At 57.2% G+C, this 138,729-nt stretch overlaps 3 protein-coding genes across 5 annotated transcripts in view; 2 read left to right on the forward strand and 1 right to left on the reverse strand.

Annotated features, from left to right (window-relative positions):
• The first annotated feature begins 929 nt into the window (after positions 1-929).
• Positions 930-34,666, forward strand: KIAA0930 (KIAA0930 ortholog). 2 transcript variants are annotated; one of them, XM_037049652.1, is made up of 10 exons: positions 930-1,342; positions 22,435-22,586; positions 26,146-26,271; positions 26,364-26,441; positions 26,794-26,895; positions 28,002-28,142; positions 28,586-28,780; positions 31,620-31,782; positions 32,677-32,835; positions 33,277-34,666. In XM_037049652.1, exons 1-10 carry the CDS (start codon positions 1,132-1,134, stop codon positions 33,315-33,317), a joined length of 1,368 nt encoding a protein of 455 aa, XP_036905547.1. In that variant the 5' UTR covers positions 930-1,131; the 3' UTR covers positions 33,318-34,666. The 2 variants fall into 2 exon arrangements, with proteins under 2 accessions (XP_036905547.1, XP_036905557.1); XM_037049662.1 differs by lacking the exon at positions 930-1,342 and adding an exon at positions 22,110-22,328.
• A 5,796-nt stretch (positions 34,667-40,462) lies between these two features.
• On the reverse strand, positions 40,463-57,376 carry NUP50 (nucleoporin 50). The gene is made up of 8 exons (XM_037049639.1): positions 57,228-57,376; positions 54,237-54,315; positions 52,546-52,629; positions 50,334-50,520; positions 48,682-49,332; positions 46,273-46,354; positions 44,587-44,705; positions 40,463-43,713 (listed from the first exon to the last, which is right to left on the reverse strand). Exons 2-8 carry the CDS (start codon positions 54,303-54,305, stop codon positions 43,511-43,513), a joined length of 1,395 nt encoding a protein of 464 aa, XP_036905534.1. The 5' UTR covers positions 54,306-54,315; positions 57,228-57,376; the 3' UTR covers positions 40,463-43,510.
• A 40,143-nt stretch (positions 57,377-97,519) lies between these two features.
• The window catches only part of PHF21B (PHD finger protein 21B), a 59,472-nt gene continuing 18,262 nt past the window's right edge, over positions 97,520-138,729 (forward strand). Inside the window, exons 1-5 of one of the 2 annotated variants that reach the window (XM_037049674.1) lie at positions 97,520-97,646; positions 98,522-98,587; positions 134,706-134,798; positions 135,556-135,906; positions 137,760-137,897. In XM_037049674.1, the coding sequence (XP_036905569.1) occupies positions 97,593-97,646; positions 98,522-98,587; positions 134,706-134,798; positions 135,556-135,906; positions 137,760-137,897 (702 nt within the window). In that variant the 5' untranslated portion in view covers positions 97,520-97,592. Of the gene's footprint in view, positions 97,647-98,222; positions 98,335-98,521; positions 98,588-134,705; positions 134,799-135,555; positions 135,907-137,759; positions 137,898-138,729 lie in introns of those variants that run through there. The other variant, XM_037049683.1, reaches the window with a different exon arrangement.

The raw sequence follows: 138,729 nt of genomic DNA on the forward strand, positions 1-138,729 counted from the left end.
ACTGCAGGGAATGACTTTGGAGATCTAGCTAGCTGGGACCCCCCTCCCCCCCGACCCTGCGCCCCCACCCCGGGCACTGTCTCTCTATCTCAGTCTTGCCCTGTCCTTGGAAGGGGGCCACCAGGGCTGAGGTTGGGGGAGGTCTCTGGCTGCTTCACCCAGATCAGCAGGACTGACACCCGGCTGGAACTTGGCCTTCAACAGGATCACGTGCCCAGCTGACCTACCTTCTCCAGCCAAACCTAGTCAACCACCGAGGGCACACCCACACTGCACAGCCCAGGGGACAGGCTCAGAGCCCTTCTGCACTACTCCAGGCGAAGAAGTCTGTGGGAGCAGGAAGAGCTTGCCCATCGTGCCCCCCATGAGACCTCATTATGGGGGAGCGGGCAACCTATTTCTGGGTTCCTAGGAGGAAGTTCTCAGCGGAACTTCACAGCCTTTGTGATTTGATGGAGAGAGGGAGGGGGACAACGAGCAGGGTGAACGACCAGTCCATCTCCTGAGCGGGTGTAGCGCTAGGAGGTAGGAGGGGCTAACCTGCAGGAGGCGTTTAGGAGCAGAGGTCGGTCTCGGGAAGGGCGGGAGGGCTAAGGGCCTGGAGAAGGTGACTGCAGGGGTGGAGGGGTCATGGGACGTCAGAAAAAGGGGTCGGAGGTCGAGGCGGGATCAGGAGAGCCATTTAAGTAAGAGAGTGGTGTCCCGCCAACTCTGGGTCTAGGAAGCCGGCCCAGAAGCGAGCCCACCCTAATGGGGCGGGGGCGGGGCCTGGAGAAGAGGGGCGGGGTCAGGGAAAGCCCGCCCTGAGTCAGGAAGTGGCTAAGAGGGGGTATGGGCGGGGCCTGACGTTTGGGGCGGGGCCTACGGGCCATGAGGGGCGGGGCCTCGAGGCGAAACCCGGCAGGGCGGGTCGGGGCGGAGCAGGGCAGCCCGGGGCCGGGAGGTGCGCGGGCGGAGGCGGTGCGGAGGTTCGCTGAGATCGCTGGGCTCCGCGGGTGGCGGCGGCGGCGACGCGCACAAAGGCGGATTGTGGCTTCACTGTTGCTCGCGGCGGGCGGCGCCGGGGCGGGGGCGGCGGGGCACGCCGGGAACCCCGGCGGGAGCGGCGCGGGCGATGAACCGGGGCCCGGCATGGCCTCTGCGCGGCCGCCGGGCCGGGCCTGCGCCTCGGCGCCCGCGCCCGCCGGGCTCCGGACCGGGCCGCCCGCCCTCTCCGCCACCGCCGCCTCCCCCGAGCCTGCGGGCGGCGCCGAGGCCGAAGAACGCTCTCTGCAGCACATGCTGCGCGCCATAGCCGAGGAACGCGGCCGCGTCAGCCTGCGCCGCGAGGTCTGCGGCCTCGGTGAGTGGGGCCGGCCGGGGGTGATGCCGAGTCGGCGGGGCCGGAGCGGCGCCGGGGTGTGCGCGCCTCCGCGAGTCTCTGCTCGTCTCAGTCTCTGCCTGTCTGTCTCTTCGTGTTATCTCTGTCTTTGCGTGTGTCTGTCTCTGCGCTCGTCTCCGTGGCTCCCTGCGTGTCGCGTCTGTCTCCGTGTGCCCCCAGGTTCCTGGGTCTTTCCTGTGCTCATCTGATGTGTCTCTGATTTTGGTCTCAGGAGCATCCCCCATGCTTAGGTCCCTGTGTCTCTTTCTTTCCCGTGTCACTCGGTGTCTCCCTCTGTTCGTCTTCCTCTTTCCATTTAGTGGCTCTGCCAGGCCCCTTCTCCAGGAAGTCTTTATACCGAAACCTCGGGGCCTCAGTGCCTCTGCAGAGTGTAGGGCGCTAAATTTGGGGAGACCCTCCGCTCATCATTGCAGGGTCCCACCGGCTGTGGGCAGACCCCCCCTGCAGGTGCACCCTGGTCACTGTCCCCAGCAGACCAGGAGGACTTCCTGAAGCCTTTGTCTTCTTGCACCTGACTGCACCTGCTGGTTCTGCTTGACCCTTAGCTCTCTCACTGGGGGGACCTGTTGGGCCACAGTCTTCCTGAACACACCCGCTTAGCAGAGGGAACAGGGCCTGCTGCCCCTCTGGATGTGATTCTGCTCTCAGGGTCATAGATGTGCCAATAGGGTGGGGTGGAGGGGGGTCTCATATTGTTGGAAAGACCTTGGGACTGCAGGTGTGGGTGGGGACTCCCCCCTGGGCTTCGCTTGAGGTAATTGCTACTGATGGGTTGTGAATCCCTGGGAGCCCCCTCCCCTGCAGTGTTGGGCTTGCCCTTCTCTCCAGGAAAAGACCCCTCCCTTTTTCATGCGGGAATGACTTCATAGCACGCTGTCTGCCGCCCCCACCCCACCCTCATCCCCAGGCTGGGCATTTCTGAGAAGGTGACAGCATTATGGAGAAACGAATATCAGCTTTGGAGATTCTGCCTGTTTCCCCTTCATTCACCACTGGGGAAACTGAGTCCCAAGGATGTCCTTTTTTAAAAAATATTTATTTATTTTTAGAGGGGAAGGGAAGGGGAGGGGAAGAGAAACATCAATGTATGGTTGCTTCTCGTGCATCCCCTGCTGGGAAATGGCCCCTGCTGGGAACTGGCCTGCAACCCAGGAATGTGCCCTGACTGGGAATCGAACCACGATCTTCTGATTCATAGGCCGGCGCTCAATCCACTGAGCTACACCAGCCTGGGCTCCAATGTGTCCTTCTTAAGGTCCCAAGGCAGCAGGGGCATGGTAGCCCCAGGGGATCCAGGCCCCTTAGCTGGGGCTACACCCTGGAGGATGGGTGAGGAGAGGAAAGAAATTCCAGTCCTCTTTTGTACAGGAGGCGGCTTTACCAGCAGGCACTTCCCTTTGGGGAGCAGGTCCCAGCCCGGGCAGGCTGGAGAGGGAAGCTTTCCTTTTGCACCCAGGGGGATGGGTGAGGACCTGGATTTCTCTGGGTTTTTTTCTGAAAAGTGTCATGACTTAGTTTTGAGCAGAAATGGAAGGATCTGCATTAATTCATTCAGCAGACACTCCCTGAACACCTACAGTGTGCCAGGTTGCATGCCAGCCCCGTAGGCCCGCCTGTCACCTGGCACAGCATGTCTCAAGTAGGAGGGGTCTGAGGGACCATCTGCTCCAGGCCATTCAGCCCTTTGCTCAGCAGATCTGCACAGCCCCTCCCATACCCTCGTCACCGTGTTCCTACTGCCCTCTGACCTCTGAGCATCTCTCTCCCCTGTGGGACAGTCCTTGCCCCAAGGAGCCCATAGGGCCATCCCTAAGATCAGTAATCATTCTAGCAGCTGGCTCTCGCTGCCCCATTTCCGAATGCCGGGTGCCTTGTGCGCGCTGTTGTGGGTTTGATGATACTGGAATGCTGTCTCCATTTCACCACCGAGGCACCTGCGGAGGAGGGAGGTGAGAGGCTGGTCCAGAGATGAGGCCACGGCACAGTGGGGACTGATCCTCGGTCCGTCTGACCCCAGAGCCTGCCCCGTCGCCCCGTCCCCCCACCTCCACAATGTGCCGGGCTGCGCCCCCTGCTCTGCATCTGGGGAGAACGGCCCCCTAGCAGTAGGCCCAGGTGGTCACACTATTACCTCATTTCCTGTCCTGGCCTGTGGTCCACCCTCCCTCACGGGCCTCCCCATCTCACCCCTCACCCTGCCCCAGACCCCTGAACTCAGTCTCCATCTGCACTGAGGCTCTGCACATTGAAGCCTGCTGTTTTCTCCACCTGGAAGGCCAGTCCCTACTCAAACCCCTGCAAACCCCTGCAGGTGCCCCTTCAAGCCTCAGCTCCAGGGCTGCCCCCAGAGCTCCCTGGGGGGAGCTCCCTGTACCACCACCTTTGCCCTGGATGGTCCGGTGCTTGTGGCATGGTCGTGGCCTGTGTGGCGGTCTCCCCAGCGGTCCACATCTAGCGAACAAGGGAGAGTTCATTTCTAGACTGGGGCGTGAGGGTGTAGACAGCCGGGGAGAATGCAATCGCAACCTCCTAGAAGGGCACGTGTGGCCCACCTCTCATTTTTCAGGTGGGGAAGGGACAAGCTTCACAGTGACCTCACGCCCAAAGCAGAGAAAGGACCCAAGAGTTGGCCGGAGCCCGCAAGCCGAGCCCGGCCCTGGAGCACTTTTCCACCCAGTGGCTCAGGAAACCCTCCCGGTCTCCACCTCACAGCTGTGACAACCTGTTACATTTAGGAACTCACTGAGACCTCCCAGATTGCTGCTGCTGTTTAACTAAAGCCCTGGTTATTCAGAGCCGAGCGTGTTCTGTGAGGTTGTTTTGAAAGTGTCGGGGAGACTGTGGTGCAGACGTTTGATCCTGGAGAAGCTGTTGTCATTTCTGAGTCACAGAGTACGCCTTTGTGATGGGAGGGAGCGCCCGCCCCGCTGTGTGGGCCTCGTCAGCTGGCTGTCTCGATGAAAGGCACCTTGTAGGTGCAGACCTGACTTGAATCTTGTCTGCCATGGCCTCTGCAGGAGGGGCATCTTTGAGCACTTGCCCCGTGCCAGGAGGGGGTTCGGCGCAATCCCTGCCTGGCGGGAGGGCACCACGGAGCCTGGGAGAGAAGCCGGGTGCGTGGGTGACATGCTGGAGTAAAAGTCCTGCTGGGAACCTCCAGGGCTGCGGCCATTGCCAACAGGATCTTGGTGTTTAATCCACAGGAAACTGCTAGTGATTCCAGGTGACAGGTGAACCAAGCTGGCTGGCCGAGATCACTCTGGTGGACCTCCGGAATCTGAGCTGGGCACACGAGGGGTCCGGTGCCCAGATGTGTGATGCTGGCATCTGGGCCAAGATAGACATAGTCTAACACTTCGGCTGGGGCCTGGGCCTTCTCGTGGGCTCTGGACGTCAGCCCAAGCATGCTGTGTGGCGGCTCCCTTTCCACGGGGCCTCGAGCCACTGACCTTCGGGTAGGCCATGTAGACAGGACCTGGCCCCCCGCCCCAGTGGGAGTCGCAGAGAGGCGCCCTGAGGGGAGGGCCCTGGGCCATACTGTTGTCTTCGGGCCCTTCCCCAGGGAGCATTTCCAGCTATCACTTCCCGTCAGGTATCCCCTTTCTGTGATGCTGTGGGGCAAAACATGCTTTAGGTTCACGGTTTCCTTTTCCCTCAAAGTGCCCCTATGATGTAGGCATCTCTGTACTCCTCTCTGTCCTGATGAGGAAAGGCAGGTGTCACGTGAAGGAACACGCCCCCAGTCCCGTGTCTTGTAAGTGGGCCAGAATCTGTGAGAGCCCAAGCTCTCAGCAGAGGCGGAGCGCACCCGTCCGTGTCCTCTGGGTGCTGGCAGCCCGGCCCAAGGTGGACAGGGGAGGGGCTCAGTGGAGGGGTGAGAATGTGTGCCCCTGGGGGCAGAGAGAAGGGAGCCACCCGGCTGTGGGGGCCGAGGGGCACTGGGCAGCTCTCGGCCTCTGAGAGGGGCTGAGGCAGGACAGCGCACACCTGGGGGTGGGGGCGAGGCTCACGCACTTGCAGGGTGGGGCTGGGCGCCCCAAATGCTCGGCTCACAATTTGCACTTTCTTGGCCTGACCCTCTGGAGATTTTCGGGTGTTTGACTTGTGGGGTGGCCTGTACAGTAGAGGCCACTGCCCGCGCGCCGCGGGCAGGCCACACTGTGTGTGCCTGCAGCAGGTTCCATGGGGGTAGGTTCTTTGTTACCATTTTGCAGATGAGAAACCAAGCTTCTGAGAGGAAGGTGACTCCCCCGAGGTCGGGCAGCTGGGCGGTGGGAAAATGGGGGGTTGTAGGGTTCCAGCAGAGGCCTGTCCGGTGTGACTAGCCATTCTGCACAGAGCTCATGCCATAGGGAATGAAGGGGGAACTGCCTCCCGAGTGCTGGCCCCTGCGTGTGCGGGCACCCTGGGAACGGGGGAAGGACCGCACACGCCCTCCTGGCCTTGTGGTGCTGGGTGAAGGGTAGCTGGGTGCCAGGGGCCGGGTGGGGGTTTTGGTGGGACATGTGGCTGGAGAGGGAGACTGGGGGCCTCTGCGTCCTCATCTGTAAAGTGGATACCACGACATCTGTAGCGTCGTGGGGTTGTGTGAGACCCGGCAGGTGCCGGGCTGGCCGTGTAGGCTGCTGCTGTTCATAAGGGCACAGCACGTGGGCCTGCACATGGACTCACATCTGGACTCGAACTCGGGGCCCGGGCTGCCCCGCAATCACTGGGGACCGTTCCCAGCTTCCCTGGGGCCCCAGGTGCCTACCACCAGCCACAGGCTAACCTGGATCTGGGCCGAGGTGGGGGGGTGAGGAAGTATGACGGCCTCTTTCTCGGTTCCTGGGCCTATTTTTGAGGCCCATGGGTTCCAGCCTCTGTCTGGCAATGTGGCTCTGGCCCTGGGCAGGGGCTCTGCATCCTTTCAGAGAATCCTGACGTTGGACCTCCCGCGTTAGAGAGACGCAGGGCCACAGCCGCAGGGCCCTTTCTGCAAGGGGAGAGGGTGATTGGCTGTGTTGGCGCCGCCCCTGCCCCTGCCCCCAGGCTGGCTGTGGCCCAGAACAAGTCATGCCCCTGGTTGCAGCCTTTGTGGTCCCTGTGGTCCTTCTTCCTTCACCAAGCAGGGCTGGCTCAGGACCGCCCACCCACCCATGATCCTCTTGTTTAAAAAAGGCCCTCAAAATCTTCAAATTTTGGGAGTAAAAGACAGAAGACTGTACTTGAACAACAATTTAAAAAATAAATTAAAAGAAAAGCCCCAGCCCTGGCTGGTGTAGCTCAGTGGACTGAGCACGGGCCTGCGAACCAGATGATTGCGGTTCAATTCCCAGTCAGGGCACATGCCTGGGTTGCAGGCCATTTCCCAGCAGGGGATGCACGAGAGGCAACCATACATTGATGTTTCTCTTCTTCTCTCCTTTCCTTCCCCCCTAAAGATAAATAAGCAAAATCTTTTTTAAAATCTTCAAACTTTTTCCAATTAAAAAATGGTATGTGTGCATACTACTAGAAACTGGAAAATGTAGGAAATGGAAAGAAAATTCCCCATAGTTCCCGTCACCCAGACACACTCTCGGCTCTGTGAAGTCTTGCTTTCCAGCCCTTCCACGGCCTCTCCAATGCGTACTTGATATTCTGTACATTGAGTTTCTTAATCGTGCTTTCTTACTTAAAATTCCTGAAACATGTTCATGTTGTTCAAACTCTCCACGTTATTTAAGTGACTGCAAGATAGTTAAGTGGATGTGCCGTAATTTCCTGAATTGGTCTCGTCGGTGGGAAACTTAGTTTGATCCAATTTTCTGCTGTTATAGATAGCTCACAGTAAACCTCTGTGTCTCTGCAAAGGCTTCTGAGTTTGCATGTCTTCGTTAGTGACCTGAGGCTGCTGTCTGAACCCCAAGGGCAGTGCTGGGACCATGGGTGGGCATGGCGGGTGGTGGACGGAGGTGTGCCGCACTCAAGGAGAACTGTTTAAGCAGTTGGTACAGGACAGGAAGAAGGTGGGCGGCAGAAGGTGACAGCGAGCTGAACGAAGCAGGAGCCCCTTTGTGCCATAGCCCGGGACAGGTGGGGCGGGCAGCCAGGCTGGCTCCCCACATGCACCTACATTCCCACTACGGCCAGCAGCCGCTGCTCCCTTCCGGTCCTCATCACCCCTCTCACTTCTCACCCGGGGCTACCTGGCTGACCCCAGCCTAGGAGAGAGACAGCAGACAATGTGCTCGAGTCCAGGCTGCCTGCGCCAAGGCCCTCTGGGTGCAGCAGTGAATCTGGAGTGGGTGGGGAGCGAGCACTGGGTGGGTCAGGCGTTCTGGGAGCAGGTCTGCTTCTGAGAGGCGTCCTCTGGCTGACCAGCTCGCCCTCCAGGGACCTGGGGTGACCTGGCAATGTACCCTCGGTCTCTTGGCTTTGACTCAGGCAGCAGAAGGTCCTGGGGGAGCTGGGCTGGACAGGAAGGACCCAGAATGCAGCCAACCTAACTGTTGCTGTGCAGACCAGTGTGTGAGGCTCAGACGGGACCCCGACAGGGGCAGATCACAAGAGCCGTAATGCTGATAGAGCCCTCCCACTGATAGAGCCCTCCCACCTGTAGCCCACTGGTACGGTGTTTCCTCACTGTTCAGGTTCAGGACTAGGGGCAGGGTGTGTAGAGGGGAGGAGGACCCCTGGACAGCCTGTCAGGACCCAGCTGGCTGTAGAGGGGAGGGGGGTGTTGCTGGTCATCCTGTAGATGAGGTGTTGGAGCTCCCAGGGTGGGGCCACCCCATTCAGGAAGGACCCTTTGCACACCTGGCTGGGCAAGGGAGGCATCAGCTCAGCTTGGGAGGTAACCCCCCGCCCCGCCACATACACTTATGAGAATGGATATCTGCTATCTGACAACATTCACGACAAACAGCAAGCTGGCTTGAGTTTTTAAAAGAGTATATATTTCTTCCTGATCGGTGTGGCTCTGTGGGTTGGGCGTTGTCCTGCAAACCAAAAGGTCGCCATTTCGATTCTGGGTCAGGGCACATGCATGAGTTGCAGGCCAGGTCCCCAGTTGGCAGCGTGTGCAAGAGGCAACTGATCAATATTTCTCTCAGACATTGATGGAATAAATAAATAAACATTTCTTTTTAAAAAGCAAGCAATGAGAGCATAAATAAATGGAACAACAAATCAATGTTTCGTCCCCACCCCCTGCCTCTCTCTCTAAAAATCAGTCAATAAAAATTTTTTTTAATATATTTTAAATTTTTATTTGTACTTTTGGAGGGGGGAGAAAAAGAGGGAAACATCAATGTATGAGAGATACATCAGTCAGGGCATGCGCCCTGACTGGGAATCAAACTGACAACCTTTTGGTTTGCAGGCCAGTGCTCAATCCACTGAGCCGCACCAGCCAGGGCAAAAAGAATTTTTCTTAGTAAAAAATGACTATATATTTTTGCCTCTTTTGAATGACCAGTGAATTCTTGAGAAATGTCTGTTGGCAAAGTGAGAAGGGGGCTTAATTTTTATGTATTTGTTTTGTCTTGTAGACAGAATTGCTGTTACCGTTTATCCTTAATGTAAAAAATCCTTTGCTTTGGGATGTGCATTGAGCCTTGAAAACATTATATTGGGACATTTCTTATGACAGAACGTGAGAAAAGCAGAATCCAGACCACTGTCTCTGAAAAGCAGGCAAAACCCAGATAATAAGGAAAAGTGACTTATACAAAGCGCTCACCCTGCCACCTGCGCGCCTCGGTTCGGGGCCAATGAGAATGAAACAGGAAGAAGCATAAATAGGAAGAACCACATCCCTGCCCCCAAAGACAGAAGAGCCCAGAGCTACAGTGCTGCATTTGGGGCTGCAGGGTTCACACCTGCCGAGCCCCCAGCTCTGTCCCCAGGTCCATCCTGTTGACCCACAGTTTGTCTGTGATGGCCGGGGGAGAAGGGGGGCCTTGCCCCACTGCAGCAGCCTCATTCGCTGCTGCTCAGCCCCTGGGATCCTCGTTCTTGCAGCAAAATCCAAAGAGCCAGCCTGCGGGAGCTGCATGCAGCCCCAACTGCAGGGCGAAGTCACCCTCAGCCAGGGCCTCCGCACCTGGCGTCTTCCCAGAAGTCCATCCAGGACACTACTCTCCTGAGGAGGGCCGGAGCCCGCACAGCCACCACCTGCTGTTAATGTGCACCTGGTATTGTGATCTCCCGTGGCCCCTCGTGACCAAGGAGTGTGTCCCCATCGGCAGGTGAAGATGATGAGACTCAGTGAGGTTGGGGCTTTGGTTCAGGGTCCCAGAGCAGGTCTGGGATCCAGGCATTCTGCATGTGTGTGGTCTGTCTGTCCATTCTCGCACTTACCTGTCCTCTTCTCCCGGGAGAGGCATTCTGTCCTGTCTGTGGCCTCCCCTGCCCCTGCTTTCCATGGCGAAGGGGGTTGCAGAAGGAGCGGGAAGGGAGGGGGGCACGTCGGAGGCTGCCTGGGAGTGGGTGTTTCTGGGGACCCTCGTGCATAGCGGGGGACAGGAGCTGAGCAGGGGAGCAGGGCCTCCCTTCCCTCCTGTGGGAAGGATGGGAGAACGGCCTCTGGGGGGGGGGTGTGGGGGTCGCCTCGTATCCAGAGGGGGGATGCCAGGTGCCACTGGAGATAGACCACCTAAAGGGCCAGCTGCCCCAGAACCCGTGCTGCGTGCTGCGTGTCATCAGCCTTGTGTCTCGGCACGTTGGGAGTGCTTAGTGCCCTTCAGCCTGAACTGGAGAGCCCGCCAGAGCTGGGCGCCAGGGTGTAGCAAGTGAGCAAGGCGGGCCCTTTTGCCAGGCTCTGGGTTGGGTCAGTCCAGCAGGGTCCAAGCCTGGCTCAACGCGCCGGGCGTGAAGAAATGAGTGAGCAGGTGCACTCACTTGGCTGAGTCCCTCTGGCTGGACGTCAGTGTCTCATGGAGACAGAGGGATGGGCGGCGAGGCTGGGTCATGAGCATCTCCTGCAGCGCGGGCCTAGGCTTCCAGGAGGCTGTGACATGCCTCACGCCATGTAGCACCTTGGGGTGGAGGTGGGATGTTCACTGGTTGGTGACCCCAGGCAGTTGAGTGGGGTGGGGGGGGTGGCAGTGGAGGAGCCTGGGCCCCAGCTCCTGTCTGGGCGGGGCACCTGTGTGGGTGTCCGAGGGGGCCTGAGAGGTCATTCAGGAGAGTCACAGCTCATTTTGGAGGCCTGTGGGTGCATCAGAGCAAAGTGGTGAGTCAGGGTTTGAAAAGGGCACGGTGTGAAGAGCTCACCGGAGAGATGACTGAAGTGTGGAGCTGCTCTTTGTGCTTGGCTGTGTTTGGAGCCCCCAGGGAACAGCCCCCAGGGACAGCCAGGTGCTGCATCCTGTGAGGAAGTCCTTGGGCTGCAGGCATGGCAGGCTTTGCTGCTATGGAGAGTCTGGGGGTGTTTTTGGGAACTGCAGGCCGAGGGCCGCTCTGGCGGAGCCCCACCCCATGCAAGTGGCCCTGAGGTCAGGGGCAGGGGATCTTCCTCATGGAACCCAGGGCCTGGCCCAGAGCAGGCACTCAGAGTGGGTGCTGATGGCGCCCATTCTCACCCTGCCGGGTCACCTGGCTCCGGGTGACTCCGTCCCTGTGGGATGGGCTGTCAGGGAGGTCCCGGATGAGGTCCGTGGGTTGTGAAAGCACCTTGAGGGTTTCACTGCATTGTGTGTGTGTGAGGAATGATCTCGAACCCAGCTATTGCTGGTGGCGGCCTGGAGGCACGTTTCAGGGCTGCTACATCGTTTCCTGAGCAAACCGAAAACTGGTGGTTCAGCCAACACCTGCCAACTCCCGGTTGTGGGCTGGCCCACCTGGGTCCAAGGTCACCTGCCTGCCAGGGGCCTTGTCTAGGTGGGGAGGAGCATAGGCCTGGCGGTTAGGAACCAGTGTGACCAGGTCGGGACGGTGGCCTGGCTCTGCTACATACTGCAGGGTGACATCAGACAGGTGACTTGTGTCTTGAGCCTCAGTTTCCTCATCAGGTCAACGAAGGTATCCTGGGATACCTTCGTATCCTGGGATTTCACGGGATCTTGGTGAAGATCAGAGGAGGCAAAGTAGCTCAGGTGGGCACCCAGAAATGGGAGGGGTCGAGGAAGGCCCCACCTGCGGGCAGATCTGTGGGGTTGAGCCCCGGGGAGGGGACAGTGCAGCTGCTCTCGCAGGTGGGTTGGTCTGGGCTGCGGCCCTGAGCGTTTGGTCAGGGAAGGAGTCTGGGGGCTGGAGTATGGGGTCCACACCTCCAACTTCACAGGGCCTTCTGAGGAGTCCGGCTCATCTGGCAAAGGATTGGAACTTTTAACCGAAGAAGGCGGGGAACCAGGCCTGCTGGGTGTTGGGCTTGTTCTGGTCCAGCCAACCCCACACTACCCTTAGGCTAGCATGGGGGGGGAGGGGGGGGATGGCGGGCCATGCGCTCGCTCACATGGGTACCCGTCTGACGAGAACTTCCCGTCGGAGAGCCTCATCAGGACAGCCTGGGCTTCCCTCGGCGGTTTCTTTGTCCTCTGTGCCCCGAGGGAGTGTCCCGGGCCAGCAGGGCGCATTGAGAGGCACAGGGTGCTGAATGGCCTATTGAAGGGGCACAGAGGCCTATTCACTGGGCCCAGGCTATTGCTTGGACACTCCCCAAAAAGGACATGACCCCCCACCCCAACCTTTTGGGAGGCCAGGCCCAGCTGATGGCCTTGTTCTGATGGCCTGGGGACGGGCATTGGGCATCTACTTCCTGTGGGTCACAGCTCCGCTGGTCCATTCTCCCTACTCCAGGGAGACAGGAGCTGTCTCCTGTCCCTCTCAACCCCCTTTCCACCAAACCCTTCAGGGTTCCCGAGTCCTCTGAGGATACAGACAAGGCCCGCAACTCAGCGAGGAGGTCTCTGAGGTCAGGTTGTCTGCAGCCTGGGCCTTTTTTCCTGCCTTCGCCAACCAGGTATCCCCCCTCCACAGGCCCTGGTGCACCCCTCCTTTGCCCACTTTACTCATAGTTAGGAGCCCTCAGCTGAATGCCCTCTTCAGGGGGCCTCCATGGGGCACTGACCAAGGCTGGCGCTTGTCATGAGGGCTCAGGGTGCACACCTGCCCACCTGGCCCTTGCCCAGGAGGCTGTCCTACTCATCTGGTGATGCCTGTGCTCACCTGCAACACACACTCCACCTGCTAGGTGCCGCTCACCGCTGCCGCCCCACCGCTGGCGCTGGGCGCCATGCCTGAAGGTGGCCCCGGAGACAGACGTTTTCGGGGCTGAACGGGCCCTGTGCGTGGCTGCCGGTACCAGCTCCAGCAGTGAGACCTGGACTTTCCTGCACTTTGCAGACACGCTGGCGTCGTCACCTGACTTTACGCACACAAGCCAGGTGGACAGCCGCTGGGAGCAGGCGGGGGTTTCGGGGCCGGCGTCCCTCCATGGGCGGTTTACCCGTTCACCTTTCACTGCTGAGCATGAGGCCCACCTTGCTTCACGCCCCTTCCGCCTGCAGTGCCAGCAGGTGCTGTGAGAAGTGAAAAATAGGACCTTCTAGTTCCCCTTCCATCTCCTAAGGCTGTGAAGGTGAGTGTCCTTTCCTGTCTTACATGCCAGTCTGCTTCTCCCTTTGCTCGCTGCTCGCTGAGGCCTTCGCTTGGGCATTCCAGCGCCTTTCCAGGGCGGCGTTTGTGCCTCCCTGTGTCTGTGGTGCGTGGGGTTTTTCTCTATAGGAATTTTTTACGTGGTTTATCATTCTTGTCCTAAAAAAGATGGTATTTATTTATTTGTAGAGAGGGGGAGGGAGAGAGAAAGACGGGGAGACAAACATTAATCGTACACCCCAACCCGAGACCTGGCCCACAATCCCGGCGTGTGCCCTCCCCGGGAATCGAACCGGCAGCCTCTCGCTCTGGGACGACACCCAACCCACTGAGCCACGCCAGTCAGCTGTCGTTCTTCTCTTTGACAGCTTCTGTGTTTTACTCAGGAAGGCTTTTCTCTCTGAAAGAATAAAAAAAAATAACTCATGGGTGTTTTTTTAATGATTTTAGTTACAGCATTTCAAAGTTCTGATCTTTGTGGAATTTATTTTGGCCTGAGCAGGGACTCGACCTTCCCTTTTTCCTCCGCTAGCCGGCTGCCCCAAGGCTGATGGTCGAAGAACCTTCTTCATTTCAGGGAAGTGCAGGCTGTTTGATTCGTGGAACTGAACTGCTGTGTGTTTCACTTCTGTTTCTGCACCCGATGCACCACGCCCCCTTCCCGCCATCAGTCACTTAGTTCGTTTCATTTTTTCGTCCAGTCAGCCAGCATTTATTGCTCCCGTAGGTCGGATGCTGTTCTACGCACTAAGCAGACAGCAGCGAACAGAGCGATCTGAGAGGAAAGGGATGCGGACCTTCACGGAGCTGACGCTCTCTCTGTAAGCGCAGCTCCATTCTGGGAGGGCCAGTGTTGGTGGGCGGCACCCAGCTCCCACCAGCTGGGCGCCCAGCTCCCACCAGCTGCCTGGGCTTGTAAACAGGCCTGTACTGCATGCAGCACAGCCAGCCTGGCTCTTCCCGAGGCTCTTGGGCTGGTTTGGTGGTTGAGACAGGACCATACGGTATGCAGAGCCTGAAGTGTCTTCTGTCGGGAGCTTTACAGGAAAAGTTCCCAGGCTCCTGTGCCAGGACGACCAAGCGCCAGCAACAAGTAGTGGGGTGCACGCCGGCATCTGGTGACCGGTGCTGGGGGCACATGGACGCGGCGAGGCGGGGGGCTGGGGTGGGGAGCCCACTGCAGCAGGGGCCCAGCGGGAAGGTAGCACAGGCGCAGGGGCAGGACCAGGCAGCGGCTTGGCCCGGGGGTGAGAGCCGTTTGTGAAAAGTGGCTGGGTTCTGGGTGTGTTTGGAGGTAGAATGGATAAAACAGTGCAGCAATAGGTCAGAGTTCTGCAGTAAAAGAAAAGTGGTGGCGGAAACAGACAAACCTGTAAATGAACAGACCTGTCCAAGAAAATGAGGGCTGGAGAGCTCCTGTCAGAACTGGCTCCCGATGAGACTAGCTGGGGGGTGACGTGGGGTCAAGGGCAGCTTTTGGCTGGTTTTGTTTTTAACTTGGCTGAGTCTTCAGTGTTGCATTTGTGTGGATTCTTTTGTCTACAAGTGAAGAAACCAGTCCACAGGCGCTGAGACAAAAAGAGAAAGTTACTGGTTAACAGGCGGTTGAAACCCCAAACCTCCAGGAGAATAGCAACGCCCAGTGAGTGGCGTGAGTGTCTCCACTCTCTTTCCCGCTCCGCTCTCACGGCCACTTCTTCCCGCGGGTGGGCCTCCTCCATGGGGCCGGATGGGGCATCTGCCGCACGGGAGGGAAACGGGTGGTTTGGGGTGCCGGGTGCAGAGGATTCTAGTCTGTTCCAACAGCTGGCTGGAGTCACGTGTTGTTTCTCACTTGAACTATAAACATACAGCAAATGTGTGAATAGAGTCCCCGTCGGCCCACTCTTGTATTCCCGAATGGAGCCCTGCGTGGTTGTGGCAGCTCCTTTCAGTGGACCAATGGGTCCCTTTTCATATTTAAGGTTTTTATGCTCCTGTCCTGGAGAGAGATGAGCCATAATCGTGTGTGTGTGTGTGTGTGTGTGTGTGTGTCTTGCCCGTGCACGCTGTTTTGGGAATCGATGTTCTGCCTCCTTGTTAAAAAGCCTTTGCGGGTTTCTCAGGCTCTCAGAGCACGTGCGTGATGCTGGAGCTCTGTGTCCGGAAGGTCTGGGAGACTGGTCCTCTCAGAGGCGTCTGGCCTGCTGCTCCAGTGGCCTTTCGTGGGGGTGGAGCAGCTCTTGGACAGTGCTCTCTGTGGCCATGCATGACCATCTTTTTCTATGGCCGTGAACTTGTTCGGTTAGAGTGTGGGTGTGGCTTCACCAAGGCCGGTCCAGGGTCGAAGAGGCCCTGGGTGCGTATCACGGAGTGCCATCTAAAATCCAACGTGGGATCATGCCACAGGCCTGGTTGGTGGAAAATGACCCCACGTTACTGACAGTGACCGGAGCAGTCTCCGTTCAGGGAGGTCTGCGAAGTGCCAGGGGCTGCACTCAGCACCTGCTAGAATCTGCGTAGCAGCTGCAGGAGGGAGCTGCTGTTCTCCCAATTCCCTGATGAGGGAACAGCAGGCGGGAGGCTCAGGACTCACCCACATGGGCGATGGTCAGAGGTGAATCGAGCCTCCTCTCTAAGTCCAGCCTGAGAAGCCTTCCTGGACCCCACACTGTGGTTGCCTTGATAAGGAAAGCCTCATCAGGCGGGGTTGCCTCCTTCCCAGACAGAGCACGTTTAAAGAGTCACCTCCATGGAAAATAACTTAATAATGTGAAATCGCCCCTGTGCTGGGCAGTGGAGCCCATACTGCACACTCAGACTGTGCACTCAGCTGGACGTCCTTCCTGGACATCAGTAGGGCAGAGATCAGAAGGCCACTGTGCCCCCCACCCTGCCTCCGAGTGCCCAGCCTCGTGTCAGGGCCAGGATGGGGCTGTTCCAGGGGCGTAGTGGGGAGGTTTGGAAGAAACCTGAGTTGATTTCCTGGCTGCCCACCAGGTGACTGAAGGTCCCCCTCAGCATCCTCATTCATAAAGCAGCCAGAAGGCTCCGGCGCTGCACATGTCTGTGCGGGGCCTCGGAAAGGGCTGGGGCAGAGGTGGGGGTGCTGGGTTGGAGCCCCGGGTGCCAGGGAGGCCCTGGATTCCAGGGCTTCGCTTGCCTTATCTTTAAACTGAAGACTGCACTTCTGAATCCCCACCTCACCACCCAGTTGCCTGGAGGACCCGGAGAGGCAGGGTGAAGGGGCGGTGTGAGCTGTGGGGCGCAAGGCAGGCAGATGGGGGTGGTGCGCACTGCCCTGTGCCCCGCAGCCCAGCTGGCAGCCTGCGCTTTGTTGCTCCTCACTCCCAGCACGGCGCTTGAGTTCTTTACCGATGGAAGGTGAGCCCCGCCGCCGCAGAAGAGGGCGAGTCGCTGTGCTGCCATGCCAGCTTCGTGGTGGTGGTGGTCAGCAGCGCGGCCACCGACCCTGGGCAGGGCCTGCACTCTTGAGCTGTTGACACTGTTGTCACCAGTTCAGCACCGCGCAGGAGACAAAATCCGTGGCACCCTAGTCCCAGAACACTGAGGGGGTGGGGTTCTGGTCCTCACACAGCTCGGAGCCCCTGAGGCCGAGTGACGGTGCAGGGCCCTGCCAGCTCTGCAGCTCAGGGCCGCCTTTGTCAGTGGCCCCCAGAGGCAGTGGAGGCCACTGGGCCAGCAGGTGTTCCTGATGCATTCCGTTGTTCTCCATGGACTCTGTTTGCAAACTCATCTGCCTGCCAACGTTTACTTCTAACCCCAAGTCAGCGCTTAAGGTGCTTTCACGGTTAATCGGGGACAGACAGACAGTGGTGAGATGTGAGACACGGGAGCCACCTGTGGTGCGGGTCTCCCCCCCTCCCAACCCGAGGTGGGGCAGGGCGGGGCTCTGCCTCTCGTCTCAGCGCCTGCTGTGAACACCCGGGGCCCTTGGCTGTCTGCTCAGTGCTGCGTGCCTGCGTTTTCATGCTGTCTGGTGGCAGCTCTCTGTCTGAAACGGCCCCAAGCAGCGTGCTCTGGTGCCGTCTGGTCCCAGCATGCGAAGGCGGTGAAGGAGCAAACGTGTGCGCTGGAGGAGCCCCAGCCGAGCATGAGCTGTGGAGCTGCGGGCCCGCAGCTCGTTGTCAGTGGGCTGACCCTGTATGAAATCCGTGTCTTTCAGCAGAATCAGGCAAGGTTAGTGTGTGGATTGGCAGACGGAAATGTACCCAGAGCCTCGAAGGAACCTAGCCCTGTGTTTCTGTCCCCTAGGATCTGTGGTTTGGTGTTTGCTAATTCAGTGTCTGTGGCCTCTTTACAGAACATAACTTGTGGGAATGGGGATGGACTGTATAGTCAGGGCCATGGTGGGGACCCAGCCAGTTGGGGAAGGTGGGAGCTGTCCGCGGTGCTGCCCACCGGCTGCAGGCTCCCGTACGTGTATCCTCTGCTCTAAGGCCAGGAAAGCCTGCTGCTGTAGGCCAGACGGCGGGGAGGCTGGGACAGGGCCTGGAGCTCTGGAGCTCTCAGCCTGAGGGCAGCTCCCAGGGCAGCTGGTCACCCAGGGCATTTCTTGCTGGTTGGGCCTCGGGGGAGGATGCAGGGAGGAGGGGTGTGCCTGTGGGAGACAGCACAGGGCACAAGGGCCCGGCTGTGCACTTACTGCACCACATGACACTGGGACTTTGGAAGGTTCTGGATCCAGTGAGGTCATCCGAGCAGGCCACGCTGCCGACAGAGACCTGAGGAGGAGCAGGGCAGGGGGCCCACTTCTGTGTTTTGCTGTCCTTCCACGAGGCAGAGTCACAGAAACAGGCGAGGCTCGTTCGCATTTCACAGAGAACACGGCTTCTGTTCTCCGGCACGTGCGAGCTTTCCCAGCTTGGTGCGCCCTTGCCAGCTGCAGCTGCTGTCGAGTTTTGCCGACTTCGCTGGCGCCTAATTTACATAAAGTGGACTGATCCATGTGAAGGCACCAGCGGGGTGACTTTCAGTGGCTGCGTGAGCCTGTGGCACTGCCACCACAATCAGATCAGGACGTTTGGGGGTAACTGCCAGCCGCTCCTGTCGCTCTGCGTTTCCCTCTCTGAGACATCACGTGGCCTTCTGCGCCTGCCCTCCCTCGCCCAGCACGAGGACACGGAGTCTATGGTTGGCCTTCATCGCCGACTGTCGCTCACTAAGCAGCTGTCCCATGTTCTGTGTGTCCATTCTCCCGGCCTCCAGTTTGGGGACGTTATAAGTGAAGCTCCCAGAAGTGTCTCTGTGCTGGTGTGTGTGCAGATACATGGGGCCCCCATGACATGGGGGCTCCCAGGCTCCAGGTGGATGGTGGCTGCGCCCCTTCCTGCTATGGGCACCTGGGCAAGTCGCCCACGTCACTGAGCCTGTTTCCTGTTATGTGGGGATAACCCATTCATCTACTCACCCAGCATTGACTAAGCGCCCGCTGTGTGTCTGGCACTGTTCTGGGCACCAAGGTCTGGGGGCAGTCGAGCCCAGCTCCCCACTCCTGGCTGCTATCACACCATGGTGGGGGAGGGGCAGACAGGAGCAGAGAAGACACACCAGGTGGAGATGGGAAGGGTCAGGATGGCAGCAAGACACGATAATGTGACAGACAGGACCTGGAGACGGAGAGGTTCTCTGAAGAAGGGACATTGAAGGTGAAACAGAGAGACGGGAAGGAGCTTCAGTGGGAAGGTGGAGCGGCACAGGAACGCGCCCTGCGGCAGGTCCCATGGTCACGAGGACACGGGGACCTCCCGCCTCCGGAGGAGGCCGGCATGGCCGGGAGGGCCGAGAGGTGGGCGCCGTGTAAGAACTGCGGGTTTCACTCTGAATTCAGTGGGAACGGTCTTGGGAGGGATGGGTGAGGTCTTCAAAGACCCCATGTCTGGGTGTGGGGGGTGGAGTCGAGGTGGGAGTTTGAGTTTTGAGGGGTTTTTTTTTGAGATTTTATTTCTTTTTAGAGGGGAGGAGAGAGAGAAAGAGAGGGAGGGAAACCTCAGTGCATGATTGCTTTTCACATGGCCCCAGCTGGGAACTGGCCCGCAACCCAAGCATGTGCCCCGACTGGGAATCAAACCAGAGACTCCTTGCTTGGAAGGCCAACACTCAATCCAGTGAGCCACACCAGCCAGGGGGGAGTTCAAGTTTCATCCAAGAATAACCACAGCCTATTTGCGTAATTGTGCATGGGATCTGTAGTGGCGTGAATTGGGGCAGCGCCTGTCACACAAATGTGGCAGGAATTTCAAATGAGTGGTGCAGACAGCCTGCTTGGTGCCACTGGGTCCTGGGAGGCTGGGAGATGGCTCTCAGCCCCGTGGGCTTTCTGTCTCTGCCCCCCGAGGCTGACCGAGGTCCTGGCTGAGAAAACCCCTCTGTTTCCTCGCTGGGAAGCCAGGCAGGTTGTGGGAGTGGGTGGGCCCCAGATGGCCCTGCGGTCCAGCAGAGGGCACGGTCGGAGCTGCGCCGGAGCTGTGGTTCTTTGGCAGTGGTTCAGCAGAAGGGCACCGAGGCTGGGACTTGTCTCCTGTGGCTCAGTCTTCTGCAGCCTGGTGGCTGAGCCCCAGGAAGGGGGGGCTCGGGCCATGTGTCAGGTCACCTGGGCAGTCCTGGTTGGGCCACGGTTGAGGGTGAGGAAGGGTCCCAGCAGCAGCTGGTCCTCAGTTCCCCATGTGTAAGTGTAGGGTTGGGTCAGTTCCTTCCTGCACTGAAGAGTGAGTGCCAGGACGCAGTGGTCAAGGGTCTTCCCGGCGGAGAGGAAGGACCAGCAACCCTCGAATATTTGGAGTCTATGAGAAATAGGGACTTCCGCCAAGATGGAGGCATAGGTGGAAACACTGTGCCTTCTCCCACAACCAAGTTTGACTACAACAAAGGTTTGGAGAACAAAGACACAGCCACAAAACAGAAAATTGAATTATACGGAAGTCTGACAACCACTAACCGTTCAACGGGGACGGTAAGAGGGGCGGAGCCAGCAGCAGAGCTTGGTCGGACAGGAAAGATCCTCAGACCTAGGTGCGCAAGTAGCCCGGACCCAGTCAGGGTGCGGGGCAGACTGACCACGGTCGCACATTCGCGCACAGTGAGACGGACCACACAGGCCCCAGGGGGCAAGGGCTGACGGCGGTGGCACACTCACGTGCAGTGGGACGAAACGAGTGGGCCCGGTGACGGTGGCAGCTGCCACACCTGTGGGGGCCCTGGCAGGAGACGGCACACGGGAGGCCCTTGCTCCTCTTTGACCCCGCCCCCACATACAGCGTCACAACCCAGCGACTGAGTTGCCCTGCTCTGGTGAACACCTAGGACTCCAATCCTGCTACGTAACAGGCACGAACAGCCCAAAAGATGGTGCAAGAAGAACTCAAAGTCTCAGAGCCGATAACTCTAAGCGACCGAGAAATTGTCAGCCTCTCAGAAGCACAGTTCAAGACACTGTTTATCAGGATGCTCACAGAACTGGTTGATTATAGTCACAAATTAGAGGAACATATGAAGGCTAAACTAATTGAAATGAAGGGAGATGTCCAGGAAACCAATAGCGATGGAAAGGAAACTGGGACTCAAATCAATGGAATGGACCAGAAGGAAGAACGAAACATCCCACCAGAAAGGAATGAAGAAATGAGAATTCAAAAAAATGAGGAGAGGCTTAGGAACCTCCAGGACATCTTTAAACGTTCCAACATCCGAATTATAGGGGTACCAGAAGGGAGAAAGAAATAGCCACAAGTGGAACACTTATTTGAACAAATAATAAAGGAGAACTTCCCCAGTCTGGCAAAGGAAATAGACTTCCAGGAAATCCAGGAAGCTCAGACAGTCCCAAAGAAGTTGGACCCAAGAAGGAAGACACCAAGGCACATCATAATTACATTAGCCAAGACTAAAATGAAGGAGAGAATCCTAGAGGCAGCAAGAGATAAGGGGACAGTCACCTACAAAGGAGTACCCATCAAATTGTCAGTGGATTTCTCAAAAGAGACCTTACAGGCAAGAAGGGGCTGGAAAGAAGTATTCCAAGTCATGAAATCCAAAGACCTACAGCCAAGATTGCTTTATCCAGCAAAACTTTCATTTAGAATGGAAGGACAGATAAAGTGCTTCTCAGATAAGGTCAAGTTCAAAGAGTTCATCATCACCAAGCCCTTATTATATGAAAAGTTAAAGGGACTTATATAAGAAAAAGAAGATGAAAAATATGAACAGTGAAAGGACAGCAAACTCATAGTTATTAACAACCACACCTAAAACAAAAGCAAACCAAGAGGACAGCTAGATCAGGAGTGGAACCATAGATATGAAGAACACATGGAGGGTTAGAAACAGGGGGGTGGGAGGGGGAGAAGGGGGGATAAGGTACAGAAAATAGCATAGATGGTAGGTAGAAAATAGATAGGGGGAGGGCAAGAATAGTGGGGGAAATATAGAATCTAAAGAACTTGAGACACGTGGTTATAAACTAAAGGGGAGAATGGCGGGGGAGGGAGTGTGCGGGTGGAGGGGAATGAAGGGGGGGAATAGAACAACTGTAATGGTATAATCAATAAAATATATTTTTTAAAAAATAGTTCTGGGGCAGATCTTGACATTTCCTTGGGTCTGTCTAGAAAGGGAGAGGAGGAGGGAAGGAAACCCAGCTTTGCTGATACCTCTCTGCCTGGCAGGGGCTCGTCTCGCCCTGGTCTCCGCCAGCCCACATTCTGTCCACATTCCCGCCCCCCAGGAGGAGCTGGGGTCAGAGAGGCCAAGCTGCTTGCCTGGGGTCACAGCGCCAGGGGAAGCACGGCTGGGGGGGGGAGGGGACAGGACCCAGGTCTTTCCCCCAGAGCCTGGGGGCCTTTTCTGTTAGTGCAGGAAGCACTAACAGATTTATTTATCCTAAAGAAATACTCTGGTTTGTCAAACAGCAGAGTCCCCTGAAGATCAAGCAAGAATCAACCCTGTGTGCTGAAAGGCCCTGTGGTTCAGGGGTGAGGGGGGCTGCGCACACCTTCTCTGCTTTCTGCTGGCAGCTGAGACCCGCTGGCAGACAGGTGGCTGCTCCTTTAAGTTGGGTTCTCTGTGGGGATTGCTGCAGCCCCGGGAGGGGAGGGGCGTGGGCTGAGGGTGGAGCCTGTCTGCTGACGGATCTCCCTTCCAAAGCCCTTTCCAGCGCAGCGCCCACAACACTGCCTCTCCCCTTAGGTCTTCCCTTTTCCGAGAAGCTGCTGATTCATCCTCAGGCTGCAGCCTGCCCGGCCGTGCGGCTGGGGGCTGGGGCTTCGGGCCGCCTCGGTGGAGAGCTGGGCCCCCTGGGAGGTGTCCTTTATCCTCTCTGGCTGCCCCATGGTGGGGGGCGGTGAGGGAGGAGGGGGCTCGACAGCACAGAGCCGTGGTGGAAATACAGGTTGGGGACAAGGTGGGGAAGGAGGGGGACAGCATGGCAGAGGCCCTGTGACAAGGGCCAGGTTGACCATCCTCTTTCACCCGCCTCTCTTCGGCCTCTCCTGCAGGGTACGTCAAGGATGATCGCATCGCCTTCTGGACCTGGATGTTCTCCACCTACTTCATGGAGAAGTGGGCACCGCGGCAGGACGACATGCTCTTCTACGTGCGCCGGAAACGGGTGTTCACGGGCGGCGAGAGCGGCAGCGACGTGAGGAAGGTGAGTGGCCCCTCTGGCCCCAGCCAAGCAGCCCTGCGTGCTCCACTCCCGGCAGGTGAGGGGAGCTTCCTTCCTGCAGGCCTCGCACACATCTTAGGAGGAAATGAGGTCCCGTAAACACCTACTGTGTGCCAAGAACCACATGGGGACAGTCACACATGCTTGCGAAAGGGGGGTATTCTGGGCACGGCCTGCATTATTGTTAACCTTCACCCTGACCCTGAAAGGTAGCAGTGTCTTCATTGTACCTGTGAGGAAGCTAAGGTTCAGAGGCTAGGTGACGTGGCCAGCATCTCAGAAGGGGTGGATAAGCGATGCTTTGACCCCAGAGTCCAGCTCCTCCCTGGCCAAGGACAGGCTGACCTGACTTGGTGATGATGATGAGGGAGTGATGACCACTCACTGACCCCAGACCACGGACCACACACAGCGCTAGGTTTTCCTCTTCCTGATCTCGCTGTATCTTCCCAGTAGCTCCACAGAGCAAATGTTAAATCCATTTTTTAGTGTTATAATATATATATTAAAGATTTTATTTGTGCCCTGGCTGGTGTAGCTCAGTGGATTGAGCACGGGCCTGCGAACCAGAGGATCGCGGTTCAATTCCCAGTCAGGGCACATGCCTGGGTTGTAGGCCAGTTCCCGGCAGGGGACACACGATACATTGTGTGTCCTCAGCAGAGGCAACCATACATTGATATTTCTCTCCCTCTTTCCTTCCCTTCCCCTCTAAAGATAAATAAATAAAATATTAAAAAAGATTTTATTTGTGTTTTACAGAAGGGAAGGGAGTGAGGAAGAAAAGTATCAATGTGTGGTTGCCTCTTGTACACCCCCTACTGGGGACCTGGCTGCAACCCAGGCACGTGCCCTGACTGGGAATCGAACCGGCGACCCTTTGATTTGCGCGCCAGCACTCAATCCCCTGAGCCACACCAGCCAGGGCTAAATCCTCCTTTCACAGACCAGGCCACGGAGCACTCAGGGATGATGGGACTCACTTAAGGTCTTTCTTCCACTAAATTTAAATCCATAGAGAAGTTAATGAAACAGACTTTGCATGTTTCCTTCTGTTTTTCATAAGTGTTAGTAGTTTATAAAGTGTTTAAACAAGCCATAAGCCAAACATAGAGACGTGGTTTTCCTTTAGACACACAATGGGAAGCCATGGAGGCAGCTCAGGAGCTTGCAGCCAGCCTGCACCGAGTCCAGGGCCCTGCCTCCCACCTGGGCCGGGGCTGGGGCTGGGGCAGGGGCCGAAGGGCTGCGGCTCGTGTGCCAAGCATCTGGAGCCCCTGTCCTGCCGTGGGCCTGCTTTCTGAGCCTGACACTCGTGGAATAGGTTTCCTGTAAATGGACAGGCCTGGCATCTGCTGCAAAGGAGACACGGCGACCGCCCTGCCGTGCTGGCCCTCTGCATGTCAGTGGCAATGCAGCTGCTCTGGCTTCATGACATGTAGCGAGACCCAGGGGTTGGCCTGGGTCCCCTGGAATCAGCTGGTAGGTGCAAGCAGTTGGCTGTGCAACTGTGTGGTCCCCGGGACCCAGAAGTGTATGACGGTGTGGCAAGTATGTGTATAGGGACCAGAAGGAAGGGCAGTGGTCAGCAGAGCCACATGGGTGACTGAGTCTTAAATGAAGGGAAGGGCATTCCCTGTCAGGGGGACCGTGACCCAAATGGTGGATCTGACCGAACATAAATTCCCCACACACTCAGGCGTCGCTGGAGGCTCTGTGTAACCGCGGGGTGGAAGGGGAGGGCGGCAGGGGCCAGAGCACTGGGGTGCCAAAGTCCCACCCAGGAGTTGGGTGTTATCCACAAAGCCCTGGGAAACCGTCGGTCCAGGCAAACTGAAAAAGGGAGCATGGTCTGAGTTCCATTCGGCAAGCTCTCTGGCGGTGGGTAGAGGGCCAGAGAGGGTGGGAGCAGAAGCCAGGAGGCTGCTCCGGAGGTGCTGCTGGTGGCTGAGGCAGGGACAGGGCACCAGGTGCCAAGGATGCCACAGGCAGGGCTTCAGGTGGCTCAGCTGGGCAGGGGAAGACTCAGCAGGACAGCCAGGTCTCACACTCTGGTCCTGGATGAGTGTGGTTCCCCCCCCAGGAGGGGAGTTGAGTGTTGGATGGGCTGAGTGGGTTGGGGGTGCCTGTGGCGGGGTCTTCTAGGTCGTGGATTGCCTGTCTAAACTCAGCCCAGAGGCCAGGGACAGAAGTGGAGATTTAAGGTCATTGGCACTGAGACGGTCCCTGGAGCCTGTGGGAAGAGGAGGGAGACGTGCAGAGTGAGGTGGCCTGACTCTGGAGGGAGCGGCAGGAGACAGTGAGTGACTGGCCAGAGGTGGGGGGCGGGTTCCCTCCAGCCTGTTGGCATCTGCTGGAGTTCAAGTCGTAGATAAGGCTGTAGGGCAGAATCTCCATCTTCTCCCAAAGGCCATCTGTTGAGGCCAGAGGATCTTGGAAGGACAGTCCCTCTGAGACACTCGCAGCTGTCCCTGGAATTTCAGAGCCAGGAGAAGCCCAGCTCTGGTCAGGGAAGGATCTTAGCCCGTCTTGGACTAGACTTCTCTGGAAAGGCAGGCGGGTGCAGGGGGTGGCCTAGAGGGCTGGGGAAAGGAATGGGCAGGGTGGCTCTTACCTGGGGACAGCAGTGCTCTGGATCCAGGGCTGAAGGATAGGGAACTGGAGGGGTGGGGCAGCCCTGTGTGGCCCCCCGTAGCCAGGCAGGTGCATCTGACTCAGCCCTGGCCCTGTCCTCAGGGAGCCCCAGTGTGCTGGGGCAGACGGCGTTGCCAGTGACGCACAGCCACGGTGCTGTGACGATGGGGAGAGTGGGGAGCAGGTGGGAGCCCACAAAGAGGAGGAGGTGACATCCCGCTGGAGTGTTGCAGGACTGCAAGGCAGCAATGGGCTGGGCCAAGCCCGCCTACACAGCACCGTCAGGGTCGGCCCTGCGGGGTCGGTCCACGGTGTTTGGAGGGCAGGGGGCGGGCAGCGATGTGAGGAGGCTCCGTGGGTCTTAGCGACTGCAGGGCAGACAGAGGATGCAGGGAAGCCCGGCAGCTTCTCAGGCAGCTTCCTGACCCCACCATTCAAAAGAACAGAAAGGAGGGAGAGCACCGGGCAGGTGCTGTGTGGGTCCTCTGGGCGCCTGCGCAGTGGGGGCCTGTGCAGAGCCTGCGCACTGAGAGTCCGCTGCGGCAAGCCCAGGCTGCTCCCGCCCCTTCCTATTCTGCAGCCTGTGGAGCTGGTACCCAGTCACCATGGCAACCAGAGGGCTTCCAGAGCTAGTGGGGGAGGGTGGATGGGTGTCTGCTTGTCAGTGGGTGGGTGGGTATGCAAATGGAGCAGAATGTGGGTGGGACAGGGCGCTGGGATTGCCCACTCTCCCATGGGGCCCTAGGATCAGCCTCAGAGGCTTTGAGCTTGGTCAGCTCTGGGTCTCATAGCCAGAGATGCGGCTGGGCCCATGTCTACGTCTGTGTTAAAACCCGCCTGGCACAGTGGCCAGGACGCAGCACTGGCACCATAATGGGTCTTACTCAGGTCTGCCCCTGCCTCGCAGCTGACGGAGGCTGAGCCCGAGGTGGAGGTGGAGGTGTACCGGCGGGACTCCAAGAAGCTGCCAGGCCTGGGAGACCCTGACATCGACTGGGAGGAGAGCGTCTGCCTGAACCTCATCCTGCAAAAGGTGCGGTCAGCTGGGTGGGGCTCCAGCACAGAGCGGTTGGGGGGCCCCGGGGCAGGGAGCGCTCCATGCACCCGGCCTGTGCTCTCTTGCAGCTGGACTACATGGTGACCTGCGCTGTGTGCACACGCACTGACGGGGGCGACATCCACATCCATAAGAAGAAATCCCAGGTGAGCCATGGCCAAGAGCCCCCAGCCTCCCCCACTAGCTCAGCCCAGAAATGGCAGACCCCTGCACGCCCAGTGTTTGCTTTGAGGAGGCAGGGCCCCCTCCTCACTTCCCTGCACCGGAGGTGAGGGACTGGCTCCAGAAGTCCATCAGCTCTCGGTGTCCTGTGTCCCGTGTCCCATGCATGGAGCACAGAACAGGCCGCCCCATGCGGCTCCTTCCAGATATGTTCCCTCTGGCTGTGGCCTGGCCCTGTACAGTGTGTCCTCAGTGACACACCCCAGCCGGTTGAGTGGCCCTGGGCCAGTGTGCAGGGTGGGGCCTCACTCTGTCCTTGAACCTCCTTCCTTTCAGCAAGTGTTCGCATCCCCCAGCAGACACCCCATGGACAGCAAAGGGGAGGAGTCTCAGATCAGCTACCCAAACATCTTCTTCATGATCGACAGCTTCGAGGAGGTGGGCGTGGCTCCCCTCGGGCTCCCCGGTGGGAGCTTCCCTCCCTCAGGCCACCCCCTTGCACAGAGATGGGGGTGGAGCGTTCACTGGGACTGGGGACTGGTCTGGACTCCTGCCCACGTGGCCCCCAGTCTGATGTTGAACATGTGGCAGGGGAGCCCCCAACTCGGATCCTGGTTCTCCCACCTGTGAAATTGTGGTCATCTGTCCTACTTATACTCAGGCTCAGCGTTGGAGATGAAAGGGCACCGTGAATACCTACAAAGTGCCGGCCCAGTGGGAAGGGCCATCATTATATTATGGTCATTAGACGCCCACGCTGCCCTGGCTTGGGATCCTAGGGTGTAGGAAGAGGTGGGGCTTCAGAAGTCATCCTGGTCATGCTGTTGTTTTAAAGTTGGGAAAACTGGGTCCCAAGGCAAAGGGTGACTCACCCGGAAAACAGGTGCTGGGCAGAGCCGGCCTGCATCCCACTGGCAACCTGCTCAGCCCAGCCTGTCCAGTCTCTGCCTTGGGGCCCTGATGGCACCTGTGAGTCCCAGGAGAGGGGCGTGGCTTCCAGGGTCTCGGTTTGATGGTGTCTTAAAGCTCCTTAGGCTCAGGGGGCTAAGTGCCCCTCCAGGCTCACACAGTTCGTTTTGAACCTGAGTCTGTGTGCCCTTGAAACTCTGCACCACTCTGTGTCTGCACACAAGCCGTGAAGGTCAAGGGGACGGGGCAGGAGGCGCTGAGCGCCACCACCTGAGTAAGGAAGACCCTGTAACAGAACGTGGACTGGGCAGTCCTTGCCAGCGGACTGACTTCTTAGCCTGGGAGTGTGGTGAGGGACCACATCCTCGCAGGGGAACACACGCCCTGTGCTGGGCGCCACCCCTGCCCATACTTACTCTGTCCTGTTCCCATGCTGGGCTCAGCGGAGCGGGGCAGGTCTGGCAGCCACAGGTGTCCCCAAGTCTTCGGCTCCGTGCTCTCCCTTTCCGTACTGGAGTTTTCCCAGCAGCCCTCTGGGCAGCCCTGGGCAGGGGAGCTGGCCGGGGAGCTGGCTGGGTTGCGGCTGAGTGGCAGCCGACAGCTGATGTCCCCTCCCCACTGTGTGCCTGCCCCAGGTGTTCAGTGACATGACTGTGGGAGAAGGAGAGATGGTCTGCGTGGAGCTGGTGGCCAGCGACAAAACCAACATGTTCCAAGGGGTCATCTTTCAGGGCTCCATCCGCTACGAAGCACTCAAGAAGGTGTACGACAACCGAGTGAGTGCCAGATGGGCCCAGGGAGGCGCCCTTCCTGTGACGGCCCCGCTACGGTGGCCCAGACCCACTTCCTGGGACATTCTTCTCAGCCACTCCCACTGCAGACACACCTGTGGTCGGCCCCTGGCCAGCTGACCTAAAGGGAGAGGACGCAGGGACACAGCCACTCCTCTGAGCTAGGTGCCATCTTAGACTCGCCACCCTTGGAATGTGGGGGGTGGTGACCACCTGGCAGGCTCAGGTTCTTGGGATTGGAGCTCTGTCCCCAGCCTGGCCGTGGACCTGCTGTGCGTAGGGCTCATCGGGCAGTGATGGGAGTGTACTTCAGGGCTCAGTGCCCCCAGATGGGACTAATTCTTAAGGGATGGCCGTCCTGGATGCCTGTGTCCCCAGGGAGAGGCCTGCCCACCAGCCTGCTCAGGCCCTCTCCCACCCTCCCACAGGTGAGCGTGGCTGCCCGCATGGCACAGAAGATGTCATTTGGCTTCTACAAGTACAACAACATGGAGTTCGTGCGCATGAAGGGGCCTCAGGGCAAGGGCCATGCAGAGATGGCCGTCAACCGTGTGTCCACTGGCGACACGTCCCCCTGTGGGACGGAGGAGGACTCCAGCCCGGCTTCGCCCATGCACGAGCGGGTAAGGGCTGCACCGCTGGGGCGGGGCCTCCTGACCCTGAGCCTGCTTCCCATCATCTCCCTGAGCCTCGCAGCCCCGAGTGAGGTAGGCGTCCTCGTCCCCATCACTCCGGCAAGGAGGCTGAGGTTCCCAGAGGGCAAGTCACTTGCCCAGGGTCACATGGCAGGTTAGTGCTTGGACCAAAGCTCTTTCCGTTCCCCTGAGCTGTGGCCGCAGCCAGGCTGATGACGAGCCAGTCCTGGCATCTGCCTCTGAGGGCCCGTTCGGCAGGCGCACTCGGTGACGGGCCTGCCCCGGGGAGTGGGGGGGTGAGGATGAGCCATCCTCCCTGCCTGTCCTGTGAGGATTGCCTCAGCGAGCAGAGCCCTGGGCCGCCCAGCTCGGCACTTCGCCCGGCCCGGTGGGTCACATGGTGCTGTGCGTCCACACCGCTGGCAGCTCACCTGCAGCCCTGTAGGTGGATATGAGCTTTCCTGTTCCAAGACTTGGGGGCCAAGGTCACTGGACTTGCTTGTGCTGCCCCAGGTCACATGACTCTCGTGTGACAGCCTCGAAGCCCTGCTCTTTTCTAGGCCACCACCCTTCCCGGGATGGGAGCCCATGTCCACGGCAGCTTATTCCCCAAGGGGTCCCAGGACCTCTAGGGGGACCCTGGGCTCAGGCAGGAGCACCCCTCGGCCCGTGGTTGCTTGACCCGGTTGGGTCTCCCAGAGGGGACTGTCTGGAAGTGAAGGCCTCAGGAGAGGGCAGGCCAGTTAGCCCACCAGGGGTACAGAGGCAGCCGGCTCAGTGCATCTCCAGGGGAGGGGCAGGGCGAGTCGCCAGGCACTGGAACCCGGGACTGCTGCTCCTGTGACCTGGGATAGCCCCCTCTCCTCTCTGAGCCTTGCTCGTTGAGAAACCCGCTGAGCATGCTCACTCCCTTCAGTGAGGAGAGGCCCACAGCCTCCAGCCTTCACACCCTCGAATGGGCTTGGCCACAGGGGGACACTCCGCGAGGAGCAGCCGCTGGAGCATGACCAACGGCAGGGGCCCGTTGGGAAGTGGCCGTGAAGAATGTAAATAGTGCGTTTCCTGCTGACGCACTCTTTACGTCAAGGAGTGTATTTGCCATTCTTTCAGTTTTGTCCGGTTATGTTAACCGTGGGCGTCTCCAGGTGGCCAAGGGCGGTTTTCTCCATCTTCTTTGTACCTTTTCTATTTCGTGTCTTCTGCGATGCGTGTGTTTTAGGAGCAGAGCAGAGTAGTGGTGTTCCTCGGTAAAGATGGGGGGGCTCTAGGCTGGGCTGCTGCGTGCGGCACGGAGGCTCTCCCCACCTCCGGGCTCGCTCCTCAGACCAGGAGCGCAGTTTTCCTCTCTGGTCCTGTTGCTGACAGAGACCCCAGCGAAGCGCACACAGGAAATCCTCCTGGAGGCGTGGCCTGGGCCCTGGACCGGACAGTCCTGGTGCCAATCCAGCCAGCTGTCTGCTCAGTGACTCTAGACACATCCCTAGACCTGCCTCGACCTTGACCTTCCCATCTGTCGGGCAGGAGTGGTAGCTCTGCCCTCCCAGGGAGGCTGCCCGTGAAAGGCCCTGGTCGAGAGGGGGGCCAAGGGGTGGGCCTGCCAGGGCCCCATGCTGCCAGTGGCAGGGCCTGCCCTGCTGGGGACTGCCCCGTGTCCCGCAACCTCTGCTCACTGGTGCCTGTCCTCCTTTCTGGGGGGGTCATTTGGAACCAGGGATGGCAAACGCAGGTCCTGTGTGTATTGTGGTTTTTGGTGTCTTGTTTTTTATCTTTTGAAAACCTTCCCTGACTTGTGGGAGGACCGCTTGGAGCCACCAGCTGCCAAGACTGATGGACGTCGGCGCCGTGACGAGGAGGCTGATGGGGCTCCCGAAGTCTCGGTCCCAGCTCGTCCTGTTCCTCAGATTCTTGTTTGCATGGGGAGGAGGGAGGAGATGGGCCAAGTTCCCTCTGCCTGGAACGCCCTTCCCCCCCTTCTTCACCTGGCGAACTCCTACTCGTCCATCAAGACCCAGCTGGAGCGGCCTCTCCTCCAGGAAGCCTGCCCTGACCTCTCAGGCTTTGCCTCTGTGCTCCTGTGTCTTGTGCCTCGTTTTCTGTCTCAGCTACCAATATGCAGTCTCTGGGTGTCGCTTTTCCAGTCTGTCACCCCCAGCAGACTGTGAGCCCCTTGAGGGCAGGGACCAGTGTCATGTGCCTGTCTCTGTGCTTAGCACGTGGCACTGAGTGGGTGTGGAGAATGTCTAGTGAATGAACGGTGTGGTTGGGGAGTGGGGTGGGACAGAAGAGTGGACCGCTTGGCCATAGCCTGTCTGTGAGGGGATGCTGGGCTGGGGGCTGGGATGTGTCAGCCAAGAGGAGAAATCTGAGCGAAGAGCCAGCCGAGGGGCGAGGGCCCGGGTTGCGATCCCCGTTTTGCTGTCATTCTGTGGGGTGACCTTGGACAAGTCAAATCTGCTGTCGGCCTTGTTTCTGCATCTGCCCGATGGGGTTAATGAGGGTCCTGACTCGTGGAAGGTTCTGTGGCTTCGTGGGCTGCAGCAGGGAGGCGCTCGGGCAGTGGCAGCAGCCAGCCATCGCTGGGAGCAGCCCCTCCTGCCGGCATCTGGGGCCCTCAAGAGGGCGGTGCTGGCAGCGGGGCTGTCCTGCTGGCTCCTGAGCTGACACAGCGTCCCAATGCCCACCCAGCCCTCCACAGTTCGGGGCCACAGACCACAGCCCGAGTCCCCTCTCCGCCAGCCAGGTGCCCCCTCCTGGACCTCTTTTTGGGGTTATTTTGAGGGCAGGAGATGAGTGGGCTGCTCCGGTGATGGCCACTCTCTATCCCCAGGTGACCTCCTTCAGCACGCCCCCCACCCCAGAGCGGAACAACCGGCCCACCTTCTTTTCCCCGTCCCTGAAGAGGAAAGTGCCCCGCAACCGCATCGCTGAGATGAAGAAGTCTCACTCGGCCAATGACAGCGAGGAGTTCTTCCGGGAGGATGGTGGCGGAGGTACCTGGCCCCTGCGCCCCCAGGGCTAGCCTGTGGCCCCTCAGGCCACCCCGGGCTCGCTCACTTGCCAAGAGAGCAGCGCCTGTCCCAGGTTCGGTGGGGATACAGCTGGGACCGGCAGGCCCCGGCCCAAGTGGCAGTTCACACGCAGTTTCAGGGGCTTGAGCCCTTGCTGGCGTCCACGGTCTGACCACTCCACACAGTGGGCAGGAGTGTGTACTGAGGGACAGGCGGGCTCTGGTGCCTTCGAGTGTGTTGTGACTTCAGGCCAGCCGGTTTTACTCCTCCAGGCCCTGGCTCCAGAGCCCTCGTCCTCAGGGCCAGCAAGCTCCGCACATGTTTGCTGGGTGAATGACAGACAGGTTGCAGGCCCAGAGCTGGGGCTGTGACGTTGAGTGGTTCCACCCACCAGCACCTGAGGCAGAGGGCCTTGCTGCACCCTGGCTGGGCCAGGACTCCAGCCCTGGCCTTGACCGCCCTGTGTGAGCGTGGGGAGCACCCTGCTCTTCCTGGCTTGTTTCCGTATCTGTGAGAGAACACTAGTAACCGCCCACCTGACCTGTAAAACTGGGTGTTGATTACGAGTCATCCTAGCCTCACTCTGAGTCCTGCGGGCTGGTGGTGCCCAGTTCCAGTGACCCGGCCCCAGGGAAGCAAAGGACCGGTGTGCCACTCCCTACCCAGGGGACTCCTGGATAGAGTGGGTGGGGAAGGGTGGGGTGGGAGCGCCTGAGGCCTGAGGGGTGGGGTCTGCAGATGGGCAGGAGGGGCCTGATGTCCCAGGCCAGAGTAATAACGTACCCAGCAGGGGGCGCAGCTGGGCCAGGAAGGAGGCCCAGCAGTGGGAAGTGTTCTGACTCCTCCCTGACCCAGCCTCCCCCCCCACCCCACCAGCTGATCTGCACAATGCCACGAACCTGCGGTCTCGGTCCCTGTCGGGCACCGGGCGGTCCCTGGTTGGGTCCTGGCTGAAGCTGAACAGAGCAGATGGAAATTTCCTTCTCTATGCACACTTAACCTACGTCACTTTGCCGCTGCATCGGATCTTAACAGGTAACGTTCTTTGACTTGGAAGCCTAGTTTCATTTCTTCATAGGAACTAGAGCCCGACTCCTAGGCCCTGGGCTCCGGGGCACGATTCCCGGGGGCCCCCAACCCTGCGTCCTTCTGTCTGTGGGGTTTGGTTTCCCTGTTCACACTTCCTGTGGAGCCACTGGGAAAGCTCTTGGCCCTGCAGGGGTCCCTTGTGTAGCGCTCTAGCGCCCAAGGGACAGGGTCCCTGTCCCCAAGCGCCCACAGACCCTGCATATGCGTCCCCGTGGAGGGGGCAGTGCTCTGGGGCCTGTCACTGACTCCAGCCGGAGCGCAGCCTGTGGGGCTGGAACTGGACGTGTATGACTGATGCTGGCTGCTGAGCGCAGCTGCTGTCAGCATGGCGCTCGGGGTACTGACCTCCTTGCTTGTGTCCCCCCCACCCCCCGCCTTGCCCCCTAGACATCCTGGAAGTTCGGCAGAAGCCTATCCTGATGGCCTAGCCGTGCACGGAGCTGCGCGGAGCCTGGCCCCGCTCGGCCCTGCGAGTGCTGCCAAGTGCCTACCTGCCCACCGCCACCCGGGTCTTCTGTGACAGCCCAGCGCCGGAGCCGGAGCCAGGTGGGGCCACTCGACTCCTGGGGCCAGGGCCGACTCCGCGAACACCAGCCCAAACTGAAGTGCCTCTTTCTCCTCCCCACTGGCTCTGCTCCTGCCCTGCACACCCCCAGCCATCGCCCAGCCCATCTCTGAGAGCCCTCTGCGCCCAAAGAGGACCCCAGATGCCATGAGGCCACAAGAGAGCAAAGGAGCATGCCATGTGCCCAGTCCTACAACTTGACGTGCACATCCTAGAGACGGCAGGTGCCCAGTGCCCAGTGGGGCACTCAGGGTGTCCACTGTCAACCCTCTAAAGGAAAATGGTTTTAAGATTCTGCAGTGCTGTGCCAGTGAACTTGAGCATCTGAGTTGGTTCTGGCGCGTCTGCCCTCCCTGGCTTGGTCCTAAAGGGGTCACCCTGGGTAGATGAGGACCTGGCTGTTTGATAGTGTGGCTCGGTGGGGAACACGTCACCCCACACTGGTTCCAGAAAGGCCTCAAGCAGAGACAGGCCCTGGTCGTGCCAGGATGGCCTTCACTTCCAGCCAAAGAGCATCGCCAACACACACACCTCCAACCTGCAGACCTCCCCCTCTGTGTCTCGACGGTATGACCGCTGAACATGGGGGTACACAGGACAAGAGTGGGGTTTCTGCTGAAGATGGGGGGGTTGGCATGCTCCCACGAAGGTTCTAGAACCTCCGTTCTCTGGTGGCCGGCGGGGAGGAGGGTGTTTCATTTCTGGTTTTCTAGAGCTTACTTACCTTCTGCCTGAGAGCAGGTCCTATTTCTGAGACCCACTCACCAAGGAGGAAGGGGACAGGCCTCCACTCGCCGGTCAGGTGTGTGAGTGGCCTCCCAGTCCCAGACCTGCCCATGGCCCTGTGCCAGCCAGGACTTCCACCTGTGGCAACCCACGTGCTCTTCTCAAAGCCACGAGCCTTCTCAACAGCAGACCTGTCGCCCCAGCCCACTGGGAGCAAACTGCCAGCCAGGGTGCCATGGCTGTGTAGCTGTGCTTGAAGTTTCTGAGTGCTTCAAGACTCTCTTGAAGCCCAGGAGTCTCTGAGTGGCTCTTGCAGTGTGTTCCAAGGTTTTCTTTGGGGGGAGCAAAAAGGAATTGGAGGGGCTCATCCTCCTGTGTGATTTTATTCTGTGCTCTGAAGGTTCGCACTGGGCTCCAGAACGGGACCACTCGGGGGCTTTCTCTAGATTTTGTATGCTGTTATTAAAAGCGAGCTATTGCATTTCATTCTGCCTCAGTTTGCCCACCTGTAAAATGGGGCCAACACCACCTACCTCACTGAAGTTTCCAGGGTTCCAGCATGTGACTGTGTCTGGGTGTGACTGCCAACCATTCTGCACCACTGGGGTCAGGGGTCAGACACTGGATGCTTGCCTCCCCTGCCCTCCTCAGCACCCCGTCCCAGGAGATGTGTGGTGGGGTTGGGCTTGAACATCCTAGCGTCCCTGACGGCATCCCACTCGTGGTCGGCCGTGTGTCCACCTGCACAGTTTCCAGCCTCAGAGCCGTGAGTCCACATGGCCCAGTGCTCCAGGTGCTGCTGGAGTGTCCAGGGGAGCCAGGTTTCTGTGCAGAGTGATTCTGAGGATCATGTTTCTTCCTGGTCATCTGGGGTCTGGAGACGGACTCGGCCCTTGGGAGAAATGCAGTCCGTGATATGGTGAGGTCGTCCAACCCGTGCGGAAGGGCAGGCTCCGTTCTCCGAGGTTAGGGGCTTGAGGAGGTTCCCCGACCGGAACCGGAAGTCGGCCCAGCTCCGAGGCTCCCTGCCACTTCCGGCACGACCCTGGGCCAGGCAGGGCCCTCTGTCCTGTTTTCCCCGCGGGGCCGTCTAAGGGCCAATCGTGGCGACAGGAAAGTGCTCTGCAGGACTTGGAAATGGGTGCCAGCGGGGGAGTTTTCGAGCTCACGCCACCCTCGTAAGGCCCGTCCGTGCGCAGGCGCACACGGGGTTTGGCCGTTTTCTGCTCAGCACACAGGGGACACCTGGCATGAGCAGACCTGCTAAACACACAGGTGCCATCGTCATCCCCATCTTACCGATGAGGAAGCGGCCAGCGAGGGTAAGTGAACCGCCCGGGGTTGGACAGAGAGTGGCGAGGCCGGCAGTGCGGCCCAGGCCCGTGGCCCCAGGTGCTGCTGAGCCCTGCCGCTGTGCTGCTCGGGACAGAGGGACCGACGTTCGGCGGCTTTTCTGTCTGTAAATCCTCCGAAAATTACTTCTGAGGCTGAATCTCCAACACGCGCGGAGGTGTTTGGTAACTAGGCCCCGAGCTGTCACTGAGGCTGGTCTTTTCAAAGTGACAAATGGCATCACTAACATTAACAAGTGACAGGACTGGCACCAGAGCCCCAGCATCCTGATGGGTCCTGGTGTTGATGCCTTTTTACTTCTTGTGAGGCCACCTTTAATTTCTGGGGGCCCGCCTGTCCCTGTGTCACGCAGTAGTGGTGAAGCACGCGTACACTCTTTAAATTGGAGTTGGAGTTAAAGAACAGTTTGGCTTGGAGGAAACCTAGGTGTCCCTTGTTAGGACATTAATAAGAAAGTTATCCCCCTTTTTTTTCACTTAAAGAAATGTCCTGGTCATAGTCTGATCAGTGACAATGTCCATTTACAACTTTCGGACCCTGAAAGGTGGGGCAGCGTGTAGTCTGTGTTCCAGTGTCTTGCTGGAACTTCCAGGCGCCTGTGAAAACAGCCAAGGCTTGTTGTTTCACGAGTGGAATAGCGTTGAAAACACAAGGACCAGAGACACATTCAGAGAAAACACGAAGCAGCAGGAACACTCCGCGGCCCTGTCCATGTGCAGGCGGGTGCGTCTCCCGAGGAGTCAAAGCCGTGCCCCCCTTCGTTGGCCTGTTGCGGGGGGCAGAACGGGTCATCGGGAGTCAGTGCGGTTTCTGTCTGGTGAGAGGACGAGAGTAAAGGCATGTTCCGAATGAGATTTTTTCCCCCAAAAAATCTGGCTAGAGTTAAACCAGGATCTATTTTTGTTGTCTTAATCACAAAAAGACTACTTAGTAGACTTCTGAAGGATGAATTAAACTCTTTTCTCTGTCACAAGATGTTCCAGGGGGCAGCCCCTATGCAGTGGTGTGGCCTAGTAGCTGACCTTTGAAAATTACATCTCACATTGTCCTAATGTGGTTTTAAATCACGGGCCAGAATTCTTTAAAGGCTTACATATTACACATCTGCTTGCTTTTTAATGAAACAATAGGTTTCATTGATATATATCCTGTTTAGTTTTCCACTTAAGCCAGAATTTAGTTTTCTATTCAGTCTCAAAAACCAGTATCTTTGGGCATTACATTGATTCTTCCTATTTGGGCTTCCTCTTGTCTTGGTACCAGAAAACAGAATTATTTCTCTTTGTAAAAACCCACCCTAGTAGGGCACAGGCTCTGAGACACTGACATCTGGGCCTTGAACCTGAAGGGACGAGCCTTTCGAGGTGACCACTCGTGGGGCCAGGTGGCCCGGGCTCTGCCTGCTCCCTCCCTGGAGACCACCCTGGGGAGTTGGGTGAGGACGGGTGTGCCAGGGCTTCCTTGTCCCTCTTCACTGAGGGACCTGCCACTAGCACTCCCTGGGGGAAGTCCTCCTGCCTGTCCCGGAGCCTGGAGAACTGGAAACGCCCCACACAGACACCCAGCACTCGAAAGCTGAGTGGCCCGGGTTGTGTTCAGAGTTCCACAGCGGGCTGGACCTCTGGCGAGGGGGGGAGCCACAGCCACGGAGAGTGTGTGTTTACAGTTTTCTACTCCTAAAGGCCAGCCGGCGATCTGGCGGTGCGTCCCGGCCTCGGCCCGTAGACCTAAAGCGACAGCCACGCTCCACCTGTGGCGAGTGCTGGATGCGCAGTTTCACCTTCCTCGTCCTTTGGGTCCCTGCTTCACAGAGGGTTGGGCGATTTAGGTGTAAGTACGAAACCGCACGCTTCCCTAACGAACTCTACGAGAATGCTGAAACCTGCAAGGACACCTGTGGAGATTTTTCACGACCTCGAGGAGCACGACTAAAGTGATTTCTACAGAATCTAGTTTCACACAAGCCCCATGGTGGCACCGGAGACTTCCAGGCTGAATCGTCAGGCGTCTTTCCAACCACGTGGTGGCAGCTTCTGGACTAATCGGCCCAGTGGTTTCTAAACTGTGTTCGTGGCTGGCTCTGGGTGTGCTCAGGAGTGTGCATTTCTGTGGAAAGTTGATTTGCATGTTCAATGTGACATTTTTTTCTTCCACATCTTCCTCTAATGAAACTGTACCTAGCTACTTTTTTTCTCCAATAGGGTTTTCCACGTGAAATACAGATTATACAGCAACCTGGTAACTTAGCAGTTGGACCTTATTTTCTCCCCCAAAGATTTCCTAAACTTCTAGGCATGTTCACGCAAGCTTCCTGCCCGGAACAGTTGTTGGCGACTCCCCAGCAACCACCCAACACCCGGGCCTCGGCCACCCTGGAGTCCACAGGGGGTCAGATGCTGTGTTTCCAAAACTAAATCATGAGAGATGCACGTCGGCCTTAGGTCCAGCACCCATGAAGCAGGGCGCGGCCTTTCAGTCTGCGTCAGGTTTCTGGGCTGTCCCCAGTGAGCCTGCGAGAGAGCCCTCTCCGGGGGGGGGGGGGGGGGGGGGGGGGGGGGGGGGGNGGAGGGGGGGGGGGTCGGGGGGGTGGGGAGATGGCTAGAGTAACTGTCAGGGTCCGAGTTCGAGTGTTGACAGGCACCCAGCAAACCATCTGGTCTTCCAGAAGATGGATCTGGGGCTGCGGGCTCTCCGTTGCCATGCTCTGTGATGAGTCAGGCCGACCTCCAGACCCGGCCCCTGCATGTCCATCACGGACGGACCCCCACCTGGAGCCCTTCTCACTCAGTGGGCTCTTCCTCCCGAGGTCACGTGCTCTCCGTGCCACAGGTGGGGGTGGAAGGCAGGCCCTGGAGACAGAGGAGGGGTCTGAGGGAGGTTGGAGAGGAGCACACGCACACCTGGAAGTACGGTGAGGGACGCCACATCAGGTTGGCACCTCTTGGAAAGCGCATTAGAAATGTCGCAGCCAGAACTTCCCGCATGGCAGCCCCGGCGGTGAGATGGTGGCGGTGAAGGAGGCTGGTTGTGGGTTAGGGAAGTCGGGAGGTCCGTCCAAAGTGCTTACTGTTCCGGGGGAAATGTTTGCTGTTCGGGGAAGGTCTACTTTGGGGAAGGTCTACCCTGGAAGCTGCTGGCAAGAACCTCGTTCCTATTTATCGCCTAGTCGTGACCTGTTTCAGTTCATGAACTCTGACAGAGATGGACTTTGTACAAAGTACTGTCAGGCCCTCACTCAGAACGAATTGTTGACTGGGAGGGAACGCCTGTGGGGACTTTTATTCTGGAGGAGGGGCAAAGGAACCGAACCTGCACAACCCCACAGCCCATGGTGGGTGCGTGTACAAGCCGAGTGTGTGAACACGCTGTGCTTTCTTTGATTGACTGGCAGCTGGGTAACTGATATGAGGAAGGGAAAATGTTTGGGGACGATGAAAGATGTCTTTTCTTTTGCTCACAGCCTCATGTTGAACTCCCTCCCTCCTGACCTGGCCCCTGCTGGAGCCAACAGGTGGAACAAGCCTTCTCTCCCGTGTGTGGGCCAAGGGTCTTTTGCCCTGGAATACAACTTTAATAAAAGTTTGATCGCTCAGTTTGAAATAACCATGGCAGTTAGTGAACTTTCCTGACTACGTTTTAGGTAAAGAATTTTGTTCAAAACGATTTAGGCAATTCTGGAAGCCCAGGAAGTCGAGCCCTTCCCTGGGCACGTGTGCCTCCAGGCTGCAGCCTGGCCTGTTAGTGGGCCCGGCCCCCACAAGGCACGGCTGACCCGTGGGCTGCGGCCCCTGCCCGGGCTGGGTTTTCTGGGCTGTGAAGCAGCACCGCCCCCTACCTCCTAGGTCTGACCAAGTTCCCAGGAGCATGTGTACGAGGCTGGCCCAGTCCCACAGGTATGATGGCCGCTGCTGCTTCTCCCCCACCCCGCTGTGTGCCCGATGGGTCGGTCACTGGGTACCTTTGAACAGAAGTCATAGGGAGCATGTATGTGGCCTATGGTTCTAAAATTCACATGGGTATCAAAACCACTTGCTCAAACCCAGAAAACATTCTGGAACTAGACGGTGAGGGCAGCAGCACAACTCGGGGAGTATACTGAAAATGACTGCTTTGTACATGAGAGTGAATCTTACAGTGAGTGACAGCTTAGTACAAGGTGCCGGCCCCCACCCGGTTCTGCCTCAGCGTGTCTGGGGCGGGGCCCGGTCTGCCCAGGTCCCTGGGGGCTGCTGCTGTGTCCAGCCCAGCAGCTCGGCCGGGCACCCACAGCAGCACCTCCGTCAGGTGTTGTCAGCTCAGGACGAACGCCTGGACAGGCAGGCCAAGTCGGTCTTTGTGACACGTCCTTCATCAGGGCACGTCTCATGTCAACAAACTAGCTCCGTGCCAAACAGCTCGGGAAACTTAAAAAATATATAAACCCCGGTCCAGATACTGTGTTTGTGAATGTCTTAATAGTGATTTTCGAAATCACTGAACCTTTTAAAGTTACATAAACTCAACATGTCTTTTCTTGATCATTTTGATCCTATTAGTTTTATAATGTCCTTAAGAGGGCTCAGAATTTTGACAGAGGGACGTGGACACAGGTCCCGAGTCCACCCAGTCACCTGTAAGCAACGGCGCCCCGAAACACCTGCCTTCGGGACGCCCACCCCTGGGGAGGCCTGCTGGGAGGACAAACCCGGGTAACAAATATGAAACGCCCACCAGTGCTGCAATTAGCAGCCGGTGGAAGCTCTATCATTCCCATTCTAACTCGTCAACACGAGCATCCCACAAACTCCAATTCGAGTTTGGACGTGGCCTGCACCAGCAGGTGCATGGAGAGATGAGGGCCCCTCCTGCCCTCCTGCAGAGCCTGGTGTGACCACCAGGGGCGCCTCGGAAGAGCACCCCCACCCCCACCCCCACGTCAAAACGCTGGGCTTTTGTTTCCTGGTCGTTTATTCACATTTCATGGGCCGTTACACTTCCTCAATGGGCTCATTCGGAAACTAATACAACTGAAATTACATTGTCTGACAGTTCAAGTATTTAAAAAACAATTTCCCATTTAAAATAGAAAGCAAACAATTTCTCCATCTGATTGCTAGGAAGTGTCCCATTTCCATTACAATTGTGTCCGCGAGAGGAGAGTCCTCAGCCCTGTGAAGGACTGTGGGGTCACGCGAGGCCGTGGGCTCACGCGAGGCCAGGGCTCAGGGGCCGGAGGCCGGCTCAGCGGGCTCCTCCCTTCCCCTGCTGCTGCCACGGGACGAGCCGCTCCTTCCCAAAGTCTCACTTCTGAAATGAGAACGGACGCTGGCGTCTGGAGACGCTAGTCTCCAAAGCCTTCCAGGGCACGGTGCTCGAATTTGGACTGTTCTGGAATGATTGGCAAGTGCTACAAAAGAAATGACTCTCGACCTTTAAGACAAAAACACACAGGCCTTCTCCGGGAGCCGCTGCCGGAACTGACGGGAAGGCGGAACACGGGTGGCAGTTTCTGGCCGCACAAGAGGTGACTCGGGAACTGAAGCGATAAAACACGTCGTTAAAAACCAGACCCACAACGGTCAGACTCGCCCCTCCGTGGGGAATGCAACGTGAACACCTTCAGAACCTCGGCGCACGCTTTCCGCCAGGAACCTGCTGACAAGGATGGCACGCAGCCCGTGTTGTGCCCACTGGGAATGCTCGGAAGGGCGAGACAGACACGCGCCACTTCGAGAAGAGGCCACTGGATGCTCGGCGCCCGTCCAGGTGCCACGTGCCCAATTCCAGACAGAAGGGGGGTACATGTCACTTGGGGCCCTGTATGTGGGCCACTTTATAGGTCTTTCAACTAAAGATGAGGATTTGGCCCACACCGAGGCCTTTCAAAAACTTAACACCTCGTTACGCATCGACAGTTCGCTGGGGAAGAACAGTCAGCCCGCCCTTCAGGGCAAAGGGCCCTCCCCTGGTACCACACGGGGACCTGGGGTTGGCAGAAAACCCGCACGTCTGGAGGCCCCTGCACACTAGCACACAGTCCAAGTGGGTGTCAGCCAATTCCTGAGCGCAAGCATTTTAGGAAAACATCACATTTTGAGTTGTGGGATATACATCACATTTTCCCGTTAATTTCACTGTAACAGTGAGTCTTAGCAGCGAGTTTGCTGGGAATGTTAGGAAGGAAAGCCACACACATCCACCACCTTAAAAAGGTGAAAACTACATGTACAGGGGCGTCTGAGCCCCTCCAGGTGCATACCCGCCCTCAGGCGAAGGCTCACAGACCCAGCGGTTAGCGCTGCAGGGGCCTGGGGCCGCGCGCTGAGGTCTACCGGGTGGGACGGCACGAGTGGCTGAGCAGGAACACACCCAAATCCGCCCCCATTTCCTCATCCTTCTAACAGCTGGGTAAGCGGATCAACCCAGGTGCACGGGGCAGGGCCAGGGTCACCGAGACAGCTTTGACCCCGTGTTTATTATAAATCACCTGCAACCAAAGTACCTGAGTGAGGTCAACTCTCCAGAGCTCGTGCCAACGCCACTGCCACTTGTCCCTCGGGTCTGCCACACCCCACAACAGGTGCGCCTCGCTCTGCGTGGGTTCACCTGAGGTCACACACTCTGGGCCCGATACTTGCTCCGCAGTCAAAAACAGCCCCAGGCAAGAGTCTCATGGTAAGGTACTTGATCGTGTTTCCCTGCCCCCTTTACGTCTAAAAGTTGTAGTTTTTTTGAAGCACCTACACTGTCTACAATTATCTGGACCCCTCTTTTCTGAGTCAGGTGTGTGCCGAGGATCGAACATGCAAGCGGGAGCCTTGGGCACCGACCCTGAGCCTGACTAAACAAGCCCCCGCTGCCGGCACCGAAGGGTTCGTGGACATGGACCTCTCAACGCTGAGGCTCACAGCTACTCACGTGCCCGGGCCTCCAAGAACGCTAGTGTCAGGGACCTGGTGCAGGAGAAGAGACGCGGTGTTCGGGCCCGCCCCCCACCCTGGCCCCTCCCTCCCAGGGGACGTTCTGATGGGAATCTCAGGTCAGATGCCGAGCGGCCCGGCGTGGGAGCGAGGCAGCGTTCGTCACCCCACCCTGCGGCAGCGCGTGCTTCCTGTTGGAGTCACGCGGCTCGTGTGCAGGGAAGTGCCTGGGACCTAAGCAGTAAGCAGTTCTAGGATCCAGAGGGGCGGCCCTGGTACAAATACCTACACACCCACCTCCTCTGTCTGTGCTTCCCCTCCGACTCCACCTGGTTTCACGGGGCTCATTGCCCACGGTTTGGAGCTACCACATCTGTGCTTTCAAACCCCACCCCTGGCCACCCCTCTGCCCTGTCACCAGGGGTACCAAGTAACAGCACCTCGTGATACAGCTACAAAACTACAGAACAAGTACTTGTTTTCTTTTGAAATGAAGCCGCAGGTCCCGAATCACAGGCAATGGCCTCCAGGGTGGAAGCCTGTGGCTGCTGCAGGCCCCACGCAGAAGGGGAGGTTCGATGCCCACGATGCAGATGCGGCTTGGAAGGAACAGAGAGAGGCGGCAAGGCTGGTGGTCCGGGCGCAGCGGTGCGGCTCAGGTGGGAGAGAGCTGTCCTCACAGGCGGAGGGAAGGCGGCTCCGGGCCGGGCTCCTGGGGCGCTCCACCGTGGGAGGGGAGCGCCGTCAGACCCGCACCTCGGGTCCAACAAGCCTTTGGAAATCCAATCGATACCCTGATTCAGTCCGTAGGAATTCACTTGTGGTTGGTTGAGTAAATGAACATAAAAATCTTTCCTGAAATTCCTTTCTAATGCATTTTACACATCAGATGGCTCCCAAGAAGGCAGAGTACAGTTTCTTGACACTAAACGTTAAAGGTTTATTTGCCATATTGGTTTTCCTCACAAAAGTTTTAGGTTATCTAAAAGTTCTGAGAATGTCAACGAAAGAAGAAAGACTAACTACGCTGAAAGCTGTGCAGGGGCCACGCCTTGCCAGCCCCTCAGTGGCGGGCCGCTCAGGCGCCCTTCTTCTCCACTAGGATCCTGTGCAGCTCGTCTGCATCCTCGCTGGTTTTGACCCGAATCAGCATGGTCACTGGGCTGGTGGCATTCTTCTCGTCCACGGGGGGGTTGGGGACACAGACAACCAGCACGTTGTTCTTCCCCGTCCGGGTGCACGGCATACTGGGAGGGACCAGGACGTTCAGCAGTATGTTACCTGCAAAACACCACCGAGTCACACAGATGGCAGCTCCACGGACACAGAGCTGCCAGGGCTACGCCACACACCACAGCAACTCACTCTGGACCGAACACTGGGGGCCGCAGGAATGTCACTGTCACAGAAGCAGGCGCGGCCCAACACAGTGTCCCGAGAGGCCCCTGCCAGGCCACTGGCAAGATGGGGACTCGACCACCACAGTAGCCCCTGAAGCCCGCCCACTCCTGTCCCGAGGGAGCAGCACGCCGGCAGAACCCGGAGTCGCCACTGAGAGGCAAATGAAAGAAAGAGGGGCGGGCAGAGAGACCTGTGTCCCGGGGCCGCCACAGCTCCCTGGGTCAGAGTGGCACCACTGTGACAAGCTGCACACCAGTCCAGCTCACAGGAAAGACAGAGCCTCCGAAGTCTCGCTCTGAGCCCAGCCTGGCGTGGCCACCACCTCCTCTGAGACCCGCCTGGCCCTGCCAGACTCCCCTCCTCTCGGAGGACTGCTTTTGGAGGGCAAGGCTGGGCGTGGGCTGAGGGATGGATTGATGACTATTTGCCATCTACAAAGGATCCCTTTAAATGACCAACTCCCCTCGTGTGTTTATTAAACTGCCCCGTCTACCTACAGCCTGTCAGCAATGTTCCTAACACCAAGGAACACGAGCACCATGCTGGTCCCTCCTGGGCCACAGCTGCTCGCGTCCACACGTCTTACACACGGCCATTGCAGCACGCGAGTCAGTCCAGAAACGCACGGGATGCGTGTGCCCGCACGACCCCTCCTCCTCCAAAAACCGCCGCACCATGCCTGACGTTCTCAGAGACTGGACTCGGCCGGGGGAAGGGCGGCGCGCACCGCAGGCCGCGGGGAGAGGTACCCACCTAAGTTGGTGTCTGCCCGCACTAGAAGCTGTGTCTTCTGATTCGCTGTGGGTTTTAGATGCAGAGTGCCCACTCCTTTCTCCTTAAATTCATTGTCTTTCTTGTAAAATAGTTTACACCTGTGGAGAAAAACAACGGGCGCAGCCAGACACAGGATGACAAATCAAGTCAGTTTTGTAACCCGCACTGACACGCCTGCGAGGCACACCCCCACTGACCGGGAGGAGGGGAGGCCGCCGACCGGACCCCGGCCCAGGCCAGAGCAAGGGCAGCTGGTGCCTCACCTAGGACCCTCCCGTCTCCTCACGGGTTTAGACAGTGGGCCCCATGGAATGTTTTTCGTTTAAGAGAATAAAGTTTTTATTCATTCTCAAAAAAATGAGAGGGGCATGGGACACCATGGAACATTTTTTAGTAACACTTTTCAAAACTACCTTTTCTCAAGTCTGCCAAAGTCACAGCCAAACACTCTGCACCCCCAGGTGGGTCCTCCAAAGATGAGAGCCAACACAGGACAGACACTCGGCCCCCAGCTCCCCCCATTTCTCCTTTCTGAATTCTCTTCAGGGCTCCTGCAATTCTAGCCTCCCCGATTAACGGCCGTGCACCCGGACGTCTGCTGGCCGCCGCGTCTCACGGCTCCTCGGGTTATTCACGAACAGTCCAAACCGCGCTCCTCGGACTCACTCCGATCAGGGAGAAAATCCTCAGTCTGAGGAAAAGGGCCCCCTTTGTGTCGTCTGTGTAATTACATTTTAAAAACAGGCAACAGAATGGGTGACCTCTTTTAAAAGTTCTCAGAAGTAATGACCACTTGAAAACCTCATGGGATATGATTTGTGTTACAAGAACTGCTGACTCATTCGTCTCAAGTTTTCCAATTAGAAAACTACATCTAGGGGAGCTTCTAAAATGGAAAAAATGGTGTTCAGCAAATACGCGTTAGAGGCACTCATCTCCTTTCCCTGACAGACGAGATCGCCCCGCCTCTCCCTCTGCTTTCTTCTGAAAGCAGCCGCTCGCGCTGACCACGCACAGGCCAGCGGGCGCTGATGGAGGGCCCTCGACCCGGCCCCGAGCGTGCAGTGCAACCTGCAGGTGACGCGGCGGACAGCTGGATGCCGACACCTAGTCTATTAACCCACGTCACCCCACACATTCAAGAACAGGCAGCTCCCATCAGCGGGGAGACAGTGTGCACACACCCTTAATGGGAAGGGAGGTGTGTGCAGAGCTGCGAGGAAACCCGCGAGGGCCAACCCGGCCTCCAGGTGCGTCGGAGGCGCCTCCGGATGAGAACAGAGGCAGAACCTGCCTTCGGGGACAGGGACTTGCCTCGTGGGGGGGCGTGGGGAGGGAGGGGAGGGAGGAGAGAATAAAGGGAGAGGAGAGGCAGACGAGCTGGGGGCGGGAGGGTAGAGAAAAGGCCCACTGAAGCCCTTTCAATGCAGGGAAGAGCTGCGTCAGCGGGAGAGAGGAGGCCCCGCCCGGCAGGGACTTTCGGGGTGCTGCACCCCCAGAGGAACAGACCGAGAAGGCGCCTTGCCGCGGTGCAGGGAGCAGGCCCCGCCGGCCGAGACGCGGTGCTCAGGCAAGTCGGCAGGACGGCCACCCACGCCCTCCAGCCAGAAGCCCGCCCAGGTGTGGAAACGAGGCCGCAGAGGGGACCCTCCGAGTGGAACTCACTTTTTGGAGTAGAAAGCGTCTTCTTCTTTGACTTCCGCAACCACCACCTTGGGAGGCTCGTCACCCTCCTCTTCACCCCCACCTTGGACAGAGACAACACCAACTCAGCCAGACTCACACCAAGCAAGAGCTTGAAAATTCGACAAAGGAAGTTGGTTATCTAGCCCCATTTCAACCTAGAAATTTCATGTAAGCTGATACCAACTTTTCTGTGTGTATGTGTGGGGGGGGGAGTGGGACTTGCCCACTAGATTTTAAATGTTTTGTAAAAAAGGAATACAACTGTTACTAGGAACATACTTTTCTAAAACAAATGTTAATCTGTAGAACGCCTTGCAATGACAAAACGTCTTGGCTTATAACTCAGTGTATATACAAACTGTCAAAGAAAACTCAAGTCACCCTATAAGAGAGCGAACCCCTCGGCCTCTCCGACCCCATCTCCTCCAGCCGGCTCCGCTCCCATGGCCTCGGGTCAGAGCTCCCGCTCGGCTTTGCTACAGACATGAGGAATTCCACTTGAGGCTGGAGTTTCACAAAAACAGCCCCTTGCCCGAAAGTGCCTCTCCTGGGAGGGGAGGCAAGGGGCGGACGCTCTGTGTATCGGAGCTGCGGGAACTCCTGACCAGAGTCACGGCAACGAGGGTCCACAGACCCATGAGCACCATCTTCCTCCAGCCCCCGTCGGCGCCCAGATGCCTGACCTCTGTACTTTCTGAAGCCGGATTTGAGGAGAAACTGCAGTCTCCAACAGGCTCTAACACCTTTACCGCCAATGTTCCCGTGACCACACTCGCACCGCACCAAGGGACAGTCACCATCAATCAGATGGGGAGCAGAAACAGTGTTTCACGGGGTGAACTGTCTGAAAAATCACCCCGAGGCCAAGAGTAAGCAATTGCAGCCGGTCAGAATCAAAGGCCCCTCCAACCCCACGCCCCACTGGGCCAGAACAGTGCTTCCCACTCCTTTCCACACCAGCGCCCCAAGCATGGGGGGAGCTCTTAAGACCCTGCATTAGATGCAAACACCCACCTTCTTAAAGAGAAAGGAAGCCCCACAAACCCTAAGTTAAAAAGCGACCCCTGGAGAAACAGCTCTGGCACCCGGATGAGCCACAAGACCTGAGTCTGGGGAAGGCGCTCCGGAGCCCTGGTCCTCAGAGCAGGGCCCCCAGCCGGGTTCTCTGGGGTGGGTGCCAGCATTCGAGGTTTCAACAAGCTCTCCTAAGTCCTTCTGATGCACCTCATGTGACAAGCTCTCCTGATGCATCCCTGTGACAAGCACCAGATGAGCACTGAGTGCTTCATGGAGGGCCTTCCTGCAGAGGTGTAGGCTTGACTCAAATGCCACATCCCTGTGACCGACCGGCCTAGGCCTAGGCCACTCCCCAGTCATCCTGCCCAGGGCAGTGGGGAAGTAAAAACGGAGACCTTCACCCACACGTCGCCTCGCACAGCCCCTGGAGGACATACTGGAAGGCAGGGCAAGACGCGAAGACAGTGACGAAGTTTAGCTCCAGAGGAAAAGGCAGCATGTAAAAAATGCAGCCAACTGGTTTTCCTCCTCCAGGGTTAAGGTGTCACCACCCGAGAAAGGCACTGTGACAGCATCTGCTGCTCATAGCCACCAGGCAGGAAGGGCTGATGACACAGCCCTTCCTTCTCGGCTCCGAGCCCCGGAGGGGGTGGGGAACTGGGACCAAGGGCCAGCCTCTTCACCTCACTGGGGACAGACACTACACCCAGCAGAAACTTCTGGAAAGGAGGCTGCAACCCAGACGTTAAATGTCTTGGGAAGACATTTAACATCTTCCCCCCACTATGAAAAGTCTACCTTCTAAATTTAACGTCACTGCTTTGTTACGGGACTTTATTTATAACCAGATCTGCTAAATACAAACAATTCAGTGGAATAAAACACAATTTTCCAAAATATGTTAATTCACTGAATTCTTTCTTACATGCAAAGCTATGCATTCCATACTTTTCAGAGTCAGAATATTTCATATTCTTAATTCCAGGTTCTTAACCCTCATAATGACCCTACAAATAGGCCTCACTCCATTTTGTGAATATGGAGGCAAAGACTCTAAGAGGCTCCTCAAGCCCTGGCCAGTAGCAGTCAGTCAGAGCATCGTCCCGGTGCACCATGGTCACGGGTTTGATAGCGCGTCGGGGCACATACAGGAATCACCCAACAAATGCGTGAATAAGTGGAATAACACACTGATGTCTCTCTCTCAAGTCAGTAAGTACAAATTTAAAAATAACATAAAATAAAGAAAGACTGGTCAACTTGTCTCAGGATCCCACATGGCTCATAAGCTGACAGTGTGGTGCCTATGCCTGCCACCAGGCTCAGGGCTCGCACAGGCCCACGGGGACTCAGGGCCAGCCTGACACCTACCTGTGCAGTCGGCACTGCCGCCATCCACTGGCCTCTCCACTGTCTGAATGGAAAACGGCGAGGAAACTGGCTTACTCTGGGTCGTATCTTTGCCAAATAAACTGGAGTTTCCAGAAGGAAGGGAAAACCCAGCCAGGGGGCCAGAGTTTAACAAGCGAAAAACAGAACCATCGACCTTCTTGCCAGAATTAAAGGAGGCACTTGCTGCTGCGGGTGACGGGTTTTCAGGCACGGCCTCTGTCTTCTCGCCCTCCTCCCGTCTGTCACCAGGGAACAAAAATGGGGACTCTTGCTGTAACTTGGTTGAACCAAACAGGGCAGGAGACTGGGTGTCGAGTGACATTGTGCTGGGTTCCCTTACAGGGTCGCTGCTGCCACTGTCGCCTAGCTGCTGCTCAATGCCTGCCAGGTACTTCTCATAGTCTTTGAAGACGGGCGTCAGGTCGCACAGCGGGTTGGCATCCACGTGCTTCACTATCCAGTCCCGCACGCAGCAGTTCAAGGCCGCCAGCTGCTTGTGATAGGCACTCCCTTGGTGCGCAGGGGCCAGGGTGAGGCCTGCAGAGGAGGGCTGCTGACCGTCACCGTTGGTTTGGGGATCTGAAATCTTATTATCAACCAAGGAGGCGGGGCCATTTGCAGCAACAGATCCTACAGGAAATTCAAGTTTTAAGATTTATATAGAAGTTCACTAAGTCATCCAGGTTTTTATGTCATTCTTCCTATTTTCTGCTTTCATTGCATCTAGTTTGGTGACAGTTCAAGAAGTGTATGCACGTCTAATAATCAGGATCTGGTTGTCACAAAAATCAAAACAAACTTTATACAAGGGCGGTATCTCTTATGCTTGTGTTAGTAATTTTAAAATAATCTTTCCCTTCAAAAGGATGCCCATCTCACTCAGAACTGTCAAAATACCATTAGTATAAAACTCAGCCCCCAAGGCTGCAGGACAGAACATGTAATAAGTCATTAACTCCTAAACAGAAAGTGCTTGTTTCACTCACACTAACCATTCTGCCTCATTAAAATGAAACTGTGCGTAGGTTTGGAACAATTCGCTGCATACAGTCCCAACAATCACCTCTAAGAACCCAGGGCTCCCACCTGCGATCCCATTCTCTGTTGCTAATCCCCAAAGCTCTGACTATGTCTCTCCAAACACAACCAGTCAACTAACACCTGCCGCTCAAAACGCACCCTGAAGGGAGGAGTCCCGGGTTTCTGCTGGGTTTCTGCTGGGTGCGGGCCAGGCAGAAGTCGGCACCCGCAACGCCGAGCAAGGGACTGGGAGGGCAGGCCTTCATGGGCCCTGCCCAGAGCGTCCCATCCTCCTCTGACCCTCAGGTCAGTTCTGCGGGTCCTTCTCACTGCCCAGCCGGAGGCCCAGAGGTTAAGGAACTTTATCAAGGTCTCGGAGCCGGCAAGCAGCAGAGCTGAGAACAGAGCCTAGGTCTATTCTGGCTTGAAAGCTCATGCTCTGCCCAAATTCATAAACAGCCAACGTGTCCGTAACCTCCTTCCTTTTCCTTTGTAGCTTTTGCATATACAGCCCCAGGACCTATCTAAGTACAAGAAAAACATCTTTGTGAAGTTAGTTTTCATGGATCACCTTCACACAGGTGTCAGCGGGGGGAGGGAAGGTGACTTACCGAAGGCTACCTTGGTCTCAGGGGTGGCCCGGGCACTGGAGAAGGGAGAGACGCTGGTCACGCTGTTCCCATTGGACAGTCCTTCCAAAGGCTTCGATCCAGCGCAAGGACCAAATCCAGAAAACCCTCCTCCTCCGGAAGGTGCAACCAAACCCTTGAAGCCTTTGAAGGCCCCCCCACTGTCGGACTGAAACACAAAGAAAGGACGTACATGAGACAATGTGCTGTAGCCAAGAAGCAAACTTGCGCTGCTGCTGCTACCCCAGCCGAACAGCACTGGAATCCCGCCAACACGGAGGACCCCGCCGGCTGGACCAGACTCACACGGGAGAACAAGTGCATTCTCACAACCACAACTCTGGAGACAGGAGCTGCCTCAGAGAGTCACGCACAGTCCAAATCAAGGTAAGAGCAGTAAGATACCAAAGGGAAGAGAACGAAAGCAGTGATGGACAGACCCACCACTCAGCGTCAGACCTGAAAACACACTCTCAGCAAAACCAAGCCCCAAACTAAGTATGTTTCAAGTACCTACCGCTCACAATTTGCCTAACGAGGCTGCACGAGGTCACATGAGGTAAACTGAAAGTGTTTTACCCAGTTAACCTGTAGTTTCCTAACAAAACCCATAGCTTCCCACCTGCTCTCAGCCTACAAACACCCGAAGGTCGACCTGCCTCTCCGATGCGCGTTTGCTGCAGCCATGAAAGCCAGAGGCAGCCCTCCCCTCTGACTCGCTCCCTACCACAGGTCTTTCCGGCAGGCTGCTCCCGCCCTCGCTGGTTCCCCATCTCTAAGCCAAGATGCTTCGGAAACGCGTGGCATTTCTTAGCAAATTGTAAAGCTGCTGCTCTCTATCCCCAAGAACTTCCGGAGAAAGACTCCCTCCGTTTTTACTGTGCTTTGCTGAAGTCATGACAGTTCCTGTAAGCCCCTTTCTCCATTCAAGGTAGTGATTAAGCCACAGGGTTGGGGGCGGGGGGGCGGATCTCAGACCAAGGATGCAAGGGGGGCTGCAGGAAATACTCCCAAAACTCTGTCACGGACAGCAGGCTTCAGGCACCCAAGAGCGCAACTTAAGTTCCCACACATGCGATGACAATCATGATCTCACAGAGAAATTACTTTAACTGGAAACTCTTCCTTTTCTAAACAGGCCGGTCGGTCTCATATCACCGCACAGTCCTCAAAAACCACGAGTGTTTCGGTCACATCTATGGAATCTCATCAGACAGTTGCAGACCACTGATAAACTCATGGCCACAATATTAGGCAAAGAATGGCAAATCCTAACTTGTATGACTTTCAATACATGTAATAAATATAGCTTAGATTCTGATGCTTTAAACTTGATTTCTAATGATTCAAATTCCAAAATACATCCAATTGTTACTTTGTAACAGCGATCTGCAGAGAAACAGGAAAGGCAGCCCTTCAGAGCCTTTTATTTTGCATGATTTTTAAAAGCCACATGGTATTTATAGCTGTTTTGGCAATTACATATAGTAAACTGGTTCTAGAATCATGACAAAAAATCAAAAGCCACTGTTTTGTTTTGTTTTGTTTTGTTTTAAGGAGTGAGACATTCAGCACAACCAGAGCTAAAAAGCTGAACGAGAAGATGTCCATCTGGGCTCCAGAGAAGCAGAAACAGAAGTCCCTGCTCTGGTCCGCCTCCGCCCACCACTGTGCCCCCGCCCCCCGTGGGTCTGCAGGCAGAGGAACCAGCCTGCTCCCGGGAGAAGCTGTGCTCCAGCGTCCTAAGCCGATGACAGAACACTTACCTCCTCACACACACAAGTTCTAATGGAAACCTGATGCTGAAAGTTGCAGCTAAAATTATCTGTGGATTTCAAATATCCACCTATGTTCCATTTCCTTTAACAGCAAGGACGCCCCTCACCCCTGCTAAGTGTGGACGGAGGTTGACAGGGCTTCTACTTCTTCGCCCCGGTTCAGCCAACAGCTCGGCCACCCCTCCTTGAAGGCTGTCTCTGGCCTTCTCTGCAGCCATCCTCACTGCCCCCTCGCCTCTGTAACTTACCCACATTCTGCCTTCTCCAGCAGCTGGGCGAGCTCCCAGGAAGGCTCGGCTCTCCTGTTTACAGTTTTTGAGGGGGACCACACCAAGGACTCACGCTTGAGGCCAGCACTTTAACCAGCGTCTACTGATCTGACTGCCCCCAAGTGGAAAGCTGGGGAAAATACTCACTTCGCACCCCACATTCCTCCGCTTCGCTTTCTTTATGGCTCTGTTCTTCAAGACTTCCTCACTGGCCACCGAGAACGTCCCCACCTGTGGGAGCACACAGAGTCAACAGCAGCAAGCGAAGGCCAGAAAGGAGAGGACACTGAAGGACGAGCTGGGCCGGGCAAACCTACCGAGCACCTGCCGGTTTTAAAGTGCTGTTAGCAGTCGTAACAGGACTTGCAGAGAGCGCACACTAAAATAAAGCTCACGTCTACTATCTATCTATTCCAATGCCAGTCACGTGAGTCAGAAGGGTTCTAGAACCCACAGACCCGAATCACAGAGAGAAGACTGCAAACGCCCGACCAGGCCAGGCCCACGGAAGCTGTAGTGCCCGCTACTCAGCACCGTCTTCAAGCGCTTCCCGCGCACTCAGAGGTTCTAACGAGAGGTAAGCTGCTCCGACACCTGGGTGCCTGCCCCAGTGCCGCCCCACTCCCACTCTCCTGAACGTCACCTGCACGTGGGAAACACACACGCACTTTTAGGAGAGCTCTGCCCACTTGCCCTTTGTCTGAGAGACCACTGAGGCACGGAACCCTGAGTGCTGCTGGGAGCGTCCCAGACGGCGCCCCGAGTGCTCCGTCCACGACGAGGAGCGCACTGCAGCCTGTGCCTTCAGCTCCTCCTTCCGTTTCCCCTACAGGATCGGTGTGAGACATTTTCTGTGAGAAGTTCTATGGTTACTTCAGAAAACGTTTAACGGCGAGATCTCTGTATCCCCAGAAGGGAGCATTCAGTTCCATTTGCCCAAATTAAATGTCATGCCCTCCACACTCATTCCTGTGAATCTACCCAAACAGGAGCTCCTTTCATTCCCGAGCTATTTTAATGTCAAAGCAAATCTTTATATGGTAGCCTGAGGCTTACCAGACCCCGGACGGAGCCGTATGTGAGACCCAAAAAAACCTCAGTTACGAAGTCCTGGTTAAGAAGCACCATGTCAGTTAAACGTGTTAAAAGCCCCGCCTTCTCCAACCACATTAGTAGCTGTATTTGTAAAGGAAAAAATACTAGTTACTAGGAAACAGACTCAGAAAGAAGATAGCAGTCTAAGGAAAAGCTCAAAAGCACTTTTGTAGGTTAATTTAATTTTAACCCTTTCACTCGGCACTGTCAACTTGAAAGGCAACCTGGTCACAAACTGGCCTGGGACACCACACTGCTGCGCTTTCCTATTAACGCCACTGTTGTATGTGTGTGTATGTGGGGGGGGGGGGGGGGTGTCTCTGATCTACAAGAACAGGAAACAAAGCTGGTCTCGAGAAGATCAGCGTCACGAGGCGACCTGTTCAGGAATCTGCACAGTGGAATCTGCACAGTGGCTGGTGGGACACCACTTCTCAGGTTCGCCACGAGATCACTGACTCGGCCCTGACAAAGCCATGGGTCTGGAACGCTGCACGCACATGCAATTCAGGAGCGAGGTGCTTGTCAAAGGAGCAGAGCACTGCAGGGACTCGGGGCGGGGGACAAGGCACATCAACGCAATGAACGAATGTCCACACTGAGCACAGGTCCGGGGAAACCTTCCAGTTTCCCGTGCAGCGTGGCCTTAAAGAGGCCTTTCCACACTCCCACAGTCTGCCCGAGGAACCGAAGTTTAAGTGCAGGGACAGTGGGAAATCATTCCCAGGGAAACTGCTTTTTACCTCTTCTGCTTCATCTTCTTGATCCCAGTTCCTGTCTGTCAATTCCTTCTCGGCAATTCTTTTGGCCATTTTTGCGACCCTAAAAGTAAAAAGGTTAGAAGTAAAAAGTTAGCTTTTCTAGACCAAGAGAGCACTCTTACAAAGAATTTTAGGCCTGGCTGGTGTAGCTCAGTGGATTGAGTGCGGGCCTGCGAACCAGAGAATTTTAAAAATTCACTCTAGCATAAAATGAGATAAAAAACCATTTTTGATACCACCGGGAACTGCCAAGACCTTTCCGAAGGTGTGCCAGGCCCCTGGGAGTCAGATCCAATCCAGGGCTGCGTGAGCCAGGGCAGGGCAGGCCTGCGCAGGCCCACTGGCGTTCGCTCTGAGCAGCTGGAACCCAGCCCTCTCTGGGAAAAACTCACATGCCACCTCAGGTTTTTTTAAAACCTGCCATCTTAAATACTGTATATACATATATATATATATATATATATATATATATATATATATATAATCAAGAAGTACTCGACTAACTTATCTATGTAAATTATAGTCTTGCTACAGACAAAGTCTTTCAATATTTAAAATTCTCTTCAAGGTGATCCAGTGAAGAAGCCCATTCTCCAGCAGGACTTGCAGTGAGGCGTTGGTCCCACCCCCACAGCATGGGCCCCCTCCCTGGGCGACAGACCGCTGAAGTGAACGCACTTCCCAAGACTGAACGTTAACTACTGCAAACTGCACACTGCTGCGATAAGACATCTTTTAAAAGCTCAAAATGTAATTAATATAAACAGGTTAACAATCTGAGAATTTACAACTGTTTCGAAAACAAGCCCTGAGCTCGTCCAGTCAGCCCAGTGCACCGCAGGGCAGGCGGGGTGGCGGCGGGGACTGGCAGTGCGGCAGTCCATGCCGGGGACACGAGACATGGCCAAAGAGGGTGCCTGTGCCTGCCCTATGTTCAGGTCATTTTCTTTGTTATGAAAACAAAAACACTCAATGGACAGCTCCACTGTGAGCGCAGTAACTCACCAGCTCAGGGGGATCTCCGCCCCCCACCGGCCCAGGAATGTACTGAAGCCCCCCCACATCCTTTCCCCAGAGTCTTTCTCCTCCTGCTTTGCCCTCAGCACTGCCCGGCCCAAGTAAGTTCTGGAACTTCTTGGCCATTAAGACACTAACTACTTGTCTTAGTGTCCATAAAATAAAACGCAAATGGTGACACTACAAAGAGCTCCCAACTCGGACCCTGTAACCACATACGGGTTGTCAGCTTTGAGTAACATCCTAACAATCTTTGAATCCTTTTTTAAGGTCTCCCCACAAACATCTGGCCAAGTTTTGCTACTAATTTTTGAAATCCAAACAGAAACAAGCAATGGACTTGTGTCCGTAACTCCTTACTGAACTTGAACTAGGTCTCTGCACGCCTCCCTCGGGCCGTTTTGCTGTTCAGTAACCAATACTTCCACCAGAGGGCAGAAAAGGGGAGAAGATGAAATAGCCACTGTTGCTATTAAATATTAATGGTTAATGACTTATTATTAAATGGAAAAAGAAGGTGCAGCTGCAAATGCAAACACTGTAATAAGGTACAATTTCAACCTCTAACTCCTGCCCACAGTGGAAGAGATAATCATCATAGCCAAACCCTCATCTTCCACCACGGTCATCCAATCAGCACCTGACCAGAGGGCAGGGGTCTACCGGCTGTGCCCAGGGCAGGACCTGCCCCGTGGTGACAGGCACTCTAGCTGCGGCCACAGCAGTGATCTGGGGCGCTGCGCATTTGAAAAACACCACAGCGAGATGCTTGCATTCTAGTTTTCCATTTTCTTGCAGGAGTCTTGGGGCAAGTTATTTAATTTTTGTGCCTCAGTTTCTTCATCTTTAGAACAGGGAGGTATGCAAATTGAGATAAACAAAAAACTTAGTTTAGAATAGTGCCTGGAACAGAGGAAGGGCTTAATAAATATTAAAGAAGTAAGTTTTATTAGAAGCAAAGGATATAAAATACTATTTTCCTCCAAACCTTAAAAGTTCTACTATGGAAGAAGAGAATTTACTTGAATTAGGAGCCAAGCTTAAATCCATTTTATTTCAAAGCATGGCATTCAGACCGTAACTTTTATTTTTATGCAAGGCGAGGAAAAAACATTCTTGTGAAATAGTTAAAATCAGGCCGGCACCCTGGGAAACTTATGAGCTATTCTTCTAGGTAATTTAAAAAACGTTTGGGCTTGTGGTTAAAAGGCATCAAGTTATGAGATGATTTCTGGGAAGCACTATGGCGGGAAACTGAAACTTGCTAACTGGAGGGAGGGTACGTGGTCTCTGCCGTCAGAGTAGCTGAACTTGAGTCCACACCCGCGTATCTATGGTGCCATGCCCCGAGGGAAAAAAGAACAAGGGTTGGACCCTGAGAACGAACACCGGGCGGGGGAGGGGGGAACGAAACTGCTTCTTTCTTAAAGGAACAAAGTAATGGGATGATCAATGGGATGATCAGCGTCGCAGTAAGAAAGTGAAGCCTGGTCAAAAGGGGCGAGAAGAGACAGGTGGATCGGCCAAGGGAAAAGTAGTACCGAGAGAAACCTCTAGGAAGCAAAGCAGAAGGCCTCGCCGGGGCAGCCCTGGCCCACTCTGGCCTCCGGCGGGGCCCAGCACCCCGGCGAGCCTTAGCCAGATCGGACACCACAGCCCCAACAGGCCGACCCCAAGGCCGACCTCACAAATAACCTCACCCGATTGCGTGGCTGCTGTCATCCCGCCCCACCCTCCCGAGCTTTCCCCACGCCACGTGCCTCATCCTCAAGCCTGAGCCCTTCATTCCGGCTCCTCTTTCCCAGGGTCCAGGCTCCTCCAGATCCAGGTCTGGTACGCCGCCGATCTGGCTCAGCTCCCCAGGCCCCGGACCAGACCAGCCATCCCGGCACCCAGACTCCTGCGCTCGTCCCTGTCCCTTCCTGTCCCTTCCTACTCGGCCGGGCCACCTCTCACCTCCTGGGAGGCTGCCACGGCACTTGCTGGGCTGTTGGTGCGGCGAATCGAGTGCGAGGCGGTGCTCGGGTGGGCAGAGGCTGCTCGTCGCCGGGTGAGAGCTCCCGGCCGCTCCCGGTGCGCCGAGATTCTCGAAGGACTCGGTGATCAGCAAGCCCCGAGTCTCACACACCATATCCCCTGAGAGCCTCGTCTCTCCGTGTTCGGCAGGGACGGGGACAGCCACCTTCTCAGCTGGAAACTGCCGGGGAAACAGCGCAGAACACGGCCCAGGCCGCCATTTTGTAACTCGAATCTACCCCTCAAAACCAGTTCTGAAAAAGGGGAGGGAAGAAACGCCCACGACCAGCTACCGCGCAAGCGCGCTGGAGCCGTGGCCAGTGGCCCCTCCTTCAGGGGGGACGCCGGGCCTCACGCGGCGCAGTCGCACAACTGCTTGGAAACCGTCGCCAGAAGAGGCGTCCGAGCCTCGCGCATGCGCGCGCCGGCCTCAGCCGGGAAACGGGCGCCGGCTGCTGGAGTTTACGCTTGTTGGTCACGTGTCGGCTGCGGTAGGCGTTTGAGACGTTTGCGCGGTCCCTGCTGCGGGGCTGTGGGACCCTTGAGTGCTACTTGAAGCGCTCAGGAGAGCGCAGTCGGGTGGTGAGTCTGCGGCTTGTGGTTTCCGTGTGCGGTGCTACAGAGCTGCGGAGAAACAGGCCGTGGTCCCGGAAATGTGAGTGACTTTGGGAGAGTGTCACGTGGGGAGCAGGCGCCACTACCTGGACCCCGATAGCTGCCTCGTGGCCCTGCTACGCGGTCACCTGCGACGTGCCTGGCTGTGGAGCCGGAGGGTGGCCTTGGCGAGGGAATGGACCCTTTGCCCAACAGCCTGTATTGGTTTGTTTCCCGTGGTGGGTGAACTGAGATGGAGAAGTGCTCCCCAAACTGCGCAAGTAGTTGAACTCCGCGGAGGTGAAGCCTGCAAAACGCGTTTGGAACCTGGCGTCGCAGCGCCCGTCCAGCGTCGGGGTTGGTGCACTTGTGTTTTTGTTCAGTTTTACAGTGGAGCGTTTCGCGCTGTAGGTTAAGCTGTACACAGCAGTTGGGCTTTGCCCAGTTCCTGACCAACGGTGAAGGCTCTCTACCGTGAGACCCCGCGGGACTTAGACCCATTCCCGTGTAATTAGAAACTTGCTTCAGAAAAGGAACGTTCTTAGAGCAGTGGTTTTTACCATTTGGCGAAGAGGCGTTTGTGGACGTCCTTGAAAACGCACAGAAAGTTTTTGCAAGTATGTGTGTGGAAACCCCGTTGGCGTGTAATTTCCAGGTGTTTATGAACCCTTCCTAAAATCCTGTCCACGGACCCATATGTTAAGGACTCGTTATATAGACAGTGGATGGAATAAAAGGTAAAACAAATAAACAAGTGGCCCCTTCTCTGGACATACGAGAAAAAGTCAGATTTATTCCCTGCCATTATGTTTGCTTTCCCTAAGACCAGCAATCCAGAACAAAGATATTGCCAGATGTTTGCTCCTTCTCTGAGGTAGACGTGAGAAGCCCAGGTGTTTAACCCCCAGCCAGGGGACTCGGTCAGGTGTTTATCCTGCACACTGTTCCTGAGTTGGATGGAACAATGTGAACCGTGTGTACAACTAGTTGAGAGAACATTAACTAACGGTGTATTGCAAAAAGAGATTCTTATGGCATGCACTTCAGTGTCTTTTTGTTGTTTAAATGTTGTATTGATTTGAGAGGGGGAAAAGAAACATCAATTTATTCCACTTACTTAGGCACTCGTTTGATTCTTGCCCTGACCGGGATTGAACCCACAGCCTCGGCGTATCAGGACAGTCCTCCAACCAACTGAGCTACCCAGCAGAGGCCAGTGTCTTTGTTTTCATCAACACAAACAGAACTTACAATACAGACCCTTCGGGATGATACATAGCTTGCCAAAGCCATCCAGCGGGCGAGTAGCAGAGCTGGGGCCTGAGCCCAGCGTTGCCCCAGTCCGCATGCCCTTTCAACACCAAATGCCTGCTTGGGGGGGCTCCACCGATTTTTGCTGGAGAGCCTCAGCTGTCCCTTCTCGCTGTTGCGGTCAGCTTCCCCATACTCCACAGTGACTGCTGTAAGTCCTAACTTAACCCTCTCTAGCCCCCTTTCTCTCAGTCCACGCCTCATCTCTTGCTTCACCATCCTCAGGATATGGTAGACACTCTACTAGTTACCAGTGGACAAACCCTTCTTTTTCTGAGTTCCCCTCTGACTAACAGCGTCTGAATCTTTACATTTGGATCTGTCTCTGAGGCTTATTCATCTCAAATTGTTCTCTAGTGCCCTAAAAACTGGTAATTTTTGCCTTGAACATCAAAGTATAATTCTCAATCAACTTGCTGTTAAGACTGTGGACAGAAAGGGGCCCTGCGCTAAACCTGACAAGCCCAGGAGAGGTCGGCACGGTGGGCCCTAGAAACTCGGAGACTGGAACAACAACACGGGGTGGTCTGAATGTAAAATTCCTAACTAAAAGGTCCTGGTGGGTAGTCACAGCCTAGGCCTGCAGCTTCCTTGACAAAGGTCAACCTGTACCATCAGTCAGCCTATCTACTGTCTTTTTGCATCTAAGATAACACATCCTTGGAAAGTCAAAGTAACCCCCTTTCCCAGACCCCTCAGGGCAGTACAGCCCCCCGCCAGACGGGACCACAGAGCCCCTCATTGCTCTCTTGTTGCCCACATGCCATCTCTGTGTGCTGTGATGTTAAATATTAACTCTCCTGTACCCACCAATATAGAAATGTCTCGTTTTACTTTTTATTCCATCTCAGAGGCTTCCTCTCTTTGCTTTCCGCCGCCTCCCTGACCTACCATCAGTGGACTTCAGGTGACTCCTGAGTCCCCTCCCCTGACCCCAACGTGTGGAGTAAGCTGCAGAGCTGCTGATCTGGAGAGCATTTCTCAGTCCGTGGAGACTTATCTTACTGGTGATCATCCTCGGTTCGGCTCAGATAAACTCGGAAATTGTCTGCAGATTTGCATGTTTCTTAGGTCAAAAATATCTAGGGTGGTTCCTGTATGGGACTCAGCTTAAGTAGGGATGGACTTTCGTATGTTCCCATTTCTTCCGCTGAGATGTGACTCCTTAAAATCACAGAAGTTGAGTTAAGGATCACAATTTTTATTCTTGTAGTAACAATATTTATCTCATAAGGCTAAGGAAAGTAGCACATAATTACTTAATTATTGTTGTAACATAAGTTAGTCAATATCTTTAAGATGCAAATAGAAAAGACTTCTGCTTATAATAGCACTTTAGCTGACTTGCACATTGCATGCTGGATTTCAGCACTTACTAAACTAAAATGACAACTTTAGGCCAGCATAACTCAGGAGAACAGACAGTTTGCATGCAGACAGACCCCTCCTGCCATTGAATCTGGCTGCTTCCGTTTGGTGAGGCTCTTTGGCCCTCATTTTATGAAACAGTCCTCCAAAGGTATTAGTGGGTTTTTTCCCCCTGATACCTGCCTTCAAAAATCTGTTTCAATTTGTTCAACCCCTGAGGAATTTTATGGTTGCCAGGCTAGTCATTTTCATCCTTGTGTTCATAAATAAGTGTCCAGACGTGTTGGATTACCTACGTTACTTAATTCAAAATGAGGTCACAGCGATGCAGTCTTGGACACCTTTCTGCCACTACAGTTCCATGACATTGTGTCAGCTTTGCCACTGTGATCAAGCCACAAATGTCTCAGATAATTCGTGCCCAGGTTGCCCCAGTAAAGAAAGTTGCAAGGTAATATTTGTTGGATTCCAGCTGCGCCCTGGCCTTTGTTTTAGCTACGCTTGAGTCTTGACATTGGAATCATTCTCTCGAACCTACAGAAGACGCTCAGCGACAGGAAGCCTCCGGGACCAGCCCGTGCCCCTACCTGAAGGGGTGAGACAGGATGCGCTCTATCGCCAGCCTAGCAGTGGGGCTGTGGGCGTCCCGGCTCATGGAAGTTGGCGCCTGTTTTGTGTCTAGAGTGACCTCTTTGAATCAAAAATGAACTTTGGTCTTTATTTTGGGTCATTTGTTGACCAATGTCTGTGCTCTGTTTTCAAGTATCTTTTACCTAAAGAAAAGGAAAAAGCAAGGGCAAATGGGCGGAGAGCGTGCAGTGCTGAGAGGAACGCTGTGTGTCACCGCTTTTCTCTCCCGGTACTTCAGTTCTCGTGAATCTGGCTTTGAATACTGTGGATCCTCTGATCTCAAATGTAATTTGTTCCAGAAGGCTGTTGTAGAAGCAGTTTGTTCAAAAACAGACTTGTGTAGGTGACCGACCATACAGGTATCTGCGTGACAGGGTTGTTGGGGTGAGGGCCGAAGTTCTGTTCGACATCTGAGATGTTGTTTCCGTGAACAACCTGGCCGAGAACAGAACTGTTCGAGATGGAAGGCGTTCCGGAACCAAGGCTCTGTACTGATAAGATGGCCTCCCACAGTCAGGAGAAGACAAGGACCAAAGCAGAGTGGAGAAGGAACTCAAGAGTTTGGCAGATTCCTGTTCTCCAGACCTGCCTGAGAGCCCAAGTCCAGCGCGTGGCGAGAGGGCCACAGGCACTGCCCACGAGTCCTGTCTCCTCCCCGGAGTCTTCTGGTGTAAGCTGGAGCCTGGCGGAAGGTCCTCGGGCTCTAGTGGTTGGGGAGGAAAAGGTGGTCCAAACCGCTGGAGGGAAGAGGAGTGAGTAAAGTAGCACAACACAGTGGCTAAGGACACGAGCTTTGGGTTAACTGCCTGGAGTTTGATTCTGGACTATGCCACGTAAGAGATGGGTGGCCTTGGGCAAGCCGCTTGAGCTCCGTGTCTTCATCTGTAACCTCTTCTGGGGTTGGGAGGGTTGCATGACGACGTTCATGTAAAGTGGCTCAATCAATGGACCATTAATGGTAAGCCAGTAGCCCCCGTTTCCTTAAAAATATTATTTATTTCTTTATCTTTAGAGGGGAAGGGAAGGAGAGAAGGAGAGAAATATCAATGTATGGTCGCCTCTTGTGAGTCCCCTGCTGGGAACTGGCCTGCAACCCAGGCATGTGCCCTGACTGGGAATCGAACCGCGATCGTGTGGTTTGCAGGCCCGAGCTCAATCCACTGAGCTACACCAGCCGGGGCTAGCCCCTGTTTTTAAGTTCCTTGTAGCTCTATCCCCCAACACTGTGAAAGGTTTTTAAGTATTATTTTTCCTGATGGGCTTCTTTTTTTAAAAGATGTTTTAAAAGCCTTATTTAGGAAGCAATAATCCAGTTTCCCTGTACTAGTGAACATCAGTGATGTTCAGAGGTTTTTACCTGTGTGTCATGACTCACAGTGACGTTGGTTCTCATAACCCCCACGGAAGGCAGAGAACCGACGATGCAGCTGGAGCAGTGGTACCACGGCTCAGGTTCGTGGTTTCCAGCAGCGCTGTGCAGTGTTGCTCGGGGGCCATGGGTTCTCGCCTAGATCTCACTCCACCCTAGTGCATTTGGCTTCATAACAAAAAAGTCATCATTAAAGTGGGATCCAGCTGTATTGTCTTGAGACTTTGAGCAGCGTGTGACTTGGTTTGTTCTAGGGGTTCCAGTGCGTTGGGCACTCAGCATATTTCACAGCCTGTGTTTTCATCTTTCAGGCTTCAGCAGAAGATTAAAAATAATGGAGAATTGTTCTAGAGCTGTTATTTTGCATGCTTCACAGTCACTAAAAAAGTAACTATATAGTATGTGTCTTTTTTAACTTGAAGATACTGATTTATATAAAGTAGTGTATTGGAATATCTTCTTTTCTAGGAACAAAGTTAGCTGATAAGGATTAAATAATAAAAGAAAGCCATCAAGAGACTTCCTGTGTAAACGATGGCAGGGACAACTGCTCTAAGTTCCGAGGAGAGAGAGATCACCGAGAGGTGAGCAGGGAGGTGTTCACAGGCTTGGGGCTGAACGACCCTCCAGGGGGAGCAGACTCTGTGACTGCAGAGGACGTGGGGTGGCGCTGCGGCGGCGAGGAGTCGGGGCTGTGGGTCTGGAGAAAGGCTGTAGACAGAGCCAGGACCTACAGTGCCTGCAAGAGCTCCAACCCGCTCGCCCTTGCATGGCCCTCCGCATCTAAAGCCGCTGGAAAACGACCCCTTTCTCCTTGGTGGTTTGCGCCTATGAATGCTCAACGGTGTTCGGGGGCTCCTGTGAGCCGGCGCTTTCTAGATCCTGTCTAGGGTAGTGGCTGGTCTTCCTTTGAGGGCTCCTAGGAGTCACGTATCGGGAACTCAGCACTTGAGACTTGTCCTAAACCAGCCCGCAGTCTTCCTTGCCGCTCCCGTCTCTGCTTCTCCCTGCTGACCGCCTCTCGGCTCCACCCCGTGACCCTTGTTCTGCTCCCTTTGTGAGTGGCCCTCTCACTCTCAGCCTTGTTTCTGTCTGTCCACCCCAGTTCTGCCCCCCGCCCACAGCACCCCTGCCACATTCTTTTTCTACAGGTTGTGACATGAGTGGACCCGTTTGGCAAGGAAGGGGAGGTAAGTAGGTTCCGGGCACACAGTTTAGCACTATCCAAACACCCGTGGTGACGTGACTGCCATGTGATCTTAGGTTAAAAAAACTTTTTGGAAAGGGTGATGGGGATGGTTCATGGTAAGATAAAAGAGTGTCACCAGATTCATTTCCTGTCCAAGGTCTGGCCCTCAGCTTCGCAGGTCTAAACTGGTGTTAAGTTACCCAGAGGTGATTTTGGTGACAGACTGATATGAATATACTTCTTTCAGGGCCACAGTAGGCTAGATAGCAGTCCCCAAAAGACAAGTCCACCTCTTCATCTGTGGCATGTGTGAACGTGACCTTATTTGGAAAAGGCCCTTGAGATGAGATGATCCTGGGTTGTGCGGATAGGCACTAAGCACAGTGGCTGCCACCTTTATCAGAGGGAGGGGGAGAGCGCGTGGAGACGCAGAGAGAATGGAGCTGCAGCCGCAAGGCCGGGAGCGCGCTCCTCGCCCTCGGAGGAGGCGCGGCCTTGCTGGAGTGTGGACTCTGGCCTCCGGAACTGCGGGAGACTAGATTTCTCTTGTCTTGAGCTATCCAGTTTGATGTGCCAGGCCCTGCAAGCTGTAGGAACTGAACTCTTGTGTATATCCACGCGCCTGTGGTGAAACTGGTTTTGTTATGTGTTGTCACTTAAGATTGCAGAACCTGTGGACGGCGTCAGGTGGGGACTTACTGCAGTTCGTCACATCACCCTCAGGGAGCCAGCACTGCCCCTAGATAAAGTTAACCTGGTTAGGGAGAGCCACGTGGTTTCACTGGTGAGATAAATTTAGGAAAATAATTCAGAAGACAGTGTTGTTAGTAACAAAAACCAGGGAGTCTGGGTTTGACCAGGGAATTTTGTGTGTAAGTCCTTCCCTGTCAGATGAGGAACCCGGGGGGCGCTGCTGTTCTGGGCACTGCAGAAGTGGTCTGCTTAGTGGGGCGGCTGTCCTCTGTCGTTAGGCTGCCTTCTGGTCCACGTCTGTCCCCTCAAGCTGTCCTTGCTTTGCTGCGTGTCAGCATTCACCAGCTAACACCTGATGGAAGCGCTCCGTGTTCGGAGGATCCTGAGGCCCGGGAAGGCACAGGGGAGTCGGAGGCAGTTTTGCCTGGGGAGATCACTCTGTTCTATTCGGGCCCCCACATGATTGGATGAAGCCCACCCATGTCATGGAGGACACTCTGCTTTGCTCAGAGTTGGCCATTTTAATATTTATCTCATCCAAAAGCACCCTGCAAGTGGACATCTAAGTTAACCGTCACAGAGTCAATCCCCTGGTCCCTCCCAGCATATGGAGAATGTGGCTCAGACACATTCTACACCTGGGGGAGAGGGGGCAGTTGTCCACTGGTGCCACATTCCACGGGCCAGGCTTGTGTCCTGGGATGTTAGCTGTCACTGCCTGGTTGTGGATGTCTGGATGCTGGGCAGGGTCCTGCAGGCGTCCCACACTGCAGTGTCAGCGTGACCCTGGGGCAGACGCCAGACACGGCAGCAGAGCCTTGGGTGTACGTGCAGGATGGGGTGGCTGTAGCGTGCTGGGGTGAGCGGTGGGAGGAGCTGCTGTAAGGCAGGGCAGAGGCCTTGTTCTGAATACTTTGGGTTTTCCTCGGTGAGTGCCCTACCTCTTCATTTCTGCCAGAGAGTTTGAGAGTGACTGTCTTTTCTATTCATGGTGGGAAAAGTCACTAAGTTTCTGTTACACCAGGCATCACTGGTGTCTTCTCGATGTCCTGATGAGCTTTCTCTGCCCATCTCTGTCACTGTCCACTTTGCTATCCTGCACCGTCCAGCAGCTACTGGGAAGCCTTTGAGAAGGACCAGCTTTTCTTTTTGACTCTACAACTATTTCATCACCAGAGGGTCTGTTCCCACCATGCACTTAAAACTCGATGAACATGCCTTGCCCCAACCCCTTACCCCCATTGGCCCCATCTCCTAATGTGAGAGAAGGGTCCCCTGATCGAGGCTTGTTGCTGGGCTGCGTGGCTTGGTGGGTGTGAGGCCTCTGTTGACCGTTTGGCGAAGTACAGAGAGGTGCAGGAAGGGGTCATGCTGCAGTGGAAGTTGCTGGTTGGCCACCCAAGCCCTCTCTCCCTGTCTTCCACTGGGACGGGCTCGCCATTGGGCTCGGCGAGAGGGGGCCCCCATCTCCACTGTTGCTGGTGGGGCCTTGTGGCCGAGTGCTGGGGTGTATGGCCGTGCGGTTGCTAGGCCGCCTCTGACAAGATGATCCCTGGCCTCGGACTGGTGCCCCTCTGCCTGGCTCACAAGCTGGAATGTGACTGCGCTTGCCACCCAGCTTTGCCCCTGGGAGGGGGAGAGTGCCCGAGGGGCCAGTGCAGCAGCACGCTGGACAGGGCCCTGGACACTGTCCTGGACCTTGAGGCTGCTCCGTGGCAGGGAGAGAGACCTTTCTGTAAACGATGCATTTCGCTCTGTTTCAGGAACCTGGTCTTTGTCCCCTCGTTGCAAGTACAGTGTCAGGGTGAGCCCCGTCCAACCCGTCCTCTCCCTCTGACACTCATGCTGGACAAGAGCCTCTTGGGCTTACCCCGCCCACAGGAGGACGCTGGGTTGGCAGAGGCAGGGGACATGGAGGACTGTTACACCAGAGACGTGAGGGACACGCCTTGCTTTGCCTGCATTCACATAGAATAACTCCAGATAAAAACACTAAGCTCATGTCAAATCATCTGCTTTGTGAAACGTTGGGCAGAAAGGTGGAGCTGATGCAATGGAATCCTTGCTTTCCTTACCATGGCCCTGCCCAGGCCTTTCTGAGACAAAGCACCTGGGAGTCAGAGCCCAGGAAATCTTCCCAGAGTAGAAAAAGCCCAGTGTGCCTGCAACAGTCAGAGCTAAGCTCAAGTTCCAAGGTTATTACTCAGCAATGAAATCACGCAATCTTCCTGAGTCCCTTGTTACTATTTTTTCTGGTACACGACTCTGCTGTCTGCCTCCGAGGGTTGCTGGGAGATCACAGATCACTGAGAGAAAGGGCCCAACTCATCCTGGGCGTTTCCTATGCTCCACAAATACCAGCCTTGTTCTTTTCTCCTCTTTGCTCAGAAGAGTTGGGGGGAAGCCTTTATTTTAAAAGTTTTCTTGAATTACTTTATATTTCACTTTCTCAGAAAACACTTGATAGTCCTAAAATGTATAAGATTTATAAAATAAAGTTACCAAATGCTTTCACACTCTAGGGCGCGCTGTTTTCTTCTGCTTTTGAGATGTGTGTGTGCGGGTAGATTAGATCATCGTGGAAGAGAAGGCGCTGAAAGGCAGCTGGCCTCATAATCTGAAAGCAGGGCTGGCATTGAGGGAGAGGAGGGGCCAAAACAGAAGGCTGGGGCAGTTCTTCCTCGGGGCCAGGCACCTGAGGGCCAGCTGGGAAAAGCCATGGTCAGTTTGGAGTGAGACTGCAGAAGCTTGGAGGGCTGGGAAGGTCTGCCAAGATGGAGGCCTTAAAATCACATTGTAGCTTCCGGCCAAGATGGAGGCGTAGGTAGACACGCTGTGCCTCCTCGCGCAACAACAAATGTAAAAACCAAGAACAACCAGAACTGACCGAAAATCGAACTGTATGGAAGTCCAACAACCAAGGAGTTAAAGAAGAAACACTCACCCAGACCAGTAGGAAGGGCGGAGATGGGCAGCCGGTCGGAGAGGACTCGTGGCACAGCAGCGGCTGTTGGAGCGGGGCGGGCGAGGCGATGGCTGGTGGACCCGAGTCGGCAGATTGTGGGCTGGGCCGTTGCTCAGTCACGTGCAGATGAACCGGAAGGGACAACTGGGGAGTGAGACCAGAGTTCCAGCGTGGGGAAATAAAGCCTCAGACTTCTGATTGAAAACAGCTGTAGGGGTTGAGGCAGCAGCGGGAGAAACTCCCAGCCTCACAGTTTATTGGAGAGACCCACAGGGTCCCAGAACGCACACAAGCCCACCCACCCGGGAATCAGCACCAGGAGGGCCCACTTTGCTCCTGGGTAGCGGAGGAAGTGACTGAAAACTCAGAGTGCCAAGCAAGCGGAACTGTTCCCTCTCTGGCCCCTCCCCCACGTACAGCGTGACAACGTACAGTGACGTGGATCACCCTACCCTGAACACCTAAGGCCCCGCCTTTTACTACGTAACAGGTGTGCCCAGGCAAAAAAAATGGCCAAAATGAAAGAACAGATTAACACTCTAGAAAAAATACAACTAAGCGATGAAGAGATAGCCAGTCTATCAGATACATCGTTCAAAACACTGGTAATCAGGATGCTCACAGAATTGGTTGAATATGGTTGCAAATTAGATGAAAAAATGAAGGCTACACTAAGTGAAATAAAGGAAAATGTACAGGGGAACCAGCAGTGACAGGAATGAAACCGGGACTCAAATCAATGGTGTGGGCCAGAAAGAAGAAACATTCAACAAAAACAGAATAAAGAAACAATTCAGAAAAAGGAAGAGAGGCTTAAGAATCTCTGGGACAACTTTAAACATTCCAAAATCCGAATCATAGGGGTGCCAGAAGGAGAAGAGGAAGAGCAAGAAATTGAAAACTTATTTGAAAAAATAATGAAGGAGAACTGGCAAAGGGAATAGACTTCCAGGAAGTCCAGGAAGCTCAGAGAAGAAGTTGGACCCAGGGAGGAACACCAAGGCACATCATACTTACATTACCCAAGATTAAAGATTAGGAGAGAATCTTAAAAGCAACAAGAGAAAAGCAGACAGTTATCTACAAAGGAGTGCCCATAAGACTGTCGGCTGATTTCTCAAAAGAAACTTTGCAGGCAAGAAGGGGCTGGAAAGGAGTATTCCAAGTCATGAAAGGCAAGGACCTACATCCAAGATTGCTCTACCCAGCAAAGCTCTCATTTAGAATGGAAGGGCAGATAAAGTGCTTCCCAGGTAAAGTCAAGTTAAAGGAGTTCATCATCACCGAGCTGTTACTATATGAAATGTTAAAGGGACTTATCTGAGAAAAAGAAGATAAAAAATATGAATAGTAGAATGACAACAAACTCACAGTTATTAACAACTAAACCTAAAAAAACATTAAGCAAACAACTAAAATAGGAACACAATCACAGAAATGGAGATCACGTGGAGGGTTATCAGTGGCGGAGTGGGAGGGGGATAGAGGGGGGGGAAGGTACAGAGAGTAAGTAGCATAAACGGTAGGTGGGAGATAGACGGGGAGGGTAAGAACAGTATAGGAAATGGAGAAACCAAAGAACTTATATGTACGACCCATGGGCATGAACTGAGGGGGCGGGATGGGGGTAGGAGCCGGTGCGCAGGGCAGAGGGGAATAAAGGAGGGAAAATTGGACAACTGTAATAGCATAATCAATGAAACATTTTTTGAAAATCACATTTTAAAGCCTGTCTGAAGCCATAAGGCAGGTCATTTCTAGGGCCAAGCAGGTTCCTGGGGCTCCCAGTGTGGGGTAAATACCTTGCACCCCCTTCTTCTCTGCCTCTTCCTCCCTGTCCACTTCTCTCCAGCCTCACACACACATACTCGTGCCCTCAAAGCAAGGTTCCATCAATTCATTCATTAAATACGGATTGAGTAAGTGTGTCAGGTTCTCACCAACTGAGTAATGGGAGCAAACGAAGACTAAAGTATGGTATCGGCTCTATTGATGGTGCCCAGTCACTGGTGCCCAGTAGTAGCCTTACGAGAGCAGGGTTATCAGGTGCCGATGAACTAGGGAACTGGAGGGGCCCACCTTCCCTTCCCGCAGAGGGCAGAGGGGCAGCCCCCTGAAGAGGCTGCCCTGGTTGGTGTGCAGGGAGAGCTGTGGTCCGAGGGACAGGGCAGAGGGGCAGCCCCCTGAAGAGGCTGCCCTGGTTGGTGTGCAGGGAGAGCTGTGGTCCGAGGGACTGAGAATCAGCTCTGTCTGGTCATCCTCTGGCTCCTGCTGTCCGCTACCTCCAGGGGTGGGCAGTGAGGGTGGGGCTGGGGGCCAGCAGCGCTCAGAAACAGGACTCACTAGTTACTGTGTCAACGCTGACCAAAGGCAAAGCAGCCACCTCGAGCACTCGTGCGTGTGTAAGGCAGGCCTGACATGTTGTCCACACGCCTGAGTGCGATCCTTCCCCGGCAGAGCGCCCCACGCATATTGCTTTTCAGTGCAGTGAGCGTTGCCTGCTTCGTGGCCTCAGGAGTCCTCTCATCTGTGGAGAAGGACTGTCCATTCCTTCGGGCAGAGAGGCCCCTGAGCGCACACTCCCCTCATACACTCTTTGCTACCCCAGTCGCTGTCCAGCAAGCTTCTCCAAAAAATGCAAATTTAGGAAAACTGGGTTTGGGGAGAAAGGCCTGAGCCCTAGGGGCATCTTCCGTAGGCTCCCTCCTGAGGTCCCTTCCCTGCCTCCCCTCACTGCCCCCTGCACCCTCGGCTCCCATTGGAGAGTGGGGCTCCTTCCTCTTCTCTGCATAGTCCCTGCAGGAGGCAGGCTGGCAGCAGAGGGGGTCGGAGAGCCACTGCATGGACGGTTTGCACTCGCCCTGCTCCTGCTGCAGGGGCCACTGACTGGGGCGGCCTCCGCTCCTTGCCTCTGGCATTGCACTCCTTGAACCCCAGGAACGGATTGCTCTATCTGGCCTAGTGCCTGGCACCTAATATTCAACAAGCATTGAATTTATTTGAACCCACTTGTAACCTAGGTCAACTCATTTCATGTCCTTGGGCTTTCTTCCATCCCCTCCTCTGGCAAGTAAGGGACCTTGAACTAGGTGCTGTCTCCAGGGTGCCTTTTAGCTCTAAAATTCTCCTATTCAACTTGTGACCAGCATTATCCAATAGCTTCTGATCACCAGCTAGTACCTCTGTGCTCCCTGCCCCTCAGCCCAAAGACAGCCGTCAACACAGTCAACATTCGCAAAATGCATGTAGTCTTACGAGAAGCTGAAAAGAGCTCTGGCTGGTGTGGCTCAGCGGATTAAGTGCCAGCCTGCAAACCAAAGGGTTAGTGGTTCGATTCCCAGTCACAGCACATGCCTGGGTTGTGGGCCAGGTCCCCAGTATTGGGGTGTGAGGCAACCACACACTGATGTTTCATTCCCTCTCTCCTCCTTTTCCCCTCTTTCTAAAAATAAAATATTTTTTAAAGCTGAAAAGATTTTTTCCATCCAAGATTGGAATCATGATTCTTAGCATTTGATTATTTGTTGTTGTGCTGGAGGCCTCAGGACAACTCTCAGGTTCAGAATTCACTGGGACTCACAGGACACAGAAAAGCTGTTACACTCATGGTCACAGTTTATTACCATAGAAGGATACAGATTAAAATCAGCAAAGGGAATGGGGTAGTGGGCACAGAAGGTGATGTCCAGGAGAGACCAGGTGGCAGCTTCCAGTGGAGTTGTGGGGACAGCGCTTCAGTCCCCAGCACTGACGTCGGACAGAAGCGGGCGCGTGTGATGATACTGAGTTTGATTCGAGGGGGTAGAATTGATGGAATTTGAGAATTATTGAATTATAGGGGTCACAGGACAGGGAAGTCAAGGATGAACTCCAGTTTTCTGCTTAGGAGAGGGCTTTATTGGAGGGGTCTGGGCCTGGGATGACGGAGACTGAGTTCAATTTTGAGTACAGGGGTCTGAGGTGGCTGTCGCACCTCCTCATGGGTCTGAAGTTCAAAGGGAAGTCTTGAGCTAGGAGTCAGAGGTGTTCAAGGAGGAATGGAGGCTGCGGGAGTGGATGGAGGTGCCTGGCGGTGGAATTTGGGGTGAGGGCATGCTGTTGAGCACTGCCGCCGTTTTCACAGAGGATGGGGAGCCAGCCGGCCAACCCAGGACGGTCAGCTCCGTGTGGGAAGCACACTGGGGGGAGGCGTCTGCTGTGTCAAGAAAGGGAATGCTGCGGCGTCTTGCATATGAAGGGTTAAGATGAAGATGATGTAGGATCTCTTGGATCTAGCGAAACAGCTGGTCCTTGGTGACTCCGGAGTAAGCCATTCTGAAGATGGCAGGGTTGAGGAGGAGACCTCTGCAGTGGATGGAGAAATGAGGAGCCGAGAACTTGATGGAGGTTGGGCTGAGACACTGCTCGTAAATGACAGGCTTCAGAATTCAGAGGACAGGGAAGTGACTCTCGGCTGAGCTGGGTGGGAAGGTTTCCCCCAGGAGTCACCGGTGGTCAGGCTGTCGGGGCTGCGGCCAGGCTACTGGTTCCAGAGGACGGCAGGCTGACCTCCCCAAGCCCAGCAGCCAACTGGTGAGGCCACGGGGGGAATCGATGCCTAGAGCAGTTTATACTTCCACGCCCCACACCAGGTCTTTCTGTTTCTTATCATTATTTGATGAATCTGTGCACTAATTAATAGCTATTACTTCCTACTCCGCAGCTTAACCTGCTGCTGGAAATTGCAACCGAGCTAAAGATGAGTGATGGCCAAGGTCACTAATCACGTCTCTAGGGAAGCGCCTGAGATGTTCAAACTGTTTTCTCTCCTCCCTCATTGCCTTCCCCGAGTCGGTTTGCTCTAATCACTTTTGAAGGAAGCAGGTTAGGTTGTAATTCTGGCACCTTGGGCTTTGTAAGTATCGGGGAGCCAAGGCAGGATTGGGTTCAGTGGGCGGAGTGGTTGGCGGTTTTTGAAATGAGAGGCGCTGCAGCTTGGCCCATGTTTCTGTCCTCTGTGGAGAAGGGAGATGCCGATGGCCCATGGGGCCCGTGAGTGAAACCGGGCAGGTGGCTGGGCTCCGCCGTGCCTGCCAACTCCTGGTTCAGGCATTGTTCTGCCAACTTCGAGGAGAGAGTGAGGCAGCAGAATCGGCCCGTGTCCCAGCAAAAACTGGGAGTGTGCCATCTTTGGGAGGTGGTGGGTGGCCTCTGGGCCAGGACCTTACTTCGTCCCCTGCAAATGGCTAAGGGATTCCGAGTGGATCCAGAGGGATTAAAACAGCTTGGGTGGAACCTACTTGGCTCAGATGTTTCGTATTTCTGTTTTGATGTTCACTCGATAGGACGAGGCTGGATTTGGGCAACAGGGTGGGCTTCCTGCGTCCCGGGGTCCTCATCTCCACACACTGGGAGCTGGGTATCACAAGCACCTGGAATTCTCATGCATCCCCAAAAGACAGTTTGCAAACTGGGAGCCCTCCGACCAGGACACGGGCTGAGGCTCTGTCGTGAAGCAGCGTGTGTCATCAGCAGCAGCTGCTATTCTTCTCGGTGATCGACTGCCTCTTATCGACCTGGGAGAGTTCAGGTTCTGCTTACTATTTCCAGAGGCAGCCAGACAGGACCAGGGTGGGGTTGGCGGTGCAGGAGAAGCTCACCTCAGCCCCGCTCGTGCAGTTCGGCACCACTGCCGCCGACACGCTGCTGCCCAGTGCTCTCACGGCGTCCCATCGGGCGGCATGGGCTTCTGCTGGCCGTTGTCCCAATGCTCACCGTGGTTGCCTGGTGAGGCGGTGTCCACCAGCCTTCTCCTGTATAATTGTCCTTTCCCCCGTTTCCTGCTGCTCTGTGGGGAGGGCCTTTGAAACTTTGCAGCTATCTCCATTCACCGTCAAACTCTGTACTCATTTATTTATTTGTCTCTATGGATTCATGGTTTCCTATTACAATGCAATGGCTTCATTGTTAGAACCAGCATTTTTATGGGCAAATCCTCCTAGGTGTGGCCAGCAGCAGCCTTAACACTGATGTGCCCCTATCATCCTAGGAGCACGGAGCCCTCCCCGCTCTGTCCGGCCATCCCTCCTCTGGCCTCTGCTCCAAGGCCCACCCTCAAAGAGGGCAAACTCCCAAGCCAACGCCTACTAAGCCTCTGGCTTTTGTTGTGTAGGCACTGAACCCTCATTGGCTAAAGCAAGTCACGTGGCCTAGCTGGGTCTCCACCTAGAAGGAGGGGGGTGTGGCTGGCCGGTGGCTGGACCCCAGGAGCTGGGTGTCCTTGGGGACTGTCATTCCTGCAGTGCACACACTGTTTTTGACAGCCCCTTCGGTACAGAGAAATACCTCTGTTCCATCAGGAAAACGAGACGAAATAGGGCAGGCCCAGTTGCAAATGCCAGCCAACATCCAGCCTCTGTGTCCGAGAGTGCAGCAAGCAGCGTGGGACCCCCCAGGGAATGAACGCCCCTCCCGCAGGGGCAGCCCTTTCGCAGCCCACGCTGGTGGTTGCTGTGGAGGATGGGAGCCCTGTGTTGACAGACCTGTTGGCTTTTTTCTATCTTCAGAGAAACGGAAGATGTAGAGTTTTAGATAAGACCCAGATGTTAAAGTGTTAGCTCCCGTCTCCAACCCCACGCAGGCCTCCTGTTGGCCACGCCTGAGCTGCCAGCAGTGTCCCGGCTCCCTGGCCGGTCAGGTAGCCCCATCAGGCGTCTTTCCATCTCAAGGGGGTAGATGCTGCCCCCAAACCTGCTCTGGAGAGAGCTCTAGAAGGAAAGCGACGGGTTCAGTAAAAAGAACTGGAGAACTGGAAGGTGCTGGGGCTGAACTCAGGGCCCAAGTGATGTGGGCAGGACTCAGTCTCTCCCTCACTTAGCACTGTTCTCTCCCTCGTCCACTTGATTCCGAAACAGCCCTTCTCTGCGCAGCTGCAAAACCAGCAGCTGCAGGCTCACGCCACCCTCTGTGCTTGGGCCCCAGAAGGAGAGGAACGCTCTTCTCCTGGGCTCAGCTCCGCCCAGTGGCTGGGCCTGGCCTGCCAGGTCAGGCTCCCGTGCTGCCCTCTGCCCAGGCTGGCTCCTAGGCTGGCTCCTGGGCCCGCTCTGGCTTGGGAGAAGCTGGGACGTCCAAGCAGAAGTGCACGGAGGGGCGAGGGGAAGGGATGTGAGCAGGAAGAAAGACCGGGTGTCCACTGCAGGGGCGGGGGCCGGCTTTCCCCCCCAGGTAGGACGTGTGAGTATCCAGTGATCCACTCAGCCGCCAGCCAGAGGACGGGAAATCGGAAAGGTCCCAGCCCACACCCCATGCCCTTTCCTCTGCGCTTTACAGAAGCTCTTGATGCTGCGTTGTCCCCGTCAGGTGTGCGTTGGTCGCTGCGCTCCCTGTACGTGGGTCTTGTGACCAGAGTGGGGCCTTGAGGTTTTTTAAGTCTTGTTTTACTATTATTATTTCTTGCATGTTCATTATAGAAAATTTTAGAAAATGCAAAAGATTAGGAAAAACACTCACACTGACAGGTAGCTTTAGCTGACAGGGCAGCGTGTTTCCTTTCTTGCCGCCCTGGCAGCAAGTTTGGGTGACCTTGTGCTGCCTGTGTGACTTGGCACCTGCTCGTCTCCCCCTAAAAACCCTAAGTTCTTCCAGTTGCCATCTCAGTGATCCTGAGTGGAGCCCGGCCTGAGCTCCTGGAAGTGACTGGCCTCAGGGCAGGATGCCAGGCTCTGGGGCTGGGCTGAGCCCCACCGAGGGGACACTCCCACCAGGAATGGAGGAACTGGCCCAAGGAGCCAGGCAGGTCCTGACATTCTCACAGCCCAGCTGTCGCAACCCCAACATTTCTTCCAGACCTGAGTCCTGTGTCCACACCAGGAAGCAGCAGGGCGGGATAAGTTCCATCTGCCCCCTGCCCTTATTGCTCCTGACTCTGCACAGTCATCCTGGGGACAGAGGGCTGGGAAGTGAGAGGGCCCATCTGGCCTTGGGCTGTCTCTCTGCCGGTGGCAGCGAGCAGAATATCAAGTCCCTTTGCTGGTAGCTTCGTGACCCCCAGCTCCCCCACCTTACCACGGGAGGATCTGTGAGGGTAGCTTGTGAGTGTTCGGTGGTCTCCAGATCCACCACGGCGCGTCCTGAGCGGTGGTTCTGGCTCGTACTCAGCCCGTTTACGAAGCGCACACTATTTACTCCACGGTGCTGAGCGGGTCCCGGGGGGCCGTTTCCCTCCACTGTGTAAATCCAGGCTTAGAGAAGTCTAGCACACAGAGGTCACGCACTCAGCCAGCTGCAGCGATTCTCTGCTGCTGTTTCGGTCGATGGTGAAAATCACACACGCCACTCTGTAGTGTAAATGATTTTTTCACCTGATAGCTCACAACAGCTCTCCAGAGTTGTTGAGAGCTTGTGCAGATGGGGTTGGGGTGGGTGGGGGAGGGAGAGGGCAAGAGGAGTCTCATCCTGTCATTCCCCCCAGAGAGCCTGGGTGACAAAGGCTGGCAGACAAGCTTGTCAGAACTTGGCACCACTGCCCTGAACTCCACGGGCTTGTAAATAACATGGCTCCTTTTCTGGGTGTAGTTTTCAGGCATCGAGTTTCTGTTCCACTTTAAGTATCAGATTGATCAATGCAAAATCATTGATTCTCTTCCTTTAACATTTTAAAATTGTTTTTACATATAGTTGTATCCAGTATCATTATGGATAAGCCGTCGAGTGGGAGCGAGTGGGAGCCTGCTCCCGGAGCGCTGGCTGACTCGGCGCCCTGGGCCTCACCCTGACGCCCTCTCCCCTGTTGGATGGTGGGAAAGTCCACGGAGCACAGAACACCATGTCAGCCCTTGTCTAGGTGGGCAGCTCAGAGCATCTAGCACACTCACCCTGCTGGACAGCCACCCCGTCACCCACCCCAGAACTTTCCAGCTTCCCCACTGCAGCTGTCCTCATCAAACACGAACTGCCGTGATCCCCCTCCCTGGCCCCTGCAGCCCCCCATCCTGCTTTCTGTCTCCGTGAATCTAACTGTCCAGACACCTTGTGTCAATGGGATGGCCCACTAGTTGTCCTGTGGGGACCGGCCTCTTTCACGGAGCACAACGTCCTCAAGGTGCACCCGTGTGGTAGCAGGTGTCAGAGATCCCTTCCTTTTTTAGGCTGAATCATATCCTATTGTGAGGACGGACCACATTTTGCTTACCCATCCATCCGTCCGTGGGCACTTGGGTTACCCCCACCTTTTGCTGTGAGTGGATCTGCTATAAATGAGGGTGGACAAGTACCTGTGCCATCGCCTGCTTTCAATTCTGTGGTGTTTACCCAGAAATGGAATTGATGGGTCCTGGGGTAATTCTATGTTTAATATTCTGAACACCTGCCATACCCAACTCTCTTTTTTTCCTTCTCAGTGAAATGCTTCGTTTTAATGTAAATTTCTACCTCTCCTCAAGTCTCACCTTCTTGGTGACAAATCTGTGGTCGTGTCCACACAAAGCCTCTTATTTGAGGACTTCCCTCCACAGCCACCCGCGTGCCAGGTTCCAGGTTTCCGAAAGCTCTGAGGTCACTTCTTGGGGTCACTAGATGGCGCTAGAGAGCAGTTTGGGTTTTTGTTTTGGTTTTTGCTTTCTCCTCCGGGAGAAAGCCCCCTTTGTTTTCTTCCAGGCTGGGGTAGAGACTCCTCCTGCCAGGGTGGGGTTGCTTTTCAGTATTGCCTACCTGGGGCCACACTGCCCGGAAACTTGGCACCGTTCTTGAGTGTCTAATGTCTTTCATTGGAGAAGCCCACACCACCCTTCTAAAAGGGGTAATGGTGTTGGGAAAACTCGGGCCTGTTTGAGAGAACGTCCAGCACGGGATGTCAGAAAATCCTGCATTTTAACCCTAGTTCCGTCAAGACCTCTCTGTGTGGCCAGAGCCCATCCTCTGGGCTCTCCAGGCCTCAGTTTCCCCACCTGTGAAGTCCAAGGGTGGGGCTGGTGATGGTTCGCAATCCCGGCAGTGCAGGAGGGCCCCTCGAAGCTCTAGACGTGCTCAGGGAAGCTCCCAGGTGCTCTGGTGCAGCGTGGCGGGGGCGTCGGGGAGCTGGTCCTTGAGATCCTTTGTAGCTGTCACCAGCTGGGTGACCTGGAGCAAGGACCCCTCAGGCCCCAGTTTTCCACCTGATCAGATGGGAATAATAACAGCAGCTGTTCTCACACAGGGTGTGAGGCTGAAGGACGGGAAAGCAGCACCCGGAAAACACGGGCTCCAAACATGAGCTGCCCTCACCGTGCCACCGGCTACTGGCACAGCACAGGCTGGCCTTGCAAGGACCCCTGCTGCCCGGGGACCCTCCTCTGGACCTTCCCCATCAGTGGGACTAACTCAGAGTATCAGGACTGGGCAGGTCTGGCTCAAGCCCATTGAAACAGGCCCCAGCATTTCGGTCACTAGATGCTCAATGAATGTTTGATATATCTGCTCATCTAATTAAGGAAAACTCCCAGAAGAAAGTGACGCAGTGCTGAGTCTTGAATGCCAACCAGGAGCTAACAAGACAAGGAAGGGTGGAGACCCTCCTCCCCAGCGGTGGAGGCAGTGGGCAGCTGGTGCGGGGGGTGGCGTGAAGCTCCAGGGGCTGGCTTACCTGCGCTGGGGCTGGCTGCTCCCTCCTTTGGGGAGCCCTCTTGGCACAGGAGAGGGAGACACATTCCCTGGCCAGGGAGCTGTAGGAGATGGACCCCGAGATTCATCGGGCAGACCTAGAGGGCTGGGGCTATTGCTGATGAGTCTTTGGAGAGCAGAGAAGGTTGCATGGGGGAGTCTGGGATGTAGGGCACTTGCAGGGCCACTGAGGAGCTGTCAGGTGGGCTGGAGACATTGGGAATCTGGTGTTGTGGTGCACAGTGGAATTTAAAGTCAAGGGACAGGGACATCCTGCCAGCTTTGGCAGTGGGAGGCATGGTAACTTCAGGCCCTGGTCTGGGTGGGAGCTGGTGGGCAGTGGGGGTGGGGCAGGGGTAGAGGCCAGTGACCTGGGTTAATCAGCTCGGCCACAGTTGCAAAGTACCACAGCCTGGGGCGACAATATGACAGGACTTCTCACAGGCCTAGAGGCTGGAGGTGTGAAAATGGACTTCTCACCAGTGTGGACCGGTTCTGGTGAGAGCCCCCCTGTGCTGTGTCCTCAGACGGCAGGGGGTTGGAGGGTGAGGGAGAGGAAGAGCCAGTCGTATCAGACAAGGGCCCCAACCTCAAGACCCAGTCCAACCCATCCTACTTCCTCAGAGGTCCCATCTGTGCGCACAGTCGCATCGGGGGTTCAGGCTCCAACGCATGGGTGTGGGGGCACCAGCATTCCCTAACGCCCCTGCACATGCCGGCACAAGGCTCCCAGTCAACCCCCCGGCTCGTGTCTTCAGGCTTGGGGACCTCCACCTCCTGTCTTCCAGCCCATTGGAGCCACCTTCCGGTGTAGACCGTAGAGCGCCCCGCAGACTCGCCTGCCTCTCACTTCGGAATGCCCCCTCCCTCTCTGTCCCCCCTCCCGCCTGCGCCCCTGTCAGGCCTGCCCGGACACCTGCCCTCGTTGAACTCCCTTTTCCCTTCCTTCCTCCCCACCTGCCTCCCTCCTCCTCTTCCTTTTCCTTTTTTTTTTTGTTGTTGTTGTTAAAACTGTGTTGACACCAAGCTCATCAAATTACGTACATTCAGTATGTGCAGTTTGGGGAATATCAGCTGTACCTCCACAAAGCTGTGAAAACTCTGTCAGGGCCCTTTGTTTGCTTTTCCTCCTCTCTGTTCGCTGTGATGGTGTCGGACATCTTTTTATGATCCCCTATTAGGGTGTAATTTATGTCCAGTAAGCGGCACCCATGTAAATCACACGGTTGGTGAGTTTTGACAGATATCTGGGCTTGTGAGGCCGCCGCTGCAGCAGAGACCCCAGACGTGCTCATCTGCCCAGATGTCCTGGCTTCTCCTCACTCGCCCCTTGGCCCCCCAGCCCCCGCCCCCACCGGGACTCCCCTGGGTCACAGACGCTCAGCGCTTCCTGGAGCTGCGTCCAGACGGGCTCAGGCTGCCGAAACTCTCCCGTGAGGGCTCCCTTCACTCAGCACAGGGATTTTACGGTTCACGCTCGTGTGTGTCCATAATCAATTTCTGAGGATTATTCCGTGTATGGACATACATCATCTTCGAGGTTCCCGGCACCTGAGAGGTCCCCGGCATCTGAGAGGTCCCCGGCATCTGAGAGGTCCCCGGCATCTGTGAGGTCCCCGGCATCTGTGAGGTCCCCAGCATCTGAGAGGTCCCCAAGAAGTCTTGCCTAGACTAGTGCAGCAGCCTGTGGCTGGTCTCCTGAGCATCCCACCCTCTGCCAACACACAGTCTAGAAGGAACTTTCTTAACAGCAAATTCTCTTTATCTGCAGAACAAATGACTCCATGTTCATCTGCAGGGCACAGGCCACCCTCCAGTGTGGCCCCTGTCCTGCCCTTCCTGGCCCACGGCTGGACCTGGCTGAACGTGGGGCGGGGGCACCAAGGCAGTAGGCTGGTCTCAGTGAGCTGAGTGTCTCGGTCAGCCGGAGCTATTGAACTGCCCGGAAATGCAGATGGCTCCCAGTGGTTGTTTTTTTTTTTTTTTTCTCACTAGTCTGCAGCTCAGCTAGGTAGTGGTCCTTCTGAGCTGGGCTGGTCCCCTCCTGCGTTGGTGGGAGTGCTGCGTGAGAGGCGTGAGCAGGCCACTCTGCCCACCACATGTGGTCTCCCTCCTGCCTCTGGGCCTCGACCGGACAACCCGACCAACTCTGCTCCGTGTATTCTCTCCTTCCCCAGCCAGCTGGGCCTGGCTGGTTCCTGGGGTGGCAGGGTTTGGTTTCCCCAGGTGCGATACAAGGCCATGTGCCACTGGCCAAAGCCACTCCATGACCCCCATGACCCCCCACATCCTGGGGGACAGCAGTGTCCCATCACAAAGCATGTGGGTGCAGGAAGGGGTGCAGAGCTAGGTGTTTCTGCCGAACACCCCACCCAGGGAGCTGAGGAGGGGGTCTGCCATTTCTGTCTGATTCTCTGCAAAGCTACTTGTAAGGATTACAGAGGTAAATACCAGGGGGTCCGCCAGTGAACTAGAACAAAGCGGACCCTCCTTCCAGAAGGAAGTGACAGCCGCCTTTATCGGGAGGCGGGGGAGCCTGGTGCACAGTGCCTGTGCACTGGGCGTGCATCCAGCCTCTTAACCTGAAGCCATCCCACACTCCTGACCTGCCCGTGGGCTGGCAAGGGACGTTGGTGACAACATGACTAATACTTTCTAAATCCTCTGGGTGACAATTATGGGACATAAAGAGCAAGACATGGTTTCTGCAGTTTGGGGAGTGCTGCTGTGTGCATCTGTCGCCCTAGCTCACTGTCCCAGCTCTCGCAGCGCCAGGCTCTGGTAACGGGCTCTCAGGACAGGATGTGCTTTGGAGGCTGCCATTCGACTTGGGGGAAGAAAATAGACACTCGGAGGAACGAGATCAATGCAGACACTGATCTCCGCTGTGAAGGAAGGAAACCAGGTCTGGGGTGGGGCACTCCCGGGCTGCTGCAGCCGGGGACCAGGGCCTCTCTGCGGAGGATGGGTGAGCGGAGGTCTGAGCCATGAGCTTGAGGCAGAAGTCAGCAGAGGACAGTGTTGCTAGTGGGAGCAAGTGTGCAGAGCAGGGCCGGGCCCTCCCGTGTGCCCAGCCTCCCACGTGCCCGCTCCCTGCTTGCTGGTTACAGTGAGCGCTGCCTCCACCCACCCGGAAGCACCAGGTGAAACCAGGGCACCGTCCTCTTTGTCCCCCATTCCTGAAATCGAAGCCTCTGTGTCTTGCAGACTCTGTGTCCACGCCGACTCCTGGCTCCATCCACTTCTCCCCAGCTCCCTGCCACCATCTGTGCCCAAAATACCCCAGCTCTTGCCCACGTCTCAGGCCTGTGTCCCAGCTCGGTCGGGCCTGCCCAGCTGCGCTTTGAAGTCTCCACAGAGGCCCTTGAACTCAGGGGGGGGGGCACTCACTGTGCCCTAAATCCACCTGGCACACTGTTGCTCCTGTGGCTGCAAATCGAATGTGCAAGACCCGGGGTTGGACAGGGGCTCCCAGGAGCTAATTAAGGGTGGGGACTGCTGTCTCGGGGCAGGAGGAGGGGACAGGGGCTTCCCTGGAGCTAGGACTCCTCCAGCTTCCCTCCGAGCCGGCAGTAGACACCAGCAGATCAGCCTCGTCATACTCTTTCCTCGGCAGGAAGTGCTGATGCAGAGGTGGTCAACTCCGTGCATGTGAGGGGGAGCAAACGCAACACCGTGCCTGGCTCCCATACAAGCTGGAGCTGCCGAGTCAAGGGCAGCGTGGTGAGATGGCCATGAGGCGGCCAGAGATGGCATGTAGGCCATCCCCCAGGGCCTGCTCCAAGCATCTGGTCCTGGGACAGTGGGAAGGCTACAAGGAGGGGCACTGAGGCCAAGGGTCAGGAAGGTTGTTCTCCAGGACTCCCTGCTGGACCGGACACCACCCGGCTGAGCCGCTCCCTGGCCCGGAGCTCCAACACCCTCTGCCTCTCCCTCCGTCCTCCTGTCCCGCTCAGTGTCCTGTCCCGGACGCTGCCCTTTGGCCCAGCCTCTCATCCCTCAGTTTCCCTGGGCCCAGTGGTGAGGTGGTGAGGTCAGGGGGGTGCGTAGGACAGGGACTCCACGGCCTGGCCCTTGTCCACTTCCCTCCAACAGGGCCCCACGTGCTAGAACCTTGCCCTCTGGGCAGCAGTGGTCAGGGTGGGGCCCCACCTGAAGCCCTGTGCCCAACGCCTCCACCCAGAGCCCCTCTCGCTCTGGTGGCGACAGAGGGTGCAGAGGGTTGGTTTGGGGTGGGCACGTGGAAGAACGTGCGTCTCCAGATGACGGACATGTGTGGACACGTGTGGACGTGTTAGGTGTGCTCGGAGATGGGAAAGGAGCTGCAAAGCTGCGTCCGTCCTGTTCATCGCAGTCTGTGCTGCGGGTTGTGGGCCTTAAGAGGTACCTGGGAACAGCGCCCACAATGCTTTCATCGTGTCTGCGGGAGGTGGCGGGTCTGACTCGCTAGGACTTTGTCCCTTGGACCTGCCTCTGTGGGAAGGTCGAGACTGTTAACTTGCATCCCAAATAAAAACAAGAGCTTAGACTGGGGGCCCGAGGGGCTCGCTCACGACTACACGTCTGGATCTCAGGATTCGGATTGTGGGCATCTATTTTGAATGCCCAGGAACTGGTCTCTGCTATTTCCAGTTCTAGAGAAGGTTCCAGATAGGAAAGGAGCTGAAAATGGATCTCCATAAAGGTGAGGGGTCACTGTGGGGTTGGCCATGGCAGGAGCCTGGGTTTGTCTGTCTTTAAATTGGGCGAAGCTGTTCCAGCTCCCTCTTGGGGCCCTGGGGGGCCAGGGCTTGTCACTCACTCCTCAGCAGGGAGGGGGTCAGCGCCCTGGTTGGAGGCAGGGTTGACAAGCAGCAACAAGGCTCTTACTGGCTGCTGAGCCGCCCACAGTGACTAAGAAGGATGCATGAAAATAGCAGCCAAAAATGCCACCTCCTACCTCCCAAACTTTCCAAGGAAACAACAAACCGTTGGCCCAGCGTGAGGCGGTCTGCAAGCAAAACGCAGGCCCGGTGGTGTGTTTGCAGGCAGAACCGGGCTGCCCTGCACGTGCACACCTGCTCAACCGCCTCGGTTCTCGGTCCACAGACAGACAGACAGACCCCCTGAGCGGGGCCGAAGCCCAAGCACGTCCACCGGGCCAGTGCCTCGCTCGCACACCAGCAGTGGCATGAGTGTGTGGCGAAGTGGCTGGTCAGCTATAGCGAGAATAGGCCTCCTGCAGCCCTTCCGCCTGGGTTCCTCCCTCGAGAAGAGGAGCTGGGTGCCGCCCCGGCTGCCGCCCCGGGGGTCCGTGAGACAGTGTGAACGGCGAAGACAGGGACGGAGGAGACGGAGACCCCAGGTCAGAGACCAAGACAGGGTGCTGTGGGTAGAAAACACATACCGCATGTTGAAGACTCAGTGGAATAAAATGATAGAAAAATATCTCAATAACTTCTATATCGATTACATGTCAAAATGGTAATATTTTGAAACTATTTGATTAAATAAAATACATGAAGAGTCACGAAATGACCCGAGCCCAGTAACCCCAGAGCTGGAAGCAGAGCCCATGGATGTCGGGCCCGCCCTGGTGTGGCAGGGAACGTTCTAGATCTTGACTGGGGTGCGGGTCGCAAGGGCTTGTGTGTCTGTGGGAACTGTGTGCTTTAGCTCTGTGGCTTCGCTGCATGTTGGTACGAATATGAAAAAGATAAAAGCCCTGGGGATCGCCCCCTTGGGGTAAAGGTGTCCCAAGACGGGAGCCCACTGCTAGGTGGAGGCGATTTCTTACGCAACTGTAGAAACTAACAGGACTGCACTTCCCTTTTCACACACGCAGGACTGACACTCACACGTGCCCACAGAGGCACAAATCCTCGGAGAACGCACAGGAGACCAGCCCCCGGTCACCCACCGTGGGGGGGAGGGGCCATGGGCAAGTGTCCGCCTCTCTTTGCTCCTCAGTCTCCAAAGAGCGTCTGTGTCAAAACCTGCTCCGGAGTGCGTGCCCACGCGGTGGGTCTGGCAGCTGAGTCACCACGGCTCTGTTTCTGCACCATCCGTGAAGTGACCCCTTGAACCCTTTTCTCTCGCCCCTGCGAGGCCGGGGCGGTTACCACCTGCTGTGGACAGACGGGGAAACTGAGGCCCAGGCAGTTCCATATGCAGCATGCTGGGGCTCCCAGAACGCTGCCCCCCTAGAGCTGGGGGCTTGGGGGCAGCGGAGGCAGGAGGACCAGGCTGCTCCCAGGCACGGGCGGCGGAGGGGGCAGCCTCACCTGCAAGGCCGTGGGTGCCCAGGACCCCAGATCAGACCTGCGTGGGCCCCCACCTGGACAGCCTGCCGTGAACTGTCGGTGGTCAGACTGCGTGAGACACCCCTGCACTTCCTGTGTGACCGTCGTCATTTCCGTCACCCATCTGAGCGGCAGCAGCTGTCTCCTTCGTTCATTCCTGAGTCTCCTCTGTTGAAAATGCCACAGCAAAAAGCCGCCTTTGGTTGTTTTAAATCACTCTTTCAAATGGGTTTCTAGCCGTGTTATTTCACGCAGGAGTCAGACTCCGTCGGCAGGTTCTCTGAGTCGCTCGCTGTGTCCCTCTATTGGTTTTGGAGGTCCGTTTCCCACGGCAGCGGGCTCCTCTCTGGTTTGTCAGTCAGGCGCGAACGCGGCCCTTCCCTCGGCGCCCAGGGCTGGGCAGTGACAGAGTCAGCAGCTTTGTCTTCCTTAACTTTGTTCTTTGTTTCTTCATCTGGATTTCCCCAGGGGGACAGCCTTGCAAAGAATTTCTCCAGGAGCTAAGGAGACCCGTGTTTCTGCGAGTTTACAAGCGCCAGGACGGGCCCTAGAGTAGCTCTCCTGTTTTACACATCGGCTCACAGAGGAGTCTCCTTACGTCACTCCCCCTTCAATGTGGCTTCTTTCTTGCACTCTTTAGTTTTTAATTTTTACTTTTTTAATTACTTAATTCTCGTTTTCCATTGTGGTTTTAATCCCTCTTCTCTCTCTCTTCCCCTTCCCCTCAGTGGAGGTGTTGACTAATGACGGAAAGAAACAGCAGGACAGAGGGGTCAAGACCCTGGGGACACCGAAACCGGACGCATTAGCTGTGTATCCTTGGGTAGTTACTAACCCTCTCTGGTGCTTGGGTTTCTCGCTGTCAGTGGGGTCGTTCTGCACATGCAGGTGGCTGGGACAGGGGAAATACTACGTAACACAGCTGTACAGAATTCTTCCCCAGCACTGGACACAAAGGGACCGGAGGCTGGGCCCACCGGGCCCACCTGCCCCACAGGACGCTGGGGTGACCCTTCCACACGCCAGCGAGCAGGTGGGTGTGGCCAGGCAGACAGCAGCCCTGAGGTCGGGTCCTAGTAGACTGATCACCTGGAATCCTTTCTCTGTGAATACTTGTGCCCCTGTCAACGGCTGGGGTCTGCCGAAGAAAGCCCAAGTGTTCAAACTGTCACCAGCTGCAGGTACCTGCCAAGGTGAAGGTCAGGGGGGTTGCAGAGAAGCGCTGTTGGCTCTAACACATCTTGGCCGGGTGTTTAAGATTCAGGACGACACGAGAGACGTTCACCCACACGGTGTGCACACATAAACCCTTCCATGTGCTCGCTTGTGTGAGTCCACGTGGGCCTTCACACAGAAGTACTGGGAGCAAGGCCACGAGTGGACTGGTCCAGGCTCTTGGCTGGCTGATGGTGCCTCGCGCTTGAAATTTGTAGACTGGGCGGCCTGCCCTGCCCAGAGGACTTCCTCCTGGTGATGGGTGGTCCCCAGGCTCCTGGAGTTCTGCAGCCCAACTCCCTGGGCCTGGCGGGTGGGTCCACCTGGGCGACCCCTCACCCCAGGTTACCTCCCTTCCTCCCAGTCTATGAGGATTAACAATGCGTGGGGACTGGTTCCCACTGTCTCTCTGCTCCCTACGCCTGGGTGGATACAGAAAGGTGGGGATGTGCCACAGAGCAAATGATCTGTGTCCTGGGCCTTGAAGGACAGGTGTGGGCTGACTGGGCAGGAGGAGAGAAAAGGAAGAGGAGTGAGCAGTGTTGGTGTCGGGGAGAAGGCATGAAGATCTGGCAACTTAGGGAGGGGAGTAGGGGAAAGCCGGGGAGGAGTATTAGGGGGCCGGGAGGGAGGCTGGAGAGGGGCAGGAAGCCAGATGCCCACGCACGCAGTGGGCTCCGAAGAAGGCTGTGCCTGGCACCTCCCAGCGGCCACCTGAGGCCTTTTGCAACCTGAGCCACTGAGCTGCTCACCTGCCACAGGGTGAGGTCTGAGCTCCAAGGGCCGGAGCCTCTTGTACCAGGAGCCTCCTGCCTCTCATGTACCAGGAAGGTCTCTCCTTGCCTGTTACGCTGACCCTGCTGCCCGTCCTCTGCCCCCTCTCCCGGGGAACCAGCAGCCAGAGGCCCCTGGGGTGTCTTTTCTTTCTGGAAGCTGAGAGAAGGAATGTGTGCTGGGGGCTTCGGTGTGTTTCCTAAAGCCCATAACCATGTTATTTAAAAACCAATTTCACTTTCTTTGAAACACAGCAAAGTCACTGCTCTGCATTCAAGGGCTCCGGCCTCTGAGGTGTGACAGGTGTGGGAGAGGAAGGACAGCTAAAGGGCCATTCAGACGACTGAGGCCCACCAGGGCCACCTGGAGGGCATGTCCGGGGGCGCTGGGGGTGCCGGGGTGCTGAGCTTCAGGTTAGGGCCGGCGCGGGAGGGTGCTGCGCACGGGCTCTGCAGCCCCCTGGGCTCTGCTCCAGGAGCCCCGCGTCTCCAACCGGCGCATGCTCCCTGCAGCTCTTCTCGTACTTCCTCCGCGGGGTCCCAGGACGGAGGCTAGGTGACAGCCAGGTGTGTAGAGCAACCCGACGTGCAGAATCCTTGGGTCCTACTCTTGGGAGCCAGAGATGGCCTGTCACTCACCTGTTTGAAAAGCAGCCCCTTAGCAGGGCCTACGTGCCTGTGTTCCTCCCAGCACCCTCTGCTCTCTGAGCATGCTTCTCCCCCAGTCCCCCTGGGAAACCAGGGAGGCTGTCGCCTACAGGGCTGTCCACTGCTGTCCCCTTTTCTCCAGCCCCGTGCCCCTCCCACCCTACCTCCCACCACCCACAATATCCTTCCTTGCCGAACTCCCCTCTCAGTTTCTCTGGGGGCCTTTCCGTCTTCTGGCTCTGAACTCTCTTCCCACCTCCTGTTTCAGACTGCAGGTGGAATAGCACGCCCCTGGGGAGCACCCCTCTGCTCCTGGGGGATGCACAGGCCCCGGCCCAGGAGCAGCAGACACACGGCAAGAGGGCAAGAGCCCCGTGCTGGGCTTCAGGGGCCTCCCCCCTTCCATTAAAGCGAATGGAAGCTGTGAACTACCTTAGTGTCTCCCCCCCCTCCACTACTGGCTTTGCAGTGAAGACGCCCACCCTCCGAGGGGGGAAAGGACAGGGGCAGGATTCTCAGGGGAGTGGGAGGGGGCTGTGTGTGCTCCTGGGTGGGGGCAGGGAGGGGGAGGGGTGGGTGATGGCCAGCTGGGGACAGGCGGCCAGGGACCCACGTGCAGGGGACAGTAGGGAAAAGGCACTGCCCGATCCAGGGACAGACAGCCGTCAGGCTGAGAGAGCGGGCTGTCTGGCCCACCTGCCGGTCGCCCTTGCCTTCGTGTTACAGGTGTTTGCAGCCCTTCGGACAGGTGGGTCCGTTGTAGACTCGGCTCCCCAGCCTGCTGGGCTTCCCTTCAGCCAGAAAGGGAAGAGCAGAAGCTGCAGCAGTCAGGTGGGCAGCCAGGAGGAGAGGGGAGGGGGGTGGGGCAAAGTCCCCGCCTCCTCGCTCCTTTTCTTCCCCAGCTCCGAAGGCTCTCACCCGAGCCTCCCTGCTCTGTCCCCCTGACTGGAGGGCCCTGCCTCCACCATGGCCCCTGTGCAACCAGTCACACTGGTTATGAGGCAGGAGACAGTGCAGGAAGAACTCTGAGGCTGGGCTGGGCTTCTAGCGTCTTGGTTGCCAGGCAACACCCTCTAACACTTAGGTAGCAGCCTGGAATGAGTGACCAGAGAGGAAATAAAGGCAGGGCCCTCACCACTGCAATCTAACTAATAACACAGGAGGCTGGAGGAAAGGAAGGCAGCCTCACCGGGGGCCTAGTTGTCCTGAGCCTGGTCCAGTGAGGCTGCCGGGCTCTGCAAATGAGAGCAAACTATGATAGGGCAGGGGTGGGGCGGGGCTGAGAGTCTGTGTGGATCAGCCCCATGGGCTGGGAAAAGGAAAACCTGGAGACTGTGTTCACCCCAAGGCCTGGAAGGGGGAAGGGGAGGGGTCCACGGTGCCCAAAGAAAAGGCCCATAAAACAGCTTCGGTTAAGTGCCTGCCTTCCCTCTCGGCTCGGATGCAAAATGAACAAACAGAGTCTGGAGCAGGAGAAGGATTCGGGCTAACAGACCCCCGCCCACACCTGCGGCTGGGCAGTCACATCTCCCGGGGAAAAGCTGGCACTGCCTTCACCCGTCACTCAATATGTAACTCCCTCACCCCCACCACCACCTATGTACAGTCTGTCCTCAGAACCAGAGACTTGCTCTCTTGTCTTGGCCCCTTCTTGCCACACAGCGAGGTGGGGGTTGGGGGGCCCAGGCCACCCGGCCTCTGGCCACCTTGCTTTTGCTCTCCCATTAGAACTCAGCATTAATAAACTTTGTGTGCATGCTAATAGGCTCCCTGATTTGTACCTCTTAGCTGCGTCAGCGAGGAGAACCAGGGTTTCTCCAGTGACTGTTGTTTGGTCCTCCATCTGGGCACTGGAGGGCCACTCACCGGGTGTCTCCGCTGTGCTGGGCCCAGGGCAGGAGCCTAGAAGGGAACGGGGCCTAGGCCTCTGCCCCCTGCAGCAGCCATCCAGGGGGTGGGCATGGGGGAGGGAGCAAGTGTGGTGAGGCAGGCAAGCCGTGGAGGGGACGCTGAAGCTGGGTTTCGGAGGGTCCCTTAGAATCCATCACAAAGGCTTCCCCAGAGTGCTTGGGGGACTCCTGTCTCGTCTCCAGGTCCATCTCCACGTCCCCCGTGGTCTGGTATGAGAGCCATGGGGTCCCCTGGACTGAGGCTGTGGCACCCCAGTTTAGAAACCCTTCTGAGAACTCCATGGGGCCTGGGTTCGGAAGGGCCCCGCACTCAGTCCTAATGCTCTGCTGTTGCTGCCTTGGAGTTTATAACCAATGTCTTTCTTAAAGATTGTATTTATTTATTTATTATTTATAGACAGAGGGAAGGGAGGGAGAGAGGGAGAGAAACATCAGTGTGTGGTTGCCTCTCATGTGCCCCCTACTGGGGACCCGACCCATAACCCAGCCATGTGCCCTGACTAGGAATTGAACCAGAGACCCTTTGGCTCACAGGCCGGTGCCCAGTCCGCTGAGCCAGCCCAGCTGGGTGTAACCATTTTCTACCAGGGGCTCTGTCTTTCACTTTGCGCTGGGCGCTGCGAGTGAGGGAGCCCCCGCCGGCCCAACCCTAACCCCCAGCTTCCAGCAAACACACCGAGAAGCGGACTTTGTAGTTTCTTGGGCACTTGACATAATTTTAGTGAATATTTCTTTGTGTTTTTTTTCCCTGGCCTCACCATTCATGGGCCTTATGGCTGTTCCAGGAATAAAGTTTCTGGCAACAAAGAGTGTCTTTGTAAGACATTCTTTTTATTAAGAAATGTAACATTGTCAGTCAAGACCCCACACCGGCACCCTATGAACCAGAGAGTGATTAGTTCCATGAGGAAGAGGTTCTCGCTTTTAGAAAATGACTCCCGACGGAATTCCTTTAAATAGCCAGCTTTCCTAATGCATCGTTAATGTGCTTCAACACATTAAAAATTATTTACGCACCGTCTTCTCTGGTTTGTTCATTCAGCATGTGCGCTGGCTGAGCTCCGGCTCCGTGCCCGCGGGGGTGCAGAGGGGATGCATGGGCCCTCCCCCAGGAGCTGTGCCTGCAGAGGGGTCGCCTGGGACTGTTTCCCAAAGCAGGGAAACAGTTCCCTTCCCCTCCCAGTGCAGAAGGGATCCGACAGGAGGCCCTGGAGATGGGAATTCCCAGGATAGGGGAGCTTATCAGAGGTGCCAGGGCGTGAATGGGACTCAGGGCAGGGGTACAGGCTTGGTTGGTGGCAGAGAACAGGGGCCTTGTGCTAGCCTGAGGAGCGGGGACAAGGGGCCCTGGGGAGCAGGGGCCTGTCACCCCAGAGCTGCTTTCCGGAAGAGAACTTGGCCCCGGCTGGGAGGGCAGATCAGAGCTGTGCTGGCTTGGTACTGTGGGTGTCAGGGGAGGTAGGAATGGGGCAGCGAGCGGCCTGTTGGAGGCACGGGTGCTGGGAGGAGCTGATTCAAAGTCATCCGCAAGGGGGCTCCAGACAGGAGACCTAGGGGTGGAACTGTGGGGGCTGGCCAGTAGAAGCGAGAAAAATCACCTCTTTCTAACTGGAGCTGAAGCCGGAGGAAGGGGGTGAACCTCCCACGTAGCACCACATGGGGCTGAGGGAACGAGAGGCTTTGGGAGAGAAGACGGAGCCTGGCCAGGGGGTTTGCACGTGCTGGAAGTTTCCAACGTAGGGGCGGAGGGGAGAGAAGCTGTTCAGAAGGAAAATGGAGAAAGTTAACGGTGGGACTGGGCGACCCCTGCTGCAGGGGGCAGAAGTTGAGGCAGGTCAGCTGGGGCAGGAAAAATGGGAGAGTGGCAGGGAAGAAGGGGGAAAGGGGCTGTGGAGACCTCAAGGATGGTAGTTAGAGGTGAGCAGGGGCAGGGAGGTCACTGCTGTGAGCAGGACCCAGAGGGGAGGGTCCTGGTGAGTCCCTGTGGGGGAGGGGAGAGCCGAACTGGGACCAGGCGAAGCTGGGAGGAGACCCGACATTTCAGGGCGTTTCCAGGGACACAAGGTGAGGTGCTATCCATACACGTTATGTTGTGGGCAAGTTGGTCATGGCCAAAGGGAAGGGTGATGCGGACTCCCCAGCAGTGTCCAAGGACCGACACCCTGCCCTGCAGTTTCCCAGAGGAGGACCCTCCACTGGGGGGAAGGAGAGGAGTGTGTCTGAAGTTGCTCGGCAAGGTGGGTGCAGGGTTAGAAACAGCCCCCGGAGCTTGGGGTCGGTTGCCTTTGTCCCCAGCCAGGTCCCCCGGAGGTATGTGTGGCCGTGAGTCAGCAAGAGGTTGGGCGTGGTTCCACTGTGACTCCAAAAATGTTCTCACCTGGAGACCAAGGACCTCGGCCCCTCTGGGCTTGCCTCCCTCGTGGGGCCCAAGGCTGGGTCCAGCCCAGTGCAATGTGCCAGCAGCTCCCACCCTGTGTGCGTGCTGGACCACTGCCTAGGAGCCTCCGTGGGCGCTGGCCCACCTGGTCGGAGTGGGGGGACAGAGGGCCACTCCCTCCACTGGAAGTGGCTGAACAGAACAAACAGAAGAGGGCAGGTGGACGGAGGCGAGCTCAATGCCGAGGGAAACGGGTCTTGCTGGCACAGTGTTTCTCTTCTTTCACACCGAGCTGGGCCAGGGGGCTGCAGGTGTGAGGAGCGCCCGTGGCCGACAAGGAAAGCAGCACGAAATGCTGCCCAGGGAGACCATGGCTGCTCCTGGGAGGGCCCGGAGTGGGGTGGGGGTTACGTGCTGGGAAATGGTCGTCCAGGCAGCTCGACTCCACAGTGGCCACGCGCTGACCCAGAAGGACGGACTGTGACCAGAAAGCCCTGGCTTCCATTTGGGAAATTTGCAGAATGCAAATCCAGACGGAACAGGCTTTCCAGAGCAAACACCTTTACTACTGGGTGTGGAGCCTGGCACAAGAGGGTCCTGCCCAGTACCTGTGTGGTCCTGGGCAGGCGGGACATTCAGTCCCAGGTGACAGGTGAGAAGTGCAATGTCGGTGAGCCCTGAGGGGTGGCTCAAGTGAGCCCCGAGGGATAGTAAGGACACGGTCCTTGTACCTGCCGGGGACACAGTGCTTTCAGGGCAGGGACTCGGGGGCGCCCAACCCCCCCCCCCACTGCCTCATGTTGGCCCCAGGACTAGACCCAGCACCCTTGTAAGTTCGTTTTGCAGAGTGGGTGGGGGCACGGGGATTCCAAGTTCAAGTAACCTCCCAAGAGTCACCCACCTCAGGGAGGAAGCTGGTGTGTGGACCCAGGTCCATGTGGGCCCGGAGGTGGGGCTCAGGTAAGGGCCCAGGGGAGGCCAAGCCCCAGCCCCACTGCTAGCCCACCTTGAGGGAGGGCCGGCACCCCCTGTCTCAGGGCCCTTGTGGGAAGAAGGAGGTGATCATTCCAGATGCCCCATCTTGTGGAAGACTGAGAGCTTTTCTTGCAAATAAGGTCACTGCTGTCTCAGACTTCCTGGTTTCTGAGCACTTTTCATTTCGGTCCTCACTACAGCTTGTTGGGGAGGGGCAGGAATCTGCCCTCCGTGGAAGGGCAGGCAGTCAGGGCACCGAGAGCTGGGCAGCTGGCTTCCAGGCACCGTGGGGGCGGGCTGGGTCTGCCTGCATAGTGGGTGTCCCATCAGGGATGTCACGCGTGAGCCCCTCAGCACAGCACCCACACGTGGCAGGAGTTTAATCAGTGAGTCACCTCCCGGACACCTGGGTTCCATTACAACACCTGCGTCCTTGCTCCAGGCATGCGCTCATTTGCTAGGGCTGCCTCAACAAGTTGCCACAAACCGGGTGGCTTAGAACAGCAGGAATTTGCCCTGGCCAGCGTGGCTCAGGGGACTGAGCGCCAGACTGTGAACCGAAATGTTACCAGTTAGATTCCTTGTCAGGGCACAGGCCTGGGTTGCAGGCTGGGTCCCGATGGGGGTGGGGCATGTGAGGGGCAACCGACTGATCGATGTTTCTCTCCCTCACTTCCCCCTCACTCTAAAGAATAATAAATTAAAATCTTTTCTAAAGAACTCACACATTTATTCTCTCACAGTCAGTTGTGGACGCCAGAAATCAGAAATCAAGGTGTGGGCAGGGCCTCGCTCCCTCCACGGGGCCTTGGGAGGGTCCCCCCTCTGCCTGTCACAGCTCCTGGTGGCCCCAGGTGTCCTTCTGCACGTAGCTCATCGCTCCAGCTTCTGCCCCTGTCTTCGCATGGCCTCCTCCCCTGCTGGCATCACCCAGAACACTCAGTTTGAGGTCTCTGAGTCCACCCGCAAACACCTGTCTCCTAAGTGAGGTCCCACTCACAGGGTCCAGGGTTACATATGACAAAGCCTTCTCTTCTTTCGGAAGACGCTCGCTGNGGGGCCTTGGGAGGGTCCCCCCTCTGCCTGTCACAGCTCCTGGTGGCCCCAGGTGTCCTTCTGCACGTAGCTCATCGCTCCAGCTTCTGCCCCTGTCTTCGCATGGCCTCCTCCCCTGCTGGCATCACCCAGAACACTCAGTTTGAGGTCTCTGAGTCCACCCGCAAACACCTGTCTCCTAAGTGAGGTCCCACTCACAGGGTCCAGGGTTACATATGACAAAGCCTTCTCTTCTTTTGGAAGACGCTCGCCGGGTCCCGTGTCCAAACTTCACACATGGGTGTTTCTCTCCCTCTCTTCCTCCTTCCCTTCCTCTCTTCCTAAAACAAAATAAATAAAATCTTTTTTTTAAGTTCCATCTAGTACTTTGGGAGTGCTCCTCAAGTTTTGAACACAAACCTCAGAGTTTGGCTCTAATGTCGGGTCTTTCGATAGTTGTCTATGAAGTAGGACGCACACATTAGGTGACCGTGTTCTCCAGAAAAAGGCCCCGCCCCCCACCTGTCACAGAAACCTGAGTCCCTGACATGTGGTTTCTTCCCTGTGCACTAGGGGCCTTCGTAGACGTGGCCTCATCTGCCTTACTGGGACCCTGTGGGGCAGGGGCTATGGCTGGTCCCCTTCTCAGCCTGGGCTCCTGCGAAAGTAGAGGCGGAGTAAAACTCCAAGTCTATTTTTGAGGTGAAATCCTGGAGAGGCAAGCGTGAGGAGGAAAGGGAGGAAGGGCAGCCAGACCGAGGTCCTGGGAAAGAGAGCCACGTGCTGGGTTGTGCGCGGCGTTCTGCAGGCCGCCTGGCGGGACTGCTGCACCAGAGAGCATTGCAGTCGCCAAGGAAGGGAGCGAACATTCATTTGCTGCCTGCATCCTAAATCCTGTTTCAAGTTGTTCTGGGGCCATTCGATGATGTACTAACCACCCCCCAGACTCCCAAGTTGTGGGCCACTGGGGCAGCAGGTCTGTGCCTCCAGGTGCAGAGGCGGGGAGCAGCTGGAGTCCCCATTTGTCCACAGGGATGGATGGGACTCTCCCCCTGCCTACCATCAGGGCCTGATAAGCCAGCAATAGGCGGTGATGGGGACTGTCCACCCAGCAGGCGGCCAAGGTCTGGGGCAGGAGGAACTAACGGTAGTTGGTTGGAAGATTCCCATTTTCCTTTGGAAGAAATGAAGGCTGGGATGTTGACTCATTTTTCCGAGGCCATGAGGCTGTTGAGGGGTGGACTCGTCTCAAACCCCGATACAGTTCCAACCCAGGCCCCCTGCCCACTTGGCCACAAAGCTGGTGAAGAAAAATGTGGAATGAGTGCGGACATTACTTATTTCCACGGCCACCATGACTAGCCCACCTTTCCAAAACTGGAATACATGTCTCTTTCAGCGTTCATTCGTTCATTCATTCCCTCACTCTCTTGTTCAACCACGAGGCACTGACTTGGCTCCCAGCACACAGCGCCTTCTTTCAACACACACATACTGTGCTCAGCCCACAGGCTGGAGCTGGCTCCGGAGTTGACTCCAAGTGGGCTCAGGCTCCATGGCGGGGAGAACAATTACCTTTAATAGGGGACCGAATGCCCTCCCTGCTGAGTAAGCTCTGCATGGCGCATCTGGGGGCTGGTGGAGGAGTGAAGAATTTATGTGTAGAAACTAGGGGAAGTTTCCCAGAAAAGGCGGCATGTGAAATAAGTTTTGGAGACTGAAGGGGAATTTTTGGAAGGTGGGCTCAGAGGGGAAGCGCATTCTAGAGGAGGCATGGGGTTTGGCCTGGAGTGCAGGACGCATTGAGGGAAGTGTGTCTGCAGTGGCGGAGGCACAGGGCCCCGCCTAAGTCTGTGTGCGAAACCAGGCCTCTGGTTCTCCTCCACATCACCCATCTCAGGCAGCACCCAGCTCCTGTCCCTGTGCTCGTGCAGGAATTCAGGGGCTGTGGAAACAACAGAGGGGGTTGCAGATAACCAGGTCTGTAATCTGAACTAGTGAGCAGAAACTTGCAAACAGCACTTCATTTATCTTTTGTTTTTAAAAAGATTTTATTTAGCCCTGGCTGGTGTGGATCAGTGGATTGAGCGTTGGCCTCAAACGGTCACCAGTTCGATTCCCAGTCAGGGCACATGCCTGGGTTGTGGGCCAGGTCCCCGGGAGGGGGCATATGAGAGGCAACCACGCATTAATGTTTCTCTCCCTTTCTCCCTCCCTTCCCCACCTCTCTAAAAATAAATAATTTTTAAAAAGACCTTATTTACTTACTTTTAGAGAGGGGGAAGGGAGGGAGAAAGAGGAGAGAAACATCAGGAGTGAAAGACAGGTCAATCTGTTGCCTCTGGTGTGCTCCCAGCTGGGGACCTGGCCTGAAACCCAGGCATGTGCCCCAACTAGGAATCAAACTGGTGACCCTTTGGTTCACAGGCCAGTGCTCCATCCACTGAGCTGCACCAGCCAGGGCCAAACAGCACTTGAACATCTATCTCTACAGTAGGAGCCACTGTCTACCAGCAGCATCTCCCTGAGCCTGTGCAGGTCACAAATAAGCTGAACACCCCCTCTGTTGATGTCTATGCCTGTGGAGCCAATGAAATTATTATAAAGGTTTACCAAAAAGCCAGCGGCATTTACAGAAATCATAATATTACCCTCCCTCTGGCTCCCTAAACCCCAGCCCCCTGGGCAGTCCCCTTTCCCAGGCTGGTGTCCAGGCCAGCAAAAGCACTAGAACACAAGGGGCACGGCTCTGAGTTGGGCACCATCTGAGCTGAACCCAGAATGAACCCAGAGCACCACCATGGAAGGGATCCGAGCCCCGTGGGCGGACCCAGACTTAGCCTTTTCGTTTTGCACTTGGTGAATCCTGCTCCTCCCTGGTCGACACTGGACCCCTGGGAACTCCACCTTTTAGTACCCGGGTTAGTTCCGCCTTGGATAACAGAGCTCCCTTACCGAGTGCTTCCTGTAGGTGGGGTCCCCAACACCCAAGACGAACACCGAAGTCACCTGTGGCAAATGCTCTAAGAGAGTCCGGAGCTACATCCGGGTTCGCAGCTGAGAAAAGAAATCCGGCAAGTCCAACCGACCCCAGACATGATCCGTGGCCCCTCGGCATGTGCCGGAAGGGGGCATGTGTGGGTCCTGCGCGCCTGGGTATTTTTTGCGCTGGGAAGGAGTAAGAAGTTATAATGACTTATAGGTTTAAGCACTTCCTCTGAAGTGCGATCGCACCATTTCTCTCCAGCGTCTCTCAAACACACCGGGACGCTGGGTCCCTAGGGCACACAGCACTCAGACGCGCATGGACGAGGCCGTGACGCGGCGACGGTGGAATCGGGGAACTTCGACTCGGCGGCGTGAGCGTCCCGGCCGCGGGCCCGTGGCTGAAACTGTAATCGTTCCAAGTCACGTTGACCCGGCATGCTACGATTTTTAACAACAGCCTTAAAAACTCCAGTGCCATCGGCTGCGGGTTTAATTGTGAGTGTAAAAAAAATCACTAGAGGGACAGCCGAGAGGTCAGTTTTCACAGTTTAAACCACACGGGGACCGTCGGGCGGCCGGGGAGTCGGGCTCCTCCGCGTCGCGGCGCCTGTGCGCGGAGACGGGCGGGGCGGGCGCACAATTTACACAAATGGGACCCCAGGCGGGAGCGGGCCGGCGCCGGGGAGCAGCGGACGGAGCGGTCGGCGAGAGCCCGAGGGGAGAAAGAGCAGGAGAAACGGACGTTTGATCTCCTCCCACCGATCAGTGTCTGTAACCCGGGCTTTAGGCTGCGCTCCCCGGAGGAAGGGGATGGGGGCGCCCCATCATCTTCAGCTCAGGCCGGGGTCGGCAGGGGAAGGACGGCAGCGCCGGAGACCCTCTCAGAGCGCCGCGCCGCGGCGGTCCCGGGGCGGCGCTGCGAGTTCGCGCCCCTGCGAGTCACCACTTTTGTTCTCCGCTCTGGGCGCCGGGCCGCGGCGGGGCCGTAGTGCGCAGGCGCGGGCGGGAGGGGCGGGGCGGCCGGCTCCGGCTCCGNGCGGGGCGGCGCGGGGCGGCGCGGGGCTCCCGGCGCCCCGGGGCCATGCGCCGGGCGGCGCCAGTCGCCCGGGGACCCGGCGCAACTTGCGGGGCGCCCTGAGGAGTTGGGGTGGCCGCGGGTTCTGCGCCGCGCGCCCGGCCGCCTTCCTTCCCCTTGCTAGAACCTCCCTCGCTTTCGGTGGTGGGGGCGGGGGCTCGTGTGCCCCCACCCCCGGGAGCCCCGGTCCGACCCCGCCCCCGCCCGCGCCCGCGCCCGCCCGCGCCCGCGGAGCCGCGCAACTTCAGCGGGGCCGGGGCCAAAGTGAGCGCAAAGTGCAGCCCAAGTTGCCGGGATGGAGCTGCAGAGCCGGCCCGAGGCGCTGGCCGCGGAACTCGCGCGCCACCAGGTAGGCGGCCGGGGGCCCTGGGCCGGGCTGGGGGCTGCAGAGACCCGGCGTCCGGCCCCTCGCCGCTGGGTCTACTGGACCGGAGGTGCCCGGAGGGCGCTGCCTTTGGAGCCTGCCCCCGGGGCGGGGAAGCCGGCGGCTGCAGGACCCCGCCGGGCTTCGCCTCCTCCCGCCTCTCGTGCGGTCCCACCCGGGGACCCGCCACACGGCGGGGCCAAGGCCGGGGGCCGTGGGACTGGAGCCCGGCGTCTTCTCTTTCTCCACACGCGGTCTGCAGGACCGAGGGCTCCGGGTGGCGACCCTTCGTGAGCCCGCCCCGGGGTCGGTGCGAGTGTGCCCGACCCCCTGCGGCCGCCACCCGGGTACAACCCCGCACAGTTTGCAAAAGTAGTTTGGGCGATTGTCGCTCAGCGAGCGGCTGCGTGGCTGCCGGAGCCGGAGCGGTATTGCGGCGTGCGCGAGTGTGTGTCGGGGAGATTAGGACGAGACTTGAATATTTATGAGCTTTGCTCCACACGGACTCGCCGTGTTTACTTGGCTCTTTGTTCCTCCCCCCTCCCCCGGCACACTCGCACACTCACTCCACACGCACCCTGGCCTGCAAACTTGCACGGCTCGGGGCCCAGCTCCGGGTGGCCTCGGCTCCTGCCCCGCCCCGAGAGCTGCCCCGATGAGGCGGCAGCCACAGGTAAGCGGCCCCGGACGGTCCTGGCTGCTCGGTCGCCGTGCGTGCGGGAAGAGACTAGGGAACTTGGGGCGCATTGCGGGCGGCTTGGCCCGCGGGCCGCAGGGCGCAGGGCTTAGGTCCATGGGGCTTCAGGCGCACCCGACCCCCAGGGCGGCCAGCCTGAGCCCACTCCTCGGTGTTTCCACAGAACGGCGACCTCAAGAAGCAGCTCCACGAGAGGCAGCCACGGATTGCCGCGCTCAGCGACAAACAAGTAAGCGAGCTGCAGCCGGCGCCCACCCCCCAACCCCCGCCCGCCTCGGCCGGGAGGAGGGGTCTCCGGGTACTTTGATGGCACCCTAAAAAGTGCCGACCACGGAGCCACGCGCTCAGACTCCCGAGGGAGTCCGTGTGTCATCCTCAAAGTTACCCGTGCCCCCCATTTTCTGGAAAGAAAGAGCCGGGTTCTCAGAGGCCGAGGGGCAGAGCGCAGTGGCCGGAAGACAGAAGCGGCACTTAAAAGACGGCCAGCAGCCTGGCGTCCATTTTGAGTTGGTGGACATGTTTTGGGAACGTGGGCGTTTCTCCCGGCCCCGTGCCCCCGTTTCAAGCTGGTGTGCGGGTAGGGGGTGGAGGGGCGCCAGTTCGGGCCTGGACACCAAACTGCTCGGAAGCGATTTCTGGGTTCCATTGTAAATCCTATCTACTGAAGCGTTCCTTTGGGCGCCCCCTCCCTTCACTTCTCCAGCGTCACTTTTTATTCTTGGAACCTGATGCCAGCTCCCTGGGAACAAAAGGAACGCGCCCCCAGGACCCCCCAGTTCTGCCCCAACTTTGGTCTGCGGGCGCCAAGTGTAGATTGGAATCCGGGAGAAGCTCCTCACGGTGAGGGCTACGGCCGCCGACCCCCTTCCGGCCCCTCGGGGAGGAAAAGTTGTCCATTGTGACTTAGTTGCGCTGAGCTCAGCGCTCCGGGTTTCAGCACCACGAACAGATGCCGCTGCCGGCCGCGCTCCCCGCCCCCTCCCCTGGCCCGGCACGCCCCTCCCCCTCGGCTCTCCCCTCCTCGCACGCGCACTCCCGCCCCCCCCCCCCCGCCCCCCCCCCCCCCCCCCCCCCCCCCCCCCCCCGAGAACTTTGAGAGGCGCAGCCAATGGCGCTCTCCAGCCTCCGAGGCTGGCGGGGACGGGGACCTCAGTGCCCCTCCCCGCTGCCCCCGCCTCCTGGCCATCGATCCTGGTTCCTTTGGAATGCCTGCCGGCCGCGGCTTTCAGCACCAAACTTGGACAGCGCCCTCCCCCGCCCCCTCCCCCAATCCCTGCCGGAGTGACCGGATCAGATGACCCCTCCCCGGAGGAATTTGCCCGGAGACCTGGAGGAGATTGGCGGGGGTGGCGGCGAGGGCGAGAGAGAACTTGGAGGCCGGTGCACGGTGCACGTTAGGAGTCTTTAAAGTTGAAAAGTGGTGGGAGGGGGCGTGCGGAAGAGGAGGGGGCCGGCATAGCGGAAAGAAAGATGGCTGTTCCCCGCCGCAGGTCCGCGCCTGGTCGGGGGCGTCGGGCTGGACGGCAGGGCTGGGACGACGGCGTTAACCCCTTTCTGCCGGGCCACAGCCCCCTTCGCGGCCGCGCGCGCCCGTCCTGGAGTGGAAGCTTCCNAGATGACCCCTCCCCGGAGGAATTTGTCCGGAGACCTGGAGGAGATTGGCGGGGGTGGCGGCGAGGGCGAGAGAGAACTTGGAGGCCGGTGCACGGTGCACGTTAGGAGTCTTTAAAGTTGAAAAGTGGTGGGAGGGGGCGTGCGGAAGAGGAGGGGGCCGGCATAGTGGAAAGAAAGATGGCTGTTCCCCGCCGCAGGTCCGCGCCTGGTCGGGGGGCGTCGGGCTGGACGGCAGGGCTGGGACGACGGCGTTAACCCCTTTCTGCCGGGCTACAGCCCCCTTCGCGGCCGCGCGCGCCCGTCCTGGAGTGGAAGCTTCCATTCCCGCTGGAGGGGGGCCCGGTGCGCGGCCCCGGCAAAGTCGGGGAGTTCGCGGGGGGAGGGGACCCAAGCTCGGCATTACCATTTTGATTGCTTTGATGCCATTTTTGGAGGGGGAGGGGTTGGAAGACCCTTCTCCGCTGAGCACAAAGATGTTTAATCACTGTGTAGAATCAAATCAGATACTTTCTTTTAAAAAAAGGAACCACCACCAAATCTGGCACAGTGTGATAGCCGAGGGTTACTAAACCGTTTTTCTCACTGGGTAAAATGGCAAGTTGTTGACTCTTACACAGCGATGGAAGATTTGAAAGAGCAAATCCAGTAATCCCGCAGCTTTCATTGCAACAATGTCTCTTTATGTGTCTTCTACCTGGCAATAGTTTGACTGCTCCGAGTGGCTTTTCGGAGCTTGGGTCTGGTCATTTCTTCTGTATTGTAGCAACTATTTCAAGGCTGTTTAAATTTTTATGGTGATCGTAAATGAGTAGCTGTTTATCATCTGTCACGCTGGAATTTCGATGCGGATGAGAGAAACATTGGAAAATCCCGTTTGAAGGCAGCCCTTACTCGTTTCTCTGAAGGAGCTGCCCGGCTCCAGCCTGCCTCTGCCTTTCAGTTTGAATGGGGAAGGATGCTTGTGAGCGAATGTACCTCCATCTTTGTGTGTGTGTGTGTGTGTGTGTGTGTGTGTGTTGAAGAAGAAAGACAACAACAAAAACTTTTATTCTCTGGCCTTTTCAAAATGTTTCTCTTTTAAATGACTAAAAATGACATCTGGTAAGCAGCCAGGGTTTGGCCTGGCCAGCTGAACTCATGTTTGTAACTGTAAGTTTGTTGTTTTTCCTTTTCCCTTTGTGGCATTTTATGTAACAAGGGCTCATAAAAGAGGGAGGGGAGGGGCCAGGGCCAGGGCCGGGCTGGCCGTGGTGCAGCATGCTAATAAAGCTGCCTGGGCTCTCCCAAGCTCTGAGGTGGAACCTTGCAGAGGTTGGCCTGTGAGATGAGTTGGGTATACTTAACATTCACTGGTCTCGCCTTGGGAGAGTTTGGCAATGATCGGCAGCTTGGCCAGGGAAAGGTCAATGACCTGCCTCTCGGAGGTGACTCTGGGCTGCACCCAGGCTCTGCTTGGTCACCCGGACCTGCCTGGAGGGGCTGAGGTGTGGGAGCAGGGGTGAAAACGCCAACATTTCAGAGTTTGTGTTTAACTCAACAAAAATTTAAAGGGTGTGTTCATTTATAGATTTGCTTGGGGAGAAACTCGGACCATCTGCGCCCACAAAGATAGATGTGATTTTTGTGCTGCTCCTGCTTGGAATATGGGAGGTAAAGGTTAAGTTTTAATTAAAAGTGCACACGTAGATGATGAACTGGATAGTAGGTGAACGGATGACCCCATTATCCACATCTGTTAGAAATACAATAGCCACTGAGTAATATCTCCTGGTGTGCAGGCATCAATTTCCCATTCATGCCCTTGGCACAGGGCTTTTTCCCGTGACTTCTGGAAACACGGACAAGTGTTCAAAGAGGGTTGCCACACACCCCTAGAAGTAGGCAGGAGGTTGTGGATGAGAAGCAGAGAGATGCAAACTCTGTACAGCTCCCCCATGCTCCTCTTGTCACCAGTGGGTAGGGGCATAAGCTGGAACCCTCTTCCATAGAACCCTGCGATTTGAAAACAAGAGTTCATATTTCTCCTTTAAAAAAAGCAGCGTGTGTGTGGAGAGTTGGTGCGAGCTGAGTTGTGGCCTGGCCAAGAGTGGCCAGGCCACGTTCCCGGGAGTGGCTGGACCAGTGTCCAAGTTGTGATTCCAGAGGAGGCAGGACCCCTCTTCTTCAAGGGGGTAGGGTGTGCGAAGCCCCCATTAGTTGCTCCAGTGGTTCGACGCCTTGAATTGGCAGCACATGCAGAGAGGCAGTCACGTTTCTGTCTCAGCTGTCAGGCCACAAGCACTACAGTGTAAATAACAGGCCCAGCACAGGTGTGGGAGGGGTTTCTCCCTCTTTGGCGTCCTAGGCCCAACACTGGGGGGGCCACGTGTGTGGGCGTCTCCAGACCTGAACTCGCTGCCAAGCACAGCTTCGCTGTAGAGGAGCGTGCTGCGGGAGCTGAGTTCACGCTGGTGTGGCAGAGCGAGACAGAGGCAGAGGCCCTGGCAGTGAACTTGGGAGCCTTGCGCTTTGCTCCGTCTGTTGCTTTGATGGACTCTGGATTCCGAGGGGCTGTCCTCAAGTGCAGCAATAAAAATATGTCTTCTTGAAAGCTATTATGTATGTGGCACGTGCCCGGCGCTGAATCATGTCTTCTGTGTGATTTACGAGCCGCGCCGGACCCTGGAGGCAGTCCTCGGAAATGTCCAACGAGGGAAATCGCCGGGCAGATTCCGTCTGAAAGGTCCCCGTCGGTGCGCTGGCCCCCTGCGTCCTCCCCACGAGTCTGCTCCTGTCCAGGAGGCTTCTTTTTAATCCTTCTGACCAAGAGTTCGAGACCTTCTTCTTCAAGCAGCATCGTCACCTGTTGAAGAGGACACTGAGGCCATTTCCCAGTGCCCCTCTCGTCATTCTCTGCGGAAGAGCGCGTACATGGAGGGATCAGGGCCCGGCCTGGCTCCACCCACTGCCGGCTGCAGGCCCTGCACCCTCTACTGCCCGCACACAGCCAGCTTCCAGGGCCCACACCTTTCCCGGGGCCCTTCTTCTCCTCTGTCCTTTCTCCACCCTGCACCCCGCCACCATCATTTCTTAGCTGCAAGATGGCAGCAGCCCCCTCACTGTATCTGCTTGAAAAAAATGAAAGCCCAGCTTTATTGAAGCACAAGTCACATGGCACACACATATGATTTACCCCTTTAAATAATACAACTCAGTGGTTTTCCCAACGGTCATGACCACCAGTTTGAGAACATTTTCATCTCAAAGAGAAACTCTTTGACTCTCAGCCCCCTACACTCCCCACTCCCAAACTGCCACTCATTTCCTTTCTGTCTCCGTGGAGAGGCCTGTCATGAACTTCCGTGTGACTGGAATCACAGGCCGTGTGGTCTTAGCGTGACTGGCTTCTTGCATGGAGCGTGAGGTTGCAAGGGTCACCAGAGTGGGAAGCGTGTCAGCACTCTGTTCCTCCCTGTCTGGAGACGGCTCTGCTGTCTGACGACCATGTGTGTCTGTCCATCCACCAGCAGAGGGACCCTTGCCTGTGGCCATCTTTTGGCCCCTTCTGCTGCATTCTCCACCAGAATGAGTGTCTTCAAACCCGTCGCTACCGCAGCACTCCTCCTCCTCTCGGGAGGAAACCTGAGGGCCCAGGAGCCTGCGGGGTTGCCCCACCCACCTGCCCGGCCTCCGCTGGGCACCCTCGGTCTCCCTGGTGTCCCACAGTGCACCCTCTTGGTGGCTTTCCAGCTGTTCCTCTGCACCTTGAAGCATTCCTGCCCCTGGAGAGGGCTTGCCGTGTGGGTCCTGATCTTGCTGGGTTCTGACCTGGCTGTGGCTGCTGCCTGGATTGTCAGCTCCATGAGCAGGGGGCTGTGTCTCCCCCCTGCCCCTGTTCTCAGGGCAGCGCCCCCAGCAGCTGAGTCTTGCTCGTTGAAGCAGCGGAGGGCTTGGTGAAAACAGTGTGGAGATCAGTCGTGACAGACGTGCAGTCCTACGGCGTCCCCAGCCTGCAGCAGGCATGTGACAAACGGGAGGCTTTTAAAATCGTATGTGTGAAGAGAGAGGACTCAGAATGAGGAGGTGCAGCAGCCCCCCACCCTTAGCCACCCCACGAAAGAATGAGGCTTAGATGGCCCTGTCTGTGTCGGCACATTCCGGAGGCGCTCTGGGAGTCTTGCAGAAGTGTCTGTGCCGTGTCTGGCCCCGGAGGAAATGAGAGGAGTCCTCCAGCCACCTGGGGCTGTGGGCAGGCGGAGCTGGTGGCTGAGCCCACTGAGGGGAAATGGCCTTCGGAAACCGGGGCTGGGTGTCTGCAGTAAAACCACGAGCAAGAGCAGGGGAGGCAGCAGAGAAGGTAGGCGGGGGTCGGAGCAGGAAGGCCTCAAAGGAGGCCAGGGTGTGGGGCCTGGGTGTCGCTGGCCCGGGCAGGAGTGGTGCTGAGGCCTGGCCCCACTGTATGTGCTCCACAGGCGTTTGACACCCGTGTGGAAAGCCCTTGTGCTCACCTGTGGCAGGGCCCAGGCCTGACATCGGGCGGAGGCTGCAGGGCTCACGGCCCTGGGTGACCAGTTTGTAACAGGCTGTGAGGGCGGGGAGACCACATGGGACCCCCTCCTGCCTTCACCAGAGCCACTCAGAGCCAAGGAGTTAGTGGGGAGCACTTGCAGAGGCCTCCAGGAGGTGACTCAGTGCGCATCTGCTCAGCTGGTTTAAAGAAAAAGTGTGTGTGTGTGTGTGTACACCTATTTGCATTAGTTGTTGATTTTCTTGACTAGTTTTATTTTGACTATATGTAAAGTACATAATAAATATGCTGATATATACCAGTAAATGTAGTACATCTGAAGTCTATACATCTTCCTAATAATAATTTGTCCAGGGTGGTGTTACTGAAGTGAGAAGTGAGACAAATCATTATTGTTCTCTTGCTGAAGTGGAATCTTACTGAGGAAGGCGGCAAGCGGTGTCTTTGCTGTCATTTCTGTAATGTGTGGGAGATAAAGAGAAAATCTACCGTAAAGGAAGTTTTTACTGGAAAACAAACACATGCTTGTGGGGGAAAGGACTCACGGCATAGACTTGAAAGTCAAAAAGTGTGAGCGGGCCCTCCCCACCACGCCCCTTCCAGAGCATGGGGGTGGGTCCCCATGGGTTCGAGCCAAGCCCAGTGGCTCGTCTGCACACAAATTCCTCCCATACGGTCCACGTTCAGGTGGGCACCCGGAGCACGGGGCTCCTAAACCTGCTTTGCACCCTGAGCTCCCAGTGGTGGATGGAGGACATCTCCTGGGAGCAACTGTGATTAATCCCACAAACTGTTAACAGGCCCCCGCCTAGCCCTGGAGACATGGAGGGGACGGGGTGGGGGAGGTGGCGTGTAGGCAGTGGCAGTGGCCTCTCCCCTGAGGAGGCTTCGAGGTTGCCCAGTGCCTCACGTGGGCTCTGCCTGTGGGCGTTGCCCCTCAGAGGTGAGGGGCCGGCTCCCCTTCCCGGGGCCCCCCGGCTCAGCTGGTGGCTGGTGAGACGGGCCTGAGACATGGGGTGTGTGGGCTGTCCCCAAGGAGGTGGCACCTGCCCCTGTGGGGACGGGTCGCCCACACAGTGTGTCGGCTCCTTGCGGCACCCACGTGCTTCAAAAGGTCTGTCCCATTCCCTCCTTGACGTAAGTCTTGCTTAGTTATCAGGAGAGCACCCTGACTTGGTCAGGCCAGAGGAGGGGACTTCCCAAGGTCAGACAGTTAGAGACTGCCGGAGGGTGCCGCAGTTACAGCCTGCCTCGTCCTGTCCAGTGCCCTGCGCTTCTGTGGAGTATAACGTTGGTGGCGCCCTAACGCCACAACCCCGGGGTCACGGCCCCAGCTCTCTGCACTTGGCTGAGGAGCCCGGCATGGCCCTCTGCCTCCTGGAGCTCTGGTTTCCGTCCGGAAAGCAGGGGTGCTGCTGAGACCTACCTCGAAAAAGCAGGGATGCTGCTGAGACCTACCTCGCCGTGCTGTTCGGGTGAGCCGCTGCTAGTGTGAAGTGCATGGGTTTGGAGAGACCTACGGCGGCCGCGTCTGTGACCACAGGAAGCTCCGTGGAGCCCGACCCTGCGCTGGGGTGGGGGTGGGAGGCTGCCGGAGCCTTTGCACAGTGGCTGGTCCCTCCTGTTGCTCCTCATTCCTGGGGAAGGTGCCTGTAGGTGACTGTGCCGTCGTTCTCCCCTCCGTCCAAGAAGTTCACTTTGGTATTTTAGCCTCTTAAGACTCCAGCTGCTGGAGCGGTGCGATGGTCCCAGTTCCCTTGGGCTCTTTCCGCTGGATGAGTTTGGTCATAATTCAGTAATCCCGGGACCCTCATCGGGGCTGCTGGTTTTGGCGATTACCCTGAGTCTCGGCCAGCGTCTCCTCCAACAGCTGTGTCTGTCCTGGAGCCGAGTCACAGGCTCGCTGCTGTGCTGCCTCTGTTTCACTGACTGTGGCCACCGCCCCGTGGGCGCCGTAACGCGCCGGCTGGGTGGGAGGTGGGGGGCCCTGCAGTGGAGGGGCGGACGGACCCCCAGCAAATTCACCTGCGCTAGTCTGCCCGCCTCCACCTGAGGCCCCTCTGGCAGGGCTGCCACTTCTGTTGGTATTGTTGCTGTTGTTTTAAACTTCACGGTGGAGGCGTCTTCTGATTTTGAAACGGTCGCTGTTCTCCAGAGGAGCCATCGTGCTTCATTAAGACATTTTTCACTGGCAGTTACTTGCTGTTTGGTTGTAGCAGTTTCCAGGGTGCGGGGAGAACTTGCTGAGGCAGCTTCGTTCTGGTTACAGCCTCTGCTGCCGATGGCATCCCGTGGGCTCTCGGAGGTGGGCGGCCCCGTGGGGTCTTGGAAGCGGGAGGCCATTTGGCCCCAGATGGGCCACACTGTGTTTCCTGCTTGGCATCTGGGTTGGTCTGGTTAAAACACAGTGGAAGGTAGTGTTTTCAGGGGGGGGGCAATTTTTTGTCCAGGTTTGACTGGAACCCTCAGCCCCCAAGTGCAGCAGGAGGGCAGGTGGCTGGATCCCCATCTCACAGCAGGAGAATGCTGCTTCCCAGGCCGTGTCGCCGTGGAGTCCCCAGGGCGCAGGGCAGCGGAGCTGGGTTGCAGGGAGCTTTGTTGGTGTTACCCTGGTGACAGTAACCTGAAGGGTGCGGGCCCAGAGACGTCACTGCTGCGGAGAAGCAGGCAGGCACCTGTGGCTTTTTGTCGGGACGGAACCTCTGGGTGGCTTCTTGCCTCTGTGCACCGGTGAGTCCACAGCCAGGACTGGGTCCCGAGCTGGTGATTCGGTGGGCACGGGGGCGCACGTCCCCTGACTGGCCCTGGCCACTTCAAGTGCGGATGTGAAAGGCAGGGGGTCTTCACAGGGCATGGCCACTGGGCCCCCTTCATACAGGTGGTAGATCGTGTCCCTGAGTGGGGACAGGGATGGCCCAGGAGACCCAGGACCCCGCCACATGCCGCAGCCGCTCAAGAAGCCAGTTGTGTCTGTTTAAGCAGTTGAGTTCTGTGTCTCCAGCGGAGTCTTCTTTCACGTTGTTTGCCCAGGAGGGTGTCCTCGGCATGGGATGTGCTGAGGTCTTGTGGAAGCTGTTCTCGTGTGACAACAGGGGCACCGAGAAAGGACCTGGGGACTGACCCTGGCTGGGTGGTGCGGTGGGTTGGAACTTCAGCCTGTGACCCAAAGGTTGTGGGTTCGATTCCCAGTCAGAGCATATGCCTGGGTTATGGGCCTGATCCCTGATCTCCAGTCTGGGGGTGTACGGGAGGCAACCAGTTGATGTCTCTCTCCCTTTCTCTTTCTCTTCTTCTCTCTCTAAAAGCAATGGGAAAATGTCCCTGGGTGAGAATTCCTCAGAAAGGGCCTGGAGCGGCAGACACCTAGTGGTGCGGAGCAGCTGTGCGAGTTTCGGGGCAGCTGGCATCTGCCGTGCACAGGAGGGGACAGGCGACTGGAGGCTCAGGCCAGGGCTGGCTGCCCTGTGAGACTCCCCGCGCCAGACAGACACGGACAGCTCAGGGAGAGCAGGGCTGCTCGCCACCAGCCCCTGCCCCACACAAGGCTCTGCCATCAGAGTCTACAGGTGGGGTAGGGGGAGCTCCCAAACCGAAAAGGTGCTGAGAGGTGGCCAGGTGGGTCAGTGTGGGGAGAATTGACTGCCTGTGCACCATCGGAGTGGGGCAGTGGGCAGTCATTTGAGCTGGCTGACGGGGGCCTGGGGGCCTGAGGGGCCAGCAGGCTGCCCCTCAGTGGTGCTGCATAGTCAGTCCGGGGAGGGGCTCCGTGCTCCAGCAGGGAGGAGAGGGCAGGGATGGAGCAGGAGGGGGGGAAGCGAGGCAGAAAGGGAGCCGCGAGCCTCTTCGGTGCCACTTCGGTGCCACTCGGGTGGAAAGCCAATCTGCACATGCAAATGAGCTTCCAGATGCAATTAAAAATATATACATATTCGAGACTGTGATCCAGAGTTTAATGTGAGGTGCAGGTTACAGGGTGACAAGCAGCGTTTCCTACCGTCGGCGGTGCAGCCTCTTCCCCATGATTAATGTGTCCTCGGCGGTCTCGGCGGTGATACTTGCCCGGCAGATAAGCGCCGGGGTCGCTTCTCAGACTGCGCTTTTGCAGCCCACCGCGTGTGGGGCGGGGCTCTGTCTGCCCGCTGCCAAGGGGACCCATGCAAAGGGCCCAGGACGCTCAGTGCAGGGGACTGGAAGGGGATGGGTGGCAGAGCTCCCTGTGTCTCAGGCCCTCGAGCGTATGTCCCGAGTGTGCCCCTGCCCATCAGCTGCTGTGCATGCAGAAGAGGGTGCTCAGACGGCCGGGCACCGGCAGTTCCCTCTGTGCCTGCTCTGGGCCAACATGGGGCTGGGTGTAGGGGCCACAGCAGTGGCCGGAGGGGGCCTGTGAGACATGGTCACAGTCTCAGGGAGGGGGAGACATATGATAGACAAGAAACGGGAAACGAACGGCAGAGTGGGTCAGAACGTGACGAGTGCCCCGACGAAAAGTAGGGCAGGTGTGTGTGTAGGGCAGGGTGATTGAGGGGGCGTCTCTGACAAGGCTGCGGGCGGCATGGAGGGGTGAAGCTTGTGGCCCCTGCAGGAAGGGTGGCCTAGGCGGAGGGGACAGCCTGTGCCAAAGCCCTGAGGTGGGACCTGGTATTTCCAGTGTGGCCCGGAGAGAGCGAGTGAGCAGGATGTGTGAGGGCAGCCGCCTGAGAGTGGGAACGGGCAGGGGGCTTCCCGATCCAGCATAACCCACCTGCCGGGACGATGGGGGAGGGGAGGCAGAATTGTGACTCAAAGTCGGAAGTCGCCGGAAGGCTGGCTTCAGCCCAGAGTCTGGAGGGGTTCCTGGGGTGCGAGAGCTGTCCAGGAGTGGAGGTGACTGTTTTGAGACATTTGCCCATCCTGCCGACCCCAAGGCAGCACCAGTGCCGTCGGGTGGGCGAATGACCAGCTGGATCTCCCCAGCTGACATTCTGTGGTTCAGAAACGCTGCCATCCCCGGGGACGCTGTCCTCACCTGATGCAGAGCCGCAGACCCCGAAGGCCCAGGCTGGGCCGGGCTCGGCCCCACGCAGCCCCTGCTCCTTGGAGTTTCCAGGAGAAGCCAGAAGCCACGTGTGGCGGCAGCTCCAGGGACTTCCACATGGGCGACGCGCAGATGCCTCTTCTAGATACCACCGGCCACTGGGTCTGCTCCAGTGCCCACGACCGGTGGCCCTCCCTGTTACCTGTCACCTGGCTCCTCCTGCTTCTGGACAGGGTGGGGGTCCCTCCTCCCCACTCACGCTCCTTCACAGCCCCAGGCTACTGGGCTGCACTTGAGTGGTTCCCTGCTGCGCCCCCTCCACGTCCAGACTCCTTCGAGGTCTCACCTGCTGCGTGCATGCAGGCACAGCGCTGGGCATGCACTCCGAGTGGGGCAGAGCCTGGGGCACCGGTTCCGCACCTCCAGGCTCTCCAGTGACGAGGGGGTCTGGCAGCGAGCTGGGGAGTCGGGTGGTACACCTGGGGACCCAGACCCCACGGGGAAGCAGGTGCTCGGTGGCTGGAGGGCCGGGCTGTTCCTCAAGAGCGCCCGGCTCTTGTTTAGATAAATAAGTGGAACACTGCCCCCACCCTCCCCCCATGCCCTCCCGGAGTCTGGGCCTGGTTGAAGTTATGTTATTAACGAGTTCTGCTGAGTGGGCTTGAATGGGGGCCACGCTTTCGTATCGCCGATCTAATTATAGACGCGAGCGACGGTACCAAATAGGCAGCCTCTGAAGGGAGGAGAGTCTGGCGGCTCGGTTTAAAGTGTCCTTTAATGAACTTCTTTGGCACTTGTATCTTAGCAACACATTTTATTACATCCTGGTGCAGCTGGACTCACGCACAGTAATTCATCCCCCGCCCCCCACTCTGCCTGGAGGGAGGGATGCAGGCTGCTTTCCCAAGGCTGTGTTTGGGCCTCTTCTGCTTTGTTTAGTTGATGAAAAAGATAAACAGGGCTGGGAGCAGGGACCTTGCTGGCAGGCCGGCGCTGGGATAGAGGGGACCATGGCACCGGCCAAGGGTGGGCGGCCGTCCTGCAGTTCCGATGCTGGCACCGTGGGCCACCTGTCCCTGTGCCAGTTCTGTCCCCAGCACTCCCTGGGTTTGGGTATTTTTATCTGGACTCCTTTCCTGCAATGACACTCATTTGGATACAGCGGAAGTGGGGATGTTTGCAAATCTTTCCTCGTAGTCAGCAGCCTGGAAGTGGGGTGGGGGAGAGTGTTCTGGATGAAGGCGGGGGCCTGCATGGGGGGGGAGGGGGAAGGGGCGTCGGGCCCAGCCCCTGCTCATGGGGAACGCGGGGGCCTCGCCAGCCGCTCCCCGCTCTGAGCCGCAACTTCCTCGTCTGCTGCGCGAGCTTCCCGTGCCTGCTGTAACAGCTTAGCGCAGACCAGGCGGCTGCGAACTGTGGAAGTGGATCCTCTCACGCCTTTGGAGGCCAGAAGTCCAGGATCGAGGCGTCAGTAGGGCTGAGCTCCCCGCAGATGCTCCAAGGGGCGTCCTCCCCGCCTCTTCCAGCGCCTGGGGGCTCCGGGGCTCCTTGGCTCATGGCTGCATCACGGAGTTTGTCTCTGTCGTCACGTGGCCTCTCCTCGGCCTCTGTGTCTCTCTTATCAGGTCCCCAGTCACTGGATGAAGGAAGGGTCCACCCTAATTCAGTGTGACCTCGATTTAATTATATCTGCAAAGACCCAGTTTCCAGATAAGGTCGAAGTCTGAAGTTTGGGGGGATGTGAATATGGGGGGCACGACCCAGCCCACTGCACCTGCCAGCGGAGGCCAGTCCCACCAGCAGCCGGGCATCAGACAGGCGGCCGGCGCTGGATGCCACCTCCGCGCCAGGTGTGGCGGCCTGTGCGGGCAGCGCCATCCCGCCCCACCTTGCAGCCAGGAGCTGAGACGGAGGCGCCTCGGACCTCGGGCTCCCTCCGGCCGTGAGATGGCTGTCTTGTCCGGTTTGAAGACTGGAAACCAGGGCCGCCCAGACCATCCAGTGCCTCCCTCGCCACCACGTGTGGCCCACTGGGAGTGGGGGTCTGGCATGAACTACAAGCGTGATTTTGAAATCCAGCTGGCTGAGGGTTTCACCCTGATCGGCTCTCCTTCCCGCGAGAGGACAGGGTGCTTTAGAACCCAGGGAGCGGCCCTCAGGAGCGTGCACCTGCTGCGCCGCACCTGTGGCCCCTTCGCCCTGCGGGAGGGCTGAGAGCCCCCGGGCGGGGGCCAGGCCACTCTTCCCACCCCCGCCTCCCAGGAGCTGCTCCACTGGCACATGTTGCTTATCCTCATGGGCCTCAGTTTTCCCACCTGTAAAGCGGCCGCACTGAAGGACCTGACCACCAAGGCCTGTGGCAGGCCTCACACACCTTACGGGGACGCACATCAGTCACTGTCCCCCTGGCCTAACAAAGGGCTGGGATCCATGTTTAAGCCTCAGGAGCCACATCTTCTCTGGGCTGTGTTGACCCTCGTGGGTGGAAGGGTGGAGGTGGCACTCACCTGTGACAGGTGACAGTGTGCCCCCCTTCACTTTCCCACAACTCTGCCCTCTGCTCCCCTCCGTACTTACAGGGTGAGAAGCTGAGGCTCAGAGGGGTACAGTCCTTATCTAAGTGCTGAAAGGTGACCTGGATTAGTCTGTCCCGAGCCCTGGCGCGGTTGGCTGCGGCGGACCCCCGGCATCGTGCCCGTTCCAGTCTGGGGCAGCACACGTGCCACGTGGTCCCCCGTGTCTCTGGGGCTGGTGGGTGGGGTGGGCATGTATCCTCGTTGGCCTGAGCATGAGGAAGCAGGATCCCTGCCTCGTCCCCAAAGCCCTGTGGGGCAAGGCTTGGACCCCTGGGTCAGTTTGGGCATCTGTGTGCTGGGGGTGAGTTTAGTGTCTGTACTGTGGGGTGACCTCAGGCAGGATGACAAACCCGGGGAACCAGCCTATGGGGTGCCCGACTGACTAAACCTCTAGTGACCGAGGCGTGCCCGAGCCTGGACTGAAACCTGGTTGCAGAGCTCCAGACAGGTGGCCAAACTTGTCCCTGTCCAGCATCGATGGGACCCTGGTGACAGCCTGGGCAGGCGGGCCAGTGGGGCTTTGACCCCCAACTCATGGGCCGAGACAGGGTCCGGAGGAAGGCCTGTCCACCCTTTGTCGGGCTGAATCCTGCTTGCCGTGCAGACAGAGCACCTTGTGTCTGCACAAGTGAATCGTCATGGGCCGTCCCTCTCAGGGACCTTCAAGTTTTTCCTCCTTCTGCCTCTTGGGAGTGAGCCGGGCGTGAACCGGGTGTACGGGACATGGATCTGTCTGAGCCCCTGCTTTCAGCCGCTGGGGTCTGCGCCCTGCTGCTGGGTGGACTTGGCTCTCCCTCCTAGATGCCCATGGTGGAGAGAAGCCTGCCCGGTTGCCAGGGCAGCCCATGGGAGAGCACATCCAGGAGGCTACCCCCAGCAGACCCCAGGGGACCTTGGTTTTGGCCTCACCATCTTCCAGGGAGCTCGGGCGTCTCCCACTGGCTCCAGGTCCCTGGCAGATCTGCACCCTGGGGCCCTGGCGTGGGTGCACCCGAGCACACCCAGGATGCCTGTGGGCCACTCGGGTGTGGCTCTCAGGAGGGGTGTGCACCTGCTCTCACCTCTCCCGCCAGAGGTTTGCGTTGACACTAAGCACGTGGGTGTTAAAAATGCAGCCTCGTGGTGGTGGCTTGTCTGGGCTTTAAATTGTTGGGGTGGCCAGCCTTTGGCGTCTCCGGGCCACACTGGAGGAAGGAGAGTTGTCTTGGGCCTCACGTTAAACACACTGCGATACACACAAAAAACCTCATAACGTTTTAACTGAATTTACAGTTTTGTGTCGGGCCGTATTCACAGCCATCCTGGGCTGTGTGCGGGCCGCAGGCTAGACACCCCTGCTTTATAGTGAGTGATTTCTCTCCTTTTCCCTCTCCTGATGGTGAGTTGGGCCGGGCCTGGTCCCCAGAGTGTTCCCAGGGGCAGCAGACATTCGCACCACAGCATTTGGTGTCCCCCGGCACCAGCATGCACGTGAACGCATCGCAACATCGTGTGGGTGCAAGAGCCGAGGCCTGAGGGCATGTGGGTCTGGTCCAAGGCATCTGTGGGCGAAGATCAGAGCGATGTGGCCGGGTGGGGCTGGGCCGCACCTTCCCAGAACCTGTTTCCCACTCCTGTGCCACGGCCGCTTGTCACCCGCACTTGGAGTCTGGGGTTCAGGAGTGACATGTTGAGAGGCCCCCCAGCGTCCACCACGGACGTGGCTCTTCCACTGTGGATCTTTGGGCGTGCCCCTGGGCCGTGCTGGCCTGGGCGAGGTCTGCCACCGCCAGCCTCAGCAGCGCGGTCTTCCACCGCGTGCGGAAACCTGCCATGCGTAGCAAAATGCAGACCTTTCTCACCTAAACTTTTTCTGGTGTTTGTTTATTCATTCACCTTCTTGTGTTGGACTCTAGCAGACGATAAAATGGCTTAAGATGCAGACAGAGCTGTACAGTCCGTGGCAACTTCTCGGACTCGGGAGGACTCCTGCTGGTGGTCCTGTCTTTGGTGGGGGCGCTGCTGCGAGCAGAGAAGTGTGGTTAGGTTTCTCCAGCAGAGTTTTTCCTTGGCGGGATGAGACGTGTCAGTAGTTCTCGGTGTTCTGGAAAGATGTTACCTGTAGGTTCTGCTTCCCAAACAGGTTTCACAAACGCTGATCAGATCCTCCAGGGATTCCCTCGTCACTCTCCTCCCCAGTGGAGGTCTTTTTCTGACGGGGAGCTCACTACCTCCAAAGCAGGCTCATCCCAGGTCTGGTCAGCTGATCTTCAGAGGGCCATTACTTCCCATCCTTTCATCCCCACCCCCAGTGGTGGGGACAGTCACAGTCCATGCAGTGTGTGTGTGTGTGTGTGTGTGTGTGTGTGTGTGTGTTTGGCATGGGGCACTCCACGGAATGAAGACCTGTGAGCCCTGGTGTCTGTCCTCGAGGGCCTCTGTCACTGTAGGGAGCAGTGAGGTAGCCGCATGGGGCTGGGGTGTGATGGCCGGAGAATGGGGAAAGTTCATCCCCCAAACCCGGAACCTAAACAACTGACGTTTTCAGCTCCCAGCTTGCACCTGTGAGCCGGTTGCTGTTGTGACACTGAGCAAGTTGTCGGCCACCCTCCTGCCCGCCTGGACCCACCCGTGAGGTGGAGACAGTGTAAGCACGTGACTCGTAGACTGGGGGCCTGAGGGACAAAGGCTGGGTCAGCTCTACAGGGCACCTGGCGGACCTCGGGGGCTCTGGAGAAGTGCGTCCCCCCCCTGTGGTCCCCAGCAGGCCACTGACTTCTGACGCTAAGCCTCTGAAACCTCCACCTCCCTCGTCTCCTGGTCCCCTCCCCCATCTCCTGGTCCCCGCTCTGGTCTCGTCCCCCACTCAGCTGGCCACTGTCATCTTGCCAGTTGCACGTCCTGGATGTTTCTCACCTCTTCCCGCCTCTGGGGCTCCAGTCCCCCTCCCAGCTGCCAAACTGCTCTCCTTGCCTCCGCGTCGGCCCGCCACACCGCAGCCACGGTGGCTCTTCTGCAGTGTCACCCTCAGGTTACCTCTCTGTTGTGAGGATGACTCCCCGTTCCCCAGCGCCCACAGCACTGGCTGCAGGGGTCTCCTGGCCTCTCGCCCGGGGCCGAGCCGCGCAGGTGCTGCTGTGCTGGAAGTGGGGTGGGGCTGACCTCTCTCTGCACGGTCACTGGCCAGTGGGAGGCACCGGGGCTCCAGAGAGCACAGTCTGGAAGCCAGTGACTCAAGGAGGAAGACTCAGGAATTCTCCGCAGGTGACTGACAGGCCTGTCGTCCTCTGGCCTCCCGGCACTGCCTCGGCCTTGGGCGTCGACCAGAAATGCTGACTGTTTCCCAGATGTGCCGACTGCCCATGGGCCACCACGTCCTTGGGCACCTGGGATGCCCTCCTGGGACACTCCCCACAGCACTCTGCAAGGTGACACGAAGCACAAAACCTGCCTGGCACACCTTAAAGCCTGGGGTCCTTCTTGGGCGCATGGGACTCATTTGGCAGTTATTTTCATGACATCTACTGTCTGTCACTTAGCAGGTTTCGAGTGTCCCGGGTCCACCCCTGGGCCTCGGTGGCTGCCAGCAGTAACGCCGAGGGTCTGGAAGGGAGTCACAAGAAGAGAAGACAGTGTGGTTTTTCTCTTCTTTTTCATCCTCACGTGAGGACACATTTATTGATTTTGGAGAGAGGAAAGGTAGTTGGGGAGAGCGAGAAACATCAGTCAGTTGCTTCCCATCCTCACTCTGACTGGGACCCCACCACAGCCCAGGTACGTGCCCTGACCGGGAATCAAACCCACAACCTTTTGGTGTAGGGGACGACGCTCCAACCCGGCCAGGGCACACATGATTTTTCTTGAAAATCAAAACTTTAAGTGAAAATGAACAGCAAGATAAACAATCCTACCACCTGCACATTTTAATTGATGGATGATGGAGGAAGATTTCTATGTGGAGGGGGCCCAAAAAGAAACCAGAATGTATTTATAAAAACTGTGTGTTTATTCTTACATGTTCAGACGTCAGCACCTTCACAGTCCTCTCCATCGATGCAACACACCCACGGAGACGCTCTTCTCGCGGCGCGAAACAGGCTTGGAGCACGTGGCTCTTGATGCCTTTTAGCGCTTCTGCCGTTTTTTGTTTCACCTCTTCCACATCGGCAAAATGTTCCCCTTTGAGGACTTTTTTCACCTGGGGAAACAAACAAAAAGTTTCACAGAGCTCATGCTGTTTTTGGTCAAAAACTGCTGAACACTCAGTGTGGTGTGGGGAGGTGCACTCATAAACCAGCCGCCATGAAATGGGCAAACGTGTAGAAAAAGTCTGGAAAAAAAATTTCACTGAAGTCGAACACCGCCTCTCACCACAACACCAGTTGGTGTGCTGGTCCAGATGGGTTCCTAGAACACTCACTAGCAGGAAAAGCCTCTACTATAAGGGGCCTGCCCTCCTGAAGGTAATTATGATTTTGGGGGTCCCCCCTCATACATAGCATATATGTTGCATACTTTCAGTGACGTGATCACTGCTTATCACACTTTTACCGTGTAGCAGTTAACTCTCAGGGGACTCTTTACTCTCAGTCACAGTGTTTCCAGGCTTTGTGAAGACCTAGGCCCTGACTGGATCTTTGCTCAGGTCCCCAGAGCCTGTCCCTGACTCCCCTGGGAGCTTCGTTTGCCAGCAGGGGTCTGGAGCCACCCTATGCTGTGAACCAGAAGCACCCGCCCTGGGCCGGGGAGTGTGTGGGACATGCTCCCCACAAGGTCCCGGAGCCGCAAAGGCGGGAACCGGGGCTCCGTGGGGCTGAGCCTTTCCCTAGCCGCCCAGCAAAATGGAAAGGTGTGGGTTGTGGCTTCTTCAGCCCTTACGGGAGAGATTTTCTTTTTTGGTGATGATGGTGATGACGCTGGTGATGTGGTTAGTGATGGTGGTGGCCACGGGGTGGGAAGAATGGTTATTAACACGATGCTGGTGATTTTGGGAAGACGATGGTTGTTCCTTGCTCAGCTCAGGGATGGATTGGAGGGATTGGGACACAGAAGCAGGGCTCAACTGCAGGTCCTTGGATTGCTCACCTTGCACACTGGAGTGAGGCATGAGAACCTCTGAACCTCAGCTTTTCCACCTGTAAAATGGGAGTGATGGTGTCCATAAGCTCTGAAGGCCTATGCACGTGGCTTTATCGTTATGATTCCGGGACGGCACCCATTTCAGTCATGTGGCATCTTTACACAGAGGAGAAAGGAGGACATGGGAACGGTGTAAAGTGGTCTGTGACGTTTGTTGTCGCTAATTTCATGTGATTGGTAGACGTTTATGTCCATCTGCGTCGATTTTCTTAGGGTAAGTCTTGAAACTTATTTCTTTAAAGAAACGAAAAAAGCAAACATAGGAAGTACTGAAGGTAATTGAGCAAGCTCATCACTACCTGCTCTTTGGCGTGGTGTTTGGGGATAGGCCTGGTCTGCTATCCCACCTTCAGAATCATCCTCTGTCCACTGATGGCTGCAGGGGTGGGGGCCCTCCAGGGCCTCCTTTCCGACCTGGAACTTGTGGCTACTGTAATCCGTACTCACCCGTAATAAGCTACCTAAAAAGAGACATCGGTATCTAGATACAAATTGCAATGTTAAGTGCCCTCTGTAAGCCTTGTATAATCGCCGAAACACACAGTCTCAAGTTAATGAAACTGTTGGATGAGGGACATGCCTCTCATTTTCCTGCTCGGGCAGGGTGCGGGGGGCACTCGCTAGAGGGCCCGGTGGGCCACCTGGAACTGTGCAGCAGTGGGCAGCGCCTGGGTTCAGAGTCCTCCCGCCTTGCTGGGTGGCCTGCATCCTCTCACAGCGGCTGGATGACCTCTGGGCCTTAGCCTCTCATCTGCGAAATGGGCGTAGTAGCCCAGTCTGAGAGCATGTCCTGAAGTGACAGTATGTCCTGCGCAGAGCGCATGCCCTCTGTCCTCCTCACTCTCCCTGCCCCACAGCCTTTGTGGGGGGCTCACCCCACGCCACAGTTGTAGCAGTCGGCTGGCTTCGTTCATTCGTTCGTTTGTTCATTCACTCGCTTGCTTCTGCAATGGTAAGAAAGGCAGCTTGGCAGGAAACAGAGGGCAGGGTGCCAGACAGAGTGCTTCCCATCTGGGCCTGCGCTCTGCGGAAAGAACGCCACCAACAACTCAGTCTCGTCCAGGCCCGACAGAACCAGGTGAGACCTGGCCTGTCCTGTCGAGGCCGGTGGGGTGGTGGGAGGGTGGCATTGCCACGCACAGGGAGCCCACACAGGGCCATGGCCGGACGCCATGTGGTCCCGGGCCCCCACCCCCGTGTAGCAGGGGCCCCTTCTCCACAATGAGCGGCTGGCTGTGTGAGGGTACGGAAGTCCCTCGGCAGGATTGCTACAGACACTGGGTGCGTTTCTGTGAAGTCGTGTTCCTGGTTGCCCTCTCGTCAGTTCCCACTCCAGAATTCTCAGAAACACTTCCGTGCATCCTTGAGCGCGGTGCCCCGCGCCCTCCACATTCCCTGTTGGTCCCTGCGCAGCTGTTCTGGGCCACCCGCCCCCACCTTCCCAGGGAGCAGGTGCGCTGCCAGGCCTCCCCTGGAGGGACTGGCGCTGAGGTCCCGCTCCGTACTGAGGTCCCAGGCACTTCCTGAGTACCTCTTAGCAGCCGGGTCTCTGCATCGGCAGTCGGGGCTGTCGGGGCTGTCGGTGTGTTCACTAGCCAGGTCCTGATCACCTGCCATGTGCCAGGCCCGGGGGAGGTGCTGGGAGACAGACCAGCAACACAGGGCTCGGCACTTAACTCGATGAGTGAAGGAGGGAGCTCAGAGGTCTGACTGTGCTGAGAAGGAGCCCCAGTCCAGCCAGGGGCTACAGGAGACTGAGTCCCTGGGAAGGTGGACACGGCCCAGATAAAGTGGCTAATAGATGGCCTGGGCTCAGCTGGGACAGTCCCGTCCCTCCTTCCTCCCTCCCTTAACCCTGCTCACCTTGTTCCCTGCCTCCCGGTGCCCAGGTGTCTATCCCCTCTGCCTCCTTCTTTGGAAGCGTTGGTCAGTTCCTCATTGGATTCCTTGTATGCCTTCGGTCTCAGGGACACAGAAATGACCCCCCCCCCCCCCGCACATACCCACGTCTCTGCAGAGGCAGCTACGGAGAAGAGAACAAAGCTGGGGAGTTATTTATTTATTTCTCGCTTTGCAGAAATGTTTATTTGAAAGCAGCCCAGCAAGGCGGATGGTTTGATTTGATTAGCAAGTCTAAATGTATTAGCGGCAAGACAGAAACGATATTACAATTAGCAGTGATTAGCTCTGCTGATGACTCTGGGTGGCAGTGCAGGGTGACAGATGTGCCTCCTGGTCTGGGTGAGACTGGGAGGGAGCTTCACCCCTGCAAAGGGATTGGGCCCCCAGCAGGGGGGGGCCACAGGTCCCCGGCCAGGTTGTCGGCTCGTCTGAGAAACAAGTAATTAGTCGCTTCACAGAGATGCATGCGCACGACCCGCCTGCTTTGAGTGAAGTGAGCTCGTGTGCGTTGTGTGCGGGGCGGCCTGCTTGACCTTGGAGCGCTGGAGCCTTCCTGGCTGCCCTGAGCTGGCACTGCTGACGACAGCAGCAGCAGATGCCTTTGTCCCCGAGACTCGTGTCCCTGTGGGTCTCGATCCCAGCACGGCTCCTCCTGCCAGCGCCCTCCCCCAGGCTCAGCCAGGGCTGCAGCGAGGCTGCCTGTGGCCACGTTTGTTGACTGTGGTGGGTGCCTGCTCATGCCGAAGGTGCTGCACAGACTTAGGAGACACTGGGAACTAAGTTAGGTTAGCCCCACAAGCGTCTCTGACTCTGGACGAGGGTGGGGATGCCCATGACACAGTCTGCCCTGCAGGAGCTCCCAGTCTCCCGACGGGGGTGCTGGACGCAAGCACGTCCTGCAGCAAAATGCCAGGTGCGTCTTGTGGGCGGTGGCGACGTTTGGAACTGGACAGGGTGCTGCTGCTACTTGGTGAACGCGGTAAATGCTGCTGACTCGTTCGCCATAAAGTGGGTTTTTTATCTTCACCCGAGGACATTTATTTTTATTGGTGTTAGAGAGGGAGGGAGGGAGGGAGAGGCGCTGATTCGGGAGAGAAACATCATTGGTTGCCTGCCCTGTGCTCCTGTCCCAGGGACCACACACGCCCAGACTGGGGATTCACAGACCCCAGATCGAGGATTGAACTGCAGCCCAGGCATGTGCCCCGACTGGGAATCAAACCAGCGACCCTTTGACACACGAGCCAGCACTCATTGCACTGAGCCACACCAGCCAGGGCCCTGTCTGGATTCTAAAAAGAAGAAAAGTGCTAAGTGAGACTGTGGAAGCACGAACACGGCAAACCAGGTGCATCCCAGAAGCCTCAAGGAGATCAAGTTTCTGCAGATGCTAGGCCCATAGGTGGGGGTGCTCCTGGATGTGACCCCCCGGCAGCACCTGCCAGGCTGCTCTGAAGGGCAGCCCCGACCACAGCTCCTCCCAGGCCCGTGGGTGCAGCAGAGGCAGACATGGTCTTCCCATCCAGGGTCTGTCATTCAGAGCTGCCCGAGTCCGGGGAGACAGGTTGAGGATGCCTTTCTGAACGCGGTGTGACTTCAGTTTAAGGGGTGTTATGATCGGGGCGGGGCCAGCAAAGGGAGCGTTCAGCCGTCAGCTGTGGAGGTGCGCTCTCCTCCCAGGCCAGGGCCCAGCAGTGGGCGAGCCCACCTCCTCCACAGCCACACAGAACAGTGACCGTCCAGTCCCCAGTGCACCATGCTTGGGCCCCTGGACTGAAATCCTAGTCCAGGGCCGTCCTGTGGCAGCTAGGGTGGGGATGGTTGAGGGGCCTTCCAGAAGAGGAAGCATAGTTGAGCACACATGAGAAGATGCCCAGCCGCACCGGTGTTGGATGGGCACCCACGGCACATGCTGGCAGTGCCCAGGGCTGAGCAGCCGGGGACTGGTGGAACTCCTCCTTGTTACTTGTGGGCGGGGAGTTGGAGTTTAGAGAGCAGCGTGGAGTCGTCTGGTGAAGCCGAAGTCAGACCCTCATATTCCACGGCCAGAAACCTGCGCCTCAGAGAAGCCCTTCCACGGGAGGCCGGCTCAGGAGGTGACCGGCACACGAGGTGGGGACAAGACACCGCCGACGGGGGGCGGGTAAGCAGGTCCCTGCTTGCACTGTGGGGCTGTGCAGGGCACAAGCCAGGCGCATGTGGTGACAACAGTGAACCTTAGACACCTGCGGTTGAGTCCGAGAAGAAAGTGGCAGAGCATGCTGGTACGGTTTCATCTGTATGAAGTTGGAAACCGTACAAAACAAAGAAATGCACTTTTTGATAAACATATTTAGTAAACTATGGAGTCACAGAATGGTGCACAAAACTGTGGTTACCTGTACACGGAGGGAGGGGAGGGCACCCAGAGGCATTTCAGAGCCAATGTCCCTTTCTTTGTTAAGCCGGGCACGGTGTGCACAGATGGTCTCGTTCTCTGGACAGTTCGCACATTTAACCATTTCTAGTGTCTCCTCAGCACTTAAGACATGCGCACGTTTTTAAAGTGAGCTTGTGGGCAGGGCATGTCCTGCCTCAAACCACAGTGAGATTCTGGGCTTTAGGGCAGAGGTCAGGGCTTTCCTCAGTCATACAGCCTCCGGCAGACAGGGCACCTCCAGCTTCCCAGAGAAAAAGTTGTAACTTTCCAAAACAGGATGGAATGGTCAAAAGTGAGTGAGGTGTGTAAAGTGTGGAGTTCATGTCATAAGGTTCCCCCCCCCCAAAGTAACACCAAGGCCACATTTTCTTAGTCAAGGTAAATTCTGGAAGTAAAGCAAAACTGATTAGCGCCCTCTCCTGGGCAAGGCCGGATGAAGCGCTGGCGAACCCGCGGGGAGGACGGTGGGCTGCGCTGGTTCAGCACCACGGACAGCAACTCGGGGGCTCTGCTTTGGTGCTGGGTGCGCGCCCCTCCCTTAGGTGGGTGTCTTCGTGGCTGGAGACCTGGCTAGGCATCCTGCCTTTTGGCCTTCCTGGCTGCATGGCTTTGGGCAAATCCCCTAGGGCTCTGGAGCCTCGGTTCCCTCCTGCCTTCCTTGTAGGGGAGGCGTGTCGAGGAAGCTGCTGTGGTGGTGCCCAGGGTGTGCTCCGGGCTCGGAGAGTGGCGGACCTGGTTAGATAGAACCCTGTGCTGTTGAGGGGAGGGGCCCCTTCAGGCAGCAGAGGTGGGCCTGGCACGTGGGTCTCTGCGGAGCATCAGTTAGCTGAAAGGGTGGTCAGGGGACCGGGGCGAGCCAGTCAGGGCAGGAGGTGCCCCACCAGTTCGGCTGCTTGTGTGAGCAGGCAGCTGGTACAGGGTGGGGGTGCGGGGGTACAGGGGCACCTGCCTATCCTCCACCGGCATTTCCTGCTCAGGGCCACCCTCCGGTGACCAGAGGAGGGGCGGCGCCAGGCAGGTGCCCACCAGGAGCTTGGACGCTTGACCCCGAGTCCCTGGAGAGAAAGGTGTCTTGATGCACTTTAGAGGGTAGAGAGCTGGTGGTGGTGGTGGCTTCTAGAAAGTTCTCTCTTGTCTTTTCTCAGTGAGTGAAATGAGTAGCAAGGCCCTCACCTGAGCATGTGGGTAGGGGAGCAGGGGAGACGGCAGAGGATGGGGAGTCACCAGCCAGGAGAGTAACCAGGCGGTGACCCTGTGCTGGGAGAAAGGAACGGCGCCTCTTCTGGTCCCCGCAGTGCCTGTGTGCCAAGTCACATTTTTACTTATTTATTTGTTTGCCCAACAGCTGTGCTGCAGGATCTAACGTCGAGGACGTTGCACCGCTAGTTAAGACAAGTCGGTTGGCTCTGTCTCCTACGCCTCCCTGGCTCATTGAGTCCACGTCGTGCCCGCGAGCGGCAGCTCCCGTTTGAACGGGGAGCCTGGCTCGGGTGAAAGGGTGACCGTCCTTTGGAGAGCGTGTCTCTTCTTCCATGGCTGGCCCTATCGCACGCACACTGGTCAATGCTAGGCCACAGCTGTAGAGTTGGGGACAGGGCCGGAGGTGCCCCGCTGTCGGCTCAGTGTGGGCATGTGGATGTGGGACTTGGTGCCGTGCAGCCACAGAGCCTTCGGGTGTGTGGGCAGCGTAGTGAGCATGCACGCAGGTGCGTGTCGGGCTCGATCGTGCAGAACCCTGTGCCCTTGCACATGTAGGTACTCACACAGCATGACATGCCAACGCTCCGGGGCCAAGAATGGAGCTGATATATTGTTCCTCCCATTTCTTCTGCCTCCTGCCATGATCCCAGCCCAGAGCTTCAGTGCTCCTGAGCCAAGGCCACGGGGTCCTCCTCCTCCAGGGGTCCAAGGACACAGGCCCCAGCCCCCAAGCTCCAGACTTGGGTGGTTCATCAGTATCCAAGACATACCCTTGACTTGTTTCTGCATTTAATTCTACCTGTGTTGTTCTTCCCTGCCTCCTCCTGGCTTATTCCTGCTAATGCTTTAAGAATTGACACACCTCCTCCTCCAAGAAGTCTTCCCTGACTTTGCAGGGCTAGGCCAGGCCTTCCTCAGCTGGCTACACAGCCCTGGGAGCAGGAGCCACACAACCCCCGGCCCGTGGCTCCCCGCCCCAGCTCTCACAGCACCTTGCCAAAACGGGACTCGGTAGGTGTTGGCTGTATGTTAGCTGCGTTTCGGATTGGTCACCTGCCCCCACCCCCAGTCACACACATGAGGATTCTTCCCCAGGCCTCACTGTGAGAACCTAGTGGGGTTCCTGAAGGTGAAACCAATGAAACTGGGGGCCCCCAGGAGTTTTTAACTCAATCTAGTCCATCCTCAGCCTCCAACAATGTGCTGAAGTTACCGCTTACCTGATCCCTCCAGTACCTGGTTCCTGTGGCTTCTGCTCTCGGAAGCTGGGATGCTCTGTGGCCACCTGCCTGTCTCTGTGGGCAGCCTCCTGCCCCCTGGCCTGGGCCTGTGCTGGGCCAGTGGTCTGTGCGAGAAGCTCCCTCTCTGGGGATAGACACACTCGGCCTGGTGCTCACTGCTTTGGGGAGGGGAAGGTCTCAGGAGAAGGTCGGTCCCCAAGGGCCAGCAGACCTGAAGGGTGTCAGTGTTTGTTGTCTGACGGAGCGAGGGTGTGTGAGCTGCGGCCCTGTGCAGCTCTGCCCAGAGCACCCCAAGCTGCCCCCATGGGGGGTGTGGGGTGAACAACACGGGCCACCACCGCCCCTCCACCCCCCGGGAAGCCATCCAGCCAGGTCCAGGTCCCAGACCCCTTTGTGTCTCATGTCCCCGCTTCCTTCAACAAGATGATGAAAAATGAACACTAGGCTAAAGTGTCCAAAGGAAAAAGTATTGGAAACTGGAGGGCGAGCAACCTTTCAAAGAGAGTTAATATTTGCACAGCGCACGGGCCTGGCAGACGCTGTGTGGCCGTGTCCTCAGCCTGGCTTGTGGAACTGGTCCCTTTGCAGAAGGGCAAGGGCCTGGCTGGGTGGTAGCTGTGGGCCAAGGGGAGGAAGCGTCCTTGACAGTGGGCTTTCGGACTGGGGCAGACCCGGGAGAGAGCAGGGTGGCGCAGGACTGATGCAGGACTGGGAGGTGGTGTGCTCAGGGGGGTAGGCTGTGCTCACTCCCCTGTGGCTGTGGGACCGCCATGGGGACAGTGGCCACCAGGTACAGCTCCCACCCATGGAAGGAGGAAGAGGGTGACACGCTTGATGAATCCAAAACATCTATGATGATAATCAGCGGAGTTGTTTCCCTAGCCCTGGCTCCCTGGGAGACCAGGTGAGGGAGGCCAGAGGACCAGGAGGGGGGACCCACCACTCAGCAGGACCCTCCACCCCTCACTTCTTGGTGTTTCCTGTTTCCAAAAAGGGCCAAGTGGATTCCAAAAGTAGGAGCCACTGCCCTGGGCTGGCCCAGAAGCAGCCGTGGGGGTCAAGTGCAGTCCCCCGAGCTCCTCAGAATTCATCGCAGAGGTGGCCCGGGTCTCCACTCCAGATAAATCCCACTATCTCTGCTGTTAAACAGTGGCGTCTCCAGGGCTGAATTGCCACCTGCAATGAGTAAATTAAATATTGACGGTCCCATCGACGGCCAGATTTAATTTGGCGCCATCTTGCTGGCTGTAATGGGGCTGAGATGGCTTACTCTTTCATCCCGGCTGTCATCCCCTTAGGTGCTGAGTGACGAGGGAGTGATGCACTTGTCAGCACGAGGAAGCCCTGACTGCGCTGTAAATTTGGTGACAACCCTCTTTGTCACTGCTGCTCAGCCCCGCCCCCAGGTACCGTGGATCTCAGACCACAGGGCGCCTGTGGGGACGTGGCTCCTGGGGACGTGCCTCTGCTTGTGTCGTTGAGGCTGAGAGTGCCCTGCCCTTCTCGCACCTGGGGAGAGGGGCAATGCTGTGCAAGGCACACAGCACCGTGACTGCCTTTATTTATGAAGCAAACGCGTGAACTTCGTGCATTCTTCTCGTCTGCGATGCTGGTGAACAGCTGTGAGTGCCGACTCTGGGCCGGGCTCCATTCTACATGCCTTCAAGGTATCTTCTCACATTAAGGCAGTAGTCATTGTGCACACAGGTCGTGGGTCCCACACGGGGAAACTGAGGCACAGAGAGGGTCAGGGGCCTCCATGAGGTCACACAGGCTGAGGGGGGGGTGATGTCCAAGCCCAGGGCCAGTGCTGACTGGGGACCGTGCTGCCACTCTGCCTTCTTGGGTCTCAACAGCTTGATTGCTGGGTGGTGGGCACTCCACGCTGGTGCTCTGGGCTTAGCTGGACCGCAGCTGCTGGGCTGGAAGCACCCCCCCGCCTGCCCGCCACCCCCAGGCATGGCTGTCTCACTGGCCCTGTGCCTCAGCCCTCCTTGCCTGGACTGCCCTTTTCTTCTCCCTATGGCCCAGAACCTGGAGTCCCTTGTTACAATCGCCATTTTTCAAAGGCCTCTGGGAAGCCGGTCCTGCTACAGCCCCTGCAGTGGGGTCGCCTGGCTGTATCGTTGCAGACCCAAGGCACGCGCGCCGGCCGACTGGACCGGGTGTCTGAAGGCCCAGGTCTGGCCAGCTCAGCTGCCTACTTGCTGTGTGGCCTTGAGCAGGTCACTTCGTCTCTCTGAGATGTTAACACGGATCAGAATACTCCACCTGCAGTGTTGCTTGGAAGAGCAGAGAAGAAAGATTAACAACAGCAGCGGCTACTGCTCACTGAGCGCGTGTGCTAGGCTGGAGTTTGTCCTGGCTGTGTACTTACCTTCTCTCTCATCCTTCAAAGGGCCCTGCGCCCCTGGCTGGTGTGGCTCAGTGGATTGAGCACTGGCCTCTGAACCAGAGGGTTGCTGGTTCGGCGATTCCCAGTCAGGGCACATGCCTGCATTGTGGGCCAGGTCCCCAGTAGGGGGCGTACTAGAGGCAATGACACATTGATATGTCTCTCCCTCTTTCTCCCTCCTTGCCCCTCTGTCTAAGAATATTTTTTAAAGAGCCCCGCAGTGTAGACAGTGGGGAAAATGAGGCCCAGGAGTTCCGTGTCATGTCCAAGCCATCACTGATATTGGAGGACAGAGCTGGGATTCAGCCCAGGCCCTGAGTTCCGTCCCTGCGTGGTCCAGGCTGCCCGTCTTCTGAAAAGGCACCATCCTTGTCCACTGTGGAACCGTCTCCATTCCCAGCTTTGTCCTTGGCCCTTAGATGTTTACATTCACAAAGCACCCCCCTTCCACGTCCCACCCAACACCTGGCAGCCTGGGTTCTCAGTTCACTGGGTCTCAAGGGGGCTGGTCAGTGGGTGAGCTGTCCCCCTGGCTGCCCCCATCTGGGGTCCTTCATCCAGACAAGCCTCTGCCCCCAGAAAGAAATGTACCCTCCACACACAATGACTTGTGGATGGGCGCTTCCTTCGTTAGCACCAACCCAGGAGGACGGTGGGCATTTTCTGAAACTGACCCGACGGCGCATCTTCCCAGCTGCATGGTCCTGCTTGCCGCCATGCAGGTGGGAAGCCATGGATGGCCAGGAGAGGGTGGCCGTGGCCGAGTCCCAATGCAGTGCTGTTCGCAGGCGCTGAAATGTGCCTTTTGCATAATTTCCACCTGGCACAAATTATTGTTACTCGTTTGACCGCCCCATCATTTAAAGTTCCCAGCTGCTTGGCTGTATAGAAACAGAACACAGGCCCAATGTGACCTGGGGCCATGAACCCTGCTGCCTTCTAAAGACGGGGCTCCTACTTGCAGACGGAAGGAGTGGATCCAGGCTCCCAGGTCCTCCCCTGGCTGTGTGCTGCCCGGGCAGTGGTGGAGGGTGTGACCCGATCAGGGTGAACTCCACGGGCCTGGTTCTCGGAGGGACACGCTGCCTTTGGTGCAGTGATGGGAGTAACTGCTTCTCCGTTACTCTGTAGACCTGACTTGCCCAAGAGGGACCAACCTGATGTTCAGGGAGAGACAGGTGCGAGGGGCCGGGAGACCCAGCCCAGTCTCAGTGCAGGATGCCATTTAGACGGCACCTGCTTGTCAGGCCTGACCGACACGCTGGGGAGAGCGAGTCCAGGCCAGATGCAGCAGGTTAGCGGTGTGGCTGCCAAGGTCAGGGGTTGGGGGTCAGCGGGGACTCCCCGGGGCCTGGGTCTGCTCACAAGCAGGCGCCCCTCCTGCAGCTCCCTTTCGTTTCTCCCCACGAGGGTTGGAGCTGCGACTTGCATTTTTCCCAACATGTCGTTTTTTCTTTGAGATGGAATTTACATGCGGTGAAACTCACAGACCTTGATCGAGCTGGTTGGTGAGTTTGACAGTGGGGAAGGTGCACTGCCATTGAGACGGCCCATGCCCATCAAAATCTCCCGTGCACCCCCAGGGGACGCTGCTCTGGGTCCCCCACTCTGAGGGGTTGGCTCTCTCCTGAACTGCGGGAACTGTGGGAAGTGCCTCGCTGTCTCGGCTTTGGCATCGTGCTCCTTAAGGTGGTGCCTCTGAGCCTGTGCCGGGAGCAGCCCAACACAGCCTGTTCGTCCAGCTGCATCAGATACCCCGGGGCCCCACGCTCAGCCCCCAGAACTGTGGGGGTCGCCCAGGGTCAGATGCCTGGCCCTGCTTTGTGGGTGGGACCTCCGTCTCTGGGCCGAGTGGCATCAGACCTGGTCTCACACCCCGTGCCCGGACTGGGAGTGGTCCTTGCCTTTCCTGCTGTCCCCACAGGGCCTGGCATGATGTGGCTGCTCAGTCAACAGTGGCTGACTTTCGCTGGTGCCAGCAGGTTGAGAAAGTCGTGGGCCTTTGTCCTGTGGCCCAGGGAATCCAGCTGGGAGCCCCCAGGTTTGCCGATTGTTCTGTGTCGTGGTCTGGGTGAATGGTGCTCACCTGCTTGGGGACGGTTGTCACAACCCACGGAGCTGCACACACAGCCCTACGCCATCCCCCGCGTGTCAGCTGTGTTTTGGTGTTAGACTGTGGGGCCCCCTTCAGGAAGCCAGGGCTCGGAGGGGGCGGGGCTGCCCCCGGGTCACTGCCCACACTCCAGGATGCCTCTTCTAAGCGAGGAGCGTGTTGCAGGCTGTTCAGGGCTTCTCGGGTGCCGTGCAGGTGTGCCACTCCCAAGTTAGAGTCCAGGGCGTCCAGGCGGCAGGGCAAGGAGGTGGTGGCCCGTGTGGAGGCTGGATTCCGTAAGTGGCCATTTTCCCAAGGTCCAGAGGTCAGTGGTGGGGAGGCCACGGGAGGTGCCCCATCCATTGCCACTTGTCCTCCTCGCCATTTGTTTTGAAGGTGGCTCCCTGGTGGTGGCCTCCATCCCTAGGGCCCTCTGCCAGGGACACAAGGGTCCCCGATCTTGGGTATTGTGGAACAGGAGGCGATGGGGACAAGTGGTCTGTGGGACCAGGGGAGGAGGAAGGGCAGGCCCCGATCATTCCGTGTCTTCCTGCCGCCCTGCTCCTTCCAGGGATATGGACCAGAGGGAGGCAGGCCCAGTCTTCCCAGTGGCCCCCGAGGCTCCTGCCCCCGGCCCCGCCCCCAGCCCCGCCCCCGCCCCCCGGCCCACTCCAAGCCTGTGAGGCTGGGCCTCACCTGGGCGCCCTGCAGGGGGTGTGAGCAGGCCTGCTCTCTGGCCTCCTAGCCAGCGGCTCCCACCGAGGACCCCTGCCCCTCCCCCATGGACACAGCTGGGCAGCAAGGCTGGTGTCTCCCACTGGGGGATTAGGGGTGCCCCGATGGCCTTGGGGGGTTCAACAGGGTCCTGACCATCCCCCCAGACCGTCCCCCAAGTCCGTGTCCCTCAGATGTGGCGTTTCTTGGTTGACTTGATGTGATGTGTGTTTTTGCTGGTCGTGTGGACACCCTGCCAGAGAGCCAGCGCTGCTTCAGAGGCTGCCGTCGGGGTGGGGGTGACCCGCACACCCTGCCCCGTCCGCAGTCCTGTGCTCGCCGGGCACCCCCCACCCCCGGCGGGTTTCGCACTCCCTCGAGATGGCAGCCCGGTTCTTCATCCGCGGGGCCTGCCATTCGGTGTGGACTTCCTACTAGAGAGCATACAGTTGCACCCTCCCAGGTTAATTAAACCACTTGGCCGCACTGGGCTGCTGCTGGAAGGGTGCCGTGAGTGGTGAGTGTCAGTGCGGAGAAGCCGCCGCGGCGCCTGGGCTTTCGGATGAGCAGTGGTGTCCCCGGCAGAGGCCTCCGAGTTGGCGAAGTGCCCTGCTCAGGCTGCTCGGTCAGGGTCACCGGGACCCAGCTGAGCAGGAGCCGCCTGTGCCCAGCAGTGGGCCACTGTGTCCTCACAGCGTCCACCGAACCCTCCCCTGAGCTGCACTTGTGATCGGATTTACTCTGAGGTGGGGGGGTTCTGCGTCTCCGAGCCTGAGCCTCAGAAAATGACGTCAGTCCAGGGCTTGAAGAAGACCGATTTGGAAGAGTGTTCTCGTTTTTCAGGCCCAGCGTTAGAGGCGTCTGAGGGCCCCTTTACCCCCTTTTGTTCTTATTCTTACCTATAAAATGTGTGAAAGGCACAATAACAGACCTTCGAGTCAGCCCTGCCCAGGAGAATACAGAGCATCCCCTCCCAGTCGCTCTGACCCATTCAAAGCCCTGAGGCCTTCAGAGGAAGTGGGAGTCCGCCCTGCCCCCTTCCCCGCCCAGGGCAGCCACCACTGCACCCCGGTTTTGCCGTGTGTCCCCAACCATGCAGCCTGGGGGCTCCCTCTCTGTGAGCCGTGTCCATGAGTTCCCTCTCCGGGTGGCATGTAGGCTTTGCGGGAACACGCCTTCATGCTCATGGGCCATGTGTGTACATGGTGTATTGCTCTGGCGTGTGCCGCATGGAGACTGCAGACACACACATGGGCTGGAAGAAGCAGAGACTTGGGTGGGGGGTCCCTGAGCTGGACCCTGGGGGCCCCAGCCCTCCAAGGAGTGTTCTGAGGTTCGGCCATGTCTGAGGTCTCCTGGGCCACCCCGGGGACTCTGCTCACGCAGGAGGAGCTTGTTTCGTCTCTGACTTTTGTGGCCCCTTGTTCCTATTAAAATGCTCAGAGCGGCAAATGCCTCTCCGCATCTGACGAGAGTGCCCTGCAGTCTGTCCGGTGCTCCTGCTGGTGCTGCTGGGCAGCTTCTGCTGCTGTCCTACCTCGGCAGACCAGAGTTGGCGGCCCAGCCCGGCCTGCTGGGCGTCTGCAGCTTGTCAGTTAAAGGTTTGTGAGGACCGGAGGCAGGCGCTCGGCCTCCCCGAGGACGGCGGGTGGGCGGCTTCCCTCCCGCACAGGGTGTGGTTTTGTGCCGCATGTGGGGGGGCGCACCTGACCCGGAGTCCCCAGGCGCCCCCCCCATCCTCTCCCAGCAGCGCCGCAGTCGTACGCAGTGGGAGTGGGGCCTGGGCCCACGCGGGGCGTTTTCCTTTCTGTTAACGTGGTGCGAGGCGGGGATGGACGCTAGGGTGTGTTTGTGGGGTTTTATTTTTTATTTTTATTTTTTATTTTTTTAAAATTAATTGTTTCTCTTTTATTATTATTATTATTATTTTAAATTTATTTTATTTTATTATTTTTTAAAAGATTTTATTGATTTATTTCTCTTTAGAGGGGAAGGAGAGGGAGAGAAACATCAATGTATGGTTGCCTTTCATGCGTCCCCTGCTGGGAGTTGGCCTGCAGGGAACTGGCTTGCAACCCAGGCATGTGCCCTGACTGGGAATCGAACCGTGATCCTCTGGTTCACAGGCCCGCTCTCAATCCACTGAGCTACACCAGCCAGGGCTATTTTTTATTTTTATTTTAATGTATTTTATTGATTGTGCTATTACAGTGGTCCCATTTCCCCCCCTTCATTCCCCTCCTCCCTGCACACCCCCTCCCACCTGCATTCCCCCCTTTAGTTTATGTCCATGGGTCGTACATATAAGTTCTTTGGCTTCTCCATTTCCCATGTTACTCTTAACCTCCCCCTATTTTCTCCCCACCATCTATGCTACTTATTCTCTGTACCTTCTCCCCCCTTCTCCCCTTCCCACTCCCTGTTGCTAAGCCTCCATGTGATCTCCATTTCTGTGGTTCTGTTCCTGTTCTAGTTGTTTGCTTAGTTTTTGTTCTTGTTTTTGTTTTAGGTTCAGTTGTTAATAACTGAGTTTGTTGTCATTTTACTGTTCATATTCTTTATTTTCTTAGGTAAGTCCCTTTAACATTTCATATAATAAGGGCTTGGTGATGATGAACTCCTTGAACTTGACCTTATCTGAGAAGCGCTTTATCTGCTCTTCCATTTTAAATGAAAGCTTTGCTGGATAGAGCAATCTTGGATGTAGGTCCTTGACTTTCATGACTTGGAATACTTCTTTCCAGCCCCTTCTTGCCTGCAAAGTTTCTTTTGAGAAATCTGCTGACAGTCTGATGGGCGCTCCTTTGTAGGTGACTGTCCCCTTATCTCTTGCTGCTTCTAGGATTCTCTCCTTCATTTAATCTTGGGTAATGTAATTATGATGTGCCTTGGTGTGTTCCTTCTTGGGTCCAACTTCTTTGGGACTCTGAGCTTCCTGGACTTCCTGGAAGTCTATTTCCTTTGCCAGATTGGGGGAGTTCTCCTTCATTATTTTTTTCAAATAAGTTTTCATTTTCTTGCTCTTCCTCTTCCCCTTCTGGCACCCCTATGATTTGGATGTTGGAACATTTAAAGTTGTCCCGGAAGTTCCTAAGCCTCTCCTCCTTTTTTTGAATTCTTGTTTCTTCATTCTGTTCTTGCTGAATGTTTCTTCCTTCTTTCTGGCCCACACCATTGATTTGAGTCCCGGTTTTCTTTCCATTACTACTGGTTCCCTGTACATTTTCCTTTACTTCACATAGCATAGCCTTCATTTTTTTTCTCTAATTTGCAACTATATTCAACCAATTCTGTGAGCATCCTGATGACCAGTGTTTGAACTGTGCATCTGATGGGTTGGCTATCTGTTTGTCCCTTAGTTGTATTTTTTCTGGAGCTTTGATCTGTTCTTTCATTTGGGCCTTTTTTGGTCTTGGTGCCTATTTGTTTTCAACATGTGAGTGTCCACGTGTTCGAGCGCCATTTGTGAAACAGTTGTCTCTTCTGCTCTGAGTGAATTGCCCTTGCCGAGGATCAGCTGGTTGCGTATGTGCAGGTCCACTTTCGGGCTCTGGGTCCGTCGATGTGTGTGTGCGACGCGTGCCCGCACCACGCTGTCTCGGCTGCTGCAGCTTTCTGGTGGGCCCTCGGGTCGCACGTTGAGTCCTTTACCACACCCGATGACGTTCTGTTTGTTCTGGGGCTGTCTTGGCTGCTCTGGTCCTTTGCATTTCCATCTGCTTTTTAAAATCATCTTGTCAATTTTTATTTTAAGAAGTCTGCTGAGATTTTGATTGAGGTTGTAATTGAATATGTAGATGAGTTTAGGGAAAACCGGTGTCTTCACAATACTGAGCCTCCTCATCCATGGTGACAGTGGGTGTCTCCCTCTGTACGTGGGGCTCTAACTGTTTCTCCCAGTGGCATCTGCAGGTTTACAGTGTGGGGGTCACTCACCACCATTGTCACGTCTTCCTCCAATACTGCTCGCCTCTCAAAGCTACTGCAAGTGAGGTCTAAACATTTTGTAAATTTCTGGATGTCTAGACATTTTTGGTGTCTAGTTCATAGACATACAATTTTTGTTGTATATTACTCTTGTCTCTTGCGGCCTTGCTAATAAGCTCATTTATGGTTCCAAGAGCTTCTTTTGCAGATTCTGTAAGATTTTTTTACTGTAGCCAAAATCACCGTCTGCAAGTGAAGGCAGTTTTATCTCTTCTTTCTGATCTGGAGGCCTTTTATTTCTTTTTCTTGCCTGAGTGCATTGGCTGGACTTCCAGCCCAGTGGGACGTGAATAGTGAGTAGGAGTGGGAGTGCGAACACCCTGCCCAGTCCCCGTCTCAGCGGGGGGCCTTCAGTCTCTCCTCGTTGCGTGGGGTGCCAGCCGTTGGTTTCCGTAGGCGGCTTTTTATCAGGTTAGGGAAGTTGCTTTCCATTCCTAGTTTGCCGACCACTTTTGTCTGGAATAGATGTTGAATTTTGCTTGGCGCTTTTCTGCATCTATTGAGATAAGTATATCGTGGTGGGAGGGAGGGCTTCCCTACTGATTTTCAAATGGTGAATCAACTTTGTGTTCCTGTGGTACATGCAACTTGCTCATGTTGTATTATCCTTTTTGTTATTGTTGGGATTGACTTGCTAACACTTCGGAGAGTGTTAGAGTGTAAGAATTTTTGCATCTAAGTTCAAGAGAGATCCTTACAGGTCTCTAGCCACCAGGCTCCGAGCGAAGGGTGCCTGTCCCCAGCAGGGAGACTCGTGGGGGACATGCGTGGTGAACAAGACTGCCCCTTCATCAGCTGTGGATGTGGTGATCCCCACCACAGCAGGCCCCCTGAACACAGCGATGTGTGTAGGCCCGGAGTCCCTGGGAGGCCGCCATCTCCTGTCCCCCCACTCAAACGCCCCCTGCTGGTGGTGCGGTGCCAGCATTGGAGAGAGCCCTGTACTTGGGGGCTGGGGGTCAGGGTGTATCCCGGACACTGCCCACCTGAGGGGCACAGTGGGTACGTGTACCGAGGGCCAAAAATACCCCCACCCTTCTTAACCCTACCAGGAAACCCTGTCTGCACATGCTCTCCCCTGGGAGCACTTTGGGGTGTGGGAACGGCTCTCTCCACAAAGACGTCTGTCGAAGTATCGTGTGTGCACCGGGAAAGGGTGGGCTAGCACCCACATTTCTGAGAGGAGGGGCTGGGGAGGAAACGCCAGTGAATCTGCAGACTGAAAGACTCAGCAGCCGTAGGAGTGACTCATGAGGGTGATGGCCTACCCTCCCTTGAGTGAACGCAGCGAAACAGTTGGCAGACTCCCGAGTACCACTGTGTGACATTGTTACCCATGGGAAGCTAACATGCGCCCCAAGGTGACTGCCTTTGGGTGCCGCTGTTCGGAAATCTCTGGTTTCCGCGATTCCTCACGTGAGTGTCTGTTCCTCTTGACGAAGACCTGGTAGCGAAGAGTGGAGAGAGCAGAGCGTGCCGTCTGCACCCCCGGCCCTGCGCAGCCGGGCCGGAGAGTGCGTGCTCGCCTACGCCCCACAGCCCGTCTCAGCAGTGCCCCCGTCTTCCAGGCTTTGGGATCCGTCACCGCAGTGCCTGTCGCGGGTCCTCAGGTCAGCTCCTTGCAGAGGTTGGCCGGGCAAGGAGCGGCAGTGCTACCTCAGGTAAGCAGCCCGAGGGTGGCCCGGGTGTCAGTCTGTCCATCCCTGTCGGGCTAACCCTGGCCCCCTCAGCACTAAGGTTTTGGGGGGCACTGAGCTGGGCGCACACACGTGCCCAGCTGACACTCGGTCTGGGTGCTGCCTGCCCACGTTCGCGTCTGGGTCAGGTTGTGGTGGCCAGTGGTGCAGCCCCAAGCCCCTGGCAAACCTGGCAGGCCGGGAGCCGGCAGGGCACAGAACAGCCCTCCCTTGGCATGACCTGGAGGTCACGGAGGGGTCATTGTCTGCTGGCTCCTTTGGGGGCAGAGACCACAGTCTCCAAGCTGGTCACCGTCGGCAGCCACAGCTGGCAAAGGCAGTCCCCACACACAGTGCCCGTGTGGTGTCAGAGGGAGCCTTGCTGCTTTGCAACCGACGCAGACAGGGTGGTGCTGTGGCCAGTGCCTCTGGCTGGTCCGTCTGCTCCCCAGCCTCCTGCCCTGGTCTGGACCGTCGTGCCAGCCTTGAGCTGGGAGGGCTTGGGCCCAGAGAGGGTCCTCCTGGGCCCCCGGCCAATCAGTGCTGGCCCAGGACGCGGGCAGCCTTGGTGGGCCCCTGGCCTCTGCTCTCGTGCCCTCACCTCTGACGTGGACAGTCTCCGAGCCAGGTCCGTCGGTGCCGTGCAGTGCCTGTGTCCTGCATCTGCCCAGGGCTGCCTGTTCGTTGTGCCTGTCCTTGCCTGCCATGTGTCCACCTGACCGTGCAGCTGTCCCTCCCCCAGGTTAGGCCAAAGACTCTGATTCCAGACAGCCTCCCCGTCACCCCCGGCCGGGACCGGCCACCCAAGCAGCCTCCCACGCTGCAGAAGGCCGCCGTGGTCCGTGTCAAGAACCCCAGCCCAGCCCTCCCCACTGCCAACAACACCGTGAGCCATGTGCCGACCCTCAGCAGCCAGCCGCAGGCCCTGGCCGAGCCAGCTGCCATCGCCTCTCCTCTGAGCAGCGCCGGCGTGGCCTACGCCCTCGTCTCCACTGCCCCCAGCCATGCCGCCACCATCACCCCCAGCAACACCGTGTCCGAGGTTGGCGACAGCGTCAAAGTCCAGCCCCTCCTCATCAGTGCCGACAGCAAGGTGAGGGTGTGCCCATGGGCAGGCTGGGGGCGGGCCCGCCCACACTGCGGCCACTGTCTGGGAGGGGCCAGGTGGCAGGGGCCGGGCAGAAGGAGTGGCTGGGTGCGGGGAGACGAGCAGGGAGCCGCGTGGGTGGGCGGGGCAGGAAGGAGCCAGAGGTGCAGTGAGCTGAGGGTGCATGAGCAGGGAGGGCGCCTTAAGTGGCTGTGGGATCGGAAGGCTGTGTGGCTGAGTGGACGCACTCCAGCCAGACAAGAGCGGCTGGCCAGTGACTGAGTCGCTTCCTTCGCTGGAGTGACTAACACCAAGGCGTGTGGTGGGCGCCAATGACAGCTCTCTGCTGCGCAGCTAGATAGCTGGGGTCTTTTTCAGACCAGTTGTCTGAATGGAAAAACCTCAGATTTGTTTCCAAGACTTAAAACTAAAACCGAGACCGGTTCCCTCATCCCCTCTGAGTTCCTTCTCCCTGTGCTTTTGTAGGCCATTGGGGCTGCGTAGAAGGCACCATTTTCTCTCTTTGGCCTCTTTTCCTGTTCCCAGTTTGGGGTCCGCCAGGCCGCCCCTTGATGTTTGTGGCCAGGGTCCCTTCCACTCCCCTTTCCTGCCACTGAAGTCATTGCACGCGGTATCTCGGGAGTGTTAGGATTCCCAGCCCCTGCGCCCTCGGGCCACGCCCCTGGGTAGGTGGGAAGGCCAGGGAGCTGTGACCAGAGAGCTCTGGTCAGATGGCGGGGGACCGAGAGGAGACGTGCGCGCCGACGGTGCCTGGTGCACGGGGGCTGCGTGGCAGTGTGTGCTGGAGGGGTGTGCCTGTGTCACTGCAGCCCCGCCCGCTCGCACTTCTCACCGTTAATCAGGGATTCACGGGTCCACACGGTCGTCCCCACACGGTCGTCCCCACACGGTCTGGGGGCAGGTGGCGGGGTGCAAGTTCGAGTTATTCCTGGCTCAGGCTCAGGGAATTCCTTTCCCTGGACTCATGAAAGATAATGATTCTTTCCCAATTCCCTGTCCAAAAATAAATGAATCAGCGAAATGGCCGAGCCACAGGCAGAAGAGACTCTGGCCGGGCCAAGGCTGGGCTTCGGGAACTCCGTTTCAGGCTTTCCCTGCCTCTGACCCTTCGGTCAAAGCCAGTGGTGACCCTGAACCCTGCGGAGGGCTGGCCGAAGTGGGGCTGCCCTGGGTGGTTCCGTGTGCATCTGGAGCCTACCTCCTCCTTCCCCACACCCCCACCCGCCCTGGGCTCTGCAGGGCTCCTCAGCGGGAGAGAAACTCCAATATTCCTACCTGCACCCCCACCCCCAGCCAAGTGCGAGCACCTCGGAACCAGTGGCCTGGGGCCAAGGGGCAGCAGAGGAGAGGGCGGCCAGGTCATGCAGCTGGGACAGACAGCCCAGGGAAGTGTCCCAGCCCCTCTGTTCCCCCTCAGCCTCAGTTTACCTGCATTTGACCTGGGAGAAAGAAACCAACCTCTCTTGTCCCTGCTGCCCAGAAGTTAACAGCCTCCTGGGGTAGGGTTGCAGGGAAGCTGGGGAGAGAGGCAGAGTGACCTCCCTGAACCCCCATGGCCGGAAAATGGCAGCACAGGGTTGAACCTAGGCCAGTCTCTTGGGCAGACCGCCCTCTCCGGGGAAGGGCTGTCGGAGGATGAGCCCTCACAGTGGACAGGAGAGCTCAGAGCAAGCCTCCTCGTGCCCCTGGGGCCCCGCCACTCGAGGACCTGCTCCTCGGGAGTTGCCGCCTGGCCTCACCCAGGATCTGTGAGGCCTGCCCACCCTAGACCCTCCTGGCCCCCGCCCCTCTCCCCATGCCCGCCCCTGCCCCCCTTTACCCCTCGCCACGTCTTCCAGGTCATCCTCATCCAGCCTCAAGTGCAGCCACAGCCCGAGGGCACGGCGGGCTCGCAGTCGCCCACGCAGGAGGCGTCTCAGGGAGCGCAGGCCGCCAGAAGGAAGGAAGACCGGCCCCCAAGCCAGGAGAACCCTGAGGTAGGAAAGCTGCCGTCCAGGGCCGTGTGCAGGTCTGGGGACGGGCCTGGCGTGGAGTCGGCTGGCAGGTGCAGGCACAGCCCCCGTGCAGCGGCGCTCGGAGTGGGGACTCGCCCACAGGCCCTGTCCCCGCTGCTTCGGCGCGCAGACTGGCCACTCAGTGGTGTGGGCGTGGTGTGGGCAGCGGCTCTGCGGCCAGGCGCCTGGGGTGTGTCCCGGAGCTGCCCGGGTCTTGGGGCGCACCAGGCAGGGGCCCTCGTCCTGTCTGTGACGCGGCAGAAGGCAGTGCCCGGGCGCTGTGGGCAGTTAGCCGCCCCCGTAGCCTGGCCGAGGCCCACCTGTCCCTGCCGTTCACTCTGGTCCTCGGGCCCCCGGTCCAGGGACAAGGGTACTTCATGAGCTTTTGTGCTTTTCATCAGCAGAAAAGTCGCCTCTTGTGCAGCTACTTGTCGAGCGCGTCCGTGCTAGGCTCCCTGACACGCGTGGGGACGTGTGAGGGACAGACATGGTCCTGGCCCAGGGAAGCTCCCTGCTGCGGCAGGTGGGCACGGCCACGAGGACATGGAGCGGCAAATGTGGGCGTCATGGGCAGATTCGGAGCTCGGGGAGACCTGGGGGAGGGCTTGGTCGGGCGGGGCAGGAGGGGCGGTGTGGCGGGGGCAGCTGCCTGAAGGCGGGAAAGGACCCTGCATACCGGAGCAGGTCAGCCAGTCTGCGTGAGGGGACGTCACCTGGTCGGCTGGGCTGGGCGGACACCAGAGCCCAGTGCTGGTGGAGGGCCTGGGTGCGGGCTGCCTGGTGGGACTCCCCCTGTTGGGAGTTGGGAGCCGTG

The sequence above is a fragment of the Sturnira hondurensis genome, unplaced genomic scaffold, assembly GCF_014824575.4.
Source record: "Sturnira hondurensis isolate 20B ecotype Veracruz unplaced genomic scaffold, ASM1482457v3 Scaffold0000780, whole genome shotgun sequence".
In the NCBI taxonomy this organism is placed as follows: domain Eukaryota; kingdom Metazoa; phylum Chordata; class Mammalia; order Chiroptera; family Phyllostomidae; genus Sturnira; species Sturnira hondurensis.

Excerpts from the sequence above, each read along its gene's own strand:
- KIAA0930 (XM_037049652.1), top strand. The coding sequence starts at position 1,132 with ATGGCCTCTGCGCGGCCGCCGGGCCGGGCCTGCGCCTCGGCGCCCGCG. Across the intron at positions 22,587-26,145 it reads GCGGCAGCGACGTGAGGAAG|CTGACGGAGGCTGAGCCCGA; the intron begins GTGAGTGGCCCC and ends CCTGCCTCGCAG. Across the intron at positions 26,272-26,363 it reads TGAACCTCATCCTGCAAAAG|CTGGACTACATGGTGACCTG; the intron begins GTGCGGTCAGCT and ends GCTCTCTTGCAG.
- NUP50 (XM_037049639.1), bottom strand. The coding sequence starts at position 54,305 with ATGGCCAAAAGAATTGCCGAGAAGGAATTGACAGACAGGAACTGGGAT. Across the intron at positions 50,521-52,545 it reads GGAGGAATGTGGGGTGCGAA|TCCGACAGTGGGGGGGCCTT; the intron begins GTGAGTATTTTC and ends TTTGTGTTTCAG. Across the intron at positions 46,355-48,681 it reads CGGCAGTGCCGACTGCACAG|GTGGGGGTGAAGAGGAGGGT; the intron begins GTAGGTGTCAGG and ends TCTCTGTCCAAG.